General features: G+C 40.3%; 1 protein-coding gene and 2 pseudogenes across 1 annotated transcript; 2 read left to right on the top strand and 1 right to left on the bottom strand.

Annotated features, from left to right (window-relative positions):
* The first annotated feature begins 20964 nt into the window (after positions 1-20964).
* On the top strand, positions 20965-27583 carry LOC115186525 (zinc finger protein 239-like; annotated as a pseudogene).
* A 1022-nt stretch (positions 27584-28605) lies between these two features.
* LOC115186526 (zinc finger protein 271-like) lies at positions 28606-75294 on the top strand (annotated as a pseudogene).
* Positions 75295-108419: 33125 nt separating this feature from the next.
* LOC115186690 (zinc finger protein 135-like) lies at positions 108420-109668 on the bottom strand (the record flags this gene model as incomplete). The annotated part of the gene is made up of 1 exon (XM_029746229.1): positions 108420-109668. A coding segment is annotated over one exon (1248 nt), but the record flags the coding sequence as incomplete, so codon positions are not given.
* Between the last annotated feature and the right edge of the window lie 34511 nt (positions 109669-144179).

Consider the following 144179-nt stretch of genomic DNA (forward strand, 5'->3'; position numbering starts at 1 on the left):
CAAAATCAACATTTTCAATGGCCATCTCAGTCTTCGGACTTGAACTCCATTGAAAACCTGTGGTTTGAATTGAACAGGGCAGTCCACAAGCGCAGACAAAAGAAATTGAGGACCTGTAGAGATTCTGTTTGGAGGAATGGTCTAAGATCCCACGCAATGTGTTCTCTAATCTCATGAAACATTTCAGTGTCATTATCCTCCAAAGAGGAGGGTGCTGGAGCATTGAAAACATGGGTGGCAATAATTCAGACCCTTACCTTTTGAGAATTACATGTTACACTAAATCTCTTTCTCTGAGCAATTGTATTAGTATAAAATAATATAGGACTAGGTATAGGACTAGGTCTATACTGCTCCTACATGGTGTAACAATACATCATGTAGATGTATATAATGAACAGACTAGGTCTATACTGCTCCTACATGGTGTAACAATACATCATTTAGATGTATATAATGAACAGACTAGGTCTATACTGCTCCTACATGGTGTAACAATACATCATTTAGATGTATATAATGAACAGACTAGGTCTATACTGCTCCTACATGGAGTAACAATACATCATTTAGATGTATATAATGAACAGACTAGGTCTATACTGCTCCTACATGGTGTAACAATACATCATGTAGATGTATATAATGAACAGACTAGGTCTATACTGCTCCTACATGGTGTAACAATACATCATGTAGATGTATATAATGACCAGACTAGGTCTATACTGATCCTACATGGTGTAACAATACATCATGTAGATGTATATAATGAACAGACTAGGTCTATACTGCTCCTACATGGTGTAACAATACATCATGTAGATGTATATAATGAACAGACTAGGTCTATACTGCTCCTACATGGTGTAACAATACATCATGTAGATGTATATAATGAACAGACTAGGTCTATACTGCTCCTACATGGTGTAACAATACATCATGTAGATGTATATGATGAACAGACTAGGTCTATACTGCTCCTACATGGTGTTACAATACATAATGTAAGTGTATATAATGAACAGATTAGGTCTATACTGCTCCTATATGGTGTAACAATACATCATGTAGATGTATACTACCGTTCAAAAGTTTGGGGTCACTTAGAAATGTCCTTGTTTTTGAAAGAAAAACTTTTTTTTTGTAAACAGTGTGCTGGCTTTCTTGTTCTTTAATAACAAAGCTTTTGTAAACAGTGTTTTTTGCATGCAGCAGTTCAACCATGAAGGCCTGATTCACGCAGTCTCTGAACAGTTGATGTTGACTGTTACTTGAACTCTATGAAGAATTTATTTGGGCTGCAATCTGAGATGCAGTTAACTCTAATGAACGTATCTTCTGCAGCAGAGGTAACTCTCGATCTTCCTTTCCTGTGGCAATCCTCATGCGAGCCACCCATACCTTGTCCCAACACAACTGATAGGCTCAAATGCATTAAGAAGGAAAGAAATTCCAAAAATGTACATTTAATTGAAATTTATTCCAGGTGACTACCTCATGAAGCTGGTTGAGAGAATGCCAAGAGTGTGCAAAGCTGTCATCAAGGCAAAGGGTGACTGCTTTAAAATATCTCAAATATAAAATATATTTTGATTTATATAACCATTTTTTGCTTACTACATGATTCCATATGTGTTATGTCATAGTTTTGATGTCTTCATTATTATTCTACAATGTAGAAAATAGAAAAAATAAAAACCCTTGAATGAGTAGGTGTGTCCAAACTTTTGACTGGTACTGTATGTAAATGTGATATTTCAGTTGTTGTTTTTGTTACAATTGAAACATTTATAAAAACCTGTTTTTGCTTTGTCATTCTGGGGTATTGTGATGTCATTATGGGCTATTGTTTACATTACATTTAAGTCATTTAGCAGACGCTCTTATCCAGAGCGACTTACAAATTGGTGCATTCACCTATAATATCCAGTAGAACAACCCCTTTACAATAGTGCATCTAAATCCTTTAAGCAGGGGGGGTTAGAAGGATTACTTTATGCTATCCTAGGTATTCCTTGAAGAGGTGGGGTTTCAGGTGTCTCCGGAAGGTGGTGATTGACTCCGCCGTCCTGGCGTCGTGAGGGAGCTTGTTCCACCATTGGGGTGCCAGAGCAGCGAACAGTTTTGACTGGGCTGAGCGGGAACTGTGGGCAGACGAGGAGAGAGCAGTAGGAGTAGCAGTGTTATCTGTGGTAATCCATGTTTCCGTCAGCGCCAAGAAGTCGAGGGACTGGAGGGTAGCATAGGCTGAGATGAACTCTGCCTTGTTGGCCGCAGACCGGCAGTTCCAGAGGCTGCCGGAGACCTGGAACTCCACGTGGGTCGTGCGCGCTGGGACCACCAGGTTAGAGTGGCAGCGGCCACGCGGTGTGAAGCGTTTGTATGGCCTGTGCAGAGGGGAGAGAACAGGGATAGACAGACACATAGTTGACAAGCTACAGAAGAGGCTACGCTAATGCAAAGGAGATTGGAATGACAAGTGGACTACACGTCTCGAATGTTCAGAAAGTTAAGCTTACGTTGCAAAAAATCTTATTGACTAAAATGACGAAAATGATACAGTACTGCTGGCTGGTGAAGTAGGCTAGCTAGCAGTGACTGCGTTGTTGACTTTGTTTGAAAGTGTAGCTGGCTAGGTAACCTCGATAGTTTCAGTGCTACACCTTATCATGATACAAAGGCAGCTATGTAGCTAGCTAACATAACACTAATCAAGACGTTCCTTTGTAATGTATTTGGTTTCTACAATGCTGCTCGTCGGTAATAGTTGGCTAGGTTTGGAAATGGCATCGCGGGGGACGAAAATAGCTGGCCAGCTAACCTCGATAATTACTCTAAACTACACAATTATCAAACTATGACAAACTATGACAAAGACAACTTATTGACTAAAATGACTAAAGTGATACAGTACTGCTGGCTGGTAAGGTAGGCTAGCTAGCAGTGGCCGGGTTGTTGACTTTGTTTGAAAGTGTAGCTGGCCAGGTAACCTCGATAGCTTCAGTGCTACACCTTACAAGGCAACTATGTAGCTAGCTAACACAAGCTAACCTGGCTAGCTAACCTCGATAATTACTCTAAACTACACAATTATCTTAGATACAAAGACAGCAAAGACAACTATGTAGCTAGCTAACACTACACTAATCAGATCGTTCCGTTGTAATGTATTAGTTTCTACAGTGCTGCTAGTCGGTAGAAGTTGGCTAGCTCGCTAGCAGTTGTTGACTAAGTAGGAGAACGGTGGCGCTGCGGACGAAGATAGCTGGCTAGCTAACCTATTGTGATGTCATTATGGGGTATTGTGTGTAGATTGAGGGTAAAATATTGATTTAATTCATTTTAGAATAACGTAGCAAAATGTGGAAAAAGTGAAGGGGTCTGAATACTTTCCGAATGCACGGTATATATAGTGGCAGTACTCAGTGACATCACTTCCTGAAACAGGAGGTACAAATATATAACATAGGTTCACAATATCAACATTCAATGTATCAACATATATGACCAAGCTGGAAGTGTAAACACCAGCCCAGCCACAATCCTAGAGGTTCACTGATGATCAACCTCCTCCTTCACATCTGACTCCTGATGATCAACCTCCTCCTTCACATCTGACTCCTGATGATCAACCTCCTCCTTCACATCTGACTCCTGACGATCAACCTCCTCCTTCACATCTGACTCCTGATGATCAACCTCCTCCTTCACATCTGACTCCTGATGATCAACCTCCTCCTTCACATCTGACTCCTGATGATCAACCTCCTCCTTCACATCTGTCTCCTGATGATCAACCTCCTCCTTCACATCTGTCTCCTGATGATCAACCTCCTCCTTCACGTCTGACTCCTGATGATCAACCTCTTCCTTCACATCTGACTCCTGATGATCAACCTCCTCCTTCACATCTGACTCCTGATGATCAACCTCCTCCTTCACATCTGACTCCTGATGATCAACCTCCTCCTTCACATCTGACTCCTGACGATCAACCTCCTCCTTCACATCTGACTCCTGATGATCAACCTCCTCCTTCACATCTGACTCCTGATGATCAACCTCCTCCTTCACATCTGACTCCTGATGATCAACCTCCTCCTTCACATCTGACTCCTGATGATCAACCTCCTCCTTCACATCTGACCAGCTAGAAATCTATTTATCACTGTAAAAAACAAACTCCAAATGTAGAACAGCCATGGAGGAGGGTGAAAGGATAGCACTGTCAGTGAGAGAGGAGGCTATTCTGGATAGGGCAGGTACTTTTGTGTAGTTCCTGTCCCTAGAAGTGAGGACGGAGATAATAGTAACATAATATTCAGTGTGGTGTAATTTGACTATAATGAAGTCTGTTTCTTGTGAGGTTTTCTGTTCTCAGATAAAGAGCTCTATGAAAGCCAGTCTACATATGAAGAGGTCTCAATGAAGAACAGTGGTTCTCAGTCCTGGGGACTCAAAGAGGGGCACATTGTTGTTTTTGCCGTCACACTGCACAGCTGATTCAAATGATCAACTCATCATCAATTTTCAAGTGGTATTTATGTATTCATTTGTGATGCCATGCTTGATATGATCCTGTTATTGTCACATGCTACACATGTACATATTACATTTACATTTAAGTCATTTAGCAGACGCTCTTATCCAGAGCGACTTACAAATTGGTGCATTCACCTATAATATCCAGTAGAACAACCACTTTACAATAGTGCATCTAAATCTTTTAAAGGGGGGGGTTAGAAGGATTACTTTATCCTATCCCAGGTATTCCTTAAAGAGGTGGGGTTTCAGGTGTCTCCGGAAGGGGGTGATTGACTCCGCTGTCCTGGCATCGTGAGGGAGCTTGTTCCACCATTGGGGTGCCAGAGCAGCGAACAGTTTTGACTGGGCTGAGCGGGAACTGTGCTTCCTCAGAGGTAGGGAGGCGAGCAGGCCAGAGGTGGATGAACGCAGTGCCCTTGTTTGGGTGTAGGGCCTGATCAGAGCCTGAAGGTACGGAGGTGCCGTTCCCCTCACAGCTCTGTAGGCAAGCACCATGGTCTTGTAGCGGATGCGAGCTTCAACTGGAAGCCAGTGGAGAGAGCGGAGGAGCGGGGTGACGTGAGAGAACTTGGGAAGGTTGAACACCAGACGGGCTGCGGCGTTCTGGATGAGTTGTAGGGGTTTGATGGCACAGGCAGGGAGCCCAGCCAACAGCGAGTTGCAGTAATCCAGACGGGAGATGACAAGTGCCTGGATTAGGACCTGCGCCGCTTCCTGTGTGAGGCAGGGTCGTACTCTGCGAATGTTGTAGAGCATGAACCTACAGGATCGGGTCACCGCCTTGATGTTAGTGGAGAACGACAGGGTGTTGTCCAGGATCACGCCAAGGTTCTTAGCACTCTGGGAGGAGGACACAAGGGAGTTGTCAACCGTGATGGCGAGATCATGGAACGGGCAGTCCTTCCCCGGGAGGAAGAGCAGCTCCGTCTTGCCGAGGTTCAGCTTGAGGTGGTGATCCGTCATCCACACTGATATGTCTGCCAGACATGCAGAGATGCGATTCGCCACCTGGTTGTCAGAAGGGGGAAAGGAGAAGATTAATTGTGTGTCGTCTGCATAGCAATGATAGGAGAGACCATGTGAGGATATGACAGAGCCAAGTGACTTGGTGTATAGCGAGAATAGGAGAGGGCCTAGAACAGAGCCCTGGGGGACACCAGTGGTGAGAGCACGTGGTGCGGAGACAGATTCTCGCCACGCCACCTGGTAGGAGCGACCTGTCAGGTAGGACGCAATCCAAGCGTGGGCCGCGCCGGAGATGCCCAGCTCGGAGAGGGTGGAGAGGAGGATCTGATGGTTCACAGTATCAAAGGCAGCAGATAGGTCTAGAAGGATGAGAGCAGAGGAGAGAGAGTTAGCTTTAGCAGTGCGGAGAGCCTCCGTGACACAGAGAAGAGCAGTCTCAGTTGAATGCCCAGTCTTGAAACCTGACTGATTAGGATCAAGAAGGTTGTTCTGAGAGAGATAGCAGGAGAGCTGGCCAAGGACGGCACGTTCAAGAGTTTTGGAGAGAAAAGAAAGAAGGGATACTGGTCTGCAGTTGTTGACATCGGAGGGATCGAGTGTAGGTTTTTTCAGAAGGGGTGCAACTCTCGCTCTCTTGAAGACGGAAGGGACGTAGCCAGCGGTCAAGGATGAGTTGATGAGCGAGGTGAGGTAGGGGAGAAGGTCTCCGGAAATGGTCTGGAGAAGAGAGGAGGGGATAGGGTCAAGTGGGCAGGTTGTTGGGCGGCCGGCCGTCACAAGACGCGAGATTTCATCTGGAGAGAGAGGGGAGAAAGAGGTCAAAGCACAGGGTAGGGCAGTGTGAGCAGGACCAGCGGTGTCGCTTGACTTAGCAAACGAGGATCGGATGTCGTCAACCTTCTTTTCAAAATGGTTGACGAAGTCATCCGCAGTGAGGGAGGAGGGGGGGGAGGGGGAGGAGGATTCAGGAGGGAGGAGAAGGTAGCAAGAAGCTTCCTAGGGTTAGAGGCAGATGCTTGGAATTTAGAGTGGTAGAAAGTGGCTTTAGCAGCAGAGACAGAAGAGGAAAATGTAGAGAGGAGGGAGTGAAAGGATGCCAGGTCTGCAGGGAGGCGAGTTTTCCTCCATTTCCGCTCGGCTGCCCGGAGCCCTGTTCTGTGAGCTCGCAGTGAGTCGTCGAGCCACGGAGCAGGAGGGGAGGACCGAGCCGGCCTGGAGGATAGGGGACAGAGAAAATCAAAGGATGCAGAGAGGGAGGAGAGGAGGGTTGAGGAGGCAGAATCAGGAGATAGGTTGGAGAAGGTTTGAGCAGAGGGAAGAGATGATAGGATGGAAGAGGAGAGAGTAGCGGGAGAGAGAGAGCGAAGGTTGGGACGGCGCAATACCATCCGAGTAGGGGCAGAGTGAGAAGTTTTTGATGAGAGCAAGAGGGAAAAGGATACAAGGTAGTGGTCGGAGACTTGGAGGGGAGTTGCAATGAGATTAGTGGAAGAACAGCATCTAGTAAAGATGAGGTCAAGCGTATTGCCTGCCTTGTGAGTAGGGGGGAAGGTGAGAGGGTGAGGTCAAAAGAGGAGAGGAGTGGAAAGAAGGAGGCAGAGAGGAATGAGTCGAAGGTAGACGTGGGGAGGTTAAAGTCACCCAGAACTGTGAGAGGTGAGCCGCCCTCAGGAAAGGAACTTATCAAGGCGTCAAGCTCATTGATGAACTCTCCAAGGGAACCTGGAGGGCGATAAATGATGAGGATGTTAAGCTTGAAAGGGCTGGTAACTGTGACAGCATGGAATTCAAATGAGGAGATAGACAGATGGGTCAGGGGAGAAAGAGAGAATGTCCACTTGGGAGAGATGAGGATTCCAGTGCCGCCACCCCGCTGGCTCGATGCTCTAGGGGTATGCGAGAACACGTGGGCAGACGAGGAGAGAGCAGTAGGAGTAGCAGTGTTATCTGTGGTGATCCATGTTTCCGTCAGCGCCAGGAAGTCTAGGGACTGGAGGGTAGCATAGGCTGAGATGAACTCAGCCTTGTTGGCCGCAGACCGGCAGTTCCAGAGGCTGCCGGAGACCTGGAACTCCACGTGGGTCGTGCGCGCTGGGACCACCAGGTTAGAGTGGCAGCGGCCACGCGGTGTGGAGCGTTTGTATGGCCTGTGCAGAGGGGAGAGAACAGGGATAGACAGACACATAGTTGACAAGCTACAGAAGAGGCTACGCTAATGCAAAGGAGATTGGAATGACAAGTGGACTACACGTCTCGAATGTTCAGAAAGTTAAGCTTACGTTGCAAAAATCTTATTGACTAAAATGACGAAAATGATACAGTACTGCTGGCTGGTGGAGTAGGCTAGCTAGCAGTGGCTGCGTTGTTGACTTTGTTTGAACGTGTAGCTGGCTAGGTGTAGCTGGCTAGGTGACCTCGATAGTTTCAGTACTACACCTTGTCATGATACAAAAGCAACTTTGTAGCTAGCTAACATAACACTAATCAAGACGTTCCTTTGTAATGTATTTAGTTTCTACAGTGTTACTCGTCGGTAATAGTTGGCTGGGTTTGGCTGGGTTTGGAAAAATGGCGTCGCGGGGGACGGCAATAGCTGGCTAGCTAACCTCGGTAATTACTAAACTACACAATTATCAAGCTATGACAAAGACAACTATGTAGCTAGCTAGCTAACACTGCACTAGTCAAATCGTTCCGTTGTAAAGTATTAGTATCTACAGCGCTGCTAGTCGGTAACGGTTGGCTAGCTGTTGGCTAGCTAGCTAGCAGTGGGTTAATGATGACTAGGTGTGTTGACTACGTCTGGCGTCGCGGCTGGCTAGTTACTAATAATTACTCTAAACTACACAATTATCTTAGATGCAAAGACAGCAAAGACAACTATGTAGCTGGCTAACACTACACTAGTCAAGTCGTTCCGTTGTAATGTAATAGATTCTACAGTGCTGCTAGTCGGTGGAAGTTGGCTGGTTGGCTAGCTAGCTAGCAGTGATGACTACGTTAGGAGGACGAAGATAGCTAACTTCGATAATTACTCTAAGCTACACGATTATCTATGATACAAAGACGGCTATGTAGCTAGCTAAGAAAAAATTGCTCAGATCAAACAAATCAAACCGTTGTAATGTAGTGAAGTGTAATATTACCTGTGGAGTGAAGCGTAGTGCGACATATGTGTGCCCATGCATCTATCAATCCAATGTTATCATGATTTGTTATCAGGGATATTATACTTTAGTAATCCACAATGACCTGGTGATGTAACAGTCTAATAATTACATTGTCTTCCATATTCCTACAGAGACCCTGTAACTGGAAATTCCTTCAAAACGATTGCCTACAGTTACCTTGTAGGGCACTGCAAGGTTGGGTGACCAGGGTCATCTGGGACTGCCTCCTGGAGGAATTCAGGTGTGTGAAGGCTACCTGTGTCCTGCGTAACTTCATGAGGATGGACACGAGGACCCTAGACTACACTATGCACAACCAAATGCTCTTTTAAGAGCCATTCACATTGCAATAAGAGTATTCTTCCATTTACTGAGCTATGTCAACTGCAGTTATTCAATTCCCAGTTTCTCTCCCTTTGATTTCTACTTCTCATGTGAGGGTGATGTTTAGGTAAGGGTGTGATGTCTGTGCAAAAACAAAACAGGCTATTTTAAATCACCCATATTGAAAAAATGTAGAACAATTAGACACCCTATAACCCACACCTACACACTCATGTATCAATCTGATTGATGGATTGTGTTGTGCAGTAAACAGGTTCAGGTGTATAACTGTGGCTCCTTCCACCTTCAAAGAATAGGCAAGAGGGCCAACCATGGAGAATAGTAAGACACTTCATTATTTCTATAACTACACTATATTGTTTGTCCTTGTGGGTCCGTTCATGTTTTTCAGCATAAAGTACTCTGCAGCCACTTAGTGTGGTGTGGACACCAGGTGAGGCCACACACAGATTCCTGTTGAACACTGTAGCTTTAACTACCTTATTTTTCTCAATAACAGTCTCTCTCCTTCACTTCATCCCTCTCTCCTCTTCTCCCTAAATCCTCTAGGTTATATCAGCTGTGTCGGTGAACCCCTCCTGCATCTGAACTGGCTACATAGAGGGCACAGCATGATCAGAGGTGAGAGGTCACTTGGTCAGGTCAACAGGAAGTATTATTAAAGAGATGCTTTACATTGAAATACAGATAGAGATGCAGTAGTCCCAGAGTTAATGATCCCAGGTCAGTTTATATTACACAGGAAGTATTATTAGTATTTCTGTCCGCCATCTTTGATCCAGTTCAGTTCTGTGTAGGGGTACCCCTCTCTCCTAGTATTTCTGTCCTCCATCTTTGATCCAGTTCAGTTCTGTGTAGGGGTACCCCTCTCTCCTAGTATTTCTGTCCGCCATCTTTGCTCCAGTTCAGTTCTGTGTAGGGGTACCCCTCTCTCCTAGTATTTCTGTCCGCCATCTTAGATCCAGTTCAGTTCTGTGTAGGGGTACCCCTCTCTCCTAGTATTTCTGTCCGCCATCTTAGATCCAGTTCAGTTCTGTGTAGGGGTACCCCTCTCTCCTAGTATTTCTGAAGAAAGTCTAACAGTCACTAGTGCAGCAGCAGCCTCCCCCGGTCCTAGTGCCGCCTGTAAGAAGTTTAAGATGCGATGGAACGGTTGATGAAAAAAATAAATCACAGAAAAAATATATTGACTGATATTGATTTATTTAGGGGGGGCTAATGAATATTTTAGGACCAGCGATGTCCCTTATTCCTACCCTTTAACTTTTTGTCTGACAAAATAAACATTTACTCAACTGCGTTACCCACTCCAGTCAGCAGATGGCGGTCTGGGAATTTAACGCAATGCTTTTGGTGTGACGTATAATGTAGTGGACGGAACTCTTCTTTCAACAGTAGCAACAGTTATTCAGCCACCTCGGTAGCTTGCTAGACAAAATAGCCGAACCAATAAAGCTATTTAGACGCGTTAGTGTATATTAGACACTGTGTTTTAAACCCACTACTGTCGTCTAGTTAGTTATCAGATTTAATTTCATATTTACGGTGTTGTTGTTATTATTCAGCTAGCGGGCTGGTTAAGTTAGCATTAGCCTAGCTAGCTAACATCTCCGACCATGCGGTCACTGAGCTACTCTCCTCCTGCTAAAGAAGAGAATATCACAGTAAAACAAGAAGTAGAGGGTGAGGCCGTTACTGTGAAAGAAGAAAAAGAGCGTTCAGAGTGAAAGAGGAGGAGGATGTTACAGTAAAAGAAGAGGAGGATGCAGTTTTTGGAGTGAAAAAGGAGGAGGGGGAGACGACTGTTACATCGAGAAAGGAGGAAGAAGAGGAGGAAACTGGATATCTGGGCCCGGTTTCCCAAACGCATCTTAAGGCGTCCAATGGTTCTAACGATGAATTTAGCCATAAGATGGTTTTGAGAAACCGTTCCCTGATTAACACTAGTAAGTAGTGTCTTAAAAACAGAGGCACAAACTCTGCAGTTGTTGAACTGATGTTTGGTGTTAAAGCAGAAATATGCAATAGCTACATCCATATTGTGACTTTTAAATTCTTAATTTATAGCCATTGATTGTTGAAGAATATAACACATTACTCATGAGCTTAGTTCAACTGTTGTACCCCATCAGAACCCCAAATAACCTTTTTTTTACTCCAAATGTTTAGAAATGTAAACCAACACTGTATAGCCTCAACATGGTTAAAACTATAATGTTGATATTATGGATGGTCAGTCCTTGCATGCATAGGTCTGTCTATGAATTTGAAAGTAGTTACATTTCTCCAACCCCATAATCATCTTATAACCAAAACAGTGGTGGAATGACAGCTTTGTTATTTTATGAACTGCAGATTGCTGGGTTGTGTGGAATTATTCAACAGTAACAAAATGGCTGCCCAGAGGCTTGGTTTGGTAAACAGCTGAGGGATGGGGGAAGGAGGAGTGTAACCACTCAAATGTATTCATCCAGGATGTCATAATGATAGTTTAACCAGGTTTCTAGGATATATAGTATATTCTAAAATTCATCCATTATGTCATAATGATAGTTTAACCAGGTTTCTAGGCTATATAGTATATTCTAGAATTCATCCATGATGTCATAATGATAGTTTAAGCAGGTTTCTAGGATATATAGTATATTCTAGAATTCATCCATGATGTCATAATGATAGTTTAACCAGGTTTCTAGGCTATATAGTATATTCTAGAATTCATCCATGATGTCATAATGATAGTTTAACCAGGTTTCTAGGCTATAAAGTATATTCTTGAATTCATCCATGATGTCATGATAGTTTAACCAGGTTTCTAGGATATATAGTATATTCTAGAATTCATCCATGATGTCATAATGATAGTTTAACCAGGTTTCTAGGATATATAGTATATTCTAGAATTCATCCATGATGTCATAATGATAGTTTAACCAGGTTTCTAGGCTATATAGTATATTCTAGAATTTCCAGTGTAGATTTCCTGTGGAGGCAAATTATTAGAGCTGTTGATAAGTCATTGTATAATATTCAGCCAATTGTTTTTCATGACATTACATTAAATGCAAGACATACCTAGATTCAATTACATTCATGAATTGGTTTGAAACCTTTGTTTTAAACCCTTCTCAAAATTGGTGCCTTGCCGGATTTGTAAAAAATGGATTGTCATGAAACTCAATTTTTTAAATGTATTTAAATGTAACCTTTATTTAACTAGGCAAGTCGGTTAAGAACAAATTCTTATTTACAATGACTGCCTACCCCGGACAACGCTGGGCCAATTGTGCGCCGCCCTATGGGACTCCAAATCACGGCCGGTTGTGATACAGCCTGGATTTGAACCAGGGTGTCTGTAGTGAAGCCTCAAGCACTGAGATGCAGTGACCGCTGCGCCACTCGGGAGCCCCAAAATCATGTTCTAGTGCTGTCCCCAACTAAAATACATCTTGGTCAACCAAGAGTCATCTGTTCTTTCTACCAATCGCCCCATGTGTTTTTATACAATCAACTATATGTACTGAACTTGTCTGATGCTTTAAGCATGCTATTTGATTAAATAATTAAAACACACAAATGACTGGAGGGAGCCAGTCGTCAACATAACCTGACTGGAGGGAGCCAGTCGTCAACATGACCTGACTGGAGGGAGCCAGTCGTCAACATGACCTGACTGGAGGGAGCCAGTCGTCAACATGACCTGACTGGAGGGAGCCAGTCGTCAACATGACCTGACTGGAGGGAGCCAGTCGTCAACATGACCTGACTGGAGGGAGCCAGTCGTCAACGTAACCTGACCTGGAGGGAGCCAGTCGTCAACGTAACCTGACCTAGAGGGAGCCAGTCGTCAACATGACCTGACCTAGAGGGAGCCAGTCGTCAACGTAACCTGACCGGAGGGAGCCAGTCGTCAACGTAACCTGACCGGAGGGAGCCAGTCGTCAACGTAACCTGACCTAGAGGGAGCCAGTCATAAACGTAACCTGACTGGAGGGAGCCAGTAGTCAACGTAACCTGACCGGAGGGAGCCAGTCGTCAACATGACCTGACCTAGAGGGAGCCAGTCGTCAACATAACCTGACCGGAGGGAGCCAGTCGTCAACGTAACCTGACCGGAGGGAGCCAGTCGTCAACGTAACCTGACCGGAGGGAGCCAGTCGTCAACGTAACCTGACCGGAGGGAGCCAGTCGTCAACATGACCTGACCTGACCTGAGGGAGCCAGTCGTCAACATGACCTGACTAGAGGGAGGGAGCCAGTCCTCACTATAACCTGACTAGAGGGAGGGAGCCAGTCCTCACTATAACCTGACTAGAGGGAGGGAGCCAGTCCTCACTATAACCTGACTAGAGGGAGGGAGCCAGTCCTCACTATAACCTGACTAGAGGGAGGGAGCCAGTCATCACTATAACCTGACTAGAGGGAGGGAGCCAGTCATCACTATAACCTGACTAGAGGGAGGGAGCCAGTCATCACTATAACCTGACTAGAGGGAGGGAGCCAGTCCTCACCATAACCTGACTAGAGGGAGGGAGCCAGTCATCACTATAACCTGACTAGAGGGAGGGAGCCAGTCATCACTATAACCTGACTAGAGGGAGGGAGCCAGTCCTCACCATAACCTGACTAGAGGGAGGGAGCCAGTCATCACTATAACCTGACCGGAGGGAGCCAGTCGTCAACGTGACCTGACCAGAGGGAGCCAGTCGTCAACGTGACCTGACCGGAGGGAGCCAGTCGTCAACGTGACCTGACCGGAGGGAGCCAGTCGTCAACGTAACCTGACTAGAGGGAGGGAGCCGACCAGTTCTGAAAGCCTTTAGCCGTACCCTCATCCTACTCCTCTGGTGATGTAGAGGTTATCCCAGGCCCTGTGTGTCCCCAGGCGCTCTCATTTGTTGACTTCTGTAACCGTAAAAGCCTTGGTTTCATGCATGTTAACATCAGAAGCCTCCTCCCTAAGTTTGTTTTACTCACTGCTTTAGCACACTCCGCCAACATTGATGTCCTTGATGTGTCTGAATCAGGAGGAGCAATCTACTGCAGAGATTAAAGTTCTATCATACTTTCCAGGTCTAAGCCCAAACAGTTCGAGCTTCTAATTTTAAAAATGAATCTCTCCAGAAATAAGTCTCTCACTGTTGCCGCCTGTTATAGACCCCCCTCAGCTCCCAGCTGCCCTGGACACCATATGTGAATTGATTTCCCCCCATCTATCTTCAGAGTTCGTTCTGTTAGGTGACCTAAACTGGGATGCCTGGTTGTTGTTTAAAAGTAATTTCCTCACCACCTTATATAAGCATGCCCCTTTCAAAAAATGTAGAACTAAGGACAGATATAGCCCTTGGTTCACTCCAGACCTGACTGCCCTCGACCAGCTCAAAAACATCCTGTGGCGTACTGCACTAACATCGAATAGTCCCCGCGATATGCAACTTTTCAGAGAAGTCTGGAACCAATACACACAGTCAGATAGGAAAGCAAAAGCTAGATTTTTCAAACAGAAATGTACATTTGCATAGCTCTAACTCCCAAACGTTTTGGGACACTGTAAAGTCCATGGAGAATAAGAGCACCTCATCCCAGCTGCCCACTGCACTGAGGCTAGGAAACACTGTCACCACCGATAACTCCACGATAATCGAGAATTTCAATAAGCATTTCTCCACGGCTGGCCATGCTTTCCTCCTGGCTACCCCAACCCCGGCCAACAGCTCCCCACCCACCGCAGCTACTTGCCCGAGCCACCCCAGCTTCTCCTTCATTCAAATCCAGATAGCTGATGTTCTGAAAGTGTTGCAAAACCTGGACCCGTACAAATCAGCTGGGCTAGACAATCTGGGCCCTCTCTTTCTCAAATTATCCGCCGCCATTGTCAAATAATTTTAACATTCATTACAGACGTCAATTGTTGTCCAACATTATGGCGCCGCTGTTGGCATCACCTTTTACAGTGGATTTCTGCTGTTGTGGGCCTTTAATCATCTGACTTTGTTGTTCACACAGGAGAGAAACTTCACTATTGTGGATCCTCTGGGGAGCCTCAACAACCTCATGATGCTGAAGAGGCAGAGAAGAGTCTCTCCACATCAGAACACCTCAAGAAACACCTGCAGAGATGCACAGGGAAGAGAACTCACTGCTACTCTGACTGTGGGAAGAGATTCACCTCCTCATCAGGCATTACAATTCATCAGAGAACACACACAGGAGATAAATCTTTTAGCTGTACTCAATGTGGGGTGAGTTTTAGTCAATCTAGCTATCTGACTACACACCGAAGAGAACACACAGGAGAGAAATCTTATAGCTGTAATCAATGTGGGAAGAGTTTTGTTTCATCTAGATATCTGACAATGCACCAGAGAACGCACACAGGAGATAAACCTTGTAGCTGTGATCAATGTGGGAAGAGTTTTAGTCAATCTAGATATCTGGCTCTACACCAGAGAATACACACAGGAGAGAAACCTTATAGCTGTGGTCAATGTGGGAAGAGGTTTGTTTCATCTAGCCATCTGACAGTACACAAGATAATACACACAGGAGAGAAACCTTATAGCTGTGGTCAATGTGGGAAGAGTTTTGGTCAATCTCACCATCTGGTATCACACCAGAGAACACACACAGGAGAGAAACCTTATAGCTGTGGTCAATGTGGGAAGAGGTTTGCTGCATCTAGCACTCTGACTCAACACCAGAGAATACACACAGGAGAGAAACCTTATAGCTGTGATCAATGTGGGAAAAGGTTTGCTATATCTAGCACTCTGACTCTACACCAGAGAACACACACAGGAGAGAAACCTTATAGCTGTGGTCAATGTGGGAAGAGGTTTGCTGCATCTATCACTCTGACTCAACACCAGAGAATACACACAGGAGAGAAACCTTATAGCTGTGATCAATGTGGGAAGAGTTTTGGTCAATCTGGACACCTGACAGTGCACCAGAGAATACACACAGGAGAGAAACCTTATAGCTGTGGTCAATGTGGGAAGAATTTTGTTACATCTAGAACTCTGACACGACACCAGAGAATACACACAGGAGAGAAACCTTATAGCTGTGATCAATGTGGGAAGAGTTTTACTCCATCTTGCTACCTGACTTTACACCAGAGAACACACACAGGAGAGAAACCGTATAGCTGTAATCAATGTGGGAAGAGTTTTACCACATCTGGCTCTCTGACTTCACACCAGAGAACGCACACAGGAGAGAAACCTTATATCTGTGGTCAATGTGGGAAGAGTTTTGTTTCATCTAGCTGTCTGACAGTACACAAGAGAACACACACAGGAGAGAAATCTTATAGCTGTGACCAGAGATAATCTGATATAAGACTTCTGATCAAATATCAGAAAATACATAGATGAAGGAGTTGTTTCATGATATCAATGAATTAATGTCACAATGTAGAATGTTTTATCATTGTAGAAGGAGAATTTTAATGATGTCAGAATGTAGAACCCTAAACGTTTGTCCCCTGTTCTATTGATTTCAACATGATATGGATATTAGCCTCAGGGGGAAAATCCAGGTTCTGAATTGAGAGAGTAACTGTTTATGTGATTTAACAAAAAGTGATTAACAAAAAAAGAGTTGTTACACTTACCACGTTGGTGACCCACTGGAATCACAATGCAACACTTCAAAATGTATCTGGCTGTTTTCTACAAATTGTCCTCTAACCAGTGATGTACACATTATTCCCAGATTCCGTGTGGTTTTTGAGCTGTTAGTTTTAACAGGACTTGCAACCTCATCTCCCTCCTCTCGCACAATTGATTTCAACATGATATCGATGAGTTATGACATAAGTGTTGTGTTCCTTTGTTTAGCGACCCCTAAATTGAAATGCATCACTCCAAAATGTAGCTGACTGTCTTCTGCAGGTTGTCCTCTAACCAGTGAGGTAAAAGATATCTCCCATTTCCATGTGTTTTTTTAGTTGTGTTAGTTTCAACAGCACGAACAACCTGATTTAATCCCTAATCGATATCAGTGATTTATTGCTACTTGTGCAGTTTTATAAAGGTGCTTGTTTAAAAAAATCCAAGTAATATGATTATTGTGGCAGATGTTTGTGTTTATTGCACATTTTATGTTTACGTTTTCAATTTATCACAAACTGTTTTTGCATATTGGTTAATGATTTGGACACGTTAAAACTGTGTTTTGACATTGGGGCTATCCCACCTAGCAACATGTCATTGAAAAGACTTTGATAATAAGACTATGCAACCAAATATTTCATATTTACATTTCATGGAACATTTAGTAATCATAATTATTTATGTAACCAACTGACCATTTTTTGGTACAATTATATTGACATTGTTGCCCTGCTTTTAGAATATCAGGGTTCATTCTCAGATGTGCCAACCCAAATGTACTAGAGCATGACTTTGGGGACTGGGCCCCGATCCAACAACATGCCTATCTAGTGAACCCTGAAAAGAGAGAGAAGCTCTGCCGTGAGGTGGAAAGCTACTACGGATATTGCAGGAGTTTCCTCTTGAAATCAGACATGTCTGTGGTAAGGACAACTTGGTTGCTGATTGTCTCACGGGTGGGCAGTCAAAAAGACTTGTGTTGTGCATTTAACCAGTGCTTAAAGCATGGATCACAATTTATTTTGACTGCACGTTTTTCCGTATTGGAGATGAGTTTTGTTTGGGCTCGTTCCAAGGGGACGAGAGTTCTAGAAGCTAGTGGGTTTTAGGATTCTATGGAAAGAAAATGGATCTTAAAAATTATGCAATTGTAAATTATTATTTAGAAATACGTGTTTTTACTTGTTGACAGCCAGTAGACACCATGTTTATATTGTAGAATGTGAAGCATTGTAGAAGCATTGTGAAGCAGTAAGTGAAATGGAAGTTGTAGAGATCTGAATGATCGGCTATGAAAAGCCAACTGACATTTACTCCTGAGGTGCTGACCTGTTGCACCCTCGACAACCACTGTGATTATTATTTTTTGACCCTGCTGATCACCTATGAACATTTGAACATCTTGGCCATGTTGTTATAATCTCCACCCGGCACAGCCAGAAGAGGACTGGCCACCCCTCAGAGCCTGGTTCCTCTCTAGGTTTCTTCCTAGGTTCTGGTCTTTCTAGGGAGTTTTTCCTAGCCACCGTGCTTCTACCCCTGCATTGCTTGCTGTTTGGGGTTTTAAGGCTGGGTTTCTGTACAGCACTCTGTGACATCAGCTGATGTAAGAAGGGCTTCATAAATACATTTGATTGATTGATTGTACAACTGAACGCATTCAACTGAAATGTGCCTTGGGTACATATTGGTGTCACCTCGTTAGTCAGTATGTGTTACACCTGTGCTGGCTTGTCCATCTCGTTAGTGGGAAGGTGTTTCACCTGAGCTGGTCCAGGTTCTATTTAAGAGTGTCTGGCCCAGTGCTCCAGTTGTCTTGATACATGTGGAGAGTCAACACCTTTAGTTGCTCCACCTTTTTGGTTTGCTTCCTGTCTTTAAGTTTGGTGTGGGTTTTTCTTTTGTTTGCCTCTTCTTGGGCAGATTTAGTGGGTCTCATGGTGGGTGTCTTTTAGGTCCCAGTTGTTGTTACTAGTCAACTTTCAGTGGACACCCCCATAGTGTCTATCAGAACCCCTCCTAAAACCCCACCTGTTTAGTTGTGGTTGTTGTGACTCTTTGTTTGTTCCCTCTTCTGTTTAAGGGACATTTCTGATTTTCTTGCTCGGGAATGTAACAAACAATGTAGTAAAAGAAGCTGATATTTTGGGTTGGATGTTGCATCCAATTGTTAATATTTTAATCAATGGCATTTCCTTAGAATGTTCACTAGTCTTTGAATTGTTAGTCTTCTGTTTTTTATCATATATTTGTTTATTTTCATTTATTTGGTTTTTCCTGTAAACCCATTGTGTTGCATCCATGTCTGAAATGTGCTGTTTAAATAAAGCTTGATTTGAACATATTGTGAAACAAATGAACCCAATGACCGACCAATCAACAAACTCTTGTCAAACCAATGAACAAATCTGTGCAAAAGTAACACATATCTTGGTCCATCTTAGTATAAATTCAGTATTTCTTCCACTATCTCAAAATAGTGCATGATATGTACGTTTAGTATCACTTTTCAACCAACCCAGTTAATTTGTTGAAAATGAAATGTTTACATCAAAGGATTCAACTACTGAAAACGGAAACAAACAAATGGATCAACCAGATCAATCCCACTTTTCCAGCCTGCTGAAGGCGTGGTGGGGTGGTAAACACCACCCCCGGCTCTACCAGGGGCTTGAGGTGGTCTCCCACAGCTCTGCTTATGTCATGTTCTGTGGCCTTGCTGTTCCATTTATTGACTGCCCCTGTAACACAGAAACACATTTAGTCATATTATATAAAACACTCAAAGTAATGGATATGGAGCATCTATGGCCTCAGTTACACCTGGCACCTAAATGTGACTTCTGTCATCTGATCACTCCAAGCTGCATTAGGTTCAGATCTACCAGGATGGGCCTTTGGCACAGTCAGGCCACTGAATATGCATAAAAAATTTAAAGAGATGGGTGAATGAGGGGAAAAGTACATTTGACACAAATGACCTTCATAATATCAAAGAACAAATGTGTGTGTCTGAGGGGAAATTAACTTTCATACAGCCAAAAGGGGTGAGAAATTACACCAATATCAGTGGACAATTTGCACTAATGTAAATAAACATGGATGATGGAACATATTCCCTTTTGCTGACGTGATGAACCGCTAAGGGAACATAAATATTTACCATCTAAACCATGTGTGACCTCTCACCTCTCTGGCTGTAGAAGTGTTCTTCCTAACCAGTCCCTCAACAGCTCTCTGACTGAGCTCTACCCTCACTGGGTCTTCAGAGGAGAGGAAGGCTGAGGAGGGATGGAAAGATGAATGGATCAGTCAGTCAATAAAGTGTAGAGCTGCTGTCTATGCTGTCTGACAAAATCACTATTTTAGTAGTTTATTAAAGTAAATTAGGCTTTATGACTGCTGAATACCATCTATCAATCACTTAGATCATGTATTTTCAGGTAGAGATACATCCTTGGGACGTCCCTAGCCCATTGAAGTTGACATTTAAAATGGTTAAGGTAGGGGTTAAGGTTAGGGTTTAGGGTAGAGATGTCCCAAGGATCCCAGATAGCATTGACCATCATACATTCTTCTGTCTCATTTACATAGCAAGTGTAAAATAAACAGACAAGACAAGTAGGCATTATGGATTATGGTCATTGTAGTTAATTAGGACACGGTTGATTGGCTATCAGACAAGGTTCATTACACTGCTAGCTGGTAGGACGGCTTTGCTGGATTATACTATAGCTGAGATCCCAATACCCATGTAAACATAGCTTACTGACAGATCAATGAGGTTAGATCCCAATACCCATGTAGACATAGCTTACTGACAGATCAATGAGGTCAGATCCCAATACCCATGTAGACATAGCTTACTGACAGATCAATGAGGTCAGATCCCAATACACATGTAGACATAGCTTACTGACAGATCAATGAGGTTAGATCCCAATACCCATGTATTGCGAACAGGTTGATTATAGCGGTAGTTGTTTCAATGTGGAAAGACCCACCTCATTGGTTAATATTCACTGTAGTATTACCATATGTTGGGTTGGTAGAATGTGGAAAGACCCACCTCATTGGTTAATATTCACTGTAGTAGAAACATCTGTTGGGTTGGTAGAATGTGGAAAGACCCACCTCATTGGTTAATATTCACTGTAGTATTAACATCTGTTGTGTTGGTAGAATGTGTAAAGACCCACCTCATTGGTTAATATTCACTGTAGTATTAACATCTGTTGTGTTGGTAGAATGTAGAAAGACCCACCTCATTGGTTAATATTCACTGTAGTACAAACATCTGTTGGGTTGGTAGAATGTGGAAGTAGGTTATTATTACTTATTACAAATCTGCAGTTGTCTGACTTTTATATTATTATTTAATGAAATAAATGTAAAAATGCACTTTTTGTCTGGAAATAAAATCAACATTTATCTGCGTTTCCCTCCAGTCAACAGACGGAGATGTGCGTCTTTCAGGCGATGCTTTCCGCGTGACGTATAATGTAGTGGACGGAACACTTCTTCAACAACATCTAGTCAGCCACTTCGGTAGTTTCCTAGCCGAATCATTCAAGCTGTTCAGACTGCTTCGGTGTATATTTGTCACTGTATTTTAAACATAATTCTGTCTTATAACTATATTCTCCATTTAATGTCATATTTCCGTTTAGTCAGGTAACGGTAGCTGGCTTGATAAATTAGCCTATCACTAGGCTAGTCGCTAACTAGCTAGGTTAGCTGGCTAACATTCCCGACCATGAGTTCACTAAGTTACTCTCCTGTGAAAGAAGAGGAGGTCTGCTGGACGGAGAAAGAGGCTCTAGTGAAACAGGAGGAGGAAGAGGGTCTGTGTCTGAACGTGGTCGTGAAAGAGGAAGAGGAGGATGTCACAGTACAAAAAGAAGTTGAGGGTGAGGCTGTTACATTGAAAGAAGAAAAGAAAGATGATGCTTTTTTTGGAGTGAAGGAAGGAGAGAGAACTGTCATATTGAAGGAGGAAGAAGAGGAGGAGGAGACAGAAGATCTGAACACCAGTAAGTCCTGTCTTGAAAATAGTTGTTGAACTGATGCGTGGTTTTAAAACGGCATTCTACTGAAGTTCTGAGCTTAAATGCTGTTTTTTAATGTAGGAATTGATAAAGCTACACTGTAAGATGGGAATACCATCAACAAGCTGGCCAACAACAAAACTTTAACAATGGATTTGCAGCAAAATCACAACTTAGATGTCTCACAGAATGGACTAGCCCTCATTCAATACTGCAATTACATTGTATTAAACTGGAGGGCAATTCCTAGGCCAATATTTACTGTGGTCAAGTGAGCAGACAGTCGCAAAACGCGGTCAGTCCATCTGCTCTTAAGTTTCTTCCTGAAATCGCGTACACAAATTGACTTTACGGAATCACGTATTTTTTCTGGTAGGGAAACTGAGTTGGATGGACTCTCATGCACAGATAGTCGAGACACGGCTACAAATCATTCCAAGAAAACCGTTTGACGCACACTTTTAATTTTGGCGTTGTCAAAAAGGACTTTGATATCGTTGCTAGAGTGAGGCTGCAGTAGTCTAACATGGTGCTGTTTAGCAAATGTTGAATTGTTAAAGCAAGTTGTTTACAGTCATGACATACACTATCTATACAACAGTATGTGGACACCCCTTCAAATTAGTGGATTCGGCTATTTCAGCCACACCTGTTGCCGACAGGTGTATAAAATCGAGCACACAGCCATGTAATCTCCATAGACAAACATTGGCAGTAGAATGGCCTTACTGAAGCGCTCAGTGACTTTCAACGTGGCACCGTCATAGGATGCCATCATTCCAATAAGTCCGTTTGTTGAATTTCTGCCTTGCTAGAGCTTCCCCAATCAACTGTAAGTGCTGTTATTGTGAAGTGGTAACATCTAGGAGCAACAACCGCTCAGTGGTGGGCCACACAAGCTCATGGAACATGTGCTGAAGCGCGTAACGAGTACAAATCATCTGTCCTCGGTTTCAACACTCGCTACCGAGTTCCAAACTGCCTCTGGAAGCAATGTCATCACAATAACTTTTTGTCAGGATCTAAATGAAATGGGTTACCATGGCAGCCACATACAAGCCTAAGATCACCATGCGCAATGCCAAGCGTCAGCTGGAGTGGTGTAAACGCTACAGCATACAATGACATTCTAGACGATTCTGTGCTTCCAACTTTGTGGCAACAATTTGGGGAAGACCCTTTCCTGTTTCAGCATGACAATGCCCCTGTGCACAAAGCGAGGTCCATAAAGAAATGGTTTGTCGAGATCGGTGTAGAAGAACTTGACTGGCCTGCACAGAGCCCCGACCTCAACCCCATCGAACACCTTTGGGATGGATTGGTACGCCAACTGCGAGCCAGGGCTAATCGCCCAACATCAGTGCCCGACCTCACTAATGCTCTTGTGGCTGAATGGAAGCACAGCAATGTTCCAACATTTAGTGGAAAGACTTCCCAGAAGAGTGGAGGCTGTTATACCAGCAAAGGGGGGACCAACTCCATTTTAATGACCATGATTTTGGAATAAGTTGTTCGACAAGCAGGTGTCCACATATTTTTGGTCATGTAGTGTATCTACTGTAGTCCAAAGTTGCTCTATAGCTCTGTCACCGTAATAAATGTATTTCCTGTTGCCAAGTCATTTCCGGTTTCTATGCCTTTAGTTTTCCTTGTGGACCAATTTATGGGTGAATCCTGAAAGCTGTAGATGGATTGTTCCAGAACGTTGTGTTTTTAGGAATTCATATTGATTCTTGTAGAAACGTTCAATTTTCTTCCACATTGTTCTAGTGTTCTTCCACATTGTTCTAGTGTTCTTCCACATTGTTCTAGTGTTCTTCCACATTGTTCTAGTGTTCTTTCACATTGTTCTAGTGTTCTTCCACATTGTTCTAGTGTTCTTCCACATTGTTCTAGTGTTCTTCCACATTGTTCTAGTGTTCTTAAGTATGAAGCTGTTAATGTTCTATATTTTATCCTTTGAAAATAGATACGTACAATTATTCTGTGGATGAGCGAGTGCATCTTCAATCTGTACCCATTGTTCCTCTTTAGTGCATTTAACTATACAGTACCAGTCAAAAGTTTGGACACAACTACTCATTCAAGGGTTTTTCTTTATTTTTACTATTTTCTACATTGTAGAATAATAGTGAAGACATCAAAACTATGAAATAACACATATGGAATTATGTAGTAACCAAAAAAGTGTTAAACAAATCAAAATATATTTTAGGTTCTTCAAAGTAGCCACCCTTTGCCTTGATGACAGCTTTGCACACTCTTGGCATTCTCTCAACCAGCTTCACCTGGAACGATTTTCCAACAGTCTTGAAGAAGTTCTCACATATGCTGAGCACTTGTTAGCTGCTTTTCCTTCACTCTGTGGTCCAACTCATCACAAACCATCTCAATTGGGTTGAGGTCGGGTGGTTGTGGAGGCCAGGTCAACTGATGCAGCACTCCATCACTCTCCATGGTCAAATAGCCGTTACACAGCCTGGAGGTGTGTTTTGGGTCATTGTCCTGTTGAAAAACAAATGATAGTCCCACTAAGCACAAACCAGGTGATATGGCGTGTCGCTGCAGAATGTTGTGGTAGCCATGCTGGTTAAGTGTGCCTCGAAATCTAAATAAATCACAGACAGTGTCACCAGCAAAGCACCCCCACACCATCACATCTCCTCCATGTTTCACGGTGGGAACCGCACACGCGGAGATCATCCGTTCACATACTCTGCGTCTCACAAAGACACGGCGGTTAGAATCAAAGATCTCAAAACAGTTGAACGGATCCCCCCCCCCCGCTCTCAGAATGTTGACTTTGTTCTGATGATTCCACATCTTAAGGGTATTTAGTGTTTTTCTGCTTAACGCCGGTTCAGTGGCATTGGGCATCTTTGACTATTGTTATCTACATTGCTCCAGATCCTCCGGTGATACAGCCACGCCAAGCTCCTCCAATATCAGCTTGATAAAGGAACTGGAAAGGTCTCTTTTTTTTACCTCATTTTCCGGTAGGGACAATATTCTCATGTTTTGTCTCAATCTGTTTTCTAGCTGATCCAGCTCATCTTCTAAAGTTTGCACCTTTGTTTCCAGATGGGGTATTGTGATGTGATTATGGGGTATTGTGATGTCATTATGGGGTATTGTGATGCCAATTTTGTTGTCTTGTCTTGTCTTGTTTGTCCACGCACCCACCCTGCACATCTGACAGATTCCACTTTCCTTTCTAACAAATCCACCCTTTTAACCTGTCTGGGCTAGGGGGCAGTATTGAGAATTTTGGAAAAATATGTTCCCATTTTTAACTGCCTCCTACACCAACTCAGAAGCTAGAATATGCATATTATTGTTCAGGTTTGGATAGAAAACACTCTGAATTTTCTAAAACTGTTTGAATGGTGTCTGTGAGTATAACAGAACTCCTATGGCAGGCAAAAACCTGACAAGGTTTCAAGCAGGAAGTACCCTGTCTGACAAGGAGTCGTGCGTCTTGCATCTTTTTATTGAAAAGTAAGGATCTTAGCTGTAACGTGACAATTCCCAGGGCTCCGATAGGCTCTCAGAGCCCGCGAAAACCCTGAAGGTTTACGAGGGAGCCTCAGGTTGAAACATATTATCGCCTTTTGTAAGTGGATGCTCCGAGGACCTTTGAATGATGCGCGTGCATGAGTCGCTTCTGAGGAGAAATTTTATTCGGCTGTTTAGGCTCAATGCATACTCCCGGTCGGAATATTATCACTAATCTACGAGTTGAATGGCATAAAAATTGGTTTTAAACAGCGGTTGACATGCTTCGAAGTACGGTAATGGAATATTTAGACATTTTTGACAAGCCAACGCGCCATGCGCGGGACCGTGAAAAAGCATTCTAGAACTCACGAACAAAACGTCGCTGTTTGGATATAACGATGGATTATTTGGGACCAAACCAACATTTGTTATTGAAGTAGAAGTCCTGGCAGTGTATTCTGATGAAGAACAAGCAAGGTAAGAACATTTTTCTTATAGGAAATGTGATTTTGATGAAGGCTAATCTTGCCGGGTGTCTAAATAGCTAGCCCTGTAATGCCGGGCTATGTACTTAGATTATTGCAAAATGTGCTTCATCCGAAAAGCTATTTTAAAATCGGACATATCGAGTGCATAGAGGGGTAATGTATCTATAATTCTTAAAATAATTGTTATGCTTTTTGTGAACGTTTATCGTGAGTAATTTAGCAAACTGTTAGTAAATTCCCCGGAAGTTTGCGGTGGTTATGCTTTTTCTGAACGTCACATGCTAATGTAAAAAGCTGGTTTTTGATATAAATATGAACTTGATTGAACAGACATGCATGTATTGTATAACACAATGTCCTAGGTGTGTCATCTGATGAAGATCATCAAAGGTTAGTGCTGCATTTAGCTGTGGTTTGGGTTTATGTGACATGATATGCTAGCTTGAAAAATGGGTGTCAGATTTTTTCTGGCTGGGCACTCTACTGACATAATCTAATGTTTTGCTTTCGTTGTAAAGCCTTTTTGAAATCGGACAGTGGGGTTAGATTAACGAGATTCTTGTCTTTAAATAGCTGTGAAATAGTCATATGTTTGAGAAATTGAAGTTATAGTATTTCTAACGATTCAAAAATCGCGCCACTGGAATTCCAGTAGCTGTTACGTAGGTGGGACGAAATCGTCCCACATACCCCAGAGAGGTTTTTAACAACAGATTGCTACAGTTTGTTTATTTTGGTGTTGTATCATTGAGAGTATTTTAGCTATGCTTTCCTGGATATCCTTTAGCTGTTTGTTGCTCTCATTTTCATCTCCAAGTTGTTCTTTGTCTTTTCCTCTGAGGGAATCCATGGCTTGTTGGGTTCGAGTCTCAGCGTCGCTTTACTCACAGATTGGTTCACTGTTGTATGTAACTGACCTCTCACTCTCCCCCGGTTGCTTGGAGAAAGATTCATCTATCAGTTTTAAAGGCTTCGTTTAAACTATGTTGTCTGGCTTCTACATGTAATCACAGTTTTGATGTTCATGCGCCTCTTTACTGAAGCAAGTTTATTTTTAAGGATGAAAGGTTTTAGGATGAAAATTTGTCTCAGGTTGAGGATCTGATTGTGATTTAAAACCTAACAGAAAGACAGTGTTATCAGTTTTGATCTCTCTGTTAAACTAAATACCCTCTTTGTCTTTGGCAGGAGAGAGACCAAACTCAGAGGAACCAGAGGCAGAGGCGTCCAAAACAGCAAGACGACACCACTGCTCCCAGTGTGGAAAAGTTTTTTCCCGTTTAGCATCCCTGAAAAGACATAAATGAATACATACAGGAGAGAAGCCTTACTACTGCTCCCAATGTGGAAAGAGTTTTACCCAGTTAGGAACCCTGAACATACATAAGAGAATACACTCTGGAGCGAAGCCTCACCAATGCACCAAGTGTGGAGAGGGTTTTGCCCATTTAAGGTTCCTGAAAATACACGAAAGAATACATACAGGAGAGAAGCCTTTCCACTGCTCCCACTGTGTAAAGTGTTATATCAAGTTGGGGAACCTAAAAGACCATGAGAGGAAACACACAGGAGAAAAGCCTTTCCAAAGTTCCCAGTGTGGAAAGAGTTTTACCTATTCACGGAACCTAAAAGGGCATGAGAGAATACACACAGGAGAGGAGAGGACTTACTACTACTGCTCTCAGTGTGGAAAGGCTTTCTCTCGTTTAGCGTCCCTGAAGATACACAAAAGAATACATACAGGAGAGAAGCCTTACCACTGCTCCCAATGTGGAAGGAGTTTTACCCAGTTAGGAAACCTGAGCATACATAAGAGAATACACTCTGGAGCGAAGCCTTACCATTGCGCTGAGTTTGGAACCGTTTTTTTCTCATTTAGGTTCCTTGAAGTTACATAAAAGAATACATACTGGAGAGAAGCCTTACCATTGCTCCCACTGTGGAAAGCGTTTTAGCAGGTTAGGGCACCTAAAAGAACATGAGAGGATGCACACAGGAGAAAAACCTTTCCAATGTTCCCAGTGTGGAAAGAGTTTTACCCATTCACAGACCCTCAAAGGGCATGTGAGAATACACACAAGACAGGAGAGGACTTACTATTACTGCTCCCAGTGTGGAAAGAGTTTTAGTTGTTTAAAGTACCTGAAAATGCACGAGAGAACACACACTGGAGAGACCCCTTACCACTGCTCCCAGTGTGGAAAGAGTTTTACCCAGTTTGGGAGCCTGAACAAACATAAGAGAATACACTCTGGAGAGAAGCCCTAGCGGTATACAATAAAGACTGTATACCGGGGTATTTGGAAATAGCCACCACGGGATGGTTTTTCAATACATTATAATATTTGTAGCCACTTCAGTAAATACCTGTAGTCAACTTGTGCAATACATTAGGAGATAAAGCAGATGGCGATCTTCATTTCACCTGTCACATTATTTTACATTATGAAGCTAACCGTAGTTCCCCAGAACAGTTGAACCAGTCATGTGTTTGTTTGTAAATAACAACAGAAAGCGAGAGCAGCTGAGTTCAGATGTGTATTGACCGGGGTCACGTTATATAATGAAAGTCGTCAGTGTGTTTTTGGTTCAATAGCGTGATCACTTAAGTGTCACTAAAGCTTTACCTTCACAGAAAATACATTAGTGCAACACATTTGTCCAGAAAATAGCTTAATTTTCATCAGATGACAAACAGAAATTCAACGCTATTTGGCTGGCAGCCACACAAGTAAATGAGTTTACAATGAAAATCAAGTTTTTTTTATTTAAACGATGCATGGCCATCATCATATTTCTAAACTTTTTATAATAGAAAGAATGTAGCCAGCTACCGTTCCTAATGTTTTGTTTTAAAGTGAATCTGTCATTTTAGCTGATAAAAGTATTCTACAGGAGAACAGCACCAAGTAGCTCCACAATGTCTGAAGCAGAAATCACAATAACAAGCATCTTAGCTCTACAGGTACAAAACGCAGACAGATTTTTCTGACGAGTTTTACATATTTATCCTGCATGGAAAAACTCATAATTCTGCATAAACGGCAAGTTTAACTTGCTAGTTATCTCAGTAGGTGGCTGAATTAGTAAGGAGACGGGGCATCATATAGTGTTAACTTTCTGCTATGTTTGAAAAGGTCAAAGCACTTTGAATTTGTTATTTTTTTAAATCTACACACAATACCCCATAATGACATCGCAATACCCCATAATGACAAGGCAATAACAGGTTTTTAGATACTTTTGCAAATGTATTAAAAACTAAAAACAGAAACCTTATTTACATAAGTATTCAGACCCTTTACTATGAGACTTGAAATTGAGCTCAGTTGAATCCTGTTTCCATTGATCGTCCTTGAGATGTTTCTACAACTTGATTTGGAGTCCACTTGTTTTAAATTCAATTGATTGGACATGATTTGGAAAGGCACACACCTGTCTATATAAGGTCCCACAGTTGACAGTGCATGTCCGAGCAAAAACCAAGCCATGAAGTCGAAGGAATTATCCGTAGGTTTCCAAGACAGGATCTGGGGAAGGGTACCAAAACATTTCTGCAGCATTGATGGTCCCCAAGAACACGGTGGCCTCCATCATTCTTAAATGGAAGAAGTTTGGATCCACCAAGACTCTTCCTAGAGCTGGTCGTCTGGCCAAACTGAGCAATCGGGGGAGAAGGGCCTTGGTCAGGGAGGTGACCAAGAAGTCACCTCCATGAGTTCCTCTGTGTAGATAGGAGAACCTTCCAGAAGGGCAAACCAATCAGGCCTTTATGGTAGAGTGGCCAGATGGAAGCCACTCCTTAGTAAAAGGCACATGACAGCCCGCTTGGAGTTTGCCAAAAGGCACCTAATGGACTCTGACCATGAGAAACAAGATTCCCTGGTCTGATGGAACCAAGGTTAAACTCTTTGGCCTGAATGCCAAGCGTAACGTCTAGAGGAAACCAGGCACCATCCCTACGGTGAAGCATGGTGGTGGCAGCATCATGCTGTGGGGATGTTTTTCAGAGGCAGGGACTGGGAGACTTGTCAAGATCGAGGGAAAGATGAACGGAGGAAAGTACAGAGAGATCATTGATGAAAACCTGCTCCAGAGTGCTCAGGACCTCACACTGGGGCGAAGGTTCCCCTTCAACAGGACAATGATCCTAAACGCAGAGCCAAGACAACGCAGGAGTGGCTTCGGGACAAGTCTCAATGTCCTTGAGTGGCCTAGCCACAGCCTGGACTGAAACCTGATCGAACATCTCTGGAGAGACCTGAAAATAACTGTGCAGCAAAGCTCCCCATCCAACCTGACAGAGCTTGAGAGGATCTGCAGAGAAGAATGGGAGAAACTCCCCAAATACAGGTGTGCCAAGCTTGTTGTGTCATACCCAAGAAGACTGGAGGGTGTAATTTCTGCCAAATGTGCTTAAACAAAGTACTGAGTAAAGGGTCTGAATACTTATGTAAATGTCGTATTTCCATTTTTTTTTTTTATACATTTGCAAACATTTCTAAAAGCCAGTTTTTGCTTTTTCATTATGGGGTATTGTGTGTAGATTGAAGAGGAAAAAAACTATTTTAATCAATTTTAGAATAACGTAACAAAATGTGTAAAAAGTCAAGGGGTCTGAATACTTTCCGAAGGCATTGTATGGTAATGAGCATTTCTTGAGTCTAAACTTGAAACCTCTTGAAACAGTCGTTTTGTTTCATTTAGATAATTAGTATTCATCAAGCTAAATTAATATGAAAATGTGATTACGTTGTTGACATGAAACATTCACTACATCATGACTGTTCCCATATTAAAACATTCACTACATCATGACTGTTCCCATATTATAACATTCACTACATCATGACTGTTCCCATATTAAAACATTCACTACATCCTGACTGTTCCCATATTAAAACATTCACTTCATCATGACTGTTCCCATATTAAAACATTCACTACATCATGACTGTTCCCATATTAAAACATTCACTACATCCTGACTGTTCCCATATTAAAACATTCACTACATCATGGCTGTTCCCATATTAAAACATTCACTACATCATGACTGTTCCCATCAGTATTATTAAAACATTCACTACATCATGACTGTTCCCATATTAAAACATTCACTACATCATGACTGTTCCCATATTAAAACATTCACTACATCATGACTGTTCCCATATTATAACATTCACTACATCATGACTGTTCCCATATTAAAACATTCACTACATCCTGACTGTTCCCATCAGTATTATTAAACATTCACTACATCATGACTGTTCCCATATTAAAACATTCACTACATCATGACTGTTCCCATATTAAAACATTCACTACATCATGACTGTTCCCATATTAAAACATTCACTACATCATGACTGTTATGTGATTTTCTTTCAAGGAAAAGGACATTTCTAAGTGACCCCAAACTTTTGAACGGTAGTTTACATCTACATGATGTATTGTTACACCATGTAGGGGCAGTATAGACCTAGTCTGTTCATTATATACATTTACATGATGTATTGTTACACCATGTAGCAGCAGTATAGACCTAGTCTGTTCATTATATACATCTACATGATGTATTGTTACACCATGTAGCAGCAGTATAGACCTAGTCTGTTCATTATATACATCTACATGATGTATTGTTACACCATGTAGGAGCAGTATAGACCTAGTCTGTTCATTATATACATCTACATGATGTATTGTTACACCATGTAGGAGCAGTATAGACCTAGTCTGTTCATTATATACATCTTCATGTTGTATTGTTACACCATGTAGGAGCAGTATAGACCTAGTCTGTTCATTATATACATCTACGTGATGTATTGTTACACCATGTAGGAGCAGTATAGACCTAGTCTGTTCATTATATACATCTACATGATGTATTGGTACACCAAAATAAAGGGAAATTACATCATTTTATACTAATACAATTGCTCAGAGAGAAATATTTAGTTTAACATGTAATTCTCAAAATGTAGGGGTCTGAATTATTGCCACCCATGTTTTCAATACTCCAGCACCCTCCCCTTGGGAGGATAACGACACTGAATTGTTTTATGAGATTAGAGAACACATTGGGTGGGACCTTAGACCCTTCCTCCATACAGAATCTCTCCAGGTCCTTGTTTTATTTAGTCTGTCTTATGGACTGCCCTGTTCAATTCAAACCACAGGTTTTCAATGGAGTTCAAGTCCGAAGACTGAGATGGCCAATGAAAATGTTGATTTTTGTGCCCAATTAACCATTTCATTGTGGATATTGATGTGTCTTGCTGGAAGATCCACTTATGGCCAAGTTTCAGCCTCCTAGCAGAGAGGTAACCAGGTTTTGGGCTAAAATATCCTGGTAATGGGTAAAGTTTATTTATTTATTTTATACAGTCATTTTTTCTCATCTTTATCAAGGGTATCAATAACTAGGTGCTTATTTTGATATCTAGTTATTTGACTGAATCAGAAATACAGATGTGGAGTAGATGTAGAGTTTGTTTTAAATTCTCATAAAAAAAACTGAACTAATCAAACAACACTTGTTGCTCTTTGTACGTGTTGATATAATATTCATATTTAATGGAGAGGAAAAAACGTTTCCCTAAACTGCTTTATAATATTATAATTCAATGAAGAATAAAAATAGTTTTCCCTCCTCAACTGCGTTTCCTCCCTCCAGACAGCAGATGGCGATATGTGTCTTTCAGGCGATGTTTCTAGTGTGACGTATAATCTAGTGGACGGAACGCTTCTTCAACAACTGCAGCCACCTCGGTAGCTCGCTAGCCAACAAAGTCTGAACATTCAAGCTGTTTAGACACTTTCCTGGTTTAATTGTAACTGTGATTTAAACATACTTATGTGGAAACAACTAGCTACCCCATTTAATTTAATATTTACGTTGTAAGTCAACTATCTGGCTGGTTAAGTTAGCACTAGCCTAGTCGCTAATGCTAACTAGCTATTATCCCCGACCATGAGTTCACTAAGCTACTCTCCTCCTGCTAAAGAAGAGGAGGTCTGCTGGACGGAGAAAGAGGGAGTGTGGCTGAACGTTGTCGTGAAAGAGGAGAAGGAAGAAGAGGATGTTACAGTAAAACAAGAAGTAGAGGGTGAGGCTGTTACAGTGAAAGAAGAAGATAAAGACGTTACAGAGAAAGACGCCTTCAAAGTGAAAGAGGAGGAGGATGTTACTGTGAAAGAAAAGGAGGAAGATGCCGTTTTTGGAGTGGAGGATGAAGTGAAAGAAGTTGAAGACGTTTTTGGAACGAAGGATGAAGAGGGGGAGATTACTGTCACATTAGAGGAGGACGAAGACTGGAGAACTGATTAACACCAGTAAATACAGTGAGTACTATCTTATAAAACAGGGACATTGATCTGATTAACACCAGTAAATACAGTGAGTACTATCTAATAAAACAGGGACATTGATCTGATTAACACCAGTAAATACAGTGAGTACTATCTAATAAAACAGGGACATTGATCTGATTAACACCAGTAAATACAGTGAGTACTATCTAATAAAACAGGGACATTGATCTGATTAACACCAGTAAATACAGTGAGTACTATCTTATAAAACAGGGACATTGATCTGATTAACACCAGTAAATACAGTGAGTACTATCTTATAAAACAGGGACATTGATCTGATTAGCACCAGTAAATACAGTGAGTACTATCTTATAAAACAAGGACATTGATCTGATTAACACCAGTAAATACAGTGAGTACTATCTTATAAAACAGGGACATTGATCTGATTAACACCAGTAAATACAGTGAGTACTATCTAATAAAACAGGGACATTGATCTGATTAACACCAGTAAATACAGTGAGTACTATCTTATAAAACAGGGACATTGATCTGATTAACACCAGTAAATACAGTGAGTACTATCTTATCAAACAGGGACACAAACTCTGCAGTTGTTAAACTAATGTGTGATTTTTAAAAGGGCACACTCATGTTTTTGTACTGTGTGAATTGTTCATGACGTCCTCCAGGGATTTTTAAACTTTTCCTGTTGAAAAGTGATATAAATACAGTAAAGTATAAACACACTAAAAGGAAACAAATAAATGTTTTGAGCAAAATAGTGTTTTTTTAGACAACTGCAAACTAGAAGGAGTGAGTGACTGATCTTCATGTGAATATTCATTATTCTTTTTAAAATCCTTCCTGTTCTGTCAAGTTGGTTGTTGATCATTGCTAGAAAGCCATTTTCAAGTCTTACCATAGACTTTCAAGACGATTTAAGTCCAAACTGTAACTAGGCCACTCAGGAACATTCAATGTCATCTTGGTCAGCTCCTCCAGTGTAGATTTGGCCTTGTGGTTTAGGTTATTGTCCTGTTAGGACAGTTTTTTGTATTCAGATCTCTGAAATGCTCTCTACCTACGTAACATTTAGTGTCTCCTTATATTACGCTGGGAAAACAGTTTTCATGGGCACAGAAATCCTAAATAATTTCAGAGTTTGCTAAATCCAATGGTTCTAACCGAGAGTCACCTTAACTTTATTGACAACACCCAAATGGATACTGTCATTAACGTCGTTCTTCAATAATTACACATAATTCTTAATACTGTAGCTGTTTAGTTACAGTCACATGTTCAACTATCATCAGCTGATCCAGGAAATCATTTTCTGAATGACAGTCACATGACAAACATCACAACATGCAACAACAACCAAAGTGCTTCTTCATTCATTACTCTGGTAAAGACAGTTATGCCATTCTCCACGTTGGATCCAACATCCCTAACAAATTTATGTTTATAATGTGTTATTGTCTGCTTGATTTACTGTAGGGTCTCGTTAGTCTGTTTGGACACAGAGATACTTAGCTCATAATGTGTAGAGAACTGTTCCTTGATGGATAGGCTATTGTTCAACACACAGAGCTATTTTCCTTTATTCAGGACATTTAGAATGACAACACATTACAGAGTAGCCTAGTGGGATTATTCACAAAATTATCTGGTGATCAGGTTATGAAATGGCATGACAAAAACATTTTAGTTTCCATGTTTCACCTGAAATATTACATTATTTATAGTCCTAGGTCTATGTTATTGTTAGGTGAAGTTATGGGTCTTACAGTTGGTCTATGTTATTGTTAGGTGAAGTTATGGGCCAATTTGTTAAACACTTAGTGTACAAACCCTCATTGTCAGGCTGATGGCAAAGCTAGCCAAAGAGCATTTTACTGGTTGAAGTGTTTTTTAAGTATAAATCAGTTGATATGCGACAATAACACAAACATATTAAGCAGGAGATTCAAGCGAGCCTTACAATTATAATCCATATTTAATGTGAAATGCACTCATAAGCAACCTGTAAATGGAGGCTATATTTGCTGTCAGCCTATGAGAACTCTCCTGAGTTTTCCCCACGGTGGTGAATTAGTGAATAGACACAGAGCTTAATGTGAGTTTCCTTGAGTAGCACTCCTGATCTTGTGCTGTAATATTCAGAATACATTGTGAAAAACTAAAATCTTTGCTCACTATTTTTTGCTCCAGGCATATATACTACATCCATAACTAGTGGTTTCCTCATTACCAGATATACTACATCCATAACTAGTGGTTTCCTCATTACCAGATATACTACATCCATAACTAGTGGTTTCCTCATTACCAGATATACTACATCCATAACTAGTGGTTTCCTCATTAGCAGATATACTACATTCATAACTAGCGGTTTCCTCATTACCAGATATACTACATCCATAACTAGTGGTTTCCTCATTACCAGATATACTACATCCATAACTAGTGGTTTCCTCATTACCAGATATACTACATCCATAACTAGTGGTTTCCTCATTACCAGATATACTACATCCATAACCAGTGGTTTCCTTGTTACCAGATATACTACATCCATAACTAGTGGTTTCCTCATTACCAGATATACTACATCCATAACTAGTGGTTTCCTCATTACCAGATATACTACATCCATAACTAGTGGTTTCCTCATTACCAGATATACTACATCCATAACTAGTGGTTTCCTCATTAGAATGGAGTTTCTACAACCAAATTGCGTGTGCATCGCTGCAATTTTAGCAAACACAGAAAGGGGCCTATATTGGAGGCCAAAAGTCATCTGGCTCACTGCTTAGGTCTTGACTGTCTTAAGATAGTCTTGTCAAATGTTGTACAACTTCATGGGTACTCTCTGGTCATACCTTTTTACCTCAAATAAACAGTGGATTTCTGCTGTTGTGGGCATTTAACCATCTGTCTGACTTTGTTGTTCACACAGGAGAGAGACGGGACTATCGTGGATCCTCTGGGGAGCCTCAACAACCTCATGATGCTGACGAGGCAGAGAAGAGTCTCTCCAGATCGGAACACCTCAAGAAACACCATCAGAGACCCACAGGGAAGAAATCTCACTGCTGCTCTGACTGTAGGAAAAGATTCACCTCATCAGTAAAACTTAAAATACATCAAAGAATTCACACTGAAGAGAAACCTTTTGGCTGTACTCAATGTGGGAAGAGTTTTACCAAGTCAAGAAGCCTGATATCACATCAGAGAACACACACAGGAGAGAAACCTTTTAGCTGTAATCAATGTGGAAAGAGTTATGCCCCGTCAGGTAGCCTGATATCACATCAGAGAAAACACACAGGAGAGAAACCTTTTAGCTGTACTCAATGTGGGAAGAGTTTTTTTCATTCTAGCTGTCTGAAGAGACACCAGAAAACACACACAGGAGAGAAACCTTTTAGCTGTAATCAATGTGGAAAGAGTTATACCCAGTCAAGAAGCCTGATATCACATCAGAGAACACACACAGGAGATAAACGAGAGAAACCATATAGCTGTACTCAATGTGGGAAGAGTTTTTTTTTGTTCTAGCCATCTGAAGATACACCAGAGAACACACACAGGAGAGAAATCTTTTAGCTGTGATCAATGTGGGAAGAGTTTTACTTCATCTAGCTGTCTAACTAAACACCAGAGAACACACACAGGAGAGAAACCTTATAGCTGTGATCAATGTGGGAAGAGATACTCTGGTAAAAGATCTCTGATTAAACATCAGAAAATACATGAAGGAGTTGTTTCATGATATCAATGAAATAATGTCACAATGTAGAATGTTTTAACATTGTAGAAGGAGTATTTTAATGATGTCACAATGTAGAACCCTAAACGTTTGTCCCCTGTTCTATTGATTTCAACATGATATGGATATTATCCTCAGGGGGAAAATCCAGGCTCTGAAATGGAAGAGTTACTATTTATGAGATTTAACAAAAAGTGACCAAAAAAATGTGTTACACTTACCATGTTGGTGACCCACTTGAATCAAAATGCAACATTTCAAAATGTTTAGGTTTTCAATTTATCACAAACTGTTTCTACATATTGGTTAGTGATTTGGACACGTTAAAACTGTGTTTTGACATTGCACTATTCTCATTTAGCAAAATGTAATTGAAAAGACGTTGAAAATAAGACTAAAAGTCCAATATATGTTCGGTTGTAGTTGAAAGTGAAAGTTGAGAAGATGTCTTTTCTGGTCGTTTTTTCATTGACTTGAAAACAGCTTCATTTCAATGTACTTGCGGCCTTAACACATGGACGCAGTATAATAAATTGGTCTATAATCAATTTTATTAACAATCCTACATCACTCCAGTATTTCTTTACAACATTCAAGTGCTAATTGTCTTTATTCCACTACTGAAGAAGCATGACTCAAATCACCTCATATTTAAAAAAATGTATGAAATGTAAACTTTTTTTTAAAATGAAATATATGTATTCACTACTGTAAGTCGCTCTGGATAAGAGCGTCTGCTAAATGACTAAAATGTAAAATGTAACAAATTTCAAACATTCTGCCTTAGAAAATCAGATTTTTTTTATTATTTCATGCCTCACCATTAGGTTCATTATTGTCAATATGTATTAACAAAGGGGTGTACATTTTGGTTTTGATATTTCATATTTACAATTCATGTAATACTTATTCATGCAACCAACTGACAATTTTTGGGTACAACTATATTGACATTGTTATCCTGCTTTTAGAATATCTGGGTTCATTCTCAGATGTGCCAACCCAAATGTACTAGAGCATGACATTGGGGACTGGGCCCCGTTCCAACAACATACCTATCTAGTGAACCCTGAAAATAGAGAGAAGCTCTGCAGTGAGGTGGAAAGTTACTACGGATATTGCAGGAGTTTCCTCTTGAAATCAGACATGTCTGTGGTAAGGACAACTTGGTTTCTGATTGTCTCAAGGGTGGGCAGTCAAAAAGATTTGTGTTTTGCGTTTAACCAGTGTGTTACCATGGATCACAATTTATTTTGACACGTTTTTCCGTGTTGGAGATGAGTTTTATCTCTTATTCTTTTCTGTATGTTTTTGAAACTGCACTGTTGGATAGGGGCTCGTAAGTCAGCATTTCACTGTTAGGTCTACAGGTCTACACCTGTTGTATTCGGCACACGTGACTAATACAATTTGATTTGAGTTTATTTTTGGGTTCCTTCCAAGGGGATGAGAGTTCTAGAAGGTAGTGAGTTTTAGGAAGACGAGAGTTCTAGAAGCTTGTGAGTTTTAGGAAGATGAGAGTTCTAGAAGCTAGTGAGTTTTAGGAAAGATGAGAGTTCTAGTAGCTAGTGGGGGAAAATATTTTTTTCTTGATGACAGCCAGTAGACACCATGTTTATATTGGTGAAGGTGAAGCATTGTAGTTGATTATAATGAGAAATGGAAGTTGTTTTCTGTTGGTGGTGAGCAAACTTGTCCATCAAAAATATAGGATATATTTGTTGTCTTAAGGGGGAAGGTGTTACAGGCTTTGGTTTTTCCATTTATGATTTGAGGTTTGGATTTTAGCACGTCTAGCTCGTTAGCACGTCTAGCTCGTTAGCACTGATTGGTGTCACCTCGTTAGTCAGTATGTGTTACACCTGTGCTGGCTTGTCCATCTCGTTAGTGGGAAGGTGTTTTACCTGAGCTGGTCCAGGTTCTATTTAAGAGTGTCTGGCCCAGTCCTCCAGTTGTCTTGATACATGTGGAGAGTCAACACCTTTAGTTGCTCCACCTTTTTGGTTTACTTCCTGTCTTTGAGTTTGGTGTGGGTTTTTCCTTTTGTTTCTCATGGTTGGTGTCTTTTAGGTCCCAGTTGTTGTTACTAGTCAACTTTCAGTGGACACTGTGAGCAAAACTGCAAGATTATGTTATAATACTTTTATTGCATCAAATGGTTGTTTTATGCAACAGAATAGAGGGTTCTTGGAACTATTGTGTCTGTGTGTTCTACTGAGGATGGGCCTCTGGGAGAAAACACTGACAGGAGATTTACAATGACTTTTGGGTGATTTAAACCTAAAGAGACTGCATTCCAGAGCATGAGTTAATGTTTCTGTTCTATATGGTACCAGGGAGAGATGACCCCAGGGCCAGACCCTGGTCTCTACACAGAGTACTGTTTTTACAGCAGATACACTCTGCTGAGAATTATAAGTGTCTTTCATACAAATCTTAACCTTGTGACCCGTTCTATACATCTGTTGTTGGTCATGTAGGTTGAAAGGGGTGTATCTTGGCTGTAAAAGACCTTTGTACTTTTGTCTCGTGGCTCTCAACGAATCATCTGGGGGTGATTCATCTCTCAATGAATCATCTGGGGGTGATTTCTCTCTCAACGAATCATCTGGGGGTGATTCGTCGACCAGCCATCATTATCGTAGGGCACTCAATTGATTGACTTTATTTGTGTGTTGTATTGACCTGCTCCCTTATAAGTGAATAAATATTTAGTTTAAGAATAACTCTGACTTGTGTGATAAGTTTGTCTCATTTGATATTAAAGAAATTAACCACCACATTCGGCGATGGGGATGTGAATCTTGACTTGGTGACCGCTCCCGGTGACCTGGGTAAATGGTGCACCAGGGATCCCTCTAACTTGGGATCTCAGTGAGACCACACTTGGGGAACAGAGCAGATGGACCCACCTTTGATCTGAGAGGCAGCGAGCCGAGTGGATACCACATCTCCAACGTAGTTTAAAAAAGAAAGAGGTAAGCGACGCACGCAAAGTGGAGTTTTTAGAAAATCCTCGTAGGCTCTGAGTGTGTATTCCTGTGTGGAGGTGTAAACAGGGCCCAGTCAGAATCTGAGGCTGAGTCTATCTGTGCAAACTGGATGAAAACTAGAATCTGTGTTTACTAGTTAAGACCATTTATGATATAGTATAAGATAGTAAGGTGTATCTGTAATTATTCTAAACCTGTAATTGTTTTAAACCTGGACCCCATTTTAGAAGTATTGAAATATGTAAATGTATGAGTTATATTATCCTAGGAACTAACCATGACATAGAAATGTGAAAATATTCCTGCAGGTTAAAATATTGTTGAAAAACAACTAATTGATTAGGTATGTTTGGGAATAGCATTGTGTGACTGTGATATGAGAGTTGTGTGACTGTGATATGAGAGTTGTGTGACTGTGTCTTAATCTGAAGTTTGGATAGTAATAGAGATCTGTAGTTCCTCACAGAGATCTATAGTTCCTCCTAGAGGTCTATTGTTCCTCCTAGAGGTCTATAGTTCCTCCTGGAGATCTATAGTTCCTCCTAGAGATCTATAGTTCCTCCTAGAGATCTATAGTCCCTCACAGAGATCTATAGTTCCTCACAGAGATCTATAGTTCCTCACAGAGTTCTATAGTTCCTCACAGAGATCTATAGTTCCTCACAGAGATCTATAGTTCCTCCTAGAGATAGATCTATAGTTCCTCCACGTTGGATCCAACATCCCAAACAAATCGATATTTATAATGTGTTATTGTCTACTTGATTTACAGTAGGGTCTCGTTAGTCTGTCTGGACACAGAGATACTTAGCTCATAATGTGTAGAGAAATGTTCCTTGATGGACAGGCTATTGCACAACACACAGAGATATTTTCCTTCTTTCAGGACATTTAGAATGACAACACATTACAGAGTAGCCTAGTGGGATTATTCACAAAATGATCTGGTGATCAGTTTATGAAATGTCATGACAAAGACATTTTAGTTTCCATGTTTCACCTGAAATATTAAATGATTTATAGTCCTAGGTCTATGTTGTTGTTAGGTGATGTTATGGGTCCTACAGTGATATGCAACTTTTCAGGGAAGTTAGGATCCAATATACACAGGCAGTTAGGAAAGCTAAGGCTAGCCTTTTCAAACAGAAATTTCCATCCCGTTGTACAAACTCAAAAAAAGTTCTGGGACACTGTAAAGTCCATGGAGAATAAGAGCACCTCCTCCCAGCTGCCCACTGCTCTGAGGCTAGGAAACACTGTCACCACCGATAAATCCACTATAATTGAGAATTTCAATAAGCATTTTTCTACGGCTGGCCATGCTTTCCACCTGGCTACCCCTACCCCGGTCAACTGCCCGGCACCCCCCACAGCCACTCGCCCAGGCCCCCACCATTTCTCCTTCACCCAAATCCAGATAGCAGATGTTCTGAAAGAGCTGCGAAATCTGGACCCCTACAAATCAGCGGGCTAGACAATCTGGACCCTCTCTTTCTAAAATTATCTGCCAAAATTGTTGCAACCCCTATTACTAGCCTGTTCAACCTTTCTTTCGTATCACCTGAGATTCCCAAAGATTGGAAAGCAGCTGCGGTCATCCCCCTCTTCAAAGGGGGAGACACTCTAGACCCAAACTGCTACAGATCTATATTTATCTTACCCTGCCTTTCTAAGGTCTTTGAAAGACAAGTTAACAAGCAGATTACCGACCATTTCAAATCCCACCGTACCTTCTTCGCTATGCAATCTGGTTTCTGAGCTGGTCATGGGTGCACCTCAGCCACGCTCAAGGTCCTAAACGATATCATAACTGCCATCGATGAGAGACATTACTGTGCAGCCGTATTCATCGACCTGGCCAAAGCTTTCGACTCAGTCAATCACCACATTCTTATTGGCAGACTAAACAGCCTTGGTTTCTCAAATGACTGCCTCGCCTGGTTTACCAACTACTTCTCTGACAGAGTTCTGTGTGTCAAATCAGAGGGCCTGTTGTCCAGACCTCTGGCAGTCTCTATTGGGGTGCCACAGGGTTCAATTCTCAGGCCGACTCTCTTCTCTGTATACATCAATGATGTCGCTCTTGCAGCTGGTGATTCTTTGATCCACCTCTACGCAGACGACACCATTCTATATACTTCTGGCCCTTCTTTGGACACTGTCTTAACTAATCTCCAGATGAGCTTCAATGCCATATAACTCTCCTTCCATTGCCTCCAACTGCTCTTAAATGCATGTAAAACTAAATGCATGCTCTTCAACCGGTCGCTGCCCGCAACTGCCCGCCCGTTCAGCATCACTACTCTAGACGGTTCTGACTTAGAATATGTGGACAACTACAAATACCTAGGTGTCTGGTTAGACTGTTAACCCAACCTTCCAGACTCACATTAAACATCTCCAATCCAAAATTAAATCTAGAATCGGCCTCCTATTTCGCAACAAAGCATCCTTCACTCATGCTGCCAAACATACCCTCGTAAAACTGACCATCCTACCGATCCTCGACTTGGGCGATGTCATTTACAAAATAGCCCCCAACACTCTACTCAACAAATTGGATGCAGTCTATCACAGTGCCATCTGTTTTGTCACCAAAGCCCCATGTACTACCCAACACTGCGACCTGTACGCTCTCGTTGGCTGGCCCTCGCTTCATACTCGTCGTCAAACCCACTGGCTCCAGGTCATCTACAAGTCTCTGCTAGGTTAATCCCTGCCTTATGTCAACTCACAGGTCACCATAGCAGCACCCACCCGTAGCATGCACTCCAGCAGGTATATCTCACTAGTCACCCACAAAGCCAATCCTTATTTGGCCGCCTTTCCTTCCAGTTGTCTGCTGCCAATGACTGGAACGAACTGCAAAAATCACTGAAACTGGAGACTCATATCTCCCTCAGTAACTTTAAGCACCAGCTGTCTGAGCAGCTCACAGTTCACTGCACCTGTACATAGCCCATCTGCTAATAGCCCATCCAACTACCTCATCCCACACTGTATTTATTTATTGCTCTTTTGCACCCCAGTATCTCTACTTGCACATTCGTCTTCTGCACATCTATCATTCCAGTGTCTAATTGGTATATTGTAATTACTTCGCCAACATGGCCTATTTATTGCCTTACCTCCCTTATCTCACCTCATTTGCACACACTGTATATAGATTTTCTTCAACTTTATTGTTGACTGTATGTTTTGTTTATTCCACGTGTAACTCTGTGTTGTTGTATGTGTCGAACTGCTTTGCTTTATTCTTGGCCAGTTCGTAGTTGTAAATGAGAACTTGTTCTCAACTTGCCTACCTGGTTAAATAAAGGTGAAAAAATAATAAATTAACAGTGGATTTCTGCTGTTGTGGGCCTTTAACCATCTGTCTGACTTTGTCGATCACACAGGAGAGAGACGGGACTATCGTGCATCCTCTGGGGAGCCTCAACAACATCATGAAGCTGAGGAGGCAGAGAAGAGTCTCTTCAGATCAGAGCACCTCAATAAACAACAGCAGAGACCCACAGGAGAGAAACCTTACTGCTGCTCTGACTGTGGGAAATGTTTCTCAAGATCGAATTCACTAAAAGTACACCTGAGAATTCACACAGGAGGGAAATCTCACTGGTGCTCTGACTGTGGGAATAGATTCAACTCTACAACAGACCTTAAAATACATCATAAAATTCACACAGGAGGGAAATCTTTTGGCTGTGATCAATGTTTGAAGAGTTTCTCAGCTAAAAACCCTGAAATCACACCAGAGAACACACACAGGAGAGAAAGCTTATGGCTGTGATCAATGTGGGAAGAGTTTTACTGTGTCAAGCTCCTTGATAGTGCACCAGATAACACACACAGGAGAGAAGCTTCACCATTGTTCATTTTGTGGGAAAAGCTTTTCAACATCACACACCTTGAAGGTGCACCAGAGAATGCACACAGGAGGGCGACCTTATAGCTGTAATCAATGTGGGAAGTGTTTTTTTTACATCTAGCAATCTGACTAAACACCAGAGAACACACACAGGAGAGAAACCATTTTGCTGTAATCAATGTGGGAAGAGTTTTGGTCAATCTGGAGATCTGAAGATACACCAGAGACTGCACACAGGAGAGAAACCTTATGGCTGTGATCAATGTGGGAAGAGATATAATCAGTCGAGCAGTCTGATAGTACACCAGAGAACACACACAGGAGAGAAACCTTATGGCTGTGATCAATGTGGGAAGAGTTTTAATCAGTCAAGCAGCCTTGTGGTACACCAGAGATCACACACAGGAGAGAAACCATATAGCTGTACTCAATGTGGGAAGAGTTTTGTTACATCTGGCTGTCTGATGACACACCAGAGAACACACACAGGAGAGAAGCCTTATAGCTGTGATCAATGTGGGAAGAGTTTTACTCAGTTAAACAGCCTGGTAGTGCATCTGAGAACACACACAGGAGAGAAGCCTTATAGCTGTAGTCAATGTGGGAAGAGTTTTAATTGGCTAAACAGCATGGTATCACACCACAGAACACACACAGGAGAGAAACCTCATAGCTGTAATCAATGTGACAAAAGATTCTCAGATAAAAGATATCTGATTAAACATCAGAAAATTCATAGATGAAGGTTGTTTCATGATATCAATGTAATGTCACAATATGTTTTTAACATTGTTGTAGGAGTATTTTAATTATGTCACAATGTGGAACCCTAAATGTTTGTTCATTTGATTTGAGATCTTCATTGTAAACACGGTTTGTTCAATGAACCATAAACAATTAATGAACTTGCACCTTTGGAACGGTCCTTAAGACACTAACAGCTTACAGTAACATCTCACAGCAAGAACTGGCAAATCTGGTGAAGTCCATGAGGAGGAGATGCACTGCAGTACTTAATGCAGTTGGTGGCCACACCAGATACTGACTGTGACTTTTGATTTTGACCCCTCCTTTGTTCAGGGACACATTATTCAATTTCTGTTAATCACATGTCTGAGGAACTTGTTCAGTTTGTCTCTCAGTTGTTGAATCTTGTTATGTTCATACACATTTTAAGTATTTAAATATCAAATATTTACACATGTTAAGTTTGCTGAAAATAAACACAGTTGACAGTGAGAGGTTGTTTATTTTTTTGCTGAGTTTATTTGTTGTCTTAAGGTGTTACAGGCTTTGGTTTTTGCATTTATGTTTTGAGGTTGGACGTCAGCACGTCTAGCTCGTTAGCACGTCTCGCTCGTTAGCACGTCTCGCTCGTTAGCACGTCTCGCTCGTTAGCACGTCTAGCTCGTTAGCACGTCTAGCTCGTTAGCCCGTCTAGCTCCTTAGCACGTCTAGCTCGTTAGCACGTCTAGCTCGTTAGCCCGTCTAGCTCGTTAGCAGGTAGGACGCATTGATTGGTGTCACCTCGTTAGTCAGTATGTGTTACACCTGTGCTGGCTTGTCCATCTCGTTAGTGGGAAGGTGTTTCACCTGAGCTGGTCCAGGTTCTATTTAAGAGTGTCTGGCCCAGTGCTCCAGTTGTCTTGATACATGTGGAGAGTCAACACCTTTAGTTGCTCCACCTTTTTGGTTTGCTTCCTGTCTTTAAGTTTGGTGTGGGTTTTTGTTTTGTTTGCCTCTTCTTGGGCAGATTTAGTGGGTCTCATGGTGGGTGTCTTTTAGGTCCCAGTTGTTGTGACTAGTCAACTTTCAGTGGACACCCCCATAGTGTCTTTCAGAGCCCCTCCTAAAACCCCACCTGTTTAGTTTTTGTTGTTGTCAGTGACTCTTTGTTTGTTCCCTCTTCTGTTTAAGGGATATTTCTGATTTTCTTGCTGGGGAATGTAACAAACAATGTAGTAAAACAAGCTGATATTTTTGGTTGGATGTTGCATCCAATTGTTAATATTTTAATCAATGGCATTTCCTTAGAATGATCACTAGTCTTTCAGTTGTTAGTCTTCTGTTTTTTATCATATATTTGTTTATTTTCATTTATTTGGTTTTTCCTGTGAAGCCATTGTGTTGCATCCATGTCTGAAATGTGCTGTATAAATAAAGCTTGATTTGATTTCAACATATTGTAAAACAAATGAACCCAATGACCGACCAAACAACAAACTCTTGTCAAACCAATGAACAAATCTGTGCAAAAGCAACAAGTATCTTGGTCCATCTTAGTATAAATTCAGTATTTCTTCCACTATCTCAAAATAGTGCATGATATGTACGTTTAGTATCACTTTTCAACCAACCCAGTTAATTTGTTGAAAATGAAATGTTTACATCAAAGGATTCAACTACTGGAAACGGAAACAAACAAATGGATCAACCAGATCAATCCCACTTTTCCAGCCTGCTGAAGGCGTGGTGGAGTGGTAAACACCACCCCCGGCTCTACCAGGGGCTTGAGGTGGTCTCCCACAGCTCTGCTTATGTCATGTTCTGTGGCCTTGCTGTTCCATTTATTGACTGTCCCTGCAACACAGAAACACATTTAGTCATATTATATATAACTCTCAAAGTAATGGATATGGAGCATCTATGGCCTCAGTTACACCTGGCACCTAAATGTGACGTCTGTCATCTGACCACTCCAAGCTGCATTAGGTTCAGATCTACCAGGATGGGGTGAATGAGTGGGGAAAAGTACATTTGACACAAATGACCTTCATAATATCAAAGAACAAATGTGTGTGTCTGAGGGGAAATTAACTTTCATACAGCCAAAAGGGGTGAGACATTACACCAATATCAGTGGACAGTTTGCACTAATGTAAATAAGCATAGATGATGGAACATATTCCCTTTAGCTGACGTGATGAACCGCTAAGGGAACATAAATATTTACCATCTAAACCATGTGTGACCTCTCACCTCTCTGGCTGTAGAAGTGTTCTTCCTAACCAGTCCCTCAACAGCTCTCTGACTGAGCTCCACCCTCACTGGGTCTTCAGAGGAGAGGAAGGCTGAGGAGGGATGGAAGGATGAATGGATCAGTCACTCAATAAAGTGTAGAGCTGCTGTCTATGCTGTCTGACAAAATCACTATTTTAGTAGTTTATTAAAGTAAATTAGGCTTTATGACTGCTGAATACCAACTATCAATCACTTAGATCATGTATTTTCAGGTAGAGATACATCCTTGGGACGTCCCTAGCCCGTTGAAGTTGACATTTAAAATGGTTAAGGTCAGGGGTTAAGGTTAGGGTTTAGGGTAGGGATGTCCCAAGGATCCCAGATAGCATTGACCATCGTGCATTCTTCTGTCTCTTTTACATAGCAGGTGTAAAAGAAACACAGACAAGACAAGTAGGCATGCAGTGCATTATGGTCATTATAGTTTAAAAATAGCATCTTATTATGCCAAACTGTATGTGGGGTTGTTAGAGAAGAATGTGATTGTCAACCCTAACAATCCATTCTAGCAGCTCATCCATTCTAGCAGCTCATTCTAGCAGCTCAATCCATTCTAGCAGCTCATCATGTCTTCATTGATGACGTGTTCCATCTATTCCAGGGGACAGCAGAGGAACTTCATCGATTCCACTCCTTCATCAATACAAGCAGTGAACATCTGAAATTCACCCTCACCTTTGATGCGCATGAAACAAGTTACCCGATGGTTGGATGATACTGTTCTCGTCAATCATCTTAAATACTTAAAAACTGGAAATCAACAGGGGACAGCAGAGTGGAACAGGTTTGTTCATTTTTCCCAGAGCCTTATATTAATGTAACTTGTAATGATGGTACTAATGGCTTTAATGATCTTTGTCATTTCCTGTGCTGTGTCACACAGGCTACTGTGTTCCGTTCATGGATGTATTATGGTTACGTTACTGTAGCCTGTTTCGCTGTACAGTGTATGTGCACTTTCCCCAGTGTATGTGGCATGAGTCATGACCGAGTCCTGGCAAATCCATAGTCTAGATTTACTATTAGTTGAAACATTGCCTTCAATGCCATATTATGATCACTATGTTGCACTCATTGCAATGATATAATTCCTCCACGAAGATATAAGACGTGCAAACTGTTTAGCCTGCCGGCCGTTGTGTCACTATTATTAGCTAGGCTACTTAGCTAGACATGCTGGGTGTCGTGCGTGTGTTTCAGTGTGTGTTTTAGCTAGCCATGCTGGGTGTCGTGTGTGTGTATCAGTGTGTTTTAGCTAGCCATGCTGGGTGTCGTGTGTGTGTATCAGTGTGTGTGTTTTTGACTTACCTGGTCCCTTACTTGCGAATATGTCGCTTATTTTGCAGCATTTAGCTGCGTCTGTGGCAAGGGCCTTTCTCTTGTTTTATTCTCTCCCTCTCTGCTCCATCTTTCATTTTCTGACCGTCCATTTCGCCGTGCGACTTGTCTAAAATGTTATCGGTAGAGAAGCAGGTAGACGGTTGCTATGTGCGTCGTGGAGAGACCTGATGTCATTTTTGCGCGGGGACACTGCAGCGAGAGAGTGAGAGTTGCGCCTGATACGTGGATTCTCCGTCAACTCATTCCTATTTGCTATATTATCGCTTGTCAAGTTGACTATTCATGGCAGGCCAAAACGACCCTCAGGCCACTGGGAAATGTCCCGGTGCTCCCTACGGCCAGTCCGCCACTGCCGCTCGGTCATCGCTCATCCATATATTTCTATGTACATATTCTCATTCACCCCTTTAGATTTGTGTGTATTAGGTCATTGTTGGGGAATTGTAAGATTACTTGTTAGATATTACTGCACTGTCAGAACTAGAAGCACAAGCATTTCGCTACACTCGCATTAACATCTGCTAACCATGTGTACGTGACCAATAAAATTAGATTTTTCATTTGATTCGATTTTCCAGTTAGCTACCAACTTGAAATAGGGAGCTTTAGCATAAAACCCACATGGAAAACAGATTCGGCAAATAACATATAAAGAGAGGCTTATTTGACACCAAACCAACAACAATAGTTACTAAAACATAAATTGCTAATGTATGATTTAAAAGGTGGATTTTATGATGTAATGTCAACTTTATACATTTCTATCCCCGGGACCAAAAACTCATGCTTCCAACATTGAACTTATCTGCACATTTTAAATAGAAGTTTTACTCAACTGTGTTACCCACTCCAGTCAGCAGATGGCGGTCTGGGAATTTAAGGTAATGCTGTTAGTGTGACGTATAATCTAGTGGACGGAACGCTTCTTTCAACAGCAGCAACAGTTATTCAGCCACCTCGGTAGCTCGCTAGACAAAATAGCCGAACCAATACAGCTCATTAGACGCTTTAGTGTATATTAACCACTGTGTTTTAAACCCACTTCTGTCGTCTAGTTAGTTATCAGATTTAATTTCATATTTACGGTGTTGTTGTTACTAGTCAGCTAGCATTAGCATAGCTAACATCCCTGACCATGAGTTCACTAAGCTACTCTCCTGCTAAAGAAAATGAGGATATCACAGTAAAACAAGAAGTAGAGGGTGAGGCCGTTACTGTGAAAGAAGAAAAAGACGCGTTCAGAGTGAAAGAGGAGGAGGATATCACAGTAAAAGAAGAGGAGGATGCAGTTTATGGAGTGAAAAAGGAGGAGGAGGAGATGACCGTTACATCGATAAAGGAGGAAACTGGATATCTGGGCCCGGTTTCCCAAACACATCTTAAGGCATCCAATGGTTCTAACGGTGAACTTAGACATAAGACCTGTTCCCTGATTAACACTAGTAAGTACTGTCTTAAATACAGAGGCACAAACTCTGCAGTTGTTGAACTGATGTTTGGTGTTAAATCGGAAATCTGAAATTGCTACATCCATATTGTGACTTTTAAATTATTTATTTATAACCATTGATTCTTGAAGAATATAACACATGCCTCATGAGCTTAGTTCAACTGTTGTACCCCATCAGAACCCCAAATAAGCTTTTTTTTTACTCCAATGTTTAGAAATGTAAACCAACACTGTATAGCCTCAACATGGTTAAAACTATAATGTTGATATCATGGATGGTCAGTCCTTGCATCCATAGGTCTGTCTATGAATTTTGAAAGTAGTTACATTTCTCCAGCCCCATAGTCATCTTATAACCAAAACAGTGGTGGAATGACAGATTTGTTATTGTTTGAACTGCAGATTGCTGGGTTGTGTGGGTTTTTTAAACAGCAACAAAATGGCTGCCCAGAGGCTTGGTTTGGTAAACAGCTGAGGGATGGGGGAAGGAGAAGTGTAACCACTCTAAAATTTATAGAGAAAGCTATTGTAGCAACCGTAACCAAACACCTAGCGACCTCTTCAAGAAGTTCAGACATCTTGGCGTAACAGTTATAAGGTGTTGGCTTGACAGTTGCTGGACCCAGGTTTGCGTTCAGCTCAGGGCAACCCCCTGAATTCACTACACTATGAATACAAGGACTGGCCATCCATGATGTCATAATGATAGTTTAACCAGGTTTCTAGGCTATATAGTATATTCTAGAATTCATCCATGATGTCATAATGATAGTTTAACCAGGTTTCTAGGCTATATAGTATATTCTAGAATTCATCAATGATGTCATAATGATAGTTTAACCAGATTTCTAGGCTATATAGTATATTCTAGAATTCATCCATGATGTCATAATGATAGTTTAACCAGGTTTCTAGGATATATAGTATATTCTAGAATTCATCCATGATGTCATAATGATAGTTTATCCAGGTTTCTAGGCTATATTGTATATTCTAGAATTCATCCATGATGTCATAATGATAGTTTAACCAGGTTTCTAGGCTATATAGTATATTCTAGAATTCATCCATGATGTCATAATGATAGTTTAACCAGGTTTCTAGGCTATATAGTATATTCTAGAATTCATCCATGATGTCATAATGATGGTTTAACCAGGTTTCTAGGCTATATAGTATATTCTAGAATTCATCCATGATGTCATAATGATAGTTTAACCAGGTTTCTGGGCTATATAGTATATTCTAGAATTGCCAGTGTAGATTTCCTGTGGAGGCAAATTATTAGAGCTGTTGATAAGTCATTGTATAATATTCAGCCAATTGTTTTTCATGCCATTACATTAAAGGCAAGACATACCTAGATTCAATTACATTCATGAATTGGTTTGAAACCTTTGTTTTAAACCCGTCTCAAAATTGGTGCCTTGCCGGATTTGTAAAAAATGGTTTGTCATGAAACTCTATTTTTTAAATGTATTTAAATGTAACCTTTATTTAACTAGGCAAGTCAGTTAAGAACAAATTCTTATTTACAATGACTGCCTACCCCGGACAACGCTGGGCCAATTGTGCCCCGCCCTATGGGACTCCCAATCACGGCCGGTTGTGATACAGCCTAGATTTGAACCAGGGTGTCTGTAGTGACGCCTCAAGCACTGAGATGCAGTGTCCGCTGTGCCACTCTGGAGCCCCAAAATCATGTTCTAGTGCTGTCCACTCTGGAGCCCCAACATCATGTTCTAGTGCTGTCCACTCTGGAGCCCCAACATCATGTTCTAGTGCTGTCCACTCTGGAGCCCCAACATCATGTTCTAGTGCTGTCCACTCTGGAGCCCCAACATCATGTTCTAGTGCTGTCCCCAACTAAAATACATCTTGGTCAAACAAGAGTCATCTGTTCTTTCTACCAATCACCCCATGTGTTTTTATAAAATCTGTATGTACTGAACTTGTCTGATGCTTTAAGCACGTTGTTTGATTAAATAAATAAGACACACAAATTACGAGGGAGCCAGTCGTCAACATAACCTGACTGGAGGGAGCCAGTCGTCAACATAACCTGACTGGAAAGAGCCGACCAGTTCTGAAAGCCTTTTGCCGTACCCTCATCCTACTCCTCGGGTGATGTAGACGTTATCCCAGGCCCTGTGTGTCCCCAGGCGCTCTCATTTGTTGACTTCTGTAACCGTAAAAGCCTTGGTTTCATGCATGTTAACATCAGAAGCCTCCTCCCTAAGTTTGTTTTACTCACTGCTTTAGCACACTCCGCCAACCTTGATGTCCTTGCCGTGTCTGAATCCTGGCTTTGGAAGGCCACCAAAAATTCTGAAATTTCCATCCCCAACTACAACATTTTCCATCAAAATGAGAGGAGTTGCAATCTACTGCAGAGATGGCCTGCAATGTTCTATCATACTTTCCAGGTCTAAGCCCAAACAGTTCGAGCTTTTAATAAAAAAAATGAATCTCTCCAGAAATAAGTCTCTCACTGTTGCCGCCTGTTACAGACCCCCCTCAGCTCCCAGCTGTGCCCTGGACACCATATGTGAATTGATTGGCCCCCATCTATCTTCAGAGTTTGTTCTGTTAGGTGACCTAAACTGGGATATGCTTAACCTCTCTAGGGGGTGTGGGATGCTACCGTCCCACATGGCCAACATCCAGTGAAATTGCAGAGCACCAAATTCAAAAACAGAAATACTCATTATAAGAATTCATAAAACATACAAGTGTTATACATCGGTTTAAAGATTAACTTCTTGTTAATCAAACCACGGTGTCAGATTTCAAAAAGGCTTTACCGTGAAAGCATACCATGCGATTATCTGAGAACAGCGCCCAGCAGACAAATCATTACAAACAGTTACCAGCCAAGTAGAGGAGTTACACAAGTCAAAAATTGCGATAAAAGGAATCACTTACTTTTGATGATCTTCATATCGTTGCAACTCACAAGACTCCCATTTACTCAATAAATGTTAGTTTTGTTCGATAAAGTCTCTCTTTATATCCAAAAACCTCCGTTTTGTTCATGCGTTTTGTTCAGTAATCCACAGTTACAGTCACATGATCAACTATCAGAAGATCCAGGAAATACTTTTCTGAATGCCAGTCAAATTACAAACATCACGACATGCAACAACAACCAAAGTGCTTCTTCATTCATTACTCTGGTAAAGACAGCTATGCTGTGCTCCACGTTGGATCCAACATCCCTAACAAATGGATGTTTATAATGTGTTATTGTCTGCTTGATTTACTGTAGGGTCTCGTTAGTCTGTTTGGACACAGAGATACTTAGCTCATAATGTGTAGAGAACTGTCCCTTGATGGATAGGCTATTGTACAACACACAGAGCTATTTTCCTATATTGGTTGTTAGGTGAAGTTATGGGTCCTACAGTAGGTCTATGTTGTTGTTAGGTGAAGTTATGGGTCCTACAGTAGGTCTATGTTGTTGTTAGGTGAAGTTATGGGTCCTACAGTAGGTCTATGTTGTTGTTAGGTGAAGTTATGGGTCCTACAGTAGGTCTATGTTATTGTTAGGTGAAGTTATGGGTCCTACAGTAGGTCTATGTTATTGTTAGGTGAAGTTATGGGCCAATTTGGCAAACTGTACAAACCCTCATTGTCAAGCTGATGGAAAAGCCAAATAGCATTTTACTGGTTGAAGTGTTTTTAAGTACAAAGTGGTTTATTTGCGATGATGACGCAAACATTATATTAAGCAGGACATTCAAACGAGCCTTACAATTATAATCCAAAGTAGTGTGAAATGAACTCATCATCAACCTGGAAATGGAGGTTTCTCCCCTGAGTTTTCCCCCGTTCACATTCAGAATACATTGTGAAAAAGTCAAATCTTTGCTCCCCATTTTTGCTCCAGGCAGATATAGTACATCCATAACTATCGGTTTCCTCATTAGCAGGGAGGAGTTTCTACAACTAAATTGCATGTGCATCGCCCTCGTGCCGCAATTTTAGCAAACACAGAAAGGGGCCTATATTGGAGACCAAAAGTTGTCTGGCACACTGCTTAGAGTTTCAACAACATGAATAACTTATTTCTAGCCTACAATCATCGATGTTACTACTAATGTGAAAACAAGACAAAATATGACTATTCTTGCTCATTTTAAGACAAATGTCAAATAATTTTAACATTCATTACAGACGTCAATTGTTGTACAACATCATGGCTACGCTGTTGGCATCACCTTTTACAGTGGATTTCCGCTGTTGTGGGCCTTTAACCATCTGTCTGACTTTGTTGTTCACACAGGAGAGATACTTCACTTTCTTGGATCCTCTGGGGAGCCTCAACAACCTCATGATGCTGACAAGGCAAAGAAGAGTCTCTCCAGATCAGAACACCTCAAGAAACACCTGCAGAGATGCACAGGGAAGATAACTCACTGCTGCTCTGACTGTGGGAAGAGATTCACCTCATCAGGCATTAAAATGCATCAGAGAACACACACAGCAGAGAAACCTTGTAGCTGTGATCAATGTGGAAAGAGTTTTACTACATCTGATCATCTGACTTTACACCAGAGAACACACACAGGAGAGAAATCTTATAGCTGTGGTCAATGTGGGAAGAGGTTTGCTGCATCTAGCACTCTGACTCTACACCAGAGAACACACACAGGAGAGAAACCTTATAGCTGTGGTCAATGTGGGAAGAGGTTTGCTGCATCTAGCACTCTGACTCTACACCAGAGAACACACACAGGAGAGAAATCTTATAGCTGTGGTCAATGTGGGAAGAGTTTTGGTCAATTTGGAAAACTGACAGTACACCAGAGAATACACACTGGAGAGAAACCTTTTAGCTGTGATCAATGTGGGAAGAGTTTCACTACATCAAGCATTCTGACTGTACACCAGAGAAGACACACAGGAGAGAAACCTTATAGCTGTGATCAATGTTGGATGAGTTTTGGTCAATCTGGACATCTGACTCAACACCAGACAACACACACAGGAGAGAAATCTTATAACTGTGATCAATGTTGGAAGAGTTTTGCTCGATCTGGAGAGCTGACAGCACACCAGAGAACACACACAGGAGAGAAACCTCATAGCTGTAATCAATGTGGGAAGAGATACTCTGATAAAAGATCTCTGATTAAACATCAGAAAATTCATGAAGGAGTTGTTACATGATATCAGTGAAATAAAATGTAGAATGTTTAAACATTGTAGTAGGAGTATTTTAATGATGTCACAATGTAGAATGTTTTAACATTGTAGAAGGAGTATTTTAATGATGTCACAATGTAGAACCCTAAACGTTTGTCCCCTGTTCTATTGATTTCAACATGATATGGATATTAGCCTCGGGGGAAAATCCAGGCTCTGAAATGGAAGAGTTACTATTTATAAGGTTTAACAAAAAGTGACTAACAAAAAGAGTTGTTACACTTACCACGTTGGTGGCCCACTGGAATCAAAATGCAACACTTCAAAATGTATCTGGCTGTTTTCTACCAGTTGTCCTCTAACCAGGGATGTACACATTATTCCCAGATTCCGTGTGGTTTTTGAGCTGTTAGTTTTAACAGGACTTGCAACCTCATCTCCCTCCTCTCACACAAATGATTTCAACATGATATTAATGAGTGATGACAAATAAGTGTTGTGTTCCTTTGTTTAGCGACCCCTACATTTAAATGCATCACTCCAAAATGTAGCTGACTGTCTTCTGCAGGTTGTCCTCTAACCAGTGAGGTAAAATACATCTCCATTTCCATATGTTGATTTTTTAGTTGTGTTAGTTTCAACAGCACGTACAACCTGATTTCCTCCCTAATCGATATCAGTGATTTATTCCTACTTGTCAAAACAACAGCGTTTCTGGTGCTTGTGCAGTTTATAACGTGCTTGTATAAGTAAATACAAGTAATATGATTATTGTGGCAGATGTTTGTGTATGTATTACATTTTATGTTTAGGTTTTCAATTTATCACAAACTGTTTCTGCATTTGGACTATTGATTTGGACACGTTTAAACTGTGACATTGGGGATATCCCACCTAGCAAAATGTCGTTGAAAATAAGACTTTGCCCGACATTCAATATATGTTTGGTTTTAGTTGAAAGTGAAAGTTGAAAAGAAAACTATTTAATTTCAACTTACTTGCAGCCTAAACACATAGTCACAGTACAATAATCAATTATATGAACAATCCTACTTCACTCCAGTATTTATTTACAACATTCAAGTACTAATTGTCTTTATTCCACTACTGAAGAAGCAGGACTCAAACATTAATCCTGACAAAAGATACATTTTATGCCTCACCATTAAGTGAATTATTGCTAATACATATTAACAAAGTACATTTGGTTTTTATATTTCATGTTTAATATTCATGTAAGATTTAGTAATCATAATTATTCATGCAACCAACTGACAATTTTTGGGTACAATTATATTGACATTGCTGCCCTGCTTTTAGAATATCAGGGTTCATTCTCAGATGTGCCAACCCAAATGTACTAGAACATGACATTGGGGACTGGGCCCCGATCCAACAACATGCCTATCTAGTGAACCCTGAAAAGTGAGAGAAGCTCCGCAGTGAGGTGGAAAGTTACTACGGATATTAAGGAGCTAGTTCTAGAAGCTAGTGAGTTTTAGGAAGAGGAGAGTTCTAGAAGCTAGTGAGTTTTAGGAAGAGGAGAGTTCTAGAAGCTAGTGAGTTTTAGGAAGAGGAGAGTTCTAGAAGCTAGTTAGTTTTAGGAAGACGAGAGTTCTAGAAGCTAGTTAGTTTTAGGAAGACGAGAGTTCTAGAAGCTAGTTAGTTTTAGGAAGACGAGCGTTCTAGAAGCTAGTTAGTTTTAGGAAGACGAGAGTTCTAGAAGCTAGTTAGTTTTAGGAAGACGAGAGTTCTAGAAGCTAGTTAGTTTTAGGAAGACGAGCGTTCTAGAAGCTAGTTAGTTTCAGGATTCTATAGAAAAAAAAGGAGAAAAAAAGAATATGATTGATAATATGATTGTATATTATTATTTAGAAATACGTATTTTTAATTGTTGACAGCCAGTAGACGCCATGTATATAGTGGTGAAGGTGAAGCATTGTAGTTGATTATAATGTGAAATGGAAGTTGTTTTCTGTTGGGGGTGAACTAACTTGTCCAACAAAAATACAGGATATATTTGTTGTCTTAAGGGGGAAGGTGTTACAGGCTTTGGTTTTTCCATTTATGTTTTGCGGTTGGACTTTAGCACGTCTAGCCCGTCAGCACGTCTAGCTCGTTAGCGCGTCTAGCTCGTTAGCGCGTCTAGCCCGTTAGCGCGTCTAGCCCGTTAGCACGTCTAGCTCGTTAGCACGTCTAGCTCGTTGGCCCGTCTAGCTCGTTAGCACGTAGGACGCACTGATTGGTGTCACCTCGTTAGTCAGTATGTGTTACACCTGTGCTGGCTTGTCCATCTCGTTAGTGGGAAGGTGTTTCACCTGAGCTGGTCCAGGTTCTATTTAAGAGTGTCTGGCCCAGTGCTCCAGTTGTCTTGATACATGTGGAGAGTCAACACCTTTAGTTGCTCCACCTTTTTGGTTTGCTTCCTGTCTTTAAGTTTGGTGTGGGTTTTTCTTTTGTTTGTCTCTTCTTGGGCAGATTTAGTGGGTCTCATGGTGGGTGTCTTTTAGGTCCCAGTTGTTGTTACTAGTTGCTGTGTTGCATCCATGTCTGAAATGTGCTGTATAAATAAAGCTTGATTTGATCCTATTGCAAAACTAATGAACCCTATGACCGACCAATCAACAGACTCTTGGTCGCTGGTAGTATGAAAATCAGTATCAATCCCATGTCAAAGGATTCAACTACTGAAAACAGAAACAAACAAATGGATCAAACAGATCGATCCCACTTTTCCAGCCTGCTGAAGGCGTGGTGGAGTGGTAAACACCACCCCCGGCTCTACCAGGGGCTTGAGGTGGTCTCCCACAGCTCTGCTTATGTCATGTTCTGTGGCCTTGCTGTTACATTTCTTGACTGTCCCTGCAACACAGAAACACTTTTAGTCATATTAAATAAAAACACTCAAAGTAATGGATATGGAGCATCTATGGCCTCAGTTACACCTGGCACCTAAATGTGACTTCTGTCATCTGATCACTCCAAGCTGCATTAGGTTCAGATCTACCAGGATGGGCCTTTGACAGTCTGGAGGCAGTCAGGCCACTGAATATGCATCAGCAATGAGTGGAGAAAAGTACATTTTACACAAGTGACTTCATAATAAATCAAATCAAATGTTATTTGTCACATACATGTGTTTAGCAGATATTGCAGGTGTAGCGAAATGCTTGTGTTCCTTGCTCCAACAGTGCAGTAATATCTAACTAAATGCTTGATTTCCTTGCTCCAACAGTGCAGTAATATCTAACTAAATGCTTGATTTCCTTGCTCCAACAGTGCAGTAATATCTAACAATTTCGCAACAAATACCTAATACACACAAATCTAAGTAATGGAATAAGAATATATAAATATGTGGACGAGCAATGTCAGAGCTGCATAGACTAAGATACAGTAGAATAGTATAGAATATACATATGAGATGAGTAATACATAGACAGATACAGTAGAATAGAATACAGTATATACATATGAGATGAGTAATATATAGACAGATACAGTAGAATAGTATAGAATACAGTATATACATATGAGATGAGTAATACATAGACAGATACAGTAGAATAGGATAGAATACAGTATATACATATGAGATGAGTAATACATAGACTGATACAGTAGAATAGGATAGAATACAGTATATACATATGAGATGAGTAATACATAGACAGATACAGTAGAATAGGATAGAATACAGTATATACATATGAGATGAGTAATACAGATACAGTAGAATAGTGTAGAATACAGTATATACATATGAGATGAGTAATACAGATACAGTAGAATAGTGTAGAATACAGTATATACATATGAGATGAGTAATACATAGACTAAGATACAGTAGAATAGTATAGAATACAGTATATACATATGAGATGAGTAATACATAGACAGATACAGTAGAATAGTGTAGAATACAGTATATACATATGAGATGAGTAATACATAGACTAAGATACAGTAGAATAGGATAGAATACAGTATATACATATGAGATGAGTAATACATAGACAGATACAGTAGAATAGAATACAGTATATACATATGAGATGAGTAATACATAGACAGATACAGTAGAATAGTATAGAATACAGTATATACATATGAGATGAGTAATACATAGACAGATACAGTAGTATAGAATACAGTATATACATATGAGATGAGTGATAGAGTAGAATAGGATAGAATACAGTATATACATATGAGATGAGTAATACATAGACAGATACAGTAGAATAGAATACAGTATATACATATGAGATGAGTAATACATAGACCGATACAGTAGAATAGAATACAGTATATACATATGAGATGAGTAATGCATAGACAGATACAGTAGAATAGTATAGAATACAGTATATACATATGAGATGAGTAATACAGACTAAGATACAGTAGAATAGTATAGAATACAGTATATACATATGAGATGAGTAATACATAGACAGATACAGTAGAATAGAATACAGTATATACATATGAGATGAGTAATACATAGACAGATACAGTAGAATAGGATACAGTATATACATATGAGATGAGTAATACATAGACAGATACAGTAGAATAGAATACAGTATATACATATGAGATGAGTAATACATAGACATAGACAGATACAGTAGAATAGGATAGAATACAGTATATACATATGAGATGAGTAATACATAGACTAAGATACAGTAGAATAGTATAGAATACAGTATATACATATGAGATGAGTAATACATAGACAGATACAGTAGAATAGAATACAGTATATACATATGAGATGAGTAATACATAGACAGATACAGTAGAATAGTATAGAATACAGTATATACATATGAGATGAGTAATACATAGACAGATACAGTAGAATAGTGTAGAATACAGTATATACATATGAGATGAGTAATACATAGACTAAGATACAGTAGAATAGGATAGAATACAGTATATACATATGAGATGAGTAATACATAGACAGATACAGTAGAATAGTATAGAATACAATATATACATATGAGATGAGTAATACATAGACAGATACAGTAGAATAGTGTAGAATACAGTATATACATATGAGATGAGTAATGCATAGACAGATACAGTAGAATAGGATAGAATACAGTATATACATATGAGATGAGTAATACATAGACAGATACAGTAGAATAGAATACAGTATATACATATGAGATGAGTAATACATAGACAGATACAGTAGAATAGGATACAGTATATACATATGAGATGAGTAATGCCAGATATGTAAACATTAAAGTGACTAGTGTTCCATTCCTTAAAGTGACCAATGATTTCAAGTCTGTGTATGTAGGCTGCAGTCTCTCTGTGTTAGTGATGCTATTTAACAGTCTGATGATCTTGAGATTGAAAAACAGCTTCTGTCTCTCGGTCTCAGCTTTGATGTACCTGTACTGACCTCGCCTTCTGGATGATAGCAGGCTGAACAGGCAGTGGCCCGGGTAATAATAAAGAACAAATGTGTCTGAGGGGAAATTAACTTTCATACAGCCAAAAGGGGTGAGAAATTACACCAATATCACCGATAGCAGTGGACAATTTGCACTAATGTAAATAAACATGGATGATGGAACATATTCCCTTTTGCTAATGTGATGAACCACTAAGGGGACATAAATATTTACCATCTAAACCATGTGTGACCTCTCACCTCTCTGGCTGTAGAAGTGTTCTTCCTAACCAGTCCCTCAACAGCTCTCTGACTGAGCTCCACCCTCACTGGGTCTTCAGAGGAGAGGAAGGCAGAGGAGGGATGGAAGGATGAATGGATTAGTCAGTCAATAAAGTGTAGAGCTGCTGTCTGACAAAATCACTATTTTAGTCATTCATTAAAGTAAATAAGGCTTTATGACTGCTGAATACCAACTATCAATCACTTAGATCATGTATTTTCAGGTAGAGATACATCCTTGGGACGTCCCTAGCCCATTGAAGTTGACATTTAAAATGGTTAAGGTAGGGTTTAAGGTTAGGGTTCAGGGTAGGGATGTCCCAAGAATCCCAAATAGCATTGACCATTGTGCATTTGTAACCGATGTGAAATGGCTAGCTAGTTAGCGGTGTGCGCACTAATAGTGATGGTAACGATGTTTTGTTGGTGTGTGCAGAGTCCCTGGTTCGAGCCCATGTAGGAGCGAGGAGAGGGACGGAAGCTATACTGTTACACATTCTTCGGTTTCTTTTACGAAGCAGGTATAAAAGAAACCCAGACAAGACAAGTAGGCGCTCAGTGCATTATGGTCATTGTAGTCTAGAGAAGAATGTAATTGTCAGCCCTAACAATCCATTCTAGCAGCTCATCAGGCTCTGTAAATGTCTTCATTGATGACGTGTTCCATCTATTCCAGAGGACAGCAGAGGAACTTCATCGATTCCACTCCTTCATCAATACAAGCAGTGAACATCTGAAATTCACCCTCACCTTTGATGAGCATGAAACAAGTTATCTGGACATTTTAATAGGGGGTGGGTGGCTTTAGCACAGACCTATACAGGAAGCCGACGGACAGGAATTCCCTGTTACGCGGAGACAGCTTCCACCCTACACCCCTAAAAAACCAATTGTAATACTTGAGTAAAGAAAACATTTAAAATGTAAATTTGTAATTTTAATTTTAGAAATTTAAAACAAGAACATAACTGTTTGTACTTATAGGTAACCAGATCATGAATACAATTCAGTTACTAAGTCTTTAACCACACTGTGTTGTTACACTGGTGAGTAAAAACTCATGCTTCCTACACTTTAACTTGTTGTCTGAAAATAAAATGTACATTTTACTGAACTGCGTCCAGTCAGCAGATGGACTAGATGCCTCTTAGGCCGCCCATTGTGACTCCATCAAGAATTCAGCAGAGCAAGTTTGTATGAAGGTCTGGTTATTAAATGGGTACATAGTTCAATAGTAATATCCTCTAAAACGCTCTGGTGACAAACTTTACTGCCCTGTTTCCAATTGTCCACATGGCTGGGAGAACCTATTCAAGTAAGTAAGTAAATAGATTTTGAAAATGTAAAAAACGATGTATGATTAGCTAACTAGCTACAGTGCAGGCTAACTCAAATGAGCTGCTAAATGAGCTAGCTAGTTGGCTTGCTAGCTATCAAACCAACTTCAAATACTGTATAGATAGATACCTAGCTAAGTGAATAAAATATCACCATCTACCTAACTTCATATTAGCTAGCCATCTTGATGTATTTATCACTGTAAAAAACAAACTCCAAATGCATTTGTAGGTAGCTAGCTAACAGCCATGGAGGAGGGTGAAAGGATAGCAGCCCCAACTGTCAGTGAGAGAGGAGGCTATTCTGGATAGGGCAGGTACTTTTGTGTAGTTCCTGTCCCTAGAAGTAAGGACAGAGATAATAGTAACATAATATTCTGTGTGGTGTAATTTGACTATAATGAAGTCTGTTTCTTGTGAGGTTTTCTGTCCTCAGATAAAGAGCTCTATGAAAGCCAGTCTTCATATGAAGAGGTCCGAATGAAGAGCAGTGGTTCTCAGTCCTGGGGACTCAGAGGGGCACATTGTTGTTTTTGCCTTCACACTGCACAGCTGATTCAAATGATCAACTCATCATCGAGCTTCAAGTGGTATTTATGTATTCATTTGTGATGCCGTCCTTGATATGATCCTGTTATTGTCACATGCTACACATGTACATATGTGTGCCCATGCATTTATCAATCCAATGTTATCATGATTTGTTATCAGGGATATTATACTTTAGTAATCCACAATGACCTGGTGATGTAACAGTCTAATAATTACATTGTCTTCCATATTCCTACAGAGACCCTGTAACTGGAGATTCCTTCAAAACCTTGTAGGGCACTGCAAGGTTGGGTGACCAGGGTCATCTGGGACTGCCTCCTGGAGGAATTCAGGTGTGTGAAGGCTACCTGTGTCCTGCGTAACTTCATGAGGATGGACACGAGGACCCTAGACTACACTATGCACAACCAAATGCTCTTTTAAGAGCCTTTCACATTGCAATAAGAGTATTCTTCCATTTACTGAGCTATGTCACCTGCAGTTATTCAATTCCCAGTTTCTCTCCCTTTGATTTCTACTTCTCATGTGAGGGTGCTGTGTAGGTAAGGGTGTGATGTCTGTGCAAAAACAAAACAGGCTATTTTAAATCACCCATATTGAAAAAATGTAGAACAATTAGACACCCTATAACCCACACCTACACACTCATGTATCAATCTGATTGATGGATTGTGTTGTGCAGTAAGCAGGTTCAGGTGTATAACTGTGGCTCCTTCCACCTTTAAAGAATAGGCAAGAGGGCCAACCATGGAGAATAGTAAGACACTTCATTATTTCTATAACTGCGCTATATTGTTTGTTCTTGTGTGTCTGTTCATGTTTTTCAGCATAAAGTACTCTGCAGCCACTTAGTGTGGTGTGGACACCAGGTGAGGCCACACACAGATTCCTGTTGAACACTGTCGCTTTAACTACCTTATTTTCTCAATAACAGTCTCTCTCCTTCACTTCATCCCTCTCTCCTCTTCTCCCTAAATCCTCTAGGTTATATCAGCTGTGTCGGTGAACCCCTCCTGCATCTGAACTGGCTACATAGAGGGCTCAGCATGATCAGAGGTGAGAGGTCACTTGGTCAGGTCAACAGGAAGTATTATTAAAGAGATGCTTTACATTGAAATACAGATAGAGATGCAGTAGTCCCAGAGTTAATGATCCCAGGTCAGTTTATATTATACAGGAAGTATTATTAAAGAGATGCTTTACATTGAAATACAGATAGAGATGCAGTAGTCCCAGAGTTAATGATCCAAGGTCAGTTTATATTATACAGGAAGTATTATTAAAGAGATGCTTTACATTGAAATACAGATAGAGATGCAGTAGTCCCAGAGTTAATGATCCCAGGTCAGTTTATATTATACAGGAAGTATTATTAAAGAGATGCTTTATATTGAAATACAGATAGAGATGCAGTAGTGCCAGAGTTAATGATCCAAGGTCAGTTTATATTATACAGGAAGTATTATTAAAGAGATGCTTTACATTGAAATACAGATAGAGATGCAGTAGTCCCAGAGTTAATGATCCCAGGTCAGTTTATATTATACAGGAAGTATTATTAAAGAGATGCTTTACATTGAAATACAGATAGAGATGCAGTAGTGCCAGAGTTAATGATCCAAGGTCAGTTTATATTATACAGGAAGTATTATTAAAGAGATGCTTTACATTGAAATACAGACAGAGATGCAGTAGTCCCAGAGTTAATGATCCCAGGTCAGTTTTGCATTTCACCTCCTGATTGATGACTAACAATGTTAGAATAAAAACTAAAAACACAAGGTTTAAACATGCTCTCTCTCTCCATCTGTCTCTCTGCAGATATGTTTTGATGTGAGAGGATGCCAACCCCCAGTCCCATCATCGCCAGCTCACCTGCTTTTAAGAACCTTTGGGCCGACGAGAGACACTATTATGTAATTGTGAGGAACTGAGAGAATATTTAGGTAGCACTGTGATTCATTAATCATGTGCTGCCTTCCCTGCTCCCATGTGCTTACCTCTTTCCCTTTCTGTCTTTTACACCTCTCCCACCACCTCCTCTTTCTTCCTCTGTTTTTATAATGCACAACAGATGTGCATTGAAGGACAGATTGAACTTGTATTTATAACACTTGGATAATGAGCTTTTCAATAAAGCGTTTCACATTCTCTACTGGTTGAAATGAAGTCTAATGTGATGAAATACTCCACCTATCCTGTGTTTATCAGATCAATGCAGATGAAGGACATTAGATGTTGAGATGAACCAGTGTTAGAGTATTTACATGATGCATAGGAAGTGTAGTGTTCTGTTTTTTAACATTATATTTCTGTATATATGAATTAACTAGTTAAATCCTGTTTCTAGTCTATTAGTTACAATGTGTAACCATTGATGTCCCAGGACCAAGATTGGTAAACACTGTTGAAGTGTATAATTGTAATCCATACATGCAGACACAGCGTCATTCAAAGACTGGAATTTGATACTCCTGGTATTGGATATGACTGAAAAAATTATCTCAAAGACATTCATACCTAAACTGCAACTTTATTTGCCAAGTAAATTCTTCAGCTGGCTAGATTCTATACATTCACTGTTTCACAAAACGACAGCCTGGTTTGCTGGTTATTTCAGGAGTCCCTAAAACAACCAGAATGACAATTTCATACTCATGTCACAACACCCATAAAGCTAGTCAGCTCGCTGGTTAATGTTAGCTAGTCAGCTAGTTGATTAATGTTAGCTAGTCAGCTGGCTGGTTAATGTTAGCTAGTCAGCTAGCTGGCTAATGTTAGCTAGTCAGCTAGCTGGTTAATGTTAGCTAGTCAGCTAGCTGGTTAATGTTAGTTTGTCAGCTAGTTGGTTAATGTTAGCTAGTCAGCTAGCTGGCTAATGTTAGTTAGTCAGCTAGCTGGCTAATGTTAGTCAGCTAGCTGGTTAATGTTAGCTAGTCAGCTTGTTGGTTAATGTTAGCTAGTCAGCTAGCTCGTTAATGTTAGCTAGTCAGCTAGCTGGCTAATGTTAGTTAGTCAGCTAGTTGGTTAATGTTAGCTAGTCGGCTAGTTGGTTAATGTTAGCTAGTCAGCTAGTTCGTTAATGTTAGCTTGTCAGCTAGCTCGTTAATGTTAATCAGCTAGCTGGTTAATGTTAGCTAGTCAGCTAGTTGGTTAATGTTAGCTAGTCAGCTAGCTCGTTAATGTTAGCTAGTCAGCTAGCTGGCTAATGTTAGTTAGTCAGCTAGTTGGTTAATGTTAGCTAGTCAGCTAGTTGGCTAATGTTAGTTAGTCAGCTAGTTTGATAAATCTCGATTTTCGTAAATGAACTTCATGATAAAAAATGCATAATCGTTTGTCTCTACATTAACTAACATTCCTGTCAACTGTACATGTTTCTGCATGATTCGTTATAATCCCTTACATTTGCTTCCATCCTAGTATTTCTGTCCACCATCTTTGATTCAGTTCTGTGTAGGGGTACCCCTCTCTCCTAGTATTTCTGTCCGCCATCTTTGATCCAGTTCAGTTCTGTGTAGGGGTACCCCTCTCTCCTAGTATTTCTGTCCGCCATCTTTGATCCAGTTCAGTTCTGTGTAGGGGTACCCTTCTCTCCTAGTATTTCTGTCCGCCATCTTAGATCCAGATCAGTTCTGTGTAGGGGTACCCCTCTCTCCTAGTATTTCTGTCCGCCATCTTTGATCCAGTTCAGTTCTGTGTAGGGGTACCCCTCTCTCCTAGTATTTCTGTCCGCCATCTTTGATCCAGATCAGTTCTGTGTAGGGGTACCCCTCTCTCCTAGTATTTCTGTCCGCCATCTTTGATCCAGATCAGTTCTGTGTAGGGGCACCCCTCTCTCCTAGTATTTCTGCCCGCCATCTTTGATCCAGATCAGTTCTGTGTAGGGGTACCCCTCTCTCCTAGTATTTCTGTCCGCCATCTTTGATCCAGATCAGTTCTGTGTAGGGGTACCCCTCTCTCCTAGTATTTCTGTCCACCATCTTTGATCCAGTTCAGTTCTGTGTAGGGGTACCCCTCTCTCCTAGTATTTCTGTCCGCCATCTTTGATCCAGTTCAGTTCTGTGTAGGGGTACCCCTCTCTCCTAGTATTTCTGTCCACCATCTTTGATCCAGTTCAGTTCTGTGTAGGGGTACCCCTCTCTCCTAGTATTTCTGTCCGCCATCTTTGATCCAGTTCAGTTCTGTGTAGGGGTACCCCTCTCTCCTAGTGTTTCTGTCCGCCATCTTTGCTGAAGAAAGTCTAACAGTCACTAGTGCAGCAGCAGCCTCCCCCGGTCCTAGTGCCGCCCGTCAGAAGTTTAAGATGCGATGGAACGGTTGATGAAAAAAATAAATCACAGAAAAAATATATTGACTGATATTGATTTATTTAGGGGGGGGGGGCTAATGAATATTTTAGTACCAGCGACGTCCCTGATTCCTACCCTTTAACTTTTTGTCTGAAATTAAAATATACATTTTATTCAACTGCGTTACCCACTCCAGTCAGCAGATGGCGGTGTGGGAATTTAAGGTAATGCTGTTGGTGTGACGTATAATGTAGTGGACGGAACTCTTCTTTCAACAGTAGCAACAGTTAGTCAGACTCCACGGTAGCTTGCTAGACAAAATAGCCGAACCGATAAAGCTCTTTAGACGCGTTAGTGTATATTAGCCACTGTGTTTTAAACCCACTTCTGTCGTCTAGTTAGTTATCAGATTTAATTTTATATTTACGGTGTTGTTGTTATTATTCAGCTAGCGGGCTGGTTAAGTTAGCATTAGCCTAGCTAGCTAACATCTCCGACCATGCGGTCACTGAGCTACTCTCCTCCTGCTAAAGAAGAGAACATCACAGTAAAACAAGAAGTAGAGGGTGAGGCCGTTACTGTGAAAGAAGAAAAAGACGCGTTCAGAGTGAAAGAGGAGGAGGATGTTACAGTAAAAGAAGAGGAGGATGCAGTTTATGGAGTGAAAGAGGAAGAGGGGGAGATGACTGTTAGATCGATAAAGGAGGAGGAAGAAGAGGTGGAAACTGGACATCTGGGCCCGGTTTCGCAAACGCATCTTAAGGCGTCCAATGGTTCTAACGGTGAACTTAGACATAAGATGGGTTTGAGAAACCGTTCCCTGATTAACACTAGTAAGTACTGTCTTAAATACAGAGGCACAAACTCTGCAGTTGTTGAACTGATGTGTGGTGTTAAAGGGGAAATCTGCAATAGCTACATCAATATTGTGACTTTTAAATTATTTATTTATAGCCATTGATTCTTGAAGAATATAACACATGCCTCATGAGCTTAGTTCAACTGTTTTACCCCATCAGAATATAAGCTTTTTTTACTCCAATGTTTAGAAACAATGTAAACCAACACTGTATAGCCTCAACATGGTTAAAACTATAATGTTGTTATCATGGATGGTCAGTTCTTGCATCCATAGGTCTGTCTATGAGTTTGAAAGTAGTTACATTTCTCCAACCCCATCATCTTATTACCAAAACAGTGTTTGAACTGCAGATTTGGTTGATTGATTGCTGTGTGGGTTTTTTAAACAGCAACAAAATGGCTGCTCAGAGACTTGGTTTGGTAAACAGCTGAGGGATGGGGGATGGAGAAATGTAATCACTCTCAAATTCATAGAGAAAGCTATTGTAGCAACCTTCAGGCTATCCCCTATAATCTAGAATTCATCCATGATGTCATAATGATAGTTTAACCAGGTTTCTAGGCTATATAGTATATTCTAGAATTCATCCATGATGTCATAATGATAGTTTAACCAGGTTTCTAGGATATATAGTATATTCTAGAATTCATCCATGATGTCATAATGATAGTTTAACCAGGTTTCTAGGCTATATAGTATATTCTAGAATTCATCCATGATGTCATAATGATAGTTTAACCAGGTTTCTAGGCTATATAGTATATTCTAGAATTCATCCATGATGTCATAATGATAGTTTAACCAGGTTTCTAGGATATATAGTATATTCTAGAATTCATCCATGATGTCATAATGATAGTTTAACCAGGTTTCTAGGATATATAGTATATTCTATAATTGCCAGTGTAGATTTCCTGTGGAGGAAAATTATTAGAGCTGTTGATAAGTCATTGTATAATATTCAGCCAATTGTTTTTCATGCCATTACATTAATATAGCCCAACCAGAAGAGAAGAAACTCTTCCTGAATCACCTCCTCCTGCTGGCCTTCATACATTCTGACGTTGCTGGTAATAGGCTACACAAGCAGTCAGCAACCTACGTTTGGAGTTCAAATTTATCTGACCATTTCTACTGATCTGGTGCCAGTTATGATTTTAATATGCACATTTTACTGGAACAGGTTAATTTCATTCATAATAGTATCTCAAAATCATTGTCTGTGATTAATCTACATTCTATCTAAATCTAAATGAAAATTATACAAATCTAAAAGTAACTTTCATTGCCAACTATGTAAAAAATTGGCTACATAAAGCCAACAAATAACAACATTGCAAATAAATATCCTATAATTCACATGGCATGTCTACAACGAACTTGAAACATTGTATAAAATATTCTGGGCCCTCGGTTTCCCGCGCCAGTGAGTTCTGGACAGGCACAGCTGTTGGCTATTTGTGCAAAGGATAAGAAGTAATCAGGTATTTTATGACATTTCCACAGGATCAGAGAATTACATTTTTCCCTTTCGTTCCAAGTGGTTATCGAAAGGACGAGAGCTGGAAATATTTTTCAAATACTTGTAATAACTATTCTCATTTGCAATTGATTTTGATTAGACTTTGTTTACTTGCTGTTTGAGGTGAAGAAAAATTACTTTGAGAAGCTCCAACTCATTAGTGGTGGTGCATTAAGACAATCAGAAATACTATCAGACATCCCCAAAATGGGCACATTTATAGACCTACATTTGCACACAGGCCAGGTAGACTAGTCCTACTTCTATATGTGTAACCAGGTAGACTAGTCCTACTTCTATATGTGTAACCAGGAAGACTAGTCCTACTTCTATATGTGTAACCAGGTAGACTAGTCCTACTTCTATATGTGTAACGAGGTAGACTAGTCCTACTTCTATATGTGTAACCAGGTAGACTAGTCCTACTTCTATATGTGTAACCAGGTAGACTAGTCCTACTTCTATATGTGTAACCAGGTAGACTAGTCCTACTTCTATATGTGTAACCAGGTAGACTAGTCCTACTTCTATATGTGTAACCAGGTAGACTAGTCCTACTTCTATATGTGTAACCAGGTAGACTAGTCCTACTTCTATATGTGTAACCAGGTAGACTAGTCCTACTTCTATATGTGTAACCAGGTAGACTAGTCCTACTTCTATATGTGTAACCAGGTAGACTAGTCCTACTTCTATATGTGTAACCAGTTAAGTTATGGGTCATACAGTAGGTCTGTTGTAAGGTGAAGTTATGGGTCCTACAGTAGGTCTGTGTTGTTGTGAGGTGAAGTTAGGGGTCCTACAGTAGGTCTATGTTATTGTTAGGTGAAGTTTTGTGCCAATTTGGCAAACACTTAGTGTACAAACCCTCATTGTCAGACTGATGGAAAAGCTAGCCAAAAAACATTTTACTGGTTGAAGTGTTTTTTTAAAAGTATAAAGCAGTTGATTTGCGATGATGACACAAACATTATATTAAGCAGGACATTCAAACGAGCCTTACAATTATAATCCAAAGTAGTGTGAAATGAACTCATAAGAAACCTGGAAATGGAGGTTACTCCCCTGAGTTTACCCCCATTCACATTCAGAATACATTGTGAAAAACTAAAATCTTTGCTCACCATTTTTGCTCCAGGCAGATATACTACATCCATAACTAGTGGTTTCCTCATTACCAGATATACTACATCCATAACTAGTGGTTTCCTCATTACCAGATATACTACATCCATAACTAGTGGTTTCCTCATTACCAGATATACTACATCCATAACTAGTGGTTTCCTCATTACCAGATATACTACATCCATAACTAGTGGTTTCCTCATTACCAGATATACTACATCCATAACTAGTGGTTACCTCATTACCAGGTATACTACATCCATAACTAGTGGTTTCCTCATTACGAGATATACTACATCCATAACTAGTGGTTTCCTCATTACCAGATATACTACATCCATAACTAGTGGTTTCCTCATTAGCAGATATACTACATCCATAACTAGTGGTTTCCTCATTACCAGATATACTACATCCATAACTAGTGGTTTCCTCATTACCAGATATACTACATCCATAACTAGTGGTTTCCTCATTACCAGATATACTACATCCATAACTAGTGGTTACCTCATTACCAGGTATACTACATCCATAACTAGTGGTTTCCTCATTACGAGATATACTACATCCATAACTAGTGGTTTCCTCATTACCAGATATACTACATCCATAACTAGTGGTTTCCTCATTAGCAGATATACTACATCCATAACTAGTGGTTTCCTCATTACCAGATATACTACATCCATAACTAGTGCTTTCCTCATTACCAGATATACTACATCCATAACTAGTGCTTTCCTCATTACCAGATATACTACATCCATAACTAGTGCTTTCCTCATTACCAGATATACTACATCCATAACAAGTGGTTTCCTCATTACCAGATATACTACATCCATAACTAGTGGTTTCCTCATTACCAGATATACTACATCCATAACTAGTGGTTTCCTCATTACCAGATATACTACATCCATAACTAGTGCTTTCCTCATTACCAGATATACTACATCCATAACTAGTGCTTTCCTCATTACCAGATATACTACATCCATAACTAGTGCTTTCCTCATTACCAGATATACTACATCCATAACTAGTGCTTTCCTCATTACCAGATATACTACATCCATAACTAGTGCTTTCCTCATTACCAGATATACTACATCCATAACTAGTGGTTTCCTCATTACCAGATATACTACATCCATAACTAGTGGTTTCCTCATTACCAGATATACTACATCCATAACTAGTGGTTTCCTCATTAGCAGATATACTACATCCATAACTAGTGGTTTCCTCATTACCAGATATACTACATCCATAACTAGGGGTTTCCTCATTACCAGATATACTACATCCATAACTAGCGGTTTCCTCATTGCCAGATATACTACATCCATAACTAGCGGTTTCCTCATTACCAGATATACTACATCCATAACTAGCGGTTTCCTCATTACCAGATATACTACATCCATAACTAGCGGTTTCCTCATTACCAGATATACTACATCCATAACTAGCGGTTTCCTCATTACCAGATATACTACATCCATAACTAGCGGTTTCCTCATTACCAGATATACTACATCCATAACTAGCGGTTTCCTCATTACCAGATATACTACATCCATAACTAGTGGTTTCCTCATTAGCAGATATACTACATCCATAACTAGTGGTTTCCTCATTACCAGATATACTACATCCATAACTAGTGGTTTCCTCATTTCCAGATATACTACATCCATAACTAGTGGTTTCCTCATTACCAGATATACTACATCCATAACTAGTGGTTTCCTCATTACCAGATATACTACATCCATAACTAGTGGTTTCCTCATTACCAGATATACTACATCCATAACTAGTGGTTTCCTCATTACCAGATATACTACATCCATAACTAGTGGTTTCCTCATTACCAGATATACTACATCCATAACTAGTGGTTTCCTCATTACCAGATATACTACATCCATAACTAGTGGTTTCCTCATTAGCAGATATACTACATCCATAACTAGTGGTTTCCTCATTAGCAGATATACTACATCCATAACTAGCGGTTTCCTCATTACCAGATATACTACATCCATAACTAGCGGTTTCCTCATTACCAGATATACTACATCCATAACTAGTGGTTTCCTCATTACCAGATATACTACATCCATAACTAGCGGTTTCCTCATTAGCAGATATACTACATCCATAACTAGCGGTTTCCTCATTACCAGATATACTACAACCATAACTAGCGGTTTCCTCATTACCAGATATACTAAATCCATAACTAGCGGTTTCCTCATTACCAGATATACTACATCCATAACTAGCGGTTTCCTCATTACAAGATATACTACATCCATAACTAGCGGTTTCCTCATTACCAGATATACTACATCCATAACTAGCGGTTTCCTCATTACCAGATATACTACATCCATAACTAGTGGTTTCCTCATTAGCAGATATACTACATCCATAACTAGTGGTTTCCTCATTACCAGATATACTACATCCATAACTAGTGGTTTCCTCATTACCAGATATACTACATCCATAACTAGTGGTTTCCTCATTACCAGATATACTACATCCATAACTAGTGGTTTCCTCATTACCAGATATACTACATCCATAACTAGTGGTTTCCTCATTACCAGATATACTACATCCATAACTAGTGGTTTCCTCATTACCAGATATACTACATCCATAACTAGTGGTTTCCTCATTACCAGATATACTACATCCATAACTAGTGGTTTCCTCATTACCAGATATACTACATCCATAACTAGTGGTTTCCTCATTACCAGATATACTACATCCATAACTAGTGGTTTCCTCATTACCAGATATACTACATCCATAACTAGTGGTTACCTCATTACCAGGTATACTACATCCATAACTAGTGGTTTCCTCATTATGAGATATACTACATCCATAACTAGTGGTTTCCTCATTACCAGATATACTACATCCATAACTAGTGGTTTCCTCATTACCAGATATACTACATCCATAACTAGTGGTTTCCTCATTACCAGATATACTACATCCATAACTAGTGGTTTCCTCATTACCAGATATACTACATCCATAACTAGTGGTTTCCTCATTACCAGATATACTACATCCATAACTAGTGGTTTCCTCATTACCAGATATACTACATCCATAACTAGTGCTTTCCTCATTACCAGATATACTACATCCATAACTAGTGCTTTCCTCATTACCAGATATACTACATCCATAACTAGTGCTTTCCTCATTACCAGATATACTACATCCATAACTAGTGCTTTCCTCATTACCAGATATACTACATCCATAACTAGTGCTTTCCTCATTACCAGATATACTACATCCATAACTAGTGCTTTCCTCATTACCAGATATACTACATCCATAACTAGTGCTTTCCTCATTACCAGATATACTACATCCATAACTAGTGCTTTCCTCATTAGCAGATATACTACATCCATAACTAGCGCTTTCCTCATTACCAGATATACTACATCCATAACTAGCGGTTTCCTCATTACCAGATATACTACATCCATAACTAGCGGTTTCCTCATTACCAGATATACTACATCCATAACTAGTGGTTTCCTCATTAGCAGATATACTACATCCATAACTAGCGGTTTCCTCATTACCAGATATACTACATCCATAACTAGCGGTTTCCTCATTACCAGATATACTACATCCATAACTAGCGGTTTCCTCATTACCAGATATACTACATCCATAACTAGCGGTTTCCTCATTACCAGATATACTACATCCATAACTAGTGGTTTCCTCATTAGCAGATATACTACATCCATAACTAGTGGTTTCCTCATTTCCAGATATACTACATCCATAACTAGTGGTTTCCTCATTACCAGATATACTACATCCATAACTAGTGGTTTCCTCATTACCAGATATACTACATCCATAACTAGTGGTTTCCTCATTACCAGATATACTACATCCATAACTAGTGGTTTCCTCATTACCAGATATACTACATCCATAACTAGTGGTTTCCTCATTACCAGATATACTACATCCATAACTAGTGGTTTCCTCATTACCAGATATACTACATCCATAACTAGCGGTTTCCTCATTAGCAGATATACTACATCCATAACTAGCGGTTTCCTCATTAGCAGATATACTACATCCATAACTAGCGGTTTCCTCATTACCAGATATACTACATCCATAATTAGTGGTTTCCTCATTACCAGATATACTACATCCATATCTAGCGGTTTCCTCATTACCAGATATACTACATCCATAACTAGTGGTTTCCTCATTAGAATGGAGGAGTTTCTACAACCAAATTGCGTGTGCATCGCTGCAATTTTAGCAAACACAGAAAGGGGCCTATATTGGAGGCCAAAAGTCATCTGGCACACTGCTTAGGATTTCTGTCTTAAGATAGTCTTGTCAAATGTTGTACAACTTCATGGGTACTCTCTGGTCATCCCTTTTTACCTCAAATAAACAGTGGATTTCTGCTGTTGTGGGCATTTAACCATCTGTATGACTTTGTTGTTCACACAGGAGAGAGACGGGACTATCGTGGATCCTCTGGGGAGCCTCAACAACCTCATGATGCTGAAGAGGCAGAGAAGAGTCGCTCCAGATCAAAACACCTCAAGAAACACCTGCAGAGACCCACAGGGAAGAGAACTCACTGCTGCTCTGACTGTGGGAAAAGATTCACCTCATCAGAAAAACTTAAAATACATCAAAGAATTCACACTGAAGAGAAACCTTTTGGCTGTTCTCAATGTGGGAAGAGTTTTACCAAGTCAAGAAGCCTGATATCACATCAGAGAACACACACAGGAGAGAAGCCTTTTAGCTGTACTCAATGTGGGAAGAGTTTTTTTCGTTCTAGCTGTCTGAAGAGACACCAGAAAACACACAGGAGAGAAACCTTTTAGCTGTAATCAATGTGGAAGGAGTTATGCCCTGTTAGGTAGCCTGACAGCACATCAGAGAACACACACAGGAGAGAAATCTTTTAGCTGTACTCAATGTGGGAAGAGTTTTTTTTCGTTCTAGCTGTCTGAAGAGACACCAGAAAACACACACAGGAGAGAAACCTTTTAGCTGTAATCAATGTGGGAAGAGTTTTACAGAGTCAAGAAGCCTGATATCACATCAGAGAACACACACAGGAGAGAAACCTTTTAGCTGTGATCAATGTGGGAAGAGTTTTACTACATCTGGCCAGCTGACTATACACCAGAGAACACACACAGGAGAGAAATCTTTTAGCTGTGATCAATGTGGGAAGAGATACTCTGATAAAAGACCTCTGATTAAACATCAGAAAATACATGAAGGAGTTGTTTCATGATATCAATGAATTAATGTCACAATGTAGAATGTTTTAACATTGTAGTAGGAGTATTTTAATGATGTCACAATGTAGAACCCTAAACGTTTGTCCCCTGTTCTATTGATTTCAACATGATATGGATATTAGCCTCAGGGGGAAAATACAGGCTCTGAAATGGAAGAGTTACTATTTATGAGATTTAATAAAAAGTGACAAAAAAAATGTGTTACACTTACCACGTTGGTTACCCACTTGAATCAAAATGCAACACTTCAAAATGTTTAGGTTTTCAATTTATCACAAACTGTTTCTACATATTGGTTATTGATTTGGACACGTTAAAACTGTGTTTTGACATTGCACTATTCTCATTTAGCCAAATGTCATTGAAAAGACGTTGAAAATAAGACTATGCCCGAAGTCCAATATATGTTCGGTTGTAGTTGAAAGTGAAAGTTGAAAAGAGGTCTTTTCTGGTCGTTTTTTCAATGACTTGAAAACAGCTTCATTTCAACGTACTTGCAGCCTATACACATGGACGCAGTATAATAAATTGGTCTATAATCAATTTTATTAACAATCCTACATCACTCCAGTATTTATTTACAACATTCAAGTGCTAATTGTCTTTATTCCACTACTGAAGAAGCATGACTCAAATCACGTCATATTTAAAAAAAAAATATATACAAAAATGTATGAAATGTAAACATTTTTTAAAAATGAAATGTATGAAATATATGCATTCACTACTGTAAGTCGCTCTGGATAAGAGCGTCTGCTAAATGACTAAAATGTAAAACATTTCAAACATTCAGCCTGACAAAATCAGATTTTTTTTATTATTTCATGCCTCACCATTAGGTTCATTATTGTCAATATGTATTAACAAAGGGGTGTACATTTGGTTTGATATTTCATATTTACAATTCATGTAATACTTATTCATGCAACCAACTGACAATTTTTGGGTACAACTATATTGACATTGTTATCCTGCTTTTAGAATATCAGGGTTCATTCTCAGATATGCCAACCCAAATGTACCAGAGCATGACATTGGGGACTGGGCCCCGTTCCAACAACATGCCTATCTAGTGAACCCTGAAAAGAGAGAGAAGCTCTGCAGTGAGGTGGAAAGTTACTACGGATATTGCAGGAGTTTCCTCTTGAAATCAGACATGTCTGTGGTAAGGACAACTTGGTTTCTTGGTTTGTCTCAAGGGTGGGCAGTCAAAAAGATTTGTGTTTTGCGTTAGCCAGTGCGTTGCCATGGATCACAATTTATTTTGACACGTTTTTCCGTGTTGGAGATGAGTTTTATCTCTTATTCTTTTCTGTATGTTTTTGAAACTGCACTGTTGGTTAGGGGCTCGTAAGTCAGCATTTCACTGTTAGGTCTACAGGTCTACACCTGTTGTATTCGGCACACGTGACTAATACAATTTGATTTGAGTTTATTTTGGGGTTCCTTCCAAGGGGACGAGAGTTCTAGAAGCTAGTGAGTTTTAGGAAGATGAGAGTTCTAGAAGCTAGTGAGTTTTAGGAAGATGAGAGTTCTAGAAGCTAGTGAGTTTTAGGAAGATGAGAGTTCTAGAATCTAGTGAGTTTTAGGAAAGATGAGAGTTCTAGAAGCTAGTGAGTTTTAGGAAAGATGAGAGTTCTAGAAGCTAGTGAGTTTTAGGAAGATGAGAGTTCTAGAAGCTAGTGGGGGAAAATATTTTTTTCTTGATGACAGCCAGTAGACACCATGTTTATATTGGTGAAGGTGAAGCATTGTAGTTGATTATAATGATAAATGGAAGTTGTTTTCTGTTGATGGTGAGCAAACTTGTCCATCAAAAATATAGGATATATTTGTTGTCTTAAGGGGGAAGGTGTTACAGGCTTTGGTTTTTCCATTTATGGTTTGCGGTTTGGATTTTAGCACGTCTAGCTCGTTAGCCCGTCTAGCTCGTTAGCCCGTCTAGCCCGTTAGCCCGTTAGCCCGTCTAGCTCGTTAGCACGTCTAGCTCGTTAGCACGTAGGACGCACTGATTGGTGTCACCTCGTTAGTCAGTATGTGTTACACCTGTGCTGGCTTGTCCATCTCGTTAGTGGGAAGGTGTTTCACCTGAACTGGTCCAGGTTCTATTTAAGAGTGTCTGGCCCAGTGCTCCAGTTGTCTTGATACATGTGGAGAGTCAACACCTTTAGTTGCTCCACCTTTTTGGTTTGCTTCCTGTCTTTAAGTTTGGTGTGGGTTTTTCTTTTGTTTGTCTCTTGGGCAGATTTAGTGGGTCTCATGGTGGGTGTCTTTTAGGTCCCAGTTGTTGTTACTAGTCAACTTTCAGTGGACATTGTGAGAGCAAAATTGCAAGATTATGTTATTATACGTTTATTGCATCAAATGGTTGTTTTATGCAACAGAATAGAGGGTTCTTAGAACTATTGTGTCTGTGTGTTCTACTGATGATGGACCTCTGGGAGAAAACACTGACAGGAGATTTACAATGTCTTTTGGGTGATAAAACCTAAAGAGACTGCATTCCAGAGCATGAGTTAATGTTTCTGTTCTATATGTTACCAGGGAGAGATGACCTCAGGGCCAGACCCTGGTCTCTACACAAAGAGTACTGTTTTTACAGCAGATACTGTCTGCTGAGAATTATAAGTATCTTTCATACAAATCTTAACCTTGTGACCCGTTCTATACATCTGTTGTTGGTCATGTAGGTTAAAAGGGGTGTATCTTGGCTGTAAAATACCTTTGTACTTTTGTCTCGGGGCTCTCAACTAATCATCTGGGGTTGATTCATCTCTCAACGAATCATCTGGGGTTGATTCATCTCTCAACGAATCATCTGGGGGTGATTGTTCGACCAGCCATCATTATCATAGGGCACCCAATTGATTGACTTTATATGTGTGTTGTATTGACCTGCTCCCTTATAAGTGAATAAATATTTAGTTTAAGAATAACTCTGACTTGTGTGATAAGTTTGTCTCATTTGATATTAACCACCACATTTGGCGATGGGGATGTGAATCTTGACTTGGTGACCGCTCCTGGTGACCTGGGTAAATGGTGCACCAGGGATCCTTCTAACTTGGGATCTCAGGGAGACCACACTGCGGGAACGGAGCAGATGGACCCACCTTTGATCTGAGAGGCAGCGAGCCGAGTGGATACCATCAGAATAGTATATATAGTGGATACCATCAGTATAGTATATATAGTGGATACCATCAGTATAGTATATATAGTGGATACCATCAGTATAGTATATATAGTGGATACCATCAGTATAGTATATATAGTGGATACCATCAGTATAGTATATATAGTGGATACCATCAGTATAGTATATATAGTGGATACCATCAGTATAGTGTATATAGTGGATACCATCAGTATAGTGTATATAGTGGATACCATCAGTATAGTATATATAGTGGATACCATCAGTATAGTGTATATATAGTGGATACCATCAGTATAGTATATATAGTGGATACCATCAGTATAGTATATATAGTGGATACCATCAGTATAGTATATATAGTGGATACCATCAGTATAGTGTATATAGTGGATACCATCAGTATAGTGTATATAGTGGATACCATCAGTATAGTATATATAGTGGATACCATCAGTATAGTGTATATAGTGGATACCATCAGTATAGTATATATAGTGGATACCATCAGTATAGTGTATATAGTGGATACCATCAGTATAGTATATATAGTGGATACCATCAGTATAGTATATATAGTGGATACCATCAGTATAGTATATATAGTGGATACCATCAGTATAGTATATATAGTGGATACCATCAGTATAGTATATATAGTGGATACCATCAGTATAGTATATATAGTGGATACCATCAGTATAGTGTATATAGTGGATACCATCAGTATAGTATATATAGTGGATACCATCAGTATAGTATATATAGTATATACCATCAGTATAGTATATATAGTGGATACCATCAGTATAGTATATATAGTGGATACCATCAGTATAGTATATATAGTGGATACCATCAGTATAGTATATATAGTGGATACCATCAGTATAGTATATATAGTGGATACCATCAGTATAGTATATATAGTGGATACCATCAGTATAGTATATATAGTGGATACCATCAGTATAGTGTATATAGTGGATACCACATCTCCAACGTAGTTTAAAAAAAAAAAGAAAGAGGTGAAACAAAGTGGAGTTTTTAGAAAAGCCCGTAGGCTCTGAGTGTGTATTCCTGTGTGGAGGTGTAAACAGGGCCCAGTCAGTAGGCTCTGAGTGTGTATTCCTGTGTGAGGGGGCACCTTGGAGGCGTAAACAGGGCCGAGTCAGTGGAGGATGATCTGAGAGTCAGTCGACTCAGACACCTATCATTGGTCGGTTACGGGCGACCTAGAGCCATCCTGACACTGAATTGATCACAGTGGGGATTGGTCTGTAGGGGTGAGGGGCCAGGGTGACTGTGGGTTCTGTGTGAAACACGGTACCTGGTGAAACTCTATTGGAAGAAGGACCTCATTTTGAAAAGTGTCTGTGTGACTCTCAGAAGTGGTGAATTCCAATGATTTTAAACGTGCTGCCAGGTATGCCCTGGGTTCGGTCATTTCGCGTTAAATATCTAGAATCTGTGTGAACGAGATGACAACTAGAATCTGTGTGAACTAGATGACAACTAGAATCTGTGTGAACTAGATGACAACTAGAATCTGTGTTTACTAGTTAAGACCATTTATGATATAGTACAAGATAGTAAGGTGCACCTGTAATTGTTTTAAACCTGTAATTATTTTAAACCTGGACCCCATTTCATATTTTCTGATATGAGAGTTGTGTGACTGTGATATGAGAGGTGTGTGACTGTGGAATGAGAGTTGTGTGACTGTGGTATGAGAGTTGTGTGACTGAGTCATAATCTGATGTTTGGATAGTAACAGAGATCTATAGTTCCTCCTAGAGATCTATAGTTCCTCACAGAGATCTATAGTTCCTCACAGAGATCTATAGTTCCTCCTAGAGATCTATAGTTCCTCCTAGAGATCTATAGTTCCTCCTAGAGATCTATAGTTCCTCATAGAGATCTATAGTTCCTCCTAGAGATCTATAGTTCCTCCTAGAGATCTATAGTTCCTCACAGAGATCTATAGTTCCTCCTAGAGATCAATAGTTCCTCATAGAGATCTATAGTTCCTCCTAGAGATCTATAGTTCCTCCTAGAGATCTATAGTTCCTCCTAGAGATCTATAGTTCCTCCTAGAGATCTATAGTTCCTCCTAGAGATCTATAGTTCCTCCTAGAGATCTATAGTTCCTCCTAGGGATCTATAGTTCCTCCTAGAGATCTATAGTTCCTTTAGAGATCTATAGTTCCTCATAGAGATCTATAGTTCCTCCTAGAGATCTATAGTTCCTCATAGAGATCTATAGTTCCTCCTAGAGATCTATAGTTCCTCATAGAGATAGATCTATAGTTCCTCCTAGAGATCTATAGTTCCTCCTAGAGATCTATAGTTCCTCATAGAGATCTATAGTTCCTCCTAGAGATCTATAGTTCCTCCTAGAGATCTATAGTTCCACCTAGAGATCTATAGTTCCTCCTAGAGGTCTATAGTTCCTCCTAGAGATCTATAGTTCCTCCTAGAGATCTATAGTTCCTCATATAGAAATATGCTTAATCAGATGATTGACATGTGGATAATAAGCTTTGATATAACGTTATCTTGGGGTTCCGTTCCTTCACTGCCCATCATAGAAGATCACGGGGTGGTATTGAGAGGGGGATGATATTTTAGAAAGCAGCGGAAGGTCTATAGTTCCTGGGAGGCTTGATTTTGCCGTGGTCTCTGGGAGGTTAGAGAACCTTTGAGGATCCCATGGTCATTGTCCGGGAAACAAACGTATATTTTTTGGTTCCGTTGTGAGTATGTTTGGAGAGCTGCTTCGTAGCTGTGGAGAGTCCTTGAAAAAGCAAATGGAATGGTTGTCGTGAGTACCTAAGAATGTCTTATGTTTTCTATGGATTCTGTGAATATATGAAAATATGATGAATTGTATGTGTGTATAATGATTAGTAGAGATTTGATGAAGTAATACTGGGAATATAATTAGATACAATTTAAACAACCCATTTATAGACGAACGTAGGCTTTGAGTTGGTATCTTTAATGGATCATTTGATAAAGATGAGTTTTAAGCATTATTAAACTGTCTATAAAGTCTGGGCAGTTGTCTCAGAAACTGGAGTGAATCACAGGTAAACTAACAACATTGTAGACTTGATGCTAAATACAGATTTTTCAGCTTTAGTGTGTATATCGTATCCACTTAGTTATGTTAGGAAGTTTGCCATCTTTATGACCGGCCCTGGTAACTTCACCCCAACTTCTCTGATCCCCAGAACACAGTAACTTAACAACATAAGGGTTTTTCTGACATTTTTGGGAAATTAAGGGAAAATAAAAATCCAGCCGTAGCAGAGCCCCAAGACCCATGGGGACGTCCTCGAGGGCCTGGATGTTCTCCCCATCAAAGGCCAGCGGGATTTCACTCTCATGGTGAAATGGATTTCCACCGATGTGCAGTAAAGGAGTGAAGAGCAGTGAAATCTGTGTCAACAAAAGTAAGAAAAGATTAATACACAAACAATTAACAAAGAACATAACAAATGTTCAGCTGTAGTTTTATATAAGCATGCACACCTATGTTTATGAAGAAACAGATGATTGGTGCATAGGCATACCTTGTCACGGACATAAAGTCCACTCGGGTCCTCATTGAAGAGGTTGGGCAAGAGCAGAATCGCTGCTGTGGTCTCCAGTCCTAGTAAAGTAAAGCAATGATCTTACTACACTTGCTAATTTTATTACAAAATACATTAGAGAAAGGGAAGGAATAAGAGCAAATCCCTCTTCTGTATTGTCCTTCAGGGACTGTCAAAATAGCAGGATGATGTCCTCACCCCTGCCTCGCCTCTCTACCTCTGATAGTCCTTGAATTATCTTTTTGTCTATATCCATTCCATGGACTTGATTCATTTCTGAGAAGATCTGAAAAGATCATTTGTATGCTAATAGATGTCAGTTTGTATTGACTGCTATGTAGGTTAAATCTACACTCCAAAATAACGTGTAAGGTAACTTATTTGAAAAGTAATTACATTATTACATTGCTCAACATTTTCTTAACATTTGGCATAATTAGTTAAAACATTGAATTTGTATTGGCTTTTGTTGGACTTCGGCTGCATACATAAATTGGCTGAATATTATACAATGACTTATCAATAGCTGTAACAATTTGACCCCCACAGGAAATCTTCACCGGCAATTATAGAAAGACCCATTTACTATATAACCATTGATTCTTGAAGAATATAACTTATAAATGCCTCAAATGTTTCAACTGTATTACCCCACCAGAAACCAAAACATAAGCTTGTATAACGCCACTGTTTGTAAACAATAGAGGTCGACCGACTATGATTTTTCAACGCCGATACCGATTATTGGAGGACAAAAACACCGATAATCAATTAATCGGCCGATTAATTTTTTTATTATTTCTTTATTTGTAATAATGACAATTACAATAATACTGAATGAAAACTTATTTTAACTTAATCTAATACATCAATAAAATCAATTTAGCCTCAAATAAATAATGAAACATGTTCAATTTGATTTAAATAATGCAAAAACAAAAGTGTTGGAGAAGAAAGTAAAAGTGCAATATGTGCCATGTAAAAAAGCTAACGTTTAAGTTCCTTGCTCAGAACATGAGAACATATGAAAGCTGGTGGTTCCTTTTAACATGAGTCTTCAATATTCCCAGGTAAGATGTTTTAGGTTGTAGTTATTATAGGAATTATAGGACTATTTCTCTCTATACGATTTGTATTTCATATACCTTTGACTATTGGATGTTCTTATAGGCACTTTAGTATTGCCAGTGTAACAGTATAGCTTCCGTCTCTCCCCTCGCTCCTACCTGGGCTTGAACCAGGAACACATCGACTACAGCCACCCTCGAAGCAGCGTTACCCATGTAGAGGAAGGGAAAAAACTACTCCAAGTCTCAGAGCGAGTGACGTTTGAAACGCTATTAGCGCGGACCCGGCTAACTAGCTAGCCATTTCACATGGGTTACACCAGCCTAATCTTGGGCTTGAAGTCATAAACAGCGCAATGCATTGCGAAGGGCTGCTGGCAAAACGCACGAAAGTGCAATTTTGAATGAATGCTTGCGAGCCTGCTGCTGCCTACCATCGCTCAGTCAGACTGCTCTATCAAATCATAGACTTAATTATAACATAATAACACACAGGAATACGAGCCTTAGATCATTAATACTGTCGAAAACAAAACGTTATTCCTGTTACATTGCACAACCTTCAGTGTTATGTCATAATTACTTAAAATTCTGACAAATTACCCAAAGTGTTGCATATACCCTGACTGCGTGCAATGAACGCAAATGGACACAATTTCACCTGGTTAATATTGCCTGCTAACCTGGATTTCCTTTAGCTAAATATGCAGGTTTAAAAATATATACTTCTGTGTATTGATTTTAAGAAAGACATTGATGGTTAGGTACAGTCGTGCAACGATTGTGCTTTTTTCGCAAATGCGCTTTTGTTAAATCATCCCCGTTTGGCGAAGTCGGCTGTCTTTGTTAGGAAGAAATAGTCTTCACAGTTCGCAACTAGCCAGGCGGCCCAAACTGCTGCATATACCCTGACTCTGTTTGCAAGAGAAGTTACACATTTTCCCAAGTTATTAAAAGAATTTCATGTTAGCAGGCAATATTAACTAAATATGCAGGTTTAAAAATACACTGCTCAAAAAAATAAAGGGAACACTTAAACAACACAATGTAACTCCAAGTCAATCACACTTCTGTGAAATCAAACTGTCCACTTAGGAAGCAACACTGATTGACAATAAATTTCACATGCTGTTGTGCAAATGGAATTAGACAACAGGTGGAAATTATAGGCAATTAGCAAGACACCCCCAATAAAGGAGTGGTTCTGCAGGTGGTAACCACAGACCACTTCTCAGTTCCTATGCTTCCTGGCTGATGTTTTGGTCACTTTTGAATGCTGGCGGTGCTTTCACTCTAGTGGTAGCATGAGACGGAGTCTACAACCCACACAAGTGGCTCAGGTAGTGCAGCTCATCCAGGATGGCACATCAATGCGAGCTGTGGCAAGAAGGTTTTCTGTGTTTGTCAGCGTGGTGTCCAGAGCATGGAGGCTCTACCAGGAGACAGGCCAGTACATCAGGAGACGTGGAGGAGGCCGTAGGAGGGCAACAACCCAGCAGCAGGACTGCTACCTCCGCCTTTATGCAAGGAGGAGCAGGAGGAGCAGTGCCAGAGCCCTGCAAAATGACCTCCAGCAGGCCACAAATGTGCATGTGTCTGCTCAAACGGTGAGAAACAGACTCCATGAGGGTGGTATGAGGGCCCGACGTCCACAGGTGGGGGTTGTGCTTACAGCCCAACACCGTGCAGGACGTTTGGCATTTGCCAGAGAACACCCAGATTGACAAATTCTCCACTGGCGCCCTGTGCTCTTCACAGATGAAAGCAGGTTCACACTGAGCACGTGACAGACGTGACAGTCTGGAGACGCCGTGGAGAACGTTCTGCTGCCTTCAACATCCTCCAGCATGACCGGTTTGGTGGTGGGTCAGTCATGGTGTGGGGTGGCATTTCTTTGGGGGGGCCGCACAGCCCTCCATGTGCTCGCCAGAGGTAGCCTGACTGCCATTAGGTACCGAGATGAGATCCTCAGACCCCTTGTGAGAACATATGCTGGTGCGGTTGGCCCTGGGTTCCTCCTAATGCAAGACAATGCTAGACCTCATGTGGCTGGACTGTGTCAGCAGTTCCTGCAAGAGGAAGGCATTGATGCTATGGACTGGCCCGCCCATTCCCCAGACCTGAATCTAATTGAGCACATCTAGGACATCATGTCTCGCTCCATCCACCAACGCCACATTGCACCACAGACTGTCCAGGAGTTGGAGGATGCTTTAGTCCAGGTCTGGGAGGAGATCCCTCAGGAGACCATCCGCCACCTCATCAGGAGCATGCCCAGGCGTTGTAGGGAGGTCATACAGGCACGTGGAGACCACACACACTACTGAGCCTCATTTTGACTTGTTTAAAGGACATTACATCAAAGTTGGATCAGCCTGTAGTGTGGTTTTCCACTTTCATTTTGAGTGTGACTCCAAATCCAGACCTCCATGGGTTGATAAATTAGATTTCCATTGATTATTTTTGTGTGATTTTGTTGTCAACACATTCAACTATGTAAAGATAAAAGTATTTAATAAGATTATTTCATTCATTCAGATCTAGGATGTGTTATTTTAGTGTTCCCTTTATTTTTTGAGCAGTGTATAAGCATGCACACCTATGTTAATGAAGAAACAGATGATTGGTGCATAGGCATACCTTGTCACGGACATAAAGGCCACTCGGGTCCTCATTGAAGAGGTAGGGCAAGAGCAGAATCGCTGCTGTGGTCTCCAGTCCTAGTAAAGTAAAGCAATGATCTTACTACACTTGCTAATTTTATTACAAAATACATTAGAGAAAGGGAAGGAATAAGAGCAAATCCCTCTTCTGTATTGTCCTTCAGGGACTGTCAAAATAGCAGGATGATGTCCTCACCCCTGTCTCACCTCTACCTCTAATAGTCCTTGAATTATATTTTTGTCTATATCCATTCCATGGACTTGATTCATTTCTGAGAAGATCTGAAAAGATCATTTGCACACATTTGTACGCTAATAGATTTCAGTTTGTATTGACTGCTATGTAGGTTAAATGTACACTTCAAATGCAGCTGTTCTACAACATATCTGTACCTTCTTCTTGAAAATGTGTTAAAGTCTTACAAGCATTAATATATATATATATTTATATATATATATACTTTGTAATTTGTAAGTCGCTCTGGATAAGAGCGTCTGCTAAATGACGTAAATGTAAATGTACTACATCAATATTTAAAGATAAATGGCATCGACATTCAATGTAATGTAAAATAGAAGAACATATTGGAGAAAGCACTAGCCAATACAGTACTGCCATACAGTAACAGTACTGCCATACAGGCCTAATATCACATTTCAAGATATCTTTCTACACAAATTGTTCAATATTTGATCAGGCTGACTTGAAAGATTATACACAACATTTTGCTGCGTGGCAATACTGTGTTTGGATTCTGAAGGGCATTTATACAAAAGAGGTAGTCTAGACACTGTATTAATACCATTATGCATTTGAATCCCATCTACAGCTACCATCTAAGATATTAATTTCCCTCCACAAGGGGGCGGACATGTAACGTTTCCAAAATGGGATAGTATTGTACATGTAACGTTTCCAAAAAGGGATAGTATTGTACATGTAACGTTATGCCCCCTTGTGAGTTAATAGTATTGCATGCTGTAGCAGGCTATATAAAGAGGAAGACCGCCATTGACAATTCAGTTCGTTGTAACATCTCATCTGGACAGGTCACCGTCGTTAGTTAGTTAGTTAACGAAGCAAACGTTAGCTAGTTCATTCTCACAAAAGTGAGAACTGCTCTAGATTGGAAACTTACATTAATGAGAGTGTAAAGCCATGTTGGCTTTATGGAAACCATATACAATATATGGGAAAGAATATAGTTGAGGAAATAATCCAAACCTAGTTGTGCCTAGTTAGGACATAACGTTAGCTAGCTAGCTAACGGTACTGTACTGTAGCTCATACAACGCCGACGGTCAAACCCGGCTTTCTAATGTTTACGTTCATTAACTATAGTAACGTTATGGAAGATATTCACAGAAAACCAGAATTGTCTTCGTTATTCATTAGTATTGTAATGACCCGGCTGGGTCATAAAGGGAAAAGAGACGGACTCCAGGTGTGCAGGTCAGAACACAGGTTTATTCCTAAACTGGGCTATTGTTCAGGCCACAGCCCACGCCGCTAAATGCCGAACGTACACAATTATACCATGTCGAGTTAAGGGTCACTCCCATAGGAACAGATCAACAGAAAGAAAGAAGATGAGACAGTAATCCCTATTTATGCATTTCCAAATCCCGCGGGATTACCCATCATACCCCCCCAACCTTTCCCTCTGTCCTGACATATTTAACCCCTGCTAGTAGCCATGAGAACCATAACACACCCACAAACACAGAACACAATACCGGGTCGTTACAGTATGTTATATTATTATATAAATTATTTTTAGACATATTCAGAGCCAAACATCAACCCAACTTAACCTTTTTAACTGTTGTCGCATCCAAACTTGTCAACATCGTTATCAATTGTAATTGCGAAGTTCCCGGAAGAAGTCCAGCAACAACGGAGGTTCCTCGATGAACTCACCTTCTAACCCACCTTCTGTTTTTCATTGACCAAGAACCCTACGGTTCTTAGGGGATCTGAAAACAACTCCAGTTGAACCCTTCATTTTTAGAGTGTAGTCGGCTCTATTTACTCTCAGATTCAAACATGATGATTAGTATCAACGATCAAGTCAGCTGCTGCTGCTCCAATACAGTATGAGGTGAGACGGTGAACTGATGTTGAACTGGGCAGTCAGCTGCTGCTGCTCCAATACAGTATGAGGTGAGACGGTGAACTGATGTTGAATTGGGCAGTCAGCTGCTGCTGCTCCAATACAGTATGAGGTGAGAGGTGAACTGATGTTGAACTGTGCAGTCAGCTGCTGCTGCTCCAATACAGTATGAGGTGAGACGGTGAACTGATGTTGAACTGGGCAGTCAGCTGCTGCTGCTCCAATACAGTATGAGGTGAGACGGTGAACTGATGTTGAACTGGGCAGTCAGCTGCTGCTGCTCCAATACAGTATGAACACACAACACTATGTGTGGAGAACAAAAGGCACAGCACACCAACATCAAAACCTCATCCCAACTGTAAAGTATGCTGGAGGGAACATCATGGTTTGGGGCTGCTTTGCTGCCTCAGGGCCTGGACAGCTTGCTATCATTGACGGAAAAATGAATTCCCAAGTATATCAAGACATTTTGCAGGAGAATGTTAGACTATCTGTCTGCCAATTGAAGCTCAACAGAAGTTGGGTGATGCAACAGGACAACGACTCAAAACACAAAAGTAAATCAACAACAGAATGGATCTAGTCTGTCATTGTTGGTATTGAAAAAGCCTACTGCAAATTGTGGTGGAAATTCTAACCAATAAGAATTTGCCATTTCTTCAAACAATCAACCTTTATTTGATAAGAATTGCAATAAAGTAGCTGGTCAGCCCTACACTCTGAGGTGGAAGGCCAAGAGCTCGATGACACAAGGAGTTCAGAAGCCTTATATAGTCAAACTATCTTGTGCATATAGAAAACACGTGATCTTGGTATGTGTCCGTGTGTGGAGAATGAGACACAGACTAACTGTGAATTGGTCGTCTCGTTCTGTAGCAACAGCTAGTTATTCTAGTCTTCTAGTGAGGTGTCAAAACAACAGGAAATCACTCTACACACAGTTCCTCAGAAGTAGATCAACGGTTCCCTGGATTGGGCCAAGCGCCTGTGGTCTGTCTGCCCAGAGGGTGTGTGGTTGCAGACCCACACAAACATACACATAAACTTCTCAACCTTAAAGAGATCCTTCAACACATTAGAAGTCATAAACTTAAAGAGGTTAACATAGCTTTTTCCTCACAACATTGCACAGAGATAAATCAGACCCAGCCTGAACTGTGTGATGTAGTAGGGAGTTGTAGTTTCTCTAGAGATAAATCAAACCCAGCCTGAACTGTGTGATATAGTAGGGAGTTGTAGTTTCTCTAGAGATAAATTAGACCCAGCCTGAACTGTGTGATGTAGTAGGGAGATGTAGTTTCTCTAGAGATAAATCAAACCCAGCCTGAACTGTGTGATGTAGTAGGGAGTTGTAGTTTCCAACAGGCCAATATTCTACATAGTTTAGCGCGTAAAATATAATTAACCACAATGACCATAATCCATTGCGTGCCTACTTGTCTTGTCTGTTTATTTTACACCTGCTATGTAAAAGAGACAGAAGAATGCACGAAGGTCAATGCTATCTGGGATCTTTGGGACATCCCTACCCTAAACCCTAACCTTAACCATTTTAAATGTCAAATTCAACGGGCTAGGGACATCCCAAGGATTTATCTCCACCTGAAAATACATGATCTAAGTGATTGATAGTTGGTATTCTGCAGTCATAAAGCCTTATTTACTTTAATGAACTACTAAAATAGTGATTTTGTCAGACAGCATAGACAGCAGGACTACACTTTGACTGACTGATCCATTCATCCTTCCATCCCTCCTCAGCCTTCCTCTCCTCTGAAGACCCAGTGAGGGTGGAGCTCAGTCAGAGAGCTGTTGAGGGACTGGTTAGGAAGAACACTTCTACAGCCAGAGAGGTGAGAGGTCACACATGGTTTAGATGGTAAATATTTATGTCCCCTTATTTATTTATTTTTTTATTATTATTTCACCTTTATTTAACCAGGTAGGCAAGTTGAGAACAAGTTCTCATTTACAATTGCGACCTGGCCAAGATAAAGCAAAGCATTTCGACAACATACAACAACACAGAGTTACACATGGAGTAAAACAACATACAGTCAATAATACAGTAGAAAAAAAAATAAGACTATATACAATGTGAGCAAATGATGTGAGATAAGGGAGGTAAAAGCAAAAAAATGCCATGGTGGCAAAGTAAATAAAGTATAGCAAGAAAAACACTGGAATGGTAGATTTGTAGTTTGAAGAAAGTTCAAAGTTCAAATATAAATAATAGCGGTTCATCACATCAGCAAAATGGAAATATGTTCCATCATCCATGTTTATTTACATTAGTGCAAATTGTCCACTGATATTGGTGTAATTTCTCACCCCTTTTGGCTGTATGAAAGTGAATTTCCACTCAGGCACACACATTTGTTCTTTGATATTATGAAGGTAATTTGTGTCAAATGTACTTTTCCCCACTCATTCACCCCATCTCTTTATAGTGAATATTTATATTCAGTGGCCTGACTGCGTCCAGACTATGTTAAAGGCCCATCCTGGTAGATCTGAACCTAATGCAGCTTGGAGTGATCAGATGACAGAAGTCACATTTAGGTGCCAGGTGTAACTGAGGCCGTAGATGCTCCATATCCATTACTTTGAGTGTTATATATAATATGACTAAATGTGTTTATTTATGTGTTGCAGGGGCAGTCAAGAAATGGAACAGCAAGGTCACAGAACTTAAGCAGAGCTGTGGGAGACCACCTCAAGCCCCTGGTAGAGCCGGGGGTGGTGTTTACCACTCCACCACGCATTCAACAGGCTTGAAAAGTGGGATTGATCTGTTTGTTTCTGATTTCAGTAGTTGAATCCTTTGACATGGGATTGATACTGATTTTCACACTTAGAGGGACCAAGAGTCTTTCGATTGGTCGGCCATTGGGTTCATATAGATATATATATATATATATATATATCTCGCTAACTTTAAGCAGCTTACCAATCATTGCACCTGTACACAGCCCATCTGTCAATAGCCACACCCAACAACCTCATCCCCGAATTATTTATTTATTTTTGCTCCTTTGCATCCCAGTATCTCTACTTACACACACATCTATCACTCCAGTGTTTAATTGCTAAATAGTAATTATTTCGCCACTATGGCCTTACCTCCTTACTCCATTTGCACACACTGTATATAGATTTTTCTGTTGTGTTATTGACTGTACTTTTGTTTACCCCATGTGTAACTCTGTGTTTGTGTCACACTGCTTTATCTTTACCTTGGCCAGGTAAATTAGAACTTGTTCTCAACTGGCCAACCTGGTTAAATAAGAAAAACATTTTGTTGTTGAAATCAAATCAAGCTTTATTTATACAGCACATTTCAGACATGGATGCAACACAATGGCTTCACAGGAAAAAAATGAATAAAAAAATGAAAATAAACAGAAATATTCACCATGAGACCCACTAAATCTGGCCAAGAAGAAGCAAACAAAATAAATACCCACAACAAACTTAAAGACAGGAAGCAAACCAAAAAGGTATAGCAACTAAAGGTGTTGACTCTCCACATCTATCAAGACAACTGGAGCACTGGGCCAGACACTCTTAAATAGAACCTGGACCAGCTCAGGTGAAACACCTTCCCACTACCGAGATGGACAAGCCAGCACAAGTGTAACACATACTGACTAACGAGGTGACACCAATCAGTGCGTCCTACGTGCTAACGAGCTAGACGTGCTAACAAGCTAGACGTGCTAACGAGCTAGACGTGCTAATGAGCTAGACGTGCTAACGAGCTAGACGTGCTAATGAGCTAGACGGGCTAACGAGCTAGACGGGCTAACGAGCTAGACGTGCTAACGAGCCAGACGTGCTAACGAGCTAGACGTGCTAATGAGCTAGACGTGCTGACGAGCACCAAAGACACATTTGAGTTGAACAACTGACTAGAAAACAACTTCCATTTCACATAATCAATTACAATGCTTCACCTTCTACAATATAAACATGGTGTCTACTGGCTGTCAACAATTAAAAACAAGAAAAAAACCCATATTTCTAAATAATAATATACAATAGGATTATTTTTTTCTCCTTTATCTTTCTATAGAATCCTAAAACTCACTAGCTTCTAGAACTCTCGTCCCCTTGGAAGGAACCTAAAAATAAACTCAAATCAAATTGTATTAGTCACATGCGCCGAATACAACCTGTAGACCTAACAGTGAAATGCATACTTACGAGCCCCTAACCAACATTGCAGTTTCAAAAAAATACAGAAAAGAAAAAGAGATAAAACTCAACTCCAACACGGAAAAACGTGTCAAAATAAATTGTGATCCATGGTAACGCACTGGCAAAATGCAAAACAAATCTTTTTGACTGCCAACCCCAGAGACAATCAGCAACCAAGTTGTCCTTACCACAGACATGTCTGATTTCAAGAGGAAACTCCTGCAATATCCGTAGTAACTTTCCACCTCACTGCGGAGCTTCTCTCTTTTTTCAGGGTTCACTAAATAGGCGTGTTGTTGGATCGGGGCCCAGTCCCCAATGTCATGCTCTAGTACATTTTGGGTTGGCACATCTGAGAATGAACCCTGATATTCTAAAAGCAGGGCAACAACGTTAATATAATTGTACCAAAAAATGGTCAATTGGTTGCATAAATAAATATCATTACTAAATGTTACATGAAATGTAAATATGAAATAGCCCCAATGTCAAAACAGTTTTAACATGTCTAAATCAATAACCAATATGCAGAAACAGTTTGGGATAAATTGAAAACCTAAACATAAAATGTGCTATGTACACAAACATCTGCCACAACAATCATATTACTTGTATTTTTTTTAAACAAGCACCTTATAAACTGCACAAGCACCAAAAATACTGTTGGTTTGACAAGTAGCAATAAATCATTGATATCGATTAGGGGGGAAATCAGGTTGTACGTGATGTTGAAACTAACACAACTAAAAAAACACATGGAAATGGGAGATATCTTTTACCTCACTGGTTAGAGGACAACCTGCAGAAGACAGTCAGCTACATTTTGGAGTGATACATTTAAATGTAGGGGTCGCTAAACAAAGGAACGCAACACTTATTTGTCATCACTCATCGATATCATGTTGAAATCAATTGTGCCGAGAGGAGGGAGATGAGGTTGCATGTCCTGTTAAAACTAACAGCTCAAAAACCACACGGAATCTGGGAATAATGTGTACATCACTGGTTAGAGGACAACTTGTAGAAAACAGCTAGCTACATTTGAAGTGTTGCATTTTGATTCAAGTGGGGCACCAATGTGGTAAGTGTAACACAGCTCATTTTTTGTTAGTCACTTTTTGTTAAATCACATAAATAGTAACTCTCTCTCGTTTAGGGTTCTACATTCTGAAGTTATTAAAATACTCCTACTACAATGTTAAAACATTCTACATTGTGACATTATTTCATTGACATAATGCAACAACACCATGTATTTTCTGATGTTTGATCAGAGATCTTTTATCAGAGTATCTCTTGTCACATTGATCACAGCTATAAGATTTCTCTCCTGTGTGTGTTCTCTGGTGCAGCTTCAAAGTCTGTGATGTTGAAAAGCTTTTCCCACAATCTGAACAATGGTGAAGCTTCTCATGTACTATCAGGCTGCTTGACTGAGTAAAACTCTTCCCACATTGATTACAGCTATAAGGTTTCTCTCCTGTGTGTGTTCTCTGGTGTACAGTCAGATTGCCAGATGTAACAAAACACTTCCCACATTGATCACAGCTAAAAGGTTTCTCTCCAGTGTGTGTTCTCTGGTGCACTATCAGGCAGCTTGACAAAGTAAAACTCTTCCCACATTGATCACAGCCATAGGGTTTCTCCCCGGTGTGTATTCTCTGGTGTGATTTCAGGTTGCTTTGCTGAGAAAAACTCTTTCCACATTGATCACAGCCATAAGGTTTCTCTCCTGTGTGTGTTCTCTGGTGTGATTTCAGGTTGCTTTGCTGAGTAAAACTATTTCCACAGTGATCACAGCCAAAAGGTTTCTCTCCTGTGTGAATTCTTTGATGCATTTTAAGGTCTACTGAAGAGTTGAATCTCTTCCCACATTCAGAGCAGCAGTGAGATTTCCCTCCAGTGTGTATTCTCAGGTGAACTTTTAGTGAGTCTGATCTTGAGAAACTCTTCCCACAGTCAGAGCAACAGTAAGGTTTCTCTCCCGTGTGATTTCTCAGGTGTATTTTAAGTTCTGATGAAGATTTGCAGCATTTCCCACAGTCAGAGCAGCAGTGAGATGTATCACCTGTGTGAATTCTCTGGTGTAGTTTTAGTGAGTCTGATCTTGAGAAACGTTTCCCACAGTCAGAGCAGTAGTACGGTTTCTCTCCTGTGTGAATTCTCAGGTGTATTTTAAGTTCTGATGAAGATTTGCAACTTTTCCCACAGTCAGAGCAGCAGTGAGATTTATCACCTGTGTGAATTCTCTGGTGTAGTTGTAGTGAATCTGATCTTGAGTAACTCTTCCCAAAGTCAGAGCAGCAGTGAGTTCTCTTCCCTGTGGGTCTCTGCTGGTGTTTCTTGAGATGTTCTAATGTGGAGATACTCTTCTCTGCCTCGTCAGCATCATGAGGCTCCCCAGAGGATCCAAGAAAGTCCCGTCTCTCTCCTGTGTGAACAACAAAGTCAGACAGATGGTTAAAGGCCCACAACAACAGAAATCCACAGTAAAAGGTAATGCCCTGAGCATACCCATTTAGTTGTACAACAATTGACGTCTGTTAAATTATTTGACAATTGTCTTAATATAGTCACGTGATATAGTTAATAGTCAACAATAGACATATTTTGTATTGTTTTCACATTAGTAGTAACATCGATGATTGTAGGCTAGAAATAAGTTATTCATGTTGTTGAAACACTAAACAGTGTGCCAGACAACTTTTGGTCTCCAATATAGGCCCTTTTCTGTGTTTAATAAAATTGCGGCACGAGGGCGATGCCCACACAATCTGGTTGTAGAAACTCCTCCCTGCTAATGAGGAAACCGATAGTTATGGATGTAGTATATCTGGTAATGAGGAAACCACTAGTTATGGATGTAGTATATCTGGTAATGAGGAAACCACTAGTTATGGATGTAGTATATCTGGTAATGAGGAAACCACTAGTTATGGATGTAGTATATCTGGTAATGAGGAAACCACTAGTTATGGATGTAGTAAATCTGGTAATGAGGAAACCACTAGTTATGGATGTACTATATCTGGTAATGAGGGAACCACTAGTTATGGATGTAGTATATCTGCCACGAGCAAAAATGGTGAGCAAAGATTTTAGTTTCTTACAATGTATTCTGAATGTGAATGGGGTAAAACTCAGGGGAGTAACCTCCATTTCCAGGTTGCTAATGAGTGCATTTCACACTACTTTGGATTATAATTGTAAGGCTTGTTTGAATGTCCTGCTTAATATAATGTTTGTGTCATCATTGCAAATCAACTGCTTTATACTTCAACAAGTAAAATGCTCTCTGGCTTTTCCATCAGCCTTACAATGAGTGTTTGCCAAATTGGCCCATAACTTCACCTAACAACAACATAGACCTACTGTAGGACCCCTAACTTCACCTAACTTCACCTAACAACAAATATATCTATGTCGTGATGTTTGTCATTTGACTGGCATTCAGTTCCTGGATCAGCTGATGATAGTTGAACATGTGACTAGCTAAACAGCTACAGTATTAAGAATTATGTGTAATTATTGAAGAACCACATTAATGACAGTATCCATTTGGGTGTTGTAAATAAAGTTAACCTCTAGGGTAGGGGGCAGTATTTTCACGGCCGGATGAAAAACGTACCCAAATTAAACGGCCTACTACTCGGGCCCAGGAAGTAGAATATGCATATTATTAGTAGATTTGGATAGAAAACACTCTGAAGTTTCTAAAACTGTTTGAATGACGTCTGTGAGTATAACATAACTCATATGGCAGGCAAAAACCTGAGAAAAATCTAACCAGGAAGTGAGAATTCTGGTGCTTGTAGTCCTTTCAAGTCATTGCCAATCGAACACACAGTGACTTAGGGTTCATTTTGCACTTCCTAAGGCTTCCACTAGATGTCAACAGTCTTTAGAAAGTTGTTTGAGGCGTCTATGATGAACAGAGAGCAAACAAGAAGGTGGGTAAGTTGGTGACCCAGGGAAGGACATCAGTTCATTGGCGCGCATTCACGTGAGAGGTAGCTGTGCTCCAAAACGTTTTTCAAGACAATGGAATCGTCCGGTTGGAATATTACAGAAGTTTCACGTTATAAAGGCCCTAAAGATTGATGCTATACAACGTTTGAACGAACGTAAATAGAACTTTTTTACTTTTCGTCGTGACATTTTCAGCGCGCATCCTACACTTGGAGTAGCTAACTGAATGCGCTAACAACAAGGAGCTATTTGAACATAAATGATGGACTTTATCGAACAAAGCAACATTTATTGTGGACCTGGGATTCCTGGAAGTGCCTTCTGATGAAGATCAAAGGTAAGTGAATATTTCTAATGCTATTTAATATTATAGATGACTCCAAAATGGCGGCTATCTGTATTGCCTAGTGTATTTTTCTGAGCGCAGTACTCAGATTATTGCAAAGTGTGCTTTCCCCTTGAAGCTTATTTGAAATCTGTCACAGCGTTAGCATAAAGGAGATGTTCATCTATAATTCTTTGAATGACAGTTTAATATTTTATCAACGTTTATGACGAGTATTTTTGTAAATTGTTGTGCTGATTCACCGGCAGTATTGGAGGCAAAATATTTTCTGAACGTCGCGCGCCAATGTAAAATGGGGTTTATGGATATAAATATGAACTTGATCGAACAAAAAATGCATGTATTGTGTAACATGATGTCCTAGGAGTGTCATCTGATGAAGATTGTCAAAGGTTAGTGCTTCATTTAGCTGTGTTTTGGGTATTTGTGATGCATCTAGTTGCTTGGAAAATGGCTGTGTGGTTATTTGTGTCTATGTACTCTCCTAACATAATCTAATGTTTGCTTTCGCTGTAAAGCCTTTTTGAAATCGGACAAAGTGGTTCGATTCAGGAGAAGTGTATCTATAAAATGGTGTAAAATAGTCCTATGTTTGAGAACTTTGAATTATGACATTTTGTGGTTTTGAATTTGGCGCTCTGATTTTTCACTGGCCGTTGAATAGTGTGAACCGTGGGTGGGACGATAGCGTCCCACCTCCAGAGGTTAAGGTGACTCTAGGTTAGAACCATTGGATTTAGCAAACTGAAATGATTTTGGATTTCTGTGCCCATGAAAACTGTTTTCCCAGCGTAACATAAAAAGCCACTTAATTTTACATAGTTCGAGTGCATTTCAAAAAACAAAAAAACTGTTTGACAGCAAGATCCAGTATTTAAGCTGAAGTTCATCATATGACAAGCTTAACATTATGACTATAACTACTGTTCTCTGAAGGCGGGAAACAAGGTACAACATACTATTAAATCCACACGTTATGACTATAACTACTGTTCCCTGAAGGAGGGAAACTAGGTACAACATACTATTAAATACACGCCCCGCCTTCAACAGGTGATGAGCGTGAGGGTGAGATTCATTCCTTTAATTTAATACAGCTATTCACCGACCCAGGAAAGGGCAGGGCCAAACAGGTGTTGTACCTCGTTTCCCTCCTTCAGGGAACAGTAATTATAGTCTAAAAGTCCCTTTTTAGTCGGTCAACTGTTTTTTAAAATTTTTATTTAACCTTTATTTAACCAGGTAGGCTAGTTGAGAACAAGTTCTCATTTGCAACTGCGACCTGACCAAGATAAAGCAAAGCACTTCGACACAAACAACAACACAGAGTTACACATGGAACAAACAAACATACAATCAATAATGCAGTAGAAAAATCTATATATAGCATGTGCAAATGAGGTAGGATAAGGGAGGTAAAGCAATAAATAGGCCATGGTGGCAAAGTAATTACAATATAGCAATTAAACACTGGAATGGTAGGATGTGCAGAAGATGAATGTGCAAGTTCAGATACTGGGGTGCAAAGGAGCAATAATTTGAGAAACCAACCATTAATCAACACACAATAGAATCCTCATTAATCAACACAATAGAATCCTCATTAATCTACACACAATAGAATCCTCATTAATCAACACACAATAGAATCCTCATTAATCAACACACAATAGAATCCTCATTAATCTACATACAATAGAATCCTCATTAATCTACACACAATATAATCCTCATTAATCAACACACAATAGAATCCTCATTAATCAACACACAATAATGAAAAAGTGAAATCAGGTAAAAAAAACTAAAATACTTATTTACTTAGGTATTCAGACCCTTTGCTATGAGACTTGAAATTGCTTTCAGGTGCATCCTGTTTCCATTAATCATCCTTGAGATGTATCTACAACTTGTTCGGAGTCCACCTGTGGTAAATTCAATTGATTGGACATGATTTGGAAAGGCACACACCTGTCTATATAAGGTCCCAGAGTTGACAGTGCATGTCAGAGCAAAAACCAAGCAATGAGGTCGAAGGAATTGTCCGTAGAGCTCCAAGACAGGAGTGTGTTGAGGCATAGATCTGGGGAAAGGTTCCCCAAAAAATTATGCAGCATTGAAGGTCCCCAAGAACACAGTGGCCTCCATCATTCTTAAATGGAATACTCTTCCAAGAGCTGGTCACCCGGCCAAACTAAGCAATTGGGGGAGAAGGGCCTTGGTCAGGGAGGTGACCAAAAACCTGATGGTCACTCTGACAGCGCTCCAGAGTTTATCTATGGAGATGGGAGAACCTTCCAGAAGGACAACCATCTCTGCAGCACTCCACCAATCAGACCTTTATGGTAGAATGGCCAGATGGAAACCACTCCTCAGTAAAAGGAACATGACAGCCTGCTTGGAGTTTGACAAAAGGCACCTCAAGGACTCTAAGACCATGAGAAACAAGATTCTCTGGTCTGCTTGTTACGATTGCAAAGCTATACGATATTATAGAGAATTAATTATCTCACATCTCTGAAAATATTTGTAATGTTCTGCTTCTTGTTCAGAGGGTAATTCATGCCAATGTTCTTGTCTTTAAGATGTTAATACGAATCGAAAGGAGTTTCCAATATCCTCATTTCTTAAAGTATTTCTGGTGATAGCTAGTTATAGTGATACACAAGCTAGGTCTATTTGAAACATTGCCATCCATGGCAGCATTTACCAGCCACCAGATTCAGAAGACTTAAAACCACATAAAAAATATTTTAAACCCAATTCTATTTTTGCACAAAGTTAAGATATAAATTATTCAAACTGAACATAATTCATGCTGGTTATTATTTTAGGCTATTTTAGTTTTGGAGTCAAAGATAGTTTTGATTTTTTTCAAACAGGTTTGTTATTTTATTTCAGTTTACTAAATAGTTTCCCCCTAATTACTTTTCTATAATAAGCATGGAGGTTTTCCCCCTATCAACCAGTCATAGGTACTGGTGACAAAGCACCTCGTAACCTAGCTGGGAATGGGACAGACTGAAACCACTCCCCTATCAACCAGTCATAGGTACTGGTGACAAAGCACCTCGTAACCTAGCTGGGAATGGACAGACTGAAACCACTCCCCTATCAACCAGTCATAGGTACTGGTGACAAAGCACCTCGTAACCTAGCTGGGAATGGACAGACTGAAACCCCTCCCCTATCAACCAGTCATAGGTACTGGTGACAAAGCACCTCGTAACCTAGCTGGGAATGGACAGACTGAAACCACTCCCCTATCAACCAGTCATAGGTACTGGTGACAAAGCACCTCGTAACCTAGCTGGGAATGGACAGACTGAAACCACTCCCCTATCAACCAGTCATAGGTACTGGTGACAAAGCACCTCGTAACCTAGCTGGGAATGGACAGACTGAAACCACTCCCCTATCAACCAGTCATAGGTACTGGTGACAAAGCACCTCGTAACCTAGCTGGGAATGGGACAGACTGAAACCACTCCTCTATCAACCAGTCATAGGTACTGGTGACAAAGCACCTCGTAACCTAGCTGGGAATGGACAGACTGAAACCACTCCCCTATCAACCAGTCATAGGTACTGGTGACAAAGCACCTCGTAACCTAGCTGGGAATGGACAGGCTGAAACCACTCCCCTATCAACCAGTCATAGGTACTGGTGACAAAGCACCTCGTAACCTAGCTGGGAATGGGACAGACTGAAACCACTCCCCTATCAACCAGTCATAGGTACTGGTGACAAAGCACCTCGTAACCTAGCTGGGAATGGGACAGACTGAAACCACTTCCCTATCAACCAGTCATAGGTAATGGTGACAAAGCACCTCGTAACCTAGCTGGGAATGGACAGACTGAAACCACTCCCCTATCAACCAGTCATAGGTACTGGTGACAAAGCACCTCATAACCTAGCTGGGAATGGACAGACTGAAACCACTCCCCTATCAACCAGTCATAGGTACTGGTGACAAAGCACCTCGTAACCTAGCTGGGAATGGACAGACTGAAACCACTCCCCTATCAACCAGTCATAGGTACTGGTGACAAAGCACCTCGTAACCTAGCTGGGAATGGGACAGACTGAAACCACTCCCCTATCAACCAGTCATAGGTACTGGTGACAAAGCACCTCGTAACCTAGCTGGGAATGGACAGACTGAAACCACTCCCCTATCAACCAGTCATAGGTACTGGTGACAAAGCACCTCGTAACCTAGCTGGGAATGGGACAGACTGAAACCACTCCCCTATCAACCAGTCATAGGTACTGGTGACAAAGCACCTCGTAACCTAGCTGGGAATGGGACAGACTGAAACCACTCCCCTATCAACCAGTCATAGGTACTGGTGACAAAGCACCTCGTAACCTAGCTGGGAATGGGACAGACTGAAACCACTCCCCTATCAACCAGTCATAGGTACTGGTGACAAAGCACCTCGTAACCTAGCTGGGAATGGACAGACTGAAACCACTCCCCTATCAACCAGTCATAGGTACTGGTGACAAAGCACCTCGTAACCTAGCTGGGAATGGGACAGACTGAAACCACTCCCCTATCAACCAGTCATAGGTACTGGTGACAAAGCACCTCGTAACCTAGCTGGGAATGGGACAGACAGAAACCACTCCCCTATCAACCAGTCATAGGTACTGGTGACAAAGCACCTCGTAACCTAGCTGGGAATGGACAGACTGAAACCACTCCCCTATCAACCAGTCATAGGTACTGGTGACAAAGCACCTCGTAACCTAGCTGGGAATGGGACAGACACAAACCACTCCCCTATCAACCAGTCATAGGTACTGGTGACAAAGCACCTCGTAACCTAGCTGGGAATGGACAGACTGAAACCACTCCCTTATCAACCAGTCATAGGTACTGGTGACAAAGCACCTCGTAACCTAGCTGGGAATGGACAGACTGAAACCACTCCCCTATCAACCAGTCATAGGTACTGGTGACAAAGCACCTCGTAACCTAGCTGGGAATGGGACAGACTGAAACCACTCCCCTATCAACCAGTCATAGGTACTGGTGACAAAGCACCTCGTAACCTAGCTGGGAATGGACAGACTGAAACCACTCCCCTATCAACCAGTCATAGGTACTGGTGACAAAGCACCTCGTAACCTAGCTGGGAATGGACAGACTGAAACCACTCCCCTATCAACCAGTCATAGGTACTGGTGACAAAGCACCTCGTAACCTAGCTGGGAATGGGACAGACTGAAACCACTCCCCTATCAACCAGTCATAGGTACTGGTGACAAAGCACCTCGTAACCTAGCTGGGAATGGGACAGACGGAACCCTTCTGTGGTAACAGACAGGGGTGATTTGTAATCAAATCTAATTCCCAGGAATGGGGTTCATATGAACCACAGAGACTGTGTGTGGGATAATAACATGGCCGTGTCCAACCCTGCTTGTTCCCTCCACTCCGCTACCAACCACCAATCTCCAACAGGGCCCTTAACCTGTATCACTAGACACCTCATAGTGAGCCACAGGCAGGAATCAGCAATGAATCCCAATAATGAGACACCTCTGGGGAGGGGTGTCAGTAACATTTAAAAAATATATATATAGTGTTTTATGATAAACCGTTTTTACAAATCTGTCAAGACACCAACTTAGACTTTACCGATTTGATGTGATATTTAAGTATTGTGTGAAATGATTTGACGTTATATGAAAGTACAGCAATTTATGTTTCTAGAAACGTATCGCAATTGAGAATCGATTCACATGTAGATGGAATGTTTGACTATTTTAGCTGCCAGAGCCAGTCTACCTCTGAAAATAACATACAGTCATGGACCTTGAGGAGTAACGGGGGCAGCAATCAGCAGTAGAAACAATAACAAAGCGTACTCCCTTCCCGTTTCGGTAAAAAGCTGAGGGATGGGGCTGGAGAAATGTAACCATCCATGATATCAACATTCTAGTTTTAACCATGTTTTGAGGATATACAGTGTTTATATTTTCTGACAAACATTGGAGGGAAAAAAAGCTTATATTTTGGGTTCTGATGGGGTACGACAGTTGAACTAAGCTCATGAGGCATTTATAAGTGATTTATTCAAGAAACAATGGGTACATATCATTAATGTATAAGTCCCAAAATGGATGTAACAACTGCTGATTGCCCCTTTAAGAGAACATATTGGGCTAATCTAATAGGAGATATTGAGGACTACAGTATTTCAGGCATTGTCATTGGATGCATTTGATCAATTGTTAACGTGTTGTTGATGGTCCACTCTTGATGTTCTACACGTTACAGTGTAGCTTCAGCCATTCCTACAGAACAACATTAAAGTGTAGAACCCCTTTACTGCATATTGGTTCAACGACTGCAGAGACGGTACTTACTGGTGTTAAACAGATCTCCAACCTCCTCTTCTTCCTCCAATGTGACAGTCATCTCCCCCTCCTCCTCTTTCACTCCATAAACTGCAACCTCCTCTTCTTTTACTGTAACATCCTCCTCCTCTTTCACTCTGAACGCGTCTTCCTCTTCTTTCACTGAAACGTCTTTCTCTTCTTCTTTCACGGTAACAGCTTCACCCTCTACTTGTTCTTGTATTGTAACATCCTTCTCTTCCTCCTCCTCTTTAACGAGAGTTTCTTTCTCCGTCCAGCAGACCTCCTCTTCTTTAGCAGGAGGAGAGTAACTTAGTGAACTCATGGTCGGGGATGTTAGCTAGCTAGCATTAGCGACTAGCCTAGTTCTAAGCTAACTTAGCAAACCAGCTAGCTGACAAACAACGTAAATATGTAATTAAATGGGCCAACAAGTACATACGACAGAAGTGTGTTTAATACACAGAGACTAATATACACCAAAACAGTGTAAAGAGCGTGAATGTTGTAGCTATGTTTGCTAGAAAGCTACCGAGGTGTCTGACTAGCTGTTGTTGTTGAAGGAGCGTCCGTCCACTAGATTATACGTCACACTGGCAGCATCGCCTGAACCTAAAAGACGCACATCGCCATCTGCTGACTGGAGGGCAACGCAGTTGAGGAACCAAACGTTTATTTTTCATTTATTTCATAAAAGTTTAATATTATATTAAGTCGTTCAAAGAGAAGCATGTGTTGATTGATTCGTGACTTTGTCAATCAACTTGTTCTTAATAAATCTAAATCATGGTTTAGTGTTTCTGTATCAATATGGACTTTTAACAAATTCAAATCCTTTGGAGTCATTTTGACTCCAGCCAAAAGCATCTTTGATAAATAGGACGTTTAATTCAAATCAAAATCACATTTTATTGGTCACATACATGTGTTTAGCAGATGTTATTGTGGGTGTAGTGAAATGCTTGTGTTTCTAGCTGCGACAGTGCAGTAATACTTAAAAAGTAAAATCTAACAATTTCACAACATATACCCAATACACACAAATCTAAGTATTTGAATCTAGGTTTCTCTGTAGACATGATCCATTCCAACAGAGGGTGGAGGGGCACCTGTATCAGTGATTTTGACCAGATAGACACCTGCAGACACACATTATAGTGCCTCCCATGTACTCTCCCATGTACTCTGCTAAGATTGGACTTTTCTGTATCACGTGACTGTGTACAAAACTGCCAATGGTAGAAAACTCTGCCAGTGGTATACAGTGCATTCGTTAAGTATTCAGACCCCTTCACCTTTTCCAGATTGTGTTACGTTACAGCCTTATTCTAAAATTGAATCATTTCCCCCTCATCAATCTACACACAATACCCCATAATGACATCACAATACCCCATAATGACATCACAATACCCCATAATGACATCACAATAACCCATAATGACATCACAATACCCCATAATGACATCACAATACCCCATAATGACAAACCAAAAACATGTTTTTACTTAAGTATTCAGACCCTTTGTTATGAGACTTGAAATTGAGCTCAGGTACATCCTGTTTCCATTGATCATCCTTGAGATGTTTCTACAACTTGATTGGAGTCCACCTGTGGTAAATTCAATTGATTGGACATGATTTGGAAAGGCACACACCTGTCTATATAAGGTCACACAGTTAACAATACATCTCAGAGCAAAAACCAAGCCCTGAGGTCAAAGGAATTGTCTGTAGAGCTCTGAGACAGGATTGTGTCGGGGCACAGATCTGGGGAAGGGTACCAAAACATTTCTGCAGCATTGAAGGTACCCAAGAATACAGTGGCCTCCATCATTCTTAAATGGAAGTTTGGAACCACCAAGACTCTTCCTAGAGCTGGCCGCCCGGCCAAACTGAGCAATCAGGGGAGAAGGGCCTTGGTCAGGGAGGTGACCAAGAACCCGATGGTCACACTAACAGAGCTCCAGAGTTCCTCTGTGGAGATGGGAGAACCTTCCAGGACAATCATCTCTGCAGCACTCCACCAATCAGGCCTTTGGCCACTCTACCATAGACGGAAGCCACTCGTCAGTAAAAGGCACATGACAGCCAGCATGGAGTTTGACAAAAGGCACCTAAATGACTCTCAGACCATGAAAAACAAGATTCTCTGGTCTGATTAAACCTAGATTGAACTCTTTGGCATGAATGTCATGTGTCACATCTGGAGGAAAATTGGTACCATCCCTACGGTGAAGCATGGTGGTGGCAACATCATGCTGTGGAGATGTTTTTCAGCAGCAGTGAAAATTGTCCCCTGTTATTGGTGTAATTTATCACCCATTTTGTCAGTAGGAAAGTTAATTTCCCTTCAGGCAGACAGTTTTGTTCTTTGATTTATGAAGGTAATTTGTGTCAAATGTACTTTTCCCCTCATTCACCCCATCTCTTTACATTGCTCATTTATATTCGGTGGCCTGACTGCATCCAGACTGTCAAAGGCCCATCCTGGTAGATCTGAACCTAATGCAGCTTGGAGTGATCAGATGACAGGAAGTCACATTTAGGTGCCAGGTGTAAATGTGGCCATAGATGCTCCATCTACATTACTTTGAGTGTTTTATATAATATGACTAAATGTGTTTCTGTGTTGCAGGGGCAGTCAAGAAATGGAACAGCAAGGCCACAGAACATGACATAAGCAGAGCTGTGGGAGATCACCTCAAGCCCCTGGTGGTGTTTACCACTCCACCACGCCTTCAGCAGGCTGGAAAGGTGGGATTGATACTGTTTGTTTGTTTTCAGGAGTTGAATCCTTTGACCTTTGACCTGTTGTTGATCTCAAAATGTTTCATCTTCAACAAATGTTGGTTGAAAAGTGATATGAAACTAACATCACTATTTTGACAGTGGAAGATAAACTGAGTTCATACTGTTTTTCATAATCAAGTGGACCAAGTGTGTTGCGTTTGCACATTTGTTCATTGGTTCAGCAAGAGTCTGTTGATTTGTCAATCATTGGGTTCATTTGTTTCGCAACATGTTTAAATCAAGTTTTATTTATATAGTACATTTCAGACATGGATGCAACTCAATGGGAAAAACTAATAAAAAAAGAATAACTAAGGAAAAGACATTGATTAAAATGCAACATCCAACCCAAAATATCAGCTTGTTTTACTACATTGTTTGTTGTTATGTTCCCCATCACCAAATGTCACTTAAATAGAAGAGGGAACAAACAAAGAGTCACTGACAACAACCACAACTAAACAGGTGGGGTTTTAGGAGGGGCTCTGAAAGACACTATGGGGGTGTCCACTGGAAGTTGACTAGTAACAACAACTGGGACCTAAAAGACACCCAACATGAGACCCACTAAATCTGCCCAAGAAGAGGAAAACAAAAGAAAAACCCACACCAAACTTAAAGACAGGAAGCAAACCAAAAAGGTGGAGCAACTAAAGGTGTTGACTCTCCACATGTATCAAGACAACTGGAGCACTGGGCCAGACACTCTTAAATAGAACCTGGACCAGCTCAGGTGAAACACCTTCCCACTAACGAGATGGACAAGCCAGCACAGGTGTAACACATACTGACTAACGAGGTGACACCAATCAGTGCGTCCTACGTGCTAACGAGCTATACGTGCTGACGAGCTACACGTGCTGACGAGCTAGACGTGCTGACGAGCTAGACGTGCTAACGAGCTAGACGTGCTAACGAGCTAAAGTTCAACCTCAAAACATAAATGGAAAAACCAAAGCCTGTAACACCTTCCCCCTTAAGACAACAAATATATCCTACGTATTTCTAAATAATAATATACAATTGTATTCTTTTTTTCGCCTTTTTCTTTCTATAGAATCCTAAATCCCACTAGCTTCTAGAACTCTCGTCTTCCTAAATCCCACTAGCTTCTAGAACTCTCGTCTTCCTAAAACTCACTAGCTTCTAGAACTCTCGTCTTCCTAAATCCCACTAGCTTCTAGAACTCTCGTCTTCCTAAAACTCACTAGCTTCTAGAACTCTCGTCTTCCTAAAACTCACTAGCTTCTAGAACTCTCCTCTTCCTAAAACTCACTAGCTTCTAGAATTAGCTCCTTAATATCCGTAGTAACTTTCCACCTCACTGCGGAGCTTCTCTCTCTTTTCAGGGTTCACTAGATAGGCATGTTGTTGGATCGAGGCCCAGTCCCCAATGTCATGCTCTAGTACATTTGGGTTGGCACATCTGAGAATGAACCCTGATATTCTAAAAGCAGGGCAGCAATGTCAATGTAATTGTACCAAAAATTGTCAGTTGGTTGCATAAATAATTATGATTGCTAAATCTTACATGAATATTAAACATGAAATATAAAAACCAAATGTACACCCCTTTGTTAATATGTATTAGCAATAATTCACTTAATGGTGAGGCATAAAATGTATCTTTTGTCAGGCTTAATGTTTGAGTCATGCTTCTTCAGTAGTGGAATAAAGACAATTAGTACTTGAATGTTGTAAATAAATACTGGAGTGATGTAGGATTGTTCATATAATTGATTATAGACCAATTTATTATACTGCGACTATGTGTATAGGCTGTAAGTATGTTGAAATTAAATTATTTTCTTTTCAACTTTCAACTAAAACCAAACTTATATTGTACATCGGGCATAGTCTTATTTTCAACGACATTTTGCTAGGTGAGATATCCCCAATGTCACAGTTTTAACGTGTCCAAATCAATAGTCCAAATGCAGAAACAGTTTGTGATAAATTGAAAACCTAAAACATAAAATGTAATACATACACAAACATCTGCCACAATAATCATATTACTTGTATTATTTAAAACAAGCACCTTATAAACTGCACAAGCACCAGAAACGCAGTTGTTTTGACAAGTAGCAATAAATCAGTGATATCGATTAGAGGGGAACTCAGGTTGTACGTGCTGTTGAAACTCACACGACTAAAAAAACACATGGAAATGGGAGATATATTTTACCTCACTGGTTAGAGGACAACCTGCAGAAGACAGTCAGCTACATTTTGGAGTGATGCATTTAAATGTAGGGGTCGCTGAACAAAGGAACACAACACTTATTTGTCATAACTCATCGATATCATGTTGAAATCAATTGTGTGAGAGAAGGGAGATGAGGTTGCACGTCCTGTTAAAACTAACAGCTCAAAAACCACACGGAATCTGGGAATAATGTGTACATCACTGGTTAGAGGACAATTTGTAGAAAACAGCTAGCTACATGTTGAAGTGTTGCATTTTGATTCAAGTGGGTCACCAACATGGTAAGTGTAACACAGCTCTTTTTGTGTTAGTCACTTTTTGTTAAATCACATAAATAGTAACTCTTCCATTTCAGAGCCTGGATTTTCCCCTGAGGCTAATATCCATATCATGTTGAAATCAATAGAACAGGGAACAAATGCTTAGGGTTCTACATTGTGACATCATTAAAATACTCCTACTACAATGTTAAAAACATTCTACATTGTGACATCATTAAAATACTCCTACTACAATGTTAAAACATTCTACATTGAGACATTAATTCATTGATTGAGGTATTTTATCAGATTATCTCTGGTCACACTGATCACAGCTGAGGTTTCTCCTGTATGTGTTATATGGTGTGTAGTCCGCTTGTTAGACATAGTAAAACTCTTCCCACATTGAGCACAGCTATAACATTTCTCTCCTGTGTGTTTTCTCTGGTGTGACATCAGGCTGGTTGACTGAGTAAAACTCTTCCCACATTGATTACAGCTAGAAGGCTTCTCTCCTGTGTGTGTTCTCTGGTGTTTAGTCAGACAGCTTTTCTCATTAAAGCTCTTCCCACATTGAGCACAGCTATAAGATTTCTCTCCTGTGTGTGTTCTACAGTGTGATTTCAGGTTGGTTGAACGAGTAAAACTCTTCCCACATTGAGCACAGCTATATGGTTTATCTCCTGTGTGTGTTCTATGGTGTGATATCAGGCTGGCTGACTGAGTAAAACTCTTCCCACATTGATTACAGCTAAAAGGCTTCTCTCCTGTGTGTGTTCTCTGGTGTTTAGTCAGACAGCTTTTCTCATTAAAGCTCTTCCCACATTCATCACATCTATAAGGTTTCTCTCCTGTGTGTGTTCTCCGGTGTTTAGTCAGACAGCTAGATGTAACATAACTCTTCCCACATTCATCACATCTAAAAGGTTTCTCTCCTGTGTGTGTTCTCTGGTGTGATATCAGGCCGGTTGACCTAGTAAAACTCTTCCCACATTGAGCACAGTTATAAGATGTCTGTCCTGTGTGTGTTCTCTGGTGTTTAGTCAGACTGCTAAATTTAACATAACTCTTCCCACATTCATCACAGCTATAAGATTTCTCTCCTGTGTGTGTTCTCCGGTGTTTAGTCAGACTGTTAGATGTAACAAAACTCTTCCCACATTGAACACAGCTATAAGGTTTCTCTCCTGTGTGTGTTCTCTGGTGTGATATCAGGTTGTTTGATTGAGCAAAACTCTTCCCACATTGAACACAGCTATAAGGTTTCTCTCCTGTGTGTGTTCTCTGGTGTGATACAAGATGCCAAGATCTACCAAAACTCATCCCACATTGAACACAGCTATAAGGTTTCTCTCCTGTGTGTATTCTCTGGTGTGAAACCAGATGGCCAGACTGACCAAACCTCTTCCCACATTGACCACAACTATAAGGTTTCTCCCCTGTGTGGATTCTCTGATGAATTTTAATGCCTGATGTGGAGGTGAATCTCTTCCCACAGTCAGAGCAGCAGTGAGTTTTCTTCCTTGTGGGTCTCTGCAGGTGTTTATTGAGGTGTTCTGATCTGGAGAGACTCTTCTCTGCCTCGTCAGCATCATGAGGTTGTTGAGGCTCCCCAGAGGATCCACGATAGTCACGTATCTCTCCTGTGTGAACAACAAAGTCAGACAGATGATTAAAGGCCCACAACAGCGGTAATCCACTTTAAAAGATGATGCCAACAGCGTAACCATGATGTTATACAACAATTGACATCTGTAATGAATGTTAAAATTATTTAACAATTGTCTTAAAATGAGCAAGAGTCATATTTTGTCTTGTTTTCACATTAGTAGTAACATTCATGATTGTAGGCTAGAAATAAGATATTCATGTTGTTGAAACTCTAAGCAGTGTGCCAGACAACTTTTGTTCTCCAATATAGGCCCCTTTCTGTGTTTGCTAAAATTGCGGCACGAGGGCAATTTGATTGCAGAAACTCCTCCCTGCTAATGAGGAAACCACTAGTTATGGATGTACTATATCTACCTGGAGCAAAAATAGTGAGCAAAGATTTTAGTTTTTCACAACGTATTCTGAATGTGAATGGGGGAAGTGTATCTATAATGGGAGTAGTGAATGGGAGTAGTGTATCTATAATTCTTTAAATAATTGTTATATATTTTGTCAAGGTTTATGATGAGTATTTCTGTAATATGTATGCTCATTGTGCTCATTTACCGGAAGTTTTGGAGGCAAAATATTTCTGAACATTACGCGTCAATGTAAAATGGGGTTTTTGGATATAAATATGAACTTGATCGAACAAAACATACATGTATTGTGTAACATGATGTCCTAGGAGTGTCATCTGATGAAGATCGTCAAAGGTTAGTGCTTCATTTTAGCTGTATTTCTGGTTTTTGTGACGCCTCTCCTTGCTAGGAAAATGGCTGTGTAGCTTTTCTTGTTTAGGTGGTGTCCTAACATAATCTAATGTTTTGCTTTCGCCATAAAGCCTTTTTGAAATCGGACACTGTGGTTGGATTAAGGAGAATCTTATCTTTACAATGGTGTATAATACTTGTATGTGTGAGAAATTTGAATTATGAGATTTTTGTAGTTTTGAATTTGGCACCCTGGCTGTTGTCAAATCGAATCCCGGTAACGGGATCCGAGCGGGAAGGGGTCCTCAAAAGGTTTTAACCTGTTAGGGCTAAACCTAAACACGACCGGGTGAAAATAACGTACCCGATTTAATCTGGTTACTACTCTTGCCCAGAAACTAAAATATGCATAGTATATTTGGATAGAAAACACTCAAGTTTCTAAAACTGTTTGAATGGTGTCTGTGAGTATAACATAACTCATATGGCAGGCCAAAACCTGAGAAGATTCCATACAGGAAGTGCCCTCTCTGACTATTTCTGGTGCTTCTTTTGCCTATCTATCGAAAATACAGTATCTCTGCTGTAACGTGACAATTTCTAAGGCTTCCATAGGCTCTCTGAAGACGCCAGAAAGTGGAATGGGATCTCTGCTGTCTCTGGGCAGGGTCCAGCAGCTCTGTTTGTGAGGGGTCAGCCTAGTGGCTCAGAGCCTGGAGATGCGCAGCCACGAGAGTACTCCATGTTTTTCTTCACCAGTTTGAACGAATACAATATCGTCCGGTTGGAATATTATCGCTATTTTACGAGGAAAATCGCATAAAAATTGATTTTAAACAGCGTTACACATGCTTCTAAGTACGGTAAAGGAACATTTTGAATTTTTTTGTTGCGAAATGCTCCCGCGCGTCACCCTTCGGATAGTTACCTGAACGCACCAACAAAACGAAGCTATTTGAATATAACTATGGATTATTTGGGACCAAAACAACATTTGTTGTTGAAGTAGAAGTCCTGGGAATGCATTCTGACAAAGAACAGCAAAGGTAATCCAATTTTTCTAATAGTAATTCTGAGTTTAGTGAGCCTCGACTTGGCGAGTGTCTGAATAGCTAGCCGTGATGGCCGAGCTATGTACTCAGAATATTGCAAAATTTGCTTTTGCCGAAAAGCTATTATAAAATCTGACACCGCGATTGCATAAAGGAGTTCTGTATCTATAATTCTTAAAATAATTGTTATGTTTTTTGTCAAGGTTTATCATGAGTAATTTAGTTTATTTAATTTAGTAAATTCACCGGAAGTTTTCGGTGTGTATGCTAGTTCTGAACATCACATGCTAATGTAAAAAGCTGTTTTTTGATATAAATATGAACTTGATTGAACAAAACATGCCTGTATTGTATAACAATGTCCTAGGAGTGTCATCTGATGAAGATCATCAAAGGTTAGTGCTGCATTTAGCTGTGGTTTTGGTTTTTTGTGATATATATGCTTGCTTTGAAAATGGCTGTGTGATTATTTCTGGCTGGGTACTCTCCTAACATAAGCAAAACATTAAATTTCTCTGTAAAGCCTTTTTGAAATCGAACAATGTGGTTGGATTAACGAGAGTTTATCTTTCAAATGGTGTAAAATAGCCATATGTTTGAGAAAATTGAATTGTGGTATTTTCGTGGTATTGTAGTTGGTTTTGTATTTCGCGCGGTGTGATGCCATTGGCAGTTGGCTAGGGGTTCCGCTAGCGGAATGTCTGTCCATAAGAGGTTAATGAAAAAATTTTAAAAAGTGTTTTATGACAAACAATATTTTACAAATCCGTCAAGGCACCAACTTTGAGAAGGGTTTAAACAAAGGTTTCAAAACAATTCATGAATGTAACTGAATTTAGGTATGTTTCACCAACACTTTATAAGTGTTAAGCCAAGATGTCTTAACTTCTTGACGAGGTTGCTAGGTGTTGGGTTACGGTTGCTACAATAGCTTTCTCTATGAATTTAAGAGTGGTTACATTTCTCCATCCCCCATCCCTCAGCTGTTTACCAAACCAAGTCTCTGGGCAGCAATTTTGTTTCTGTTTAAAACCTAGGTTGTCCCTTTAAAAAAGCCACACAATCAATCAACCAATCTGCAGTTCAAACAATAACAAAGCTGTAATTCCACCACTGTTTTGGTAATAAAATGATGATGGGGCTGGAGAAATGTAACTAATCTCAAATTCATAGACAGACCTATGGATGCAAAGACTGACCATCCATAATATCAACATTATAGTTTTAACTATGTTTTGAGGCTATACAGTGTTGGTTTACATTGTTTCTAAACATTGGAGTAAAAAAAGCTTATTTGGGGTTCTGATGGGTGTACAACAGTTGAACTAAGCTCATGAGGCATGTGTTATATTCTTCAAGAATTAATGGCTTTAAATAAATAATTTAAAAGTCACAATATGGATGTAGCAATTGCAGATTTCCCCTTTAACACCACACATCAGTTCAACAACTGCAGAGGCTGTGGCTCTGTTTTGAAGGCAGTACTTACTAGTATTAACCAGGGCCTGTTCATCATTAAAACCATTGGATGCCTTAAGATGCGTTTGGGAAACCGAGCCCAGATATCCAGTTTCCTCCTCTTCTTTCACAGCAACATCCTCCTCCTCCTTCACTCTGAACGTGTCTTCCTCTTCTTTCACTGTAACAGCCTCACCCTCCACTTGTTTTTGTATTGAAACAGCCTCCTCTTCCTCCTCCTCTTTGACGAGAGCTTCTTTCTCCGTGCAGCAGGCCTCCACTTCTTTAGCAGGAGGAGAGTAGCTTAGTGACCTCATGGTCGGGGATGTTAGCTAGCTAGGCTAATGCTAACTTAACCAGCCCGCTAGCTGAATAATAACAACAACACCGTAAATATGAAATTAAATCGGATAACTAACTAGACGACAGAAGTGCGTTTAAAACACTGTGGCTAATATACACTAAAGCGTCTAAAGAGCTTTATTGGTTCGGCTATGTTGTCTAGCAAGCTACCGTGGTGTCCGACTAATTGTTGCTACTGTTGAAAGAAGCGTTCCGTCCACTACATTATACGTCACATTAACAGCATCACCTTAAATTCCCAGACCGCCATCTGCTGACTGGAGTGGGTAACGCAGTTGATTAAAATATATACTTTATTTTCAGACAATTTTGATTGTAGGAAGCATTAGTTTTTACTCACCAGTGTAACAACACAGTGTGGTTAAAGACTTAGTAACTGAGTTGTAGTCACGATCTGGTTCCCTATAAGTACAAACAGTTATGTTTTTGCATTATTACAAATGTATTAACTTATTTCGGGAAATCTTCTAAACTACTCACAATGCACTATTTCCCAACGTCATATGTATTATCAACTCTGTGCTACCGAGTTTGTATGCTAGTGTAACGGTGTAATGAAGTTACATTTTTAAAATATATTTAACCTTTATTTAACCAGGAAAGCCAGCTAAGGACAAATTCTTATTTACAATGACGGCCAAACCCCTGCCAAACCCTAACCCAGACGATGCTGGGCCACTGTGCGTTGCCCTATGGGACTCCCAATCCCCGCCTGTTATGATACAGCCTAGTTTTGAACCAGGGTCTGTAGTGACGCCTCTAGCACTGAGATGCAGGGCCTTAGACTGCTGTTTGTGTGTTTACATTACAGTCAGTGATAAAGGTATGGGATTCTGGGTAATCCACAGCAGATTTATGGAGAATTTGGAAATTGAGTGGTCCTGGGATAGAAATGTATAAAGTTGACATTAGATCATAAAATCCATCTTTTACATCATAAATTAGCAATTTATGTTTTAGTAACTTCTGTTGTTGGTTTGGCCTCTCTTTATATGTTATTTGCCGAATCTCAGTTTTCCATGTGGGTTTTATGCAGAAGTTCCCTCTTTCAAGTTGGTAGCAAACTGGAAAATGCATCTTCTATAGGAGTGCTATTTATATCCTGATCATTCATCCACACTGCATCTTCTATAGGAGTGCTATTTATATCCTGATCATTCATCCACACTGCATCTTCTATAGGAGTGCTATTTATATCCTGATCATTCATCCACACTGCATCTTCTATAGGAGTGCTATTTATATCCTGATCATTCATCCACACTGCATCTTCTATAGGAGTGCTATTTATATCCTGATCATTCATCCACACTGCATCTTCTATAGGAGTGCTATTTATATCCTGATCATTCATCCACACTGCATCTTCTATAGGAGTGCTATTTATATCCTGATCATTCATCCACACTGCATCTTCTATAGGAGTGCTATTTATATCCTGATCATTCATCCCCACTGCATCTTCTATAGGAGTGCTATTTATATCCTGATCATTCATCCTCACTGCATCTTCTATAGGAGTGCTATTTATATCCTGATCATTCATCCACACTGCATCTTCTATAGGAGTGCTATTTATATCCTGATCATTCATCCACACTGCATCTTCTTTAGGAGTGCTATTTATATCCTGATCATTCATCCACACTGCATCTTCTATAGGAGTGCTATTTATATCCTGATCATTCATCCACACTGCATCTTCTATAGGAGTGCTATTTATATCCTGATCATTCATCCACACTGCATAATCTTTAGGAGTGCTATTTATATCCTGATCATTCATCCACACTGCATCTTCTATAGGAGTGCTATTTATATCCTGATCATTCATCCTCGCTGCATCTTCTATAGGAGTGCTATTTATATCCTGATCATTCATCCTCACTGCATCTTCTATAGGAGTGCTATTTATATCCTGATCATTCATCCCCACTGCATCTTCTATAGGAGTGCTATTTATATCCTGATCATTCATCCACACTGCATCTTCTATAGGAGTGTTATTTATATCCTGATCATTCATCCACACTGCATCTTCTATAGGAGTGCTATTTATATCCTGATCATTCATCCTCACTGCATCTTCTTTAGGAGTGCTATTTATATCCTGATCATTCATCCACACTGCATCTTCTATAGGAGTGCTATTTATATCCTGATCATTCATCCTCACTGCATCTTCTATAGGAGTGCTATTTATATCCTGATCATTCATCCTCACTGCATCTTCTATAGGAGTGCTATTTATATCCTGATCATTCATCCACACTGCATCTTCTATAGGAGTGCTATTTATATCCTGATCATTCATCCACACTGCATCTTCTATAGGAGTGCTATTTATATCCTGATCATTCATCCTCACTGCATCTTCTATAGGAGTGCTATTTAGATCCTGATCATTCATCCACACTGCATCTTCTATAGGAGTGCTATTTATATCCTGATCATTCATCCACACTGCATCTTCTATAGGAGTGCTATTTATATCCTGATCATTCATCCACACTGCATCTTCTATAGGAGTGCTATTTATATCCTGATCATTCATCCACACTGCATCTTCTATAGGAGTGCTATTTATATCCTGATCATTCATCCTCACTGCATCTTCTATAGGAGTGCTATTTATATCCTGATCATTCATCCACACTGCATCTTCTATAGGAGTGCTATTTATATCCTGATCATTCATCCACACTGCATCTTCTATAGGAGTGCTATTTATATCCTGATCATTCATCCACACTGCATCTTCTATAGGAGTGCTATTTATATCCTGATCATTCATCCACACTGCATCTTCTTTAGGAGTGCTATTTATATCCTGATCATTCATCCACACTGCATCTTCTATAGGAGTGCTATTTATATCCTGATCATTCATCCACACTGCATCTTCTATAGGAGTGCTATTTATATCCTGATCATTCATTCACACTGCATCTTCTATAGGAGTGCTATTTATATACTGATCATTCATCCTCACTGCATCTTCTATAGGAGTGCTATTTATATCCTGATCATTCATCCCCACTGCATCTTCTTTAGGAGTGCTATTTATATCCTGATCATTCATCCACACTGCATCTTCTATAGGAGTGCTATTTATATCCTGATCATTCATCCACACTGCATCTTCTATAGGAGTGCTATTTATATCCTGATCATTCATCCACACTGCATCTTCTTTAGGAGTGCTATTTATATCCTGACCATTCATCCACACTGCATCTTCTATAGGAGTGCTATTTATATCCTGATCATTCATCAACACTACATCTTCTATAGGAGTGCTATTTATATCCTGATCATTCATCCTCACTGCATCTTCTATAGGAGTGCTATTTATATCCTGATCATTCATCCCCACTGCATCTTCTGTAGGAGTGCTATTTCTATCCTGATCATTCATCCACACTGCATCTTCTATAGGAGTGCTATTTATATCCTGATCATTCATCCTCACTGCATCTTCTATAGGAGTGCTATTTATATCCTGATCATTCATCCACACTGCATCTTCTATAGGAGTGCTATTTATATCCTGATCATTCATCCACACTGCATCTTCTATAGGAGTGCTATTTATATCCTGATCATTCATCCACACTGCATCTTCTATAGGAGTGTTATTTATATCCTGATCATTCATCCCCACTGCATCTTCTATAGGAGTGCTATTTATATCCTGATCATTCATCCCCACTGCATCTCCTTTAGGAGTGCTATTTATATCCTGATCATTCATCCACACTGCATCTTCTATAGGAGTGTTATTTATATCCTGATCATTCATCCACACTGCATCTTCTATAGGAGTGCTATTTATATCCTGATCATTCATCCACACTGCATCTTCTTTAGGAGTGCTATTTATATCCTGATCATTCATCCTCACTGCATCTTCTATAGGAGTGCTATTTATATCCTGATCATTCATCCACACTGCATCTTCTATAGGAGTGCTATTTATATACTGATCATTCATCCTCACTGCATCTTCTATAGGAGTGCTATTTATATCCTGATCATTCATCCCCACTGCATCTTCTTTAGGAGTGCTATTTATATCCTGATCATTCATCCACACTGCATCTTCTATAGGAGTGCTATTTATATCCTGATCATTCATCCACACTGCATCTTCTATAGGAGTGCTATTTATATCCTGATCATTCATCCACACTGCATCTTCTTTAGGAGTGCTATTTATATCCTGACCATTCATCCACACTGCATCTTCTATAGGAGTGCTATTTATATCCTGATCATTCATCAACACTACATCTTCTATAGGAGTGCTATTTATATCCTGATCATTCATCCTCACTGCATCTTCTATAGGAGTGCTATTTATATCCTGATCATTCATCCCCACTGCATCTTCTGTAGGAGTGCTATTTCTATCCTGATCATTCATCCACACTGCATCTTCTATAGGAGTGCTATTTATATCCTGATCATTCATCCTCACTGCATCTTCTATAGGAGTGCTATTTATATCCTGATCATTCATCCACACTGCATCTTCTATAGGAGTGCTATTTATATCCTGATCATTCATCCACACTGCATCTTCTATAGGAGTGCTATTTATATCCTGATCATTCATCCACACTGCATCTTCTATAGGAGTGTTATTTATATCCTGATCATTCATCCCCACTGCATCTTCTATAGGAGTGCTATTTATATCCTGATCATTCATCCCCACTGCATCTCCTTTAGGAGTGCTATTTATATCCTGATCATTCATCCACACTGCATCTTCTATAGGAGTGTTATTTATATCCTGATCATTCATCCACACTGCATCTTCTATAGGAGTGCTATTTATATCCTGATCATTCATCCACACTGCATCTTCTTTAGGAGTGCTATTTATATCCTGATCATTCATCCTCACTGCATCTTCTATAGGAGTGCTATTTATATCCTGATCATTCATCCACACTGCATCTTCTATAGGAGTGCTATTTATATCCTGATCATTCATCCACACTGCATCTTCTATAGGAGTGCTATTTATATCCTGATCATTCATCCACACTGCATCTTCTATAGGAGTGCTATTTATATCCTGATCATTCATCCACACTGCATCTTCTTTAGGAGTGCTATTTATATCCTGATCATTCATCCACACTGCATCTTCTATAGGAGTGCTATTTATATCCTGATCATTCATCCACACTGCATCTTCTATAGGAGTGCTATTTATATCCTGATCATTCATCCACACTGCATCTTCTATAGGAGTGCTATTTATATCCTGATCATTCATCCACACTGCATCTTCTATAGGAGTGCTATTTATATCCTGATCATTCATCCACACTGCATCTTCTATAGGAGTGCTATTTATATCCTGATCATTCATCCACACTGCATCTTCTATAGGAGTGCTATTTATATCCTGATCATTCATCCCCACTGCATCTTCTATAGGAGTGCTATTTATATCCTGATCATTCATCCACACTGCATCTTCTATAGGAGTGCTATTTATATCCTGATCATTCATCCACACTGCATCTTCTATAGGAGTGCTATTTATATCCTGATCATTCATCCACACTGCATCTTCTATAGGAGTGCTATTTATATCCTGATCATTCATCCTCACTGCATCTTCTATAGGAGTGCTATTTATATCCTGATCATTCATCCACACTACATCTTCTTTAGGAGTGCTATTTATATCCTGATCATTCATCCTCACTGCATCTTCTATAGGAGTGCTATTTATATCCTGATCATTCATCCTCACTGCATCTTCTATAGGAGTGCTATTTATATCCTGATCATTCATCCACACTGCATCTTCTTTAGGAGTGTTATTTATATCCTGATCATTCATCCTCACTTCATCTTCTATAGGAGTGCTATTTATATCCTGATCATTCATCCACACTGTGTGTCTCATCAATGCAGGTAATTTATGACATGTATAAAGTATGTGTTTTATAAACTCATGAACACCAGCCAGTTTATCAGCCCGGTTCTGTTAGTTTAGGTGGATTATACGTCTTCACCACCAGAGGGGGACGTTGAGTAATATTCCAGGTTAATTTGATATATTTTGATACTAAAATGGATGACAGTTTATTCTGATGTTGTATTTATTTTATTATAGTACATTAGGAATTAGTAGGAATTGTTAAATCCACCATGCGATCACAAAAACATTGATAGACATTTCAACAACAAAAAAGTTAGTATATTATACGGCAGATTTGTGGAGAATTACTATCGGAGTGCTATTTATATCCCGTCACTACTGATCATTCATCCATACTGTGTGTGTCCCATCATTTCAGCTTTGGAAATAAATGAACTATCCATCCATTGCTCCTTCCTGTGTTGACTCACTGACTTGAGGGACGGGAACAGGAAGGTCACACTAGGTCGATATCTAGCTCAAGCTTGCAAACGTTAACCACACCTTTCCGTGTACTGTGTGATTGGGTTATCTAGAGGGAACCCGTTAGCACGGTAGGCTCTGGTGCCTTCTTGCTGTGGGCTCAAATCGACAGACGAAATCAACCTGCTTGCTCCTTTTTGTTTTGACAACTTTTCATTAGGGATGTTATGTTTGATACCGGAGCTACGAGGCCTGCGTCCAAATCGCTAAGCAGTAAACTTCAAAGCAGTGTACTGATGCCTGTATCACTTTATCAGCAGCACGTCATCAATGGCGTCTGAAGCTTCATTTCATCAAACAACCACCTGATTGGTTTGGTATTGGGCTTGTTCGACACTGCAGGCGACTGCCAACTGACTGATCTACAAATCACCTTACATCATAAATAACTGCTCATTATTATTTATAAATCAGTCAGCCAGTCACCATTTACCCACAATGCAGCATGGATTTCATGCTCTCGAACACGGCCAGTGGTTTAGTAGATGACATAAAGGCTATGCTGCTACGGTGTGGGACGTCATCTATAATAATGACATAAAGGCTATGCTGCTACGGTGTGGGACGTCATCTATAATAATGACATAAAGGCTATGCTGCTACGGTGTGGGATGTCATCTATAATAATGACATAAAGGCTATGCTGCTACGGTGTGGGATGTCATCTATAATAATGACATAAAGGCTATGCTGCTACGGTGTGGGACGTCATCTATAATAATGACATAAAGGCTATGCTGCTACGGTGTGGGATGTCATCTATAATAATGACATAAAGGCTATGCTGCTACGGTGTGGGACGTCATCTATAATAATGACATAAAGGCTATGCTGCTACGGTGTGGGACGTCATCTATAATAATGACATAAAGGCTATGCTGCTACGGTGTGGGACGTCATCTATAATAATGACATAAAGGCTATGCTGCTACGGTGTGGGATGTCATCTATAATAATGACATAAAGGCTATGCTGCTACGGTGTGGGATGTCATCTATAATAATGACATAAAGGCTATGCTGCTACGGTGTGGGACGTCATCTATAATAATGACATAAAGGCTATGCTGCTACGGTGTGGGATGTCATCTATAATAATGACATAAAGGCTATGCTGCTACGGTGTGGGATGTCATCTATAGTAATGGCATAAAGGCTATGCTGCTACGGTGTGGGACGTCATCTATAATAATGACATAAAGGCTATGCTGCTACGGTGTGGGACGTCATCTATAATAATGACATAAAGGCTATGCTGCTACGGTGTGGGATGTCATCTATAGTAATGGCATAAAGGCTATGCTGCTACGGTGTGGGACGTCATCTATAATAATGACATAAAGGCTATGCTGCTACGGTGTGGGATGTCATCTATAATAATGACATAAAGGCTTTGACAGACATCTTGATTGTTTTTTGTTAGTATATTATAGGGCAGATTTATGGAGAATTGCTATGGGAGTGCTATTTATATCCCGCTATATTTATAAATCAGTCAGCCAGTCACCATTTACCCACAATGCAGCATGGATTTGATGCTCTCGAACACGGCCAGGGGTTTAGTAGATGACAAAAAGGCCACACTGCGCATGCGATTCGGTGCTCAAACCTGTTGAACCTACATTACCGTTCAAAAGTTTGGGGTCAATTAGAAATGTCCTTGTTTTTCATGAAAACATTCATGAAATGAGTTGCATAATGAATAGGAAATATAGTCAAGACTTTGACAATGTTTAAAAAAATTATTTTTAATTGGAATAATAATTGTGTCCTTCAAACTTGCTTTCGTCAAAGAATCCTCCATTTGCAGCAATTACAGCCTTGCAGATCTTTAGCATTGTAGTTGTCAATTTGTTGAGGTAATCTAAAGAGATTTTACCCTATTCTTCCTGAAGCACCTCCCACAAGTTGGATTGGCTTGATGGGCACATCTTACGTATCATACGGTCAAGCTGCTCCCACAACAGCTCAATAGGGTTGAGATCCGGTGACTGTGCTGACCACTCCATTATAGACAGAATACCAGCTGACTGCTTCTTCCCTAAATAGTTCTTGCATAGTTTGGAGCTGTGCTTTGGGTCATTGTCCTGGTGTAGGAGGAAGTTGGCTCCAATTAAGCGCCGTCCACAGGGTATGGCATGGCTTTGCAAAATGGAGTGATAGCCTTCTTTCTTCAAGATCCCTTTTACCCTGTATAAATCTCCCACTTTACCACCACCAAAGCACCCCCAGACCATCACATTGCTTCCACCATGATGACAGAAGGAGTCAAGCACTCCTCCAGCATCTTTTCATTTTTTCTGCATCTCACGAATGTTCTTGTTTGTGATCCGAACACCTCAAACTTAGATTCGTCTGTCCATAACACTTTTTTCCAATCTTCCTCTGCCCAATGTCTGTGTTAGTTTGCCCATCTTAATCTTTTCCTTTTTTTAAACGGTCTGAGATATGGATTTTTCTTTGCAACTCTGCCTAGAAGGCCAACATCCCGGAGTCGCCTCGTCACTGTTGACGTTTAGACTGGTGTTTTGAGGGTACAATTTGATAAAGCACCTAGTTGAAAACTTGTGAGGCATCTGTTTATCAAATTTGACACTAATGTACTTGTTCTCTTGCTCAGTTGTGCACTGGGGCCTCCTTCCATTCTGGTTAGGCCAGTTTGCGCTGTTCTGTGAAGGGCGTAGTACACAGCATTGTACGAGATCTTCAGTTTCTTGGCAATTTCTCGCATGGAATAGCCTTCATTTCTCAGAAATAGAATAGACTAACAATTTTCAGAAGAAAATGATTTGTTTCTGGCTATTTTGAGCCTGTAATCGAACTCACAAATGCTGATGCTCCAGATACTCAACTAGTCTAAAGAAGGCCAGTTTTATTGCTTCATTAATCAGAACAACAGTTTTCAGCTGTGCTAACATAATTGCAAAAGGGTTTTGTAATGATCAATTAGCCTTTTAAAATGATAAACTTGGAGAATGTAAAATATAGAATATATTTTGATTTGTTTAACACTTTTTTTGGTTACTACATGATTCCATAGGAGTTATTTCATAGTTTTGATGTCTCCGCTATTATTCTACAATGTAGACAATAGTTAAAATAAAGAAAAAACTGAATTTGTAGGTGTGTCTAAACAATTGACCGGTACTGAATATGCATTGTGGAGGAGAACTGATCTTAGATCTGTACAAAGGCATAACATCTACAGCAGGAACAACTGTCTGTGTTAAAAAGGCCCAGCTGGATTGAATTGAGCTATTTAAAATTACATATTTCAATGTCAAATGATTTTCGGCTAAAATACCTTGGTGTTGGGTAAAGTTTATTTATTTATTTTATACAGTAATTTTTGCTCATCTTTATCAAGGGTATCAATAACTATGTGCTTATTTTGATATCTAGTTATTTGACTGAATCAGAAATACAGATGTGGAGTAGATGTAGAGTTTTAAATTCTCATAAAAAATCTGAAATAATCAAACAACACTTGTTGCACTTTATACGTGTTGATATAATATTCATATTTAATAGAGAGGCAAAAAACGTTTCCCTAAACGGCTTTATAATATTATAATTCAATTAAGAAGAAAAAAGTTTTCCCTCCTCAACTGCGTTTCCTCCCTCCAGACAGCAGATGGCGATATGTGTCTTTCAGGCAATGTTTCTAGTGTGACGTATAATCTAGTGGACGGAACGCTTCCTCAACAACTGCAGCCACCTCGGTAGCTCGCTAGCCAACAAAGTCGGAACATTCAAGCTGTTTGGACAATTTCGTGGTTTAATTGCCACCATTTAAACATAGTACTACATTTTATGTAATATTTACGTTGTAAGTCAGCTAGCTGGCTGGTTAAGTTAGCACTAGTCTAGTCGCTAATGCTAACTAGCTAACATCCCCGACCATGAGTTCACTAAGCTACTCTTCTCCTGTTAAAGAAGAGGTCTGCTGGACGGAGAAAGAAGGTCTGGTGAAAGAGGAGGAGGAAGAGGAGGCTGTTACAATACAAAAACAAGTAGACGCCTTCAGAGAGGAGGAGGATGTTACTGTGAAAGAAGATGAAGAGGTGGAAGATGCAGTTTTTGGGGTGGAGGATGAAGAGGGGGAGATTACTGTCACATTAGAGGAGGACGAAGAAGAGAAGACTGGAGATCTGATTAACACCAGTAAATACAGTGAGTACTATCTAATAAAACAGGGACATTGATCTGATTAACACCAGTAAATACAGTGAGTACTATCTTATAAAACAGGGACATTGATCTGATTAACACCAGTAAATACAGTGAGTACTATCTAATAAAACAGGGACATTGATCTGGTTAACACCAGTAAATACAGTGAGTACTATCTAATAAAACAGGGACATTGATCTGATTAACACCAGTAAATACAGTGAGTACTATCTAATAAAACAGGGACATTGATCTGGTTAACACCAGTAAATACAGTGAGTACTATCTAATAAAACAGGGACATTGATCTGATTAACACCAGTAAATACAGTGAGTACTATCTAATAAAACAGGGACATTGATCTGATTAACACCAGTAAATACAGTGAGTACTTTCTATAAAACAGGGATATTGATCTGATTAACACCAGTAAATACAGTGAGTACTATCTTATAAAACAGGGACATTGATCTGATTAACACCAGTAAATACAGTGAGTACTATCTAATAAAACAGGGACATTGATCTGATTAACACCAGTAAATACAGTGAGTACTTTCTATAAAACAGGGATATTGATCTGATTAACACCAGTAAATACAGTGAGTACTTTCTATAAAACAGGGATATTGATCTGATTAACACCAGTAAATACAGTGAGTACTATCTAATAAAACAGGGACATTGATCTGATTAACACCAGTAAATACAGTGAGTACTATCTAATAAAACAGGGACATTGATCTGTTTAACACCAGTAAATACAGTGAGTACTTTCTATAAAACAGGGACATTGATCTTTTATTTTAATTTTATTTTAAATCACCTTTTTTTAACCAGGTAGGCAAGTTGAGAACAAGTTCTCATTTACAATTGCGACCTGGCCAAGATAAAGCAAAGAAGTTCGACAACATACAACAACACAGAGTTACACATGGAGTAAAACAAACATACAGTCAATAATAAAACAACGACTACCGGTCGGAATATTATCGCTTTTTTACGAGAAAATAGCATAAAAATTGATTTTAAACAGCGGTTGACATGCTTTGAAGTACGGTAATGGAATATTTAGAATTTTTTGTCACGAAACGCGTCGGGTGCGTAACCCTTCGTCACCCTTGGATAGTGTCTTGAACGCACAAACAAAACGCCGCTATTTGGATATAACTATGGATTATTTTGAACCAAACCAACATTTGTATTTGAAGTAGAAGTCCTGGGAGTGCATTCTGACGAAGAACAGGAAAGGTAATCAAACTTTTCTAATAGTAAATCGGAGTTTGGTGAGGGTCAAACTTGGTGGGTGTCAAAATAGCTAGCTGTGATGGCTGGGCTATCTACTCAGAATATTGCAAAATGTGCTTTCACCGAAAAGCTATTTTAAAATCGGACATAGCGAGTGCATAAAGGAGTTCTGTATCTATAATTCTTTAAATAATTGTTATGTTTTTTGTGAATGTTTATCGTGAGTAATTTAGTAAATTCACCGGAAGTGTGTTCGGTGGGAATGCTAGTTCTGAACGTCACATGCTAATGTAAAAAGCTGTTTTTTGATATAAATATGAACTTGATTGAACAAAACATGAATGTATTGTATAACATAATGTCCTAGGCGTGTCATCTGATGAAGATCATCAAAGGTTAGTGCTGCATTTAGCTGTGTTTTTTTTTTTGTGACATTATATGCTATCTTGAAAAATGGGTGTCTGATTATTTCTGGCTGGGTACTCTGCTGACATAATCTAATGTTTTGCTTTCGCTGTAAAGCCTTTTTGAAATCGGACAGTGTGGTTAGATAAAGGAGAGTCTTGTCTTTAAAATGGTGTAAAATAGTCATATGTTTGAAAAATTGAAGTTTTTGGATTTTTGAGGAATTTGTCATTCGCGCCACGCCTATCATTGGATATTGGAGCAGGTGTTCCGCTAGCGGAACGTCTAGATGTAAGTTAAGCTTCTCTATTGTCCGTGAGTTATTTACTCTGAAAAATTAGAACCTAACACTATAATTACTGTTCCCTGAAGGAGGGAAACGAGGTACAACACCTGTTTGGCCCCACCCCTTCCTGGGTCGGTGAAGAGAGGTATTAAATTTAAGGAATAAATCCGAGCCTCACGCTCATCACCTGTGGAAGGCGGGGCTTCCAGCAAGGCGTGAATGAAAATGCACTCGACTTACGTATCATTTGGTGGCTTCGTATGTTATGCTGGGAAAACAGTTTGTGGGCACAGAAATACTAAATCATTTCAGAGTTTGCTATAATCCAATGTTTTTTAACTGAGTCATCTTCTAATCCAAGATGGCGTAGCAGTATGACATGATTGTTGTTGTAAATGTTGTTTTTTGTGTTTTTTTGTATATATTGCAAAATATTTCAATCTCTTTTTCCATGTTTAAATTAAATATACCTTCCGGCAATCCGCCTCACCCAATGTGATACGGATCTGCTATTTTTTAGACCTTATAGCTAGAACCTCCATCAGAACCTAGCCATCGGAAGCTAACCAGCTAATTAGCTACTAGCTATTTAGTCATTGTTAGCCACTGCTTTACCTTTTTAGCTCAAGACACCAGCCGCTTTTAGCCTGGATAATACCTGCCAGTCTGCACAGCACGATATCAATCCTGAGCATATCAGACTGTTTTTCTCCACTACATCACCGTATTCCTGCCGTAAGCTCTGGACCATTACACCGGATAATCACAGCTAGCTAGCTGCTACCGAGTGGCCCAGCCTCGAAGCTAGCCTTGAGCCAGGCCCATCTCCCGGCCTGCTCAGTGGACCCTATGATCACTCGGCTACACAGCTGACGCCTCCCAGACTCTTCACTAAGACGACTAGAAGCCACTACATCACCGGATTCCTGCCGTAAGCTCTGGACCTTTGCACCGGAGTGGCTATAGTGGCTAATTCCCTTGTCCCGAAGCTAGCACCAGTTAGCCTCGAGCCGGGTGTATCTCCCGGCTAGCAAACAAAATTACTCCAGCTACAATACCTCTTTTGCCAATTGGCCTGGACCCTTTGTAAACATGGAGCCCCGCCGATCCATCACGACTGGTCTGCCAACGTAATCCGTCCGATGTGCCCTCAACTGGCCTTTGCAGGATGTCGGTGACGCCCTTGTCCCGAAGCTAGCACCAGTTAGCCTCGAGCCAGGCGCATCTCCCGGCTAGCGTAGTAACGACTACCTAACGGCTTCCCTGTTTCATATATTCCTGTTCACTGGACCCTATGGTCCCTTGGCTACATAGCTGATGCCTGCTGGATTGTTCATTAATCACGGGTCTCCATTTTGTTTATTTTGTTTATCTGTCTGCTACAGCCTCGAACTCAGGCCCCGTATGTATTTAAATAAGCATGCCCCTTTCAAAAAATTTTGAACTAAGGACAGATATAGCCCTTGGTTCACTCCAGACCTGACTGCCCTCGACCAGCACAAAAACATCCTGTGGCGTACTGCACTAGCATCGAATAGTCCCCGCGATATGCAACTTTTCAGAGAAGTCAGGAACCAATACACACAGTCAGTTAGGAAAGCAAAGGCTAGCTTTTTCAAACAGAAATTTGCATCGCGTAGCTCTAACTCCAAAAAGTTTTGGGACACTGTAAAGTCCATGGAGACTAAGAGCACCTCATCCCAGCTGCCCACTGCACTGAGGCTAGGAAACACTGTCACCACCGATAACTCCACGATAATCGAGAATTTCAATTAGCATTTCTCTACGGCTGGCCATGCTTTCCTCCTGGCTACTCCAACCCCGGCCAACAGCTCCCCACAGCTACTTCCCTAAGCCTCCCCATCTTCTCCTTCACCCAAATCCAGATAGCTGATGTTCTGAAAGAGTTGCAAAACCTAGACCCGTACAAATCAGCTGGTCTTGACAATCTGGACCCTCTCTTTCTATAATTATCCGCCGCCATTGTGGCAACCCCTATTACTAGTCTGTTCAACCTCTCTTTCGTATCGTCCGAGATTCCTAAAGATTGGAACGCTTCCGTGGTCATCCCCCTCTTCAAAGGAGGTGACACTCTAGACCCAAACTGTTACAGATCTATATCCATCCTGCCCTGCCATTCTAAAGTCTTCGAAAGTCAAGTTAACAAACAGATCACTGATCATTTTGAATCCCACCGTACCTTCTCCTCTGTGCAATCCAGTTTCCGAGATGGTCACGGGTGCACCTCAGCCACGCTCAAGGTACTAAACGATACCATAACCGCCATCGATAAGAGACAGTACTGTGCAGCCGTCTTCATCAACGTGGCCAAGGCTTTCGACTCTGTCAGTCACTGTATTCTTATCGGCAGACTCATCAGCCGAAAAGAACAACCGATCAATCAACAACCGATCGCTGCCTACACCCGCCCGACTAGCATCACTACTCTGGACGGTTCTGACTTAGAATATGTGGACAGCTACAATACCTAGGTGTCTGGTTAGACTATAAACTCTCCTTCCAGACTAATATTAAAATATTAAGCATCTCCAATCCAAAATTAAATCTAGAACCGGCTTCCTATTTCGCAACAAAGCCTCCTTCACTCACGCTGCCAAACATACCCTCGTAAAACTGACTATCCTACCGATCCTTAACTTCGGCGTTGTCATTTACAAAATAGCCTCCAACACTCTACTCAGCAAACTGGATGCAGTCTATCACAGTGCCATCCGTTTTGTCACTAAAGCCCCATATACCACCCACCACTGTGACCTGTATGCTCTTGTCGGCTGGCCCTCGCTACATATTCGTCGCCAAACCCGCTGGCTCCAGGTCATCTATAAGTCTTTGCTAGGTAAAGCTCCGCCTTAACTCAGCTGACTGGTCACCATAGCAACACCCACCCATAGCACGCGCCCCAGGAGGTATATCTCACTGGTCATCCCCAAAGCCAACGCCTCCTTTGGCCGCCTTTCCCTCCAGTTGTCTGCTGCCAATGACTGGAACGAATTGCAACAATCCCATGTTTTTATTTACTTTTTCTGCTCTTTTGCACACCAGTATTTCTACTTGTACATCATCATCTGCACATCTATCTCTCCAGTGTTAATTTGCTACATTGTAATTACTTCGCTACTATGGCCTATTTATTGCCTTACCTCCGTACTCCATTTGCACACTGTATATAGATTTTTCTATTGTGTTATTGACTGTTCGTTTGTTTATCCAACGTGTAACTGTTGTTTTTGTCGCTTTGCTTTATCTTGGCCAGGTCACAGTTGTAAATGAGAACTTGTTCTTAACTGGCCTACCTGGTTAAATAAAGGTGATAGATAGATAGATAGATAGATAGATAGATAGATAGATAGATAGATAGATAGATATAGTAACTTTATTGACAACACCCAAATGGATACTGTCATTAATGTGGTTCTTCAATAATTACACATAATACTTAATACTGTAGCTGTTTAGTTACAGTCACATGTTCAACTATCATCAGCTGATCCAGGAAATCATTTTCTGAATGACAGTCACATGACAAACATCACGACATGCAACAACAACCAAAGTGCTTCTTCATTCATTACTCTGGTAAAGACCGTTATGCTGTGCTCCATGTTGGATCCAACATTCTTACTTTGGTAATAATGTGTAGAGATCTGTTCCTTGATGGATAGGCTATTGTACAACACACAGAGCTATTTTCATATATTTGTTGTTAGGTGAAGTTATGGGCCAATTTGGCAAACAAGCAGTGTACAAACACTCATTGTCAGGCTGATGGAAAAGCCAAAGAGCATTTTACTGGTTGAAGTGTTTTTTTAAGTACAAAGCGGTTGATTTGCAACAATAACACAAACATATTAAGCAGGACATTCAAACGAGCCTTACAATTATAATCCAAAGTAGTGTGAAATGCACTCATAAGCAACCTGGAAATGGAGGTTACTCCCCTGAGTTTCCCCCATTCACATTCAGAATACATTGTGAAAAACTAAAATCTTTGCTCACCATTTTTGCTCCAGGCAGATATACTACATCCATAACTAGTGGTTTCCTCATTACCAGATATACTACATCCATAACTAGTGGTTTCCTCATTACCAGATATACTACATCCATAACTAGTGGTTTCCTCATTACCAGATATACTACATCCATAACTAGCGGTGTCCTCATTACCAGATATACTACATCCATAACTAGCGGTGTCCTCATTAGTGGGGAGGAGTTTCTACAACCAAATTGCATGTGCATTGCCCTCATGCCGCAATTTTAGCAAACATAGAAAGGGGCCTATATTGGAGACCAAAAGTCGTCTGGCACACTGCTTAGAGTTTCAACAACATGAATAACTTATTTCTAGCCTACAATCATCGATGTTACTACTAATGTGAAAACAAGACAAAATATGACTATTCTTGCTCATTTTAAGACAAATGTCAAGTAATCATTACATTCATTACAGACGTCAATTGTTGTACAACATCATGGCTACGCTGTTGGCATCACCTTTTACAGTGGATTTTCGCTGTTGTGGGCCTTTAACCATCTGTATGACTTTGTTGTTCACACAGGAGAGAGACGTGACTATCGTGGATCCTCTGGGGAGCCTCAACAACCTCATGATGCTGACAGGGCAGAGAAGCGTCTCTCCAGATCAGAACACCTCAAGAAACGCCAGCGGAGAACCACAGGGATAAGATCTCACCACTGCTTTGACTGTGGGAAAAGATGCACCTCAACAGGCATTAAACTACACCGGAGAATTCACACAAGTGATAATTCTCACTGCTGCTCTGATTGTGGGACATTTTTTAAATCTTCATCAGAACTCAAAATACACCTGAGAAATCACACAAAAGAGAAACCTTACTTCTGCTCTGACTGTGGGAAGAGTTTTCCTCTGTCAACCAGCCTGATATCACACCAGAGAACACACACAGGAGAGAAACCTTATAGCTGTGATCAATGTGGGAGGAGTTTTCCTATTTTAATCGCCCTGATAGCACACCAGAGAATACACACAGGAAAGAAACCGTGTAGCTGTGATAAATGTGGGAAGAGTTTTGCTTCACCTGGCGGCCTGACAGCACACCAGAGAACACACACAGGAGAGAAACCTTTTGGCTGTGCTCAATGTGGGAAGAGTTTTACTTACTTTAGCATGTGGACCAGACACCAAAGAACACACACAGGAGAGAAACCTCATAGCTGTGATCAATGTGGGAAGAGATACTCTGATAAAAGATCTCTGATTAAACATCAGAAAATACATGAAGGAGTTGTTTCATGATATCAATGAATTAATGTCACAATGTAGAATGTTTTAACATTGTAGTAGGAGTATTTTAATGATGTCACAATGTAGAACCCTAAACGTTTGTCCCCTGTTCTATTGATTTCAACATGATATGGATATTAGCCTCAGGGGGAAAATCCAGGCTCTGAAATGGAAGAGTTACTATTTATGTGATTTAACAAAAAGTGACTAACAAAAAAAGAGTTGTGTTACACTTACCACGTTGGTGACCCACTGGAATCACAATGCAACACTTCAAAATGTAGCTAGCAGTTTTCTACAAATTGTCCTCTAACCAGTGATGTACACATTATTCCCAGATTCCGTGTGGTTTTTGAGCTGTTAGTTTTAACAGGACGTGCAACCTCATCTCCCTCCTCTCGGCACAATTGATTTCAATATGATATCGATGACTTATGACAAATAAGTGTTGGGTTCCTTTGTTTAGTGACCCCTACATTTAAATGCATCACTCCAAAATGTAGCTGACTGTCTTCTGCAGGTTGTCCTCTAACCTTTAGTTGTGTTAGTTTTCTGATTTCCCAATTAATCGATATCAGTGATTTATTGCTACTTGTCAAAGCAACAGCGTTTCTGGTGCTTGTGCAGTTTATAAGGTGCTTGTTTAAATAAATACAAGTAATATGATTATTGTGGCAGATGTGCGTAAATAGCACATTTTATGTTTAGGTTTTCAATATATCACACTGTTTCTGCATATTGGTTATTGATTTGGACACGTTAAAACTGTGTTTGACATTGGGGATATCCCACCTAGCAAAATGTAATTGATGAGAGTTGAAAAAAAGACTAATATATGTCCGGCTGTAGTTGAAAGTGACGTCATTGTAAATAAGAAAATAAGACTATGCCAGATGTCCAATATATGTTCGGTTGTAGTTGAAAGTGTATTTTTGTTGTTTTTTCAATGATGTCATTGTAAATAAGAATTTGTTCTTACAATGATGACCTACCGGGGAACAGTGGGTTAACTGCCATGTTCAGGTGCAGAACGACAGATTTTGACCTTGTCAGCTCTTGGATTCAATCCAGCAACCTTTCGGTTACTGTTAAATGAAGGTTAAAATAAAGAAATAAATACACATGGACGCAGTATAATAAATTGGTCTATAATCAATTTTATTAACAATCCTACATCACTCCAGTATTTATTTACAACATTCAAATGCTAATTGCCTTTATTCTACTACTGAAGAAGCATGACTCAAATCACCTCATATTTCAAACATTCAGCCTGACAAAAGATACGTATTATTATTCCATGCCTCACCATTAAGTTAATTATTACCAATACATATTAACAAAGGGGGGTATATTTGGTTTTGATATTTGATATTTACAATTTATGTAACATTTAGTAATTATTATTATTAATGTAACCAACTGACAATTCTTGGTACAATTATATTGACATTGTTGCCCTGCTATTAGAATACCAGGGTTCATTCTCAGATGTGCCAAACCAAATGTACTAGACCATGACATTGGGGACTGGGCCCCGATCCAACAACATGCCTATTGAGTGAACCCTGAAAAGAGAGAGAAGCTCTGCAGTGAGGTGGAAAGTTACTACGGATATTGCAGGAGTTTCCTCTTGAAATCAGAGTGGGGAAAAAAATGTTTTCTTGTTTTTAATTGTTGACAGCCAGTAGACACCATGTTTATATTGGTGAAGGTGAAGCATTGTAGTTTATTATAATGTGAAATGGAAGTTGTTTTCTGTTGGTGGTGAGCAAACTTGTCCAACAAAAACATAGTAACAAAATATAGGATATATTTGTTGTCTTAAGGGGGAATGTTTTACAGGCTTTTGTTGTTCCATTTATGTTTTGAGGTTGTACTTTAGCACGTCTAGCTCGTTAGCACGTCTAGCCCGTTAGCACGTCTAGCCCGTTAGCACGTCTAGCCCGTTAGCCCGTCTAGCTCGTTAGCACGTCTAGTTCCGTTAGCACGTCTAGCTCGTTAGCCCGTCTAGCTCGTTAGCACGTCTAGTTCCGTTAGCACGTATAGCCCGTTAGCCCGTATAGCTCGTTAGCACGTCTAGCTCGTTAGCACGTAGGACGCACTGATTGGTGTCACCTCGTTAGTCAGTATGTGTTACACCTGTGCTGGCTTGTCCATCTCGTTAGTGGGAAGGTGTTTCACCTGAGCTGGTCCAGGTTCTATTTAAGAGTGTCTGGCCCAGTGCTCCAGTTGTCTTGATACATGTGGAGAGTCAACACCTTTAGTTGCTCCACCTTTTTGGTTTGCTTCCTGTCTTTAAGTTTGGTGTGGGTTTTTATTTTGTTTGCCTCTTCTTGGGCAGATTTAGTGGGTCTCATGGTGGGTGTCTTTTAGGTCCCAGTTGTTGTTACTAGTCAACTTCCAGTGGACACCCCCATAGTGTCTTTCAGAGCCCCTCCTAAAAAACAAGTTATATTTTGGGTTGGATATTGCATCATATTGTTAATATTTTAATCAATGGCATTTCCTTACAATGCTCATTAGTCTTTCAGTTATTATTGTTTTTTATCCTCATATTTGTGTACTAAATATTTCTGATTATTTTCATAGTTTTTTCCTGTGAAGCCATTGTGTTGCATCCATGTCTGACATGTGCTGTATAAATAAAGCTTGATTTGATTTGAACATATTGTAAAACAAATTAACCCAATGACTGACCAATCAACAAACTCTTGGTCCATCTTAGTATGAAAAATTGTATCAATCCCACTTTTCCAGCCTGCTGAAGGCGTGGTGGAGTGGTAAACACCACCCCCGGCTCTACCAGGGGCTTGAGGTGGTCTCCCACAGCTCTGATTATGTCATGTTCTGTGGCCTTGCTGTTCCATTTATTGACTGCCCCTGCAACACAGAAACACATTTAGTCATATTATATAAAACACTCAAAGTAATGGATATGGAGCATCTATGGCTTCAGTTACACCTGGTACCTAAATGTGACTTCTGATCACTCCAAGCTGCATTAGGTTCAGATCTACCAGGATGGGCCTTTGACATAGTCTGGATGCAGTCAGGCCACCAAATATGCATCAGCAATGTAAAGAGATGGGGTGAATGAGTGGGGAAAAGTACATTTGACACAAATTACCTTCATAATATCAAAGAACAAACGTGTGCCTGAGGGGAAATTAACTTTCATACAGCCAAAAGGGGTGAGAAATTACACCAATATCAGTGGACAATTTGCACTAATGTAAATAAACATAAATGATGGAACATATTCCCTTTTGCTGACGTGATGAACCACTAAGGGGACATAAATATTTACCATCTAAACCATGTGTGACCTCTCACATCTCTGGCTGTAGAAGTGTTCTTCCTAACCAGTCCCTCAACAGCTCTCTGACTGAGCTCCACCCTCACTGGGTCTTCAGAGGAGAGGAAGGCTGAGGAGGGATGGAAGGATGAATGGATCAGTCAGTCAATGAAGTGTAGAGCTGCTGTCTTTGCTGTCTGACAAAATCACAATTTAGTAGTTCATTAAAGTAAATAAGGCTTTATGACTGCTGAATACCATCTATAAATCACTTAGATCATGTATTTTCAGGTAGAGATACATCCTTGGGATGTCCCTAGCCCATTGAAGTTGGCATTTAAAATGGTTAAGGTAGGGGTTAAGGTTAGGGTTTAGGGTAGAGATGTCCCAAGGATCCCAGATAGCATTGACCATTGTGCATTCTTCAGTCTCTTTTACATAGCAGGTGATGAGTTCTGACTTTTGAACTTGAAAATATGAAATATCCTTATTTATGTGAAATTGAATGAAACAATAATGTATGTTGATGCTAATATGATGTACAATATTCCATGATGTTTCTATATGATAACAATACAGTAATATATTTAATATGATGTACAATATTCCATGATGTTTCTATATGATAACAATACAGTAATAGATTTAATATGATGTACAATATTCCATGATGTTTCTATATGATAACAATAGAGTAATATATTTAATATGATGTACAATATTCCATCATGTTTCTATCTGATAACAATAGAGTAATATATTTAATATGACAAATGCTATTTTTTAATAGTTTCAGTAATTCATTTTAATGAACTTAATCATTATGATTCAACATCAGTTCACCGTCTCACCTCATACTGTATTGGAGCAGCAGCAGCTGACTGCCCGGTTCAACATCAGTTCACCGTCTCACCTCATACTGTATTGGAGCAGCAGCAGCTGACTGCCCGGTTCAACATCAGTTCACCGTCTCACCTCATACTGTATTGGAGCAGCAGCAGCTGACTGCCCGGTTCAACATCAGTTCACCGTCTCACCTCATACTGTATTGGAGCAGCAGCAGCTGACTGCCTGGTTCAACATCAGTTCACCGTCTCACCTCATACTGTATTGGAGCAGCAGCAGCTGACTGCCCAGTTCAACATCAGTTCACCGTCTCACCTCATACTGTATTGGAGCAGCAGCAGCTGACTGCCCAGTTCAACATCAGTTCACCGTCTCACCTCATACTGTATTGGAGCAGCAGCAGCTGACTGCCCAGTTCAACATCAGTTCACCGTCTCACCTCATACTGTATTGGAGCAGCAGCAGCTGACTGCCCATTTCACCGTCTCACCTCATACTGTATTGGAGCAGCAGCAGCTGACTGCCCGGTTCAATATCAGTTCACCGTCTCACCTCATACTGTATTGGAGCAGCAGCAGCTGACTGCCCAGCTCACCGTCTCACCTCATACTGTATTGGAGCAGCAGCAGCTGACTGCCCGGTTCAACATCAGTTCACCGTCTCACCTCATACTGTATTGGAGCAGCAGCAGCTGACTGCCCGGTTCAACATCAGTTCACCGTCTCACCTCATACTGTATTGGAGCAGCAGCAGCTGACTGCCCGGTTCAACATCAGTTCACCGTCTCACCTCATACTGTATTGGAGCAGCAGCAGCTGACTGCCCAGTTCAACATCAGTTCACCGTCTCACCTCATACTGTATTGGAGCAGCAGCAGCTGACTGCCCGGTTCAACATCAGTTCACCGTCTCACCTCATACTGTATTGGAGCAGCAGCAGCTGACTGCCCGGTTCAACGTCAGTTCACCGTCTCACCTCATACTGTATTGGAGCAGCAGCAGCTGACTGCCAAGTTCAACTTCAGTTCACCGTCTCACCTCATACTGTATTGGAGCAGCAGCAGCTGACTGCCCAGTTCAACATCAGTTCACCGTCTCACCTCATACTGTATTGGAGCAGCAGCAGCTGACTGCCCGGTTCAACGTCAGTTCACCGTCTCACCTCATACTGTATTGGAGCAGCAGCAGCTGACTGCCCGGTTCAACATCAGTTCACCGTCTCACCTCATACTGTATTGGAGCAGCAGCAGCTGACTGCCCGGTTCAACATCAGTTCACCGTCTCACTTCATACTGTATTGGAGCAGCAGCAGCTGACTGCCAATTTCACCGTCTCACCTCATACTGTATTGGAGCAGCAGCAGCTGACTGCCCGGTTCAATATCAGTTCACCGTCTCACCTCATACTGTATTGGAGCAGCAGCAGCTGACTGCCCAGCTCACCGTCTCACCTCATACTGTATTGGAGCAGCAGCAGCTGACTGCCCGGTTCAACATCAGTTCACCGTCTCACCTCATACTGTATTGGAGCAGCAGCAGCTGACTGCCTGGTTCAACATCAGTTCACCGTCTCACCTCATACTGTATTGGAGCAGCAGCAGCTGACTGCCCGGTTCAACATCAGTTCACCGTCTCACCTCATACTGTATTGGAGCAGCAGCAGCTGACTTGATCGGTGATGCTAATCATCATGTTTGAATCTGAGAGTAAATAGAGCCGACTACACTCTAAAAATGAAGGGTTCAACTGGAGTTGTTCTCAGATCCCATAAGAACCGTAGGGTTCTTGGTCAATGAAAATCAGCCCCAAAAGGTTCTTCAAAGAACTTGTTAGAAGGTGGGTTCATCGAGGAACCTCCGTTGTTGCTGGACTTCTTCCGGGAACTTCGCAATTACAACTGAAAACGATGGTGACAAGTTTGGATGCGACAACAGTTAAAAAGGTTAAGTTGATGATGTTTGGCTCTGAATATGTCTCAAAATCATTTATTATAATAATATAACATACTAATAATGAATAACGAAGACAATGCTGGTTTTCTGTGAATATCTTCCATAACGTTACTATAGTTAATGAACGTAAATATTAGAAAGCCGGGTTTGACCGTCGGCGTTGTATGAGCTACAGTACAGTACCGTTAGCTAGCTAGTTAACGTTATGTCCTAACTAGGCACAACTAGGTTTGGATTATTTCCTCAACTATATTATTTCCCATATATTGTATATCGTTTCCATAAAGCCAACAACAGCTCTTATTCCTTCCCTTTCTCTAATGTATTTTGTCATAAAATTAGTAAGATCATTGCTTTACTTTACTAGGACTGGAGACCACAGCAGCGATTCTGCTCTTGCCCTGAAGAACCGAGTGGCCTTTATGTCCGTGACAAGGTATGCCTATACACCAATCATCTGTTTCTTCATAAACATAGGTGTGCATGCTTATATAAAACTACAGCTGAACATTTGTTCTGTTCTTTGTTAATTGTATGTGTATTAATCTTTTCTTACTTTTGTTGACACAGATTTCACCGCTCTTCACTCCTTTACTGCACATCGGTGGAAATCCATTTCACCATGAGAGTGAAATCCCGCTGGCCTTTGATGGGGAGAACATCCAGGCCCTCGAGGACGTCCCCGTGGGACTTGGGGCTCTGCTACGACTGTATTTTTATTTTCCCTTCAATTTCCCCAAAATTTCAGAAAAATTAATGAGTGTAAAGCCATGTTGTTTGTGAGTAGTGTGAAATGAACTCATCATCAACCTGGAAATGGAGGTTACTCCCCTGAGTTTTCCCCCATTCACTTTCAGAATACATTGTGAAAATCTAAAATCTAGAGCAGTTCTCACTTTTGTGATAATGAACTAGCTAACGTTAGCTTCGTTAACTAACTAACTAACTAACTAACTAACTAACTAAGGACGGTGACCTGTCCAGACGAGATGTTACAACAAACTGAATCATCAATGGAGGTCTTCCTCTTTATATAGCCTGCTACAGCATGCAATACTATTAACTCACAAGGGGGCATAACGTTACATGTACAATACTATCCCATTTTGGAAACGTTACATGTACAATACTATCCCATTTTGGAAACGTTACATGTACAATACTGTCCCATTTTGGAAACGTTACATGTACAATACTATCCCATTTTGGAAACATTACATGTACAATACTATCCCATTTAGGAAACGTTACATGTACAATACTATCCCATTTTGGAAACGTTACATGTACAATACTATCCCATTTAGGAAACGTTACATGTACAATACTATCCCATTTTGGAAACGTTACATGTACAATACTATCCCATTTAGGAAACGTTACATGTACAATACTATCCCATTTTGGAAACGTTACATGAACAATACTATTCCATTTAGGAAACGTTACATGTACAATACTATCCCATTTTGGAAACGTTACATGTACAATACTATCCCATTTTGGAAACGTTACATGTACAATACTATCCCATTTTGGAAACGTTACATGTCCGCCCCCTTGTGGAGGGAAATTAATATCTTAGATGGTAGCTGTTGATGGGATTCAAATGCATAATGGTATTAATACAGTGTCTAGACTACCTCTTTTGTATAAATGCCCTTCGGAATCCAAACACAGTATTGCAAAATGTTGCGTATAATCTTTCAAGTCAGCCTGATAAAATATTGAACAATTTGTGTACAAAGATATCTTGAAATGTGATATTAGGCCTGTATGGCAGTACTGTTACTGTATGGCAGTACTGTATTGGCTAGTGCTTTCTCCAATATGTTATTCTATTTTACATTCAATTGTATGTCGATGTCATTTATCTTTCAATATTTATTTAATATATATATCTTTTTTTAATGCTTGAAAGACTATTCTTTGACACATTTTTTCTTCCTTTGAAACTTATAGGACAGAACATGGACACAATGCAATTGGGATCAAGAAGAAGGTACAGATATGTTGTAGGACAGCTGCATTTGAAGTGTACATTTAACCTACCTAGCAGTCAATACAAACTGAAATCTATTAGCATACAAATGTGTGCAAATGATCTTTTCAGATCTTCTCAGAAATGAATCAAGTCCATGGAATGGATATAGACAAAAAGATAATTCAAGGACTATCAGAGGTAGAGAGGCGAGGCAGGGGTGAGGACATCATCCTGCTATTTTGACAGTCCCTGAAGGACAATACAGAAGAGGGATCTGCTCTTATTCCTTCCCTTTCTCTAATGTATTTTGTAATAAAATTAGCAAGTGTAGTAAGATCATTGCTTTACTTTACTAGGACTGGAGACCACAGCAGCGATTCTGCTCTTGCCCTACCTCTTCAATGAGGACCCGAGTGGCCTTTATGTCCATGACAAGGTATGTCTATACACCAATCATCTGTTTCTTCATTAACATAGGTGTGCATGCTTATATAAAACTACAGCTGAACATTTGTTCTGTTCTTTGTTAATTGTATGTATATTAATCATTTCTTACTTTTGTTGACACAGATTTCACCGCTCTTCACTCCTTTACTGCACATCGGTGGAAATCCATTTCACCATGAGAGTGAAATCCCGCTGGCCTTTGATGGGGAGAACATCCAGGCCCTCGAGGACGTCCCCATGAGAGTGAAATCCCACTGGCCTTTGATGGGGAGAACATCCAGGCCCTAGAGGACGTCCCCATGAGAGTGAAATCCCGCTGGCCTTTGATGGGGAGAACATCCAGGCCCTAGAGGACGTCACCATGAGAGTGAAATCCCGCTGGCCTTTGATGGGGAGAACATCCAGACCCTAGAGGACGTCACCATGAGAGTGAAATCCCGCTGGCCTTTGATGGGGAGAACATCCAGACCCTAGAGGACGTCACCATGAGAGTGAAATCCCGCTGGCCTTTGATGGGGAGAACATCCAGGCCCTCGAGGACGTCCCCATGGGTCTTGGGGCTCTGCTACGGCTGGATTTTTATTTTCCCTTAATTTCCCAAAAATGTCAGAAAAACCCTTATGTTGTTAAGTTACTGTGTTCTGGGGATCAGAGAAGTTGGGGTGAAGTTACCAGGGCCGGTCATAAAGATGGCAAACTTCCTAACATAACTAAGTGGATACGATATACACACTAAAGCTGAAAAATCTGTATTTAGCATCAAGTCTACAATGTTGTTAGTTTACCTGTGATTCACTCCAGTTTCTGAGACAACTGCCCAGACTTTATAGACAGTTTAATAATGCTTAAAACTCATCTTTATCAAATGATCCATTAAAGATACCAACTCAAAGCCTACGTTCGTCTACATATGGGTTGTTTAAATTGTATCTAATTATATTCCCAGTATTACTTCATCAAATCTCTACTAATCATTATACACACATACAGTTCATCATATTTTCATATATTCACAGAATCCATAGAAAACGTAAGAAATTCTCAGGTAGTCACGACAACCATTCCATTTGCTTTTTCAAGGACTCTCCACAGCTACGAAGCAGCTCTCCAAATATACTCCCAGCAGAACAAAAAATAAACGTTTTTTTCCCGGACAAAGACCATGGGATCCGCAACGGTTCTCTAACCTCCCAGAGACCACGGCAAAATCAAGCCTCCCAGGAACTATAGACCTTCCACTGCTTTCTAAAATATCATTATTTATTATCCACATTTCAATCATCTGATTCAGCATATTTCTATATGTTACTATCCAGACGACAGATTAAGACTCATTTACAGTCACACAACTCTCATATCACAGTCACACAACTCTCATATCACAGTCACACAACTCTCATATCACAGTCACAACTCTCATATCACAGTCACACAACTCTCATATCACAGCCACACAATGCTATTCCCAAACATACCTAATCAATTAGTTGTTTTTCAACAATATTTTAACCTGCAGGAATATTTTCACATTTCTATCTCATGGTTAGTTCCTAGGATAATGCAACACATACATTTACATCTTTCAATACTTCTAAAATGGGGTCCTGGTTTAAAATAATTACAGGTTTAAAACAATTACAGGTACACCTTACTATCTTATACTATATCATAAATGGTCTTAACTAGTAAACACAGATTCTAGTTTTCATCCAGTTCACACAGATAGCTGACTCGGCCTCAGAGTCTACTGACTGGGCCCTGTTTACACCTCCACACAGGAAAACACACTAAGCCTACTGACTGGGCCCTGTTTACACCTCCAAACAGGAATACACACTCAGCGCCTCCTGACTGGGCCCTGTTTACACCTCCAAGGTGCCCCCCCCCCACACACACAGGAATACACACTCTGAGCCTGCACTTGCATGTTTTGCTCACCTCATTCTTTAAAAAAAAACTAGGTTTGAGTTGTGTTATCCACTCAGATTAAAGGTGGGTTCATCTGCTCTGTTCCCGAAGTGTGGTCTCCCTCAGATCCCAAGTTAGAGGGATCCCTCGTGCACCATTTACCCAGGTCGTCAGGAGTCAGGTCATTTACCCAGGTCATCAGGAGTCAGGTCAAGATTCACATCCCCATCGCCAAATGTGGTGGTTAATTTCTTTAATATCAATTGATGAGACAAACTTATCACAAAAGTCAGAGTTATTCTTAAACTAAATCTTTATTCACTTATAAGGGAGCAGGTCAATACAACGTACACATATAAAGTGAATCAATTGAGTGCTCTACGATAATGATGGCTGGTGGAACCACGGGACAAAAGTACAAAGGTCATTTACAGCCCTTTCAACCTACATGACGAACAACAGATGTATAGAACGGGTCACAAGGTTAAGATTTGTATGAAAGTTACTTATAATTCTCAGCAGAGAGTATCTGCTGTAAAAACAGTACTCTTTGTGTAGAGACCAGGGTCTGGCCCTGGGGTCATCTCTCCCTGGTACCATATAGAACAGAAACATTAACTCATGCTCTGGAATGCATTCTCTTTAGGTTTTATCACCCAAAAGACATTGTAAATCTCCTGTCAGTGTTTTCTCCCAGAGGCCCATCCTCAGTAGAACACAGACACAATAGTTCTAAGAACCCTCTATTATGTTGCATAAAACAACCATTTGATGCAATAAAAGTATAATAACATAATCTTGCAATTTTGCTCTCACAATGTCCACTGGAAGTTGACTAGTAACAACAACTGGGACATAAAAGACACCCACCATGAGACCCACTAAATCTGCCCAAGAAGAGACAAACAAAAGAAAAACCCACACCAAACTTAAAGACAGGAAGCAAACCAAAAAGGTGGAGCAACTAAAGGTGTTGACTCTCCACATCTATCAAGACAACTGGAGCACTGGGCCAGACACTCTTAAATAGAACCTGGACCAGCTCAGGTGAAACACCTTCCCACTAACGAGATGGACAAGCCAGCACAGGTGTAACACATACTGACTAACGAGGTGACACCAATCAGTGCGTCCTACGTGCTAACGAGCTAGACGTGCTAACAAGCTATACGTGCTAACGAGCTAGACGTGCTAAAGTCCAACCTCAAAACATAAATGGAAAAACCAAAGCCTCTAACACCTTCCCCCTTAAGACAACAAATATATCCTATATTTTTGTTGGACAAGTTTGCTCACCACCAACAGAAAACAACTTCCATTTCACATTTTAATCAACTACAATGCTTCACCTCCTACAATATAATCACTGGCTGTCAACAATTAAAAACAAGAAAAAAACACGTATTTCTAATATAATAATACTATACAATAGTATTATTTTTCTCCTTTTTCTTCTATAGAATCCTAAAACTCACTAGCTTCTAGAACTCTCGTCTTCCTAAAACTCACTAGCATCTAGAACTCTCGTCTCCTTGGAACGAGCCCAAACAAAACTCATCTCCAATACGGAAAAACGTGCAGTCAAAATAAATAAAGATTCATAGCAACGCACTAGCTAAATGGAAAACACAAATCTTATATCCATTTGGGGGGAAACCAGGTTGAATCTGCTCTTCAAACTAACACAACAAAACAAAAAACACATGGAAATGGAGATATCTTTTACCTCACTGGTTAGAGGACAACCTGCAGAAGACAGTCAGCTACATTTTGGAGCGATACATTTAAATGTAGGGGTCGCTAAACAAAGGAACACTTATTTGTCATAACTCATCGATATCATGCTAAAATCATTTGTGCGAGAGGAGGGAGATGAGGTTGCACGTCCTCTTAAAACTAACAGCTCAAAAATCACATGGAATCTGGGAATAATGTGTACATCCCTGGTTAGAGGACAATTTGTAGAAAACAGCTAGCTACATTGTGATTCAAGTGGGTCACCAACATGGTAAGTGTAACACAGCTCTTTTTTTGTGTTAGTCACTTTTAGTTAAATCTCATAAATAGTAACTCTTTCAATTCAGAGCCTGGATTTTTCCCCTGAGGCTAAATCAATAGAACAGGGTCAAACGCTTAGTTAAAACATTCTACATTGTGAAATACCTTAAAATACACCTACTACAATGTTAAAACATTGTGACATTATTTCATAGATGTCATGAAACAACTCCTTCATGTATTTTCTGATGTTTGATCAGAGATCTTTTATCAGAGAATCTCTTGTCACACTGATCACAGCTATAAGGTTTCTCTCCTGTGTGTGTCCTCTGGTGTATAGTAAGATGGCTAGACCTAATAAAACTCTTCCCACATTGATTACAGCTATAAGGTTTCTCTCCTGTGTGTGTCCTCTGGTGTATAGTAAGATGGCTAGATGTAATAAAACTCTTCCCACATTGATCACAGCTATAAGGTTTCTCTCCTGTGTGTGTTCTCTGGTGTAGAGTCAGAGAGCAAGATCGACCAAAACTCATCACACATTG

The sequence above is a fragment of the Salmo trutta genome, unplaced genomic scaffold (genome assembly GCF_901001165.1).
Source record: "Salmo trutta unplaced genomic scaffold, fSalTru1.1, whole genome shotgun sequence".
Lineage (NCBI taxonomy): Eukaryota > Metazoa > Chordata > Actinopteri > Salmoniformes > Salmonidae > Salmo > Salmo trutta.